Source organism: Barbatula barbatula, assembly GCF_947034865.1.
Source record: "Barbatula barbatula genome assembly, chromosome: 3".
Classification (NCBI taxonomy): Eukaryota; Metazoa; Chordata; class Actinopteri; order Cypriniformes; family Nemacheilidae; genus Barbatula; species Barbatula barbatula.
In genome coordinates, this window is record NC_136764.1 from 23,285,683 (window position 1) to 23,429,861 (window position 144,179).

Genomic DNA, 144,179 nt, shown 5'->3' on the forward strand with positions numbered 1-144,179 from the left:
AATTTTCTACGCCACCATCACCCGCCTTTTCTCCTATGTCTGAAGATGATGTTTCCAAGGTCATTGGTTCCAACCACCCTACCACCTGCCCACTGGATCCCATCCCCACCCATCTCCTCCCTGCCATCTCTCCAGCAGTTGTGCCTGGTCTGACCCGTATCATCAACTCTTTGCTCACCACTGGGACATTTCCCACTGCTTTCAAAGAGGCCTGCATCACACCGCTACTGAAGAAACTCACTCTCAACCTTACACTGCTAGAACACTACAGGCCGGTGTAGTGTGTGAAAATGCATATCTTCCGTCAAAATGTAGATGACTGATTTTAACCTCTTATTATTTTCTGTCTTCTTAAAAAATTATGTTTTTACTTACCTCACTATTCTTAGCTTTGTATACTGTGCTAGGCTTTAATGGACTGGATTTAATTAACTTATGCATTTTGTTGCCTATATTGTTATAATTGCTTCCAATGTTTCCTTGTCTGTAAGTCGCTTTGGATAAAAACGTCTGCTAAATGACTAAATGTAAATTTTATGAAATGTGTAATGTCATGTGTAATGTGTAGTGTGTGGCCTTGAAATTTTAGCATGTCTACGTAATCATGAATAAATGCTTCTTGAGACACACAGTGTTGCTTCTTTGCATGCATCAAATGAATTGTTTCTGGCTATATGCATCCATGCATTAGTTTGAGAGGGGTGGAAATGGGACACTTGGGTGAAACAAAACTGCCCCAAAAGTACCCCCCCCACTTTAAATACAGTTTTTTCTAAGTCAATTTGGTACATTTCTCTGATCCGATTTGAAATTCTCAAAACTTCTTGTTCAATCCTTACATCCTTGTGTCACGTGTGCACATCAAACAAGCATTTTCTCATTTCTTTGAACAAGTTGCAAATGCTTTGGTACATCCATGCAAATGATTATGACAAAATTCTGTGCAGATTCCTACAATATCAATTGCTTATGTCATGTTGATCAAAATGCATTATAATGGGTCTCTGTAGAATAGTATAATCTCCACGACATTTAAGCACTAGTTTTACAATATACAGTAAGTATACTTTAAGTAAACGGTGGCATTTTATTTTACTCAATTTAGTGTTTTGCATTGCTATATTCTTTCCACATAGGACTGCAAGACAACTTCACTGTGTTGCAGACGGCCCCTTTTCACACCTAAACAGACTTTTGACACTCTCTACAGGGAACTCATCCCTGAACAAGAGAGGGGGCAGATTGGAGATGAGCTGCCAAAGTGCGTGTTAGTTTGGGACAATGTCAGTTTCCATCGCTCCAACATCATCAGGCAATGGTTTGCGGCCCACAACAGGAAGCTGGTGGAGTTCCTCTCACCCTACTCAACCCCGTTGAGGAATTTTTCTCAGCATGAAGATTAAAAGTATATGATGGCCAGCCGCATACACAGATGACCCTTCTGGCTGCCATGGATGTAACGTGTGATGACATCACAGCTGATGCCTGCAGAGGCTGGATTAGACACTCTGAAAGATGATTTTCACGCTGTATCGCAAGAGAAGATATTTGTTGTGATGTGGATGAGAATCCGTTGCCCAAAAGACAGGAACGTCAGGAGGTGTAGGAAGACTGCACTGTAATTCCACTGCACTGCATGTACAGTTTTCCCTAAGGAGATTGTCTTATGTTCAGATTTCTACATTTGTTTGTGCTATGCAGTGCTGTCTTTTCCTGTCTGCATCACAATGACACTGTCTGTCAATAAATTATTGTACAAACAGTAAAAGCGTTAACGTGAATCATGTGCCGTCTCTTGCAATCAAACAATCAAAACCAGAAATGCACTTACTGTTTTGCAAATGACAAGGATGATTCGAGAAATGCTCCACTCATCACTCTCAGGTCACTCCGCTGCACACGTCTGATCACTTCTTTGTCACCCCCGACCTCACCGCTCCAGACAACGCAGATGTCTTACCGCTGGTCACTTTCCGGCGCTACCTACGGTCCCTCCCTCCTGCTTTTCGTCTGCTGTCTTGTCTGCACTCCCCCCCTCTGAGGAGCTCTCTCTTTTGAATACCAACAGTGCCACAGAAACTCTGTGTTCCACGCTTACATCCTGCTTGGACAACATATGCCCTCTTACATCTGGACCAGCCCGTGCATCCCTGTCTGCCCCCTTTTTATCGGATGTACCACGTGAGCATCGCACCAGCCTCTGGTCAGCTGAGAGAAAATGGCACAAGTCAAAAGACCATACTGACCTCTCTCTCTCTACTTTCTCCGTTGACGTCACCTCTGCAAAAACTGATTATAACCACTCGAAGATCAGCAACTCTCCTGACTCTCGCACACTCTTAAAAACCTTCTCTGCTCTCCTCTGTCCGCCTGCTCCCACGACTTCATCTGAGTTAACGGCTGATGATTTTGCATCGTTCTTCGTAAAGAAAACTACCGCCATCAACAGCTAATTTTCTACGCCACCATCACCCGCCTTTTCTCCTATGCCTGAAGATGATGTTTCCAAGGTCATTGGTTCCAACCACCCTACCACCTGCCCACTGGATCCCATCCCCACCCATCTCCTCCATGCCATCTCTCCAGCAGTTGTGCCTGGTCTGACCCGCATCATCAACTTTTTGCTCACCACTGGGACATTTCCCACTGCTTTCAAAGAGGCCTGCATCACACCGCTACTGAAGAAACTCACTCTCAACCTTACACTGCTAGAACACTACAGGCCGGTGTAGTGTGTGAAAATGCATATCTTCCGTCAAAATGTAGATGACTGATTTTAACCTCTTATTATTTTCTGCCTTCTTAAAAAATTATTTTTTTACTTACCTCACTATTCTTAGCTTTGTATACTGTGCTAGGCTTTAATGGACTGGATTTAATTAAACTATGCATTTTGTTGCCTATATTGTTATAATTGCTTCCAATGTTTCCTCGTCTGTAAGTCGCTTTGGATAAAAACGTCTGCTAAATGACTAAATGTAAATTTTATGAAATGTGTAATGTCATATGTAATGTGTAATGTGTAGTGTGTGGCCTTGAAATTTTAGCATGTCTACGTAATCATGAATAAATGCTTCTTGAGACACACAGTGTTGCTTCTTTGCATGCATCAAATGAATTGTTTCTGGCTATATGCATCCATGCATTAGTTTGAGAGGGGTGGAAATGGGACACTTGGGTGAAACAAAACTGCCCCAAAAGTACCCCCCCACTTTAAAAACAGTTTTTTCTAAGTCAATTTGGTAAATTTCTCTGATCCGATTTGAAATTCTCAAAACTTCTTGTTCAATCCTTACATCCTTGTGTCACGTGTGCACATCAAACAAGCATTTTCTCATTTCTTTGAACAAGTTGCAAATGCTTTGGTACATCCACGCAAATGATTATGACAAAATTCTGTGCAGATTCCTACATTATCAATTGCTTATGTCATGTTGATCAAAATGCATTATAATGGGTCTCTGTAGAATAGTATAATCCCCACGACATTTAAGCACTAGTTTTACAATATACAGTAAGTATACTTTAAGTAAACAGTGGCATTTTATTTTACTCAATTTAGTGTTTTGCATTGCTATATTCTTTCCACATAGGACTGCAAGACAACTTCACTGTGTTGCAGACGGCCCCTTTTCACACCTAAACAGTCTTTTGACACTCTCCACAGGGATCTCATCCCTGAACAAGAGAGGGGGCAGATTGGAGATGACCTGCCAAAGTACGTGTTAGTTTGGGACAATGTCAGTTTCCATCGCTCCAACATCATCAGGCAACGGTTTGCGGCCCACAACAGGATGCTGGTGGAGTTCCTCTCACCCTACTCAACCACGTTGAGGAATTTTTCTCAGCATGAAGATTAAAAGTATATGATGGCCAGCCGCATACACAGATGACCCTTCTGGCTGCCATGGATGTAACGTGTGATGACATCACAGCTGATGCCTGCAGAGGCTGGATTAGACACTCTGAAAGATGATTTTCACGCTGTATCGCAAGAGAAGATATTTGTTGTGATGTGGATGAGAATCCGTTGCCCAAAAGACAGGAACGTCAGGAGGTGTAGGAAGACTGCACTGTAATTCCACTGCACTGCATGTACAGTTTTCCCTAAGGAGATTGTCTTATGTTCAGATTTCTACATTTGTTTGTGCTATGCAGTGCTGTCTTTTCCTGTCTGCATCACAATGACACTGTCTGTCAATAAATTATTGTACAAACAGTAAAAGCGTTAACGTGAATCATGTGCCGTCTCTTGCAATCAAACAATCAAAAACAGAAATGCACTTGCTGTTTTGCAAATGACAAGGATGATTCGAGAAATGCTCCACTCATCACTCTCAGGTCACTCCGCTGCACACGTCTGATCACTTCTTTGTCACCCCCGACCTCACCGCTCCAGACAACGCAGATGTCTTACCGCTGGTCACTTTCCGGCGCTACCTACGGTTCCTCCCTCCTGCTTTTCCTCTGCTGTCTTGTCTGCACTCCCCCCCTCTGAGGAGCTCTCTCTTTTGAATACAAACAGTGCAACAGACACTCTGTGTTCCACGCTTACATCCTGCTTGGACAACATATGCCCTCTTACATCTGGACCAGCCCGTGCATCCCTGTCTGCCCCCTGGTTATCGGATGTACCACGTGAGCATCGCACCAGCCTCCGGTCAGCTGAGAGAAAATGGCACAAGTCAAAAGACCATACTGACCTCTCTCTCTCTACCTTCTCCGTTGACGTCACCTCTGCAAAAACTGATTATAACCACTCGAAGATCAGCAACTCTCCTGACTCTCGCACACTCTTAAAAACCTTCTCTGCTCTCCTCTGTCCGCCTGCTCCCACAACTTCATTGGAGTTAACGGCTGATGATTTTGCATCGTTCTTCGTAAAGAAAACTACCGCCATCAACAGCCAATTTTCTACGCCACCATCACCCGCCTTTTCTCCTATGTCTGAAGATGATGTTTCCAAGGTCATTGGTTCCAACCACCCTACCACCTGCCCACTGGATTCCATCCCCACCCGTCTCCTCCATGCCATCTCTCCAGCAGTTGTGCCTGGTCTGACCCGCATCATCAACTCTTTGCTCACCACTGGGACATTTCCCACTGCTTTCAAAGAGGCCTGCATCACACCGCTACTGAAGAAACTCACTCTCAACCTTACACTGCTAGAACACTACAGGCCGGTGTAGTGTGTGAAAATGCATATCTTCCGTCAAAATGTAGATGACTGATTTTAACCTCTTATTATTTTCTGCCTTCTTAAAAAATTATTTTTTTACTTACCTCACTATTCTTAGCTTTGTATACTGTGCTAGGCTTTAATGGACTGGATTTAATTAACTTATGCATTTTGTTGCCTATATTGTTATAATTGCTTCCAATGTTTCCTCGTCTGTAAGTCGCTTTGGATAAAAACGTCTGCTAAATGACTAAATGTAAATTTTATGAAATGTGTAATGTCATGTGTAATGTGTAGTGTGTGGCCTTGAAATTTTAGCATGTCTACGTAATCATGAATAAATGCTTCTTGAGACACACAGTGTTGCTTCTTTGCATGCATCAAATGAATTGTTTCTGGCTATATGCATCCATGCATTAGTTTGAGAGGGGTGGAAATGGGACACTTGGGTGAAACAAAACTGCCCCAAAAGTACCCCCCCCCCACTTTAAATACAGTTTTTTCTAAGTCAATTTGGTAAATTTCTCTGATCCGATTTGAAATTCTCAAAACTTCTTGTTCAATCCTTACATCCTTGTGTCACGTGTGCACATCAAACAAGCATTTTCTCATTTCTTTGAACAAGTTGAAAATGCTTTGGTACATCCATGCAAATGATTATGACAAAATTCTGTGCAGATTCCTACATTATCAATTGCTTATGTCATGTTGATCAAAATGCATTATAATGGGTCTCTGTAGAATAGTATAATCCCCACGACATTTAAGCACTAGTTTTACAATATACAGTAAGTATACTTTAAGTAAACGGTGGCATTTTATTTTACTCAATTTAGTGTTTTGCATTGCTATATTCTTTCCACATAGGACTGCAAGACAACTTCACTGTGTTGCAGACGGCCCCTTTTCACACCTAAACAGACTTTTGACACTCTCTACAGGGAACTCATCCCTGAACAAGAGAGGGGGCAGATTGGAGATGACCTGCCAAAGTGCGTGTTAGTTTGGGACAATGTCAGTTTCCATCGCTCCAACATCATCAGGCAATGGTTTGCGGCCCACAACAGGAAGCTGGTGGAGTTCCTCTCACCCTACTCAACCCCGTTGAGGAATTTTTCTCAGCATGAAGATTAAAAGTATATGATGGCCAGCCGCATACACAGATGACCCTTCTGGCTGCCATGGATGTAACGTGTGATGACATCACAGCTGATGCCTGCAGAGGCTGGATTAGACACTCTGAAAGATGATTTTCACGCTGTATCGCAAGAGAAGATATTTGTTGTGATGTGGATGAGAATCCGTTGCCCAAAAGACAGGAACGTCAGGAGGTGTAGGAAGACTGCACTGTAATTCCACTGCACTGCATGTACAGTTTTCCCTAAGGAGATTGTCTTATGTTCAGATTTCTACATTTGTTTGTGCTATGCAGTGCTGTCTTTTCCTGTCTGCATCACAATGACACTGTCTGTCAATAAATTATTGTACAAACAGTAAAAGCGTTAACGTGAATCATGAGCCGTCTCTTGCAATCAAACAATCAAAACCAGAAATGCACTTACTGTTTTGCAAATGACAAGGATGATTCGAGAAATGCTCAACTCATCACTCTCAGGTCACTCCGCTGCACACGTCTGATCACTTCTTTGTCACCCCCGACCTCACCGCTCCAGACAACGCAGATGTCTTACCGCTGGTCACTTTCCGGCGCTACCTACGGTCCCTCCCTCCTGCTTTTCGTCTGCTGTCTTGTCTGCACTCCCCCCCTCTGAGGAGCTCTCTCTTTTGAATACCAACAGTGCCACAGAAACTCTGTGTTCCACGCTTACATCCTGCTTGGACAACATATGCCCTCTTACATCTGGACCAGCCCGTGCATCCCTGTCTGCCCCCTTTTTATCGGATGTACCACGTGAGCATCGCACCAGCCTCCGGTCAGCTGAGAGAAAATGGCACAAGTCAAAAGACCATACTGACCTCTCTCTCTCTACTTTCTCCGTTGACGTCACCTCTGCAAAAACTGATTATAACCACTCGAAGATCAGCAACTCTCCTGACTCTCGCACACTCTTAAAAACCTTCTCTGCTCTCCTCTGTCCGCCTGCTCCCACACCTTCATCGGAGTTAACGGCTGATGATTTTGCATCGTTCTTCGTAAAGAAAACTACCGCCATCAACAGCTAATTTTCTACACCACCATCACCCGCCTTTTCTCCTATGTCTGAAGATGATGTTTCCAAGGTCATTGGTTCCAACCACCCTACCACCTGCCCACTGGATCCCATCCCCACCCATCTCCTCCATGCCATCTCTCCAGCAGTTGTGCCTGGTCTGACCCGCATCATCAACTCTTTGCTCACCACTGGGACATTTCCCACTGCTTTCAAAGAGGCCTGCATCACACCGCTACTGAAGAAACTCACTCTCAACCTTACACTGCTAGAACACTACAGGCCGGTGTAGTGTGTGAAAATGCATATCTTCCGTCAAAATGTAGATGACTGATTTTAACCTCTTATTATTTTCTGCCTTCTTAAAAAATTATTTTTTTACTTACCTCACTATTCTTAGCTTTGTATACTGTGCTAGGCTTTAATGGACTGGATTTAATTAAACTATGCATTTTGTTGCCTATATTGTTATAATTGCTTCCAATGTTTCCTCGTCTGTAAGTCGCTTTGGATAAAAACGTCTGCTAAATGACTAAATGTAAATTTTATGAAATGTGTAATGTCATGTGTAATGTGTAATGTGTAGTGTGTGGCCTTGAAATTTTAGCATGTCTACGTAATCATGAATAAATGCTTCTTGAGACACACAGTGTTGCTTCTTTGCATGCATCAAATGAATTGTTTCTGGCTATATGCATCCATGCATTAGTTTGAGAGGGGTGGAAATGGGACACTTGGGTGAAACAAAACTGCCCCAAAAGTACCCCCCCCCACTTTAAATACAGTTTTTTCTAAGTCAATTTGGTAAATTTCTCTGATCCGATTTGAAATTCTCAAAACTTCTTGTTCAATCCTTACATCCTTGTGTCACGTGTGCACATCAAACAATCATTTTCTCATTTCTTTGAACAAGTTGCAAATGCTTTGGTACATCCATGCAAATGATTATGACAAAATTCTGTGCAGATTCCTACATTATCAATTGCTTATGTCATGTTGATCAAAATGCATTATAATGGGTCTCTGTAGAATAGTATAATCCCCACGACATTTAAGCACTAGTTTTACAATATACAGTAAGTATACTTTAAGTAAACAGTGGCATTTTATTTTACTCAATTTAGTGTTTTGCATTGCTATATTCTTTCCACATAGGACTGCAAGACAACTTCACTGTGTTGCAGACGGCCCCTTTTCACACCTAAACAGTCTTTTGACACTCTCTACAGGGATCTCATCCCTGAACAAGAGAGGGGGCAGATTGGAGATGACCTGCCAAAGTACGTGTTAGTTTGGGACAATGTCAGTTTCCATCGCTCCAACATCATCAGGCAATGGTTTGCGGCCCACAACAGGATGCTGGTGGAGTTCCTCTCACCCTACTCAACCCCGTTGAAGAATTTTTCTCAGCATGAAGATTAAAAGTATATGATGGCCAGCCGCATACACAGATGACCCTTCTGGCTGCCATGGATGTAACGTGTGATGACATCACAGCTGATGTCTGCAGAGGCTGGATTAGACACTCTGAAAGATGATTTTCACGCTGTATTGCAAGAGAAGATATTTGTTGTGATGTGGATAAGAATCCGTTGCCCAAAAGACAGGAACGTTAGGAGGTGTAGGAAGACTGCGCTGTAATTCCACTGCACTGCATGTACAGTTTTCCCTAAGGAGATTGTCTTATGTTCAGATTTCTACATTTGTTTGTGCTATGCAGTGCTGTCTTTTCCTGTCTGCATCACAATGACACTGTCTGTCAATAAATTATTGTACAAACAGTAAAAGCGTTAACGTGAATCATGTGCCGTCTCTTGCAATCAAACAATCAAAACCAGAAATGCACTTACTGTTTTGCAAATGACAAGGATGATTCGAGAAATAATCCACTCATCACTCTCAGGTCACTCCGCTGCACACGTCTGATCACTTCTTTGTCACCCCCGACCTCACCGCTCCAGACAACGCAGATGTCTTACCGCTGGTCACTTTCCGGCGCTACCTACGGTCCCTCCCTCCTGCTTTTCCTCTGCTGTCTTGTCTGCACTCCCCCCCTCTGAGGAGCTCTCTCTTTTGAATACCAACAGTGCCACAGACACTCTGTGTTCCACGCTTACATCCTGCTTTGACAACATATGCCCTCTTACATCTGGACCAGCCCGTGCATCCCTGTCTGCCCCCTGGTTATCGGATGTACCACGTGAGCATCGCACCAGCCTCCGTTCAGCTGAGAGAAAATGGCACAAGTCAAAAGACCATACTGACCTCTCTCTCTCTACTTTCTCCGTTGACGTCACCTCTGCAAAAACTGATTATAACCACTCGAAGATCAGCAACTCTCCTGACTCTCGCACACTCTTAAAAACCTTCTCTGCTCTCCTCTGTCCGCCTGCACCCACACCTTCATCGGAGTTAACGGCTGATGATTTTGCATCGTTCTTCGTAAAGAAAACTACCGCCATCAACAGCCAATTTTCTACACCACCATCACCCGCCTTTTCTCCTATGTCTGAAAATGATGTTTCCAAGGTCATTGGTTCCAACCACCCTACCACCTGCCCACTGGATCCCATCCCCACCCATCTCCTCCATGCCATCTCTCCAGCAGTTGTGCCTGGTCTGACCCGCATCATCAACTCTTTGCTCACCACTGGGACATTTCCCACTGCTTTCAAAGAGGCCTGCATCACACCGCTACTGAAGAAACTCACTCTCAACCTTATACTGCTAGAACACTACAGGCCGGTGTAGTGTGTGGAAATGCATATCTTCCGTCAAAATGTAGATGACTGATTTTAACCTCTTATTATTTTCTGTCTTCTTAAAAAAATATTTTTTTACTTACCTCACTATTCTTAGCTTTGTATACTGTGCTAGGCTTTAATGGACTGGATTTAATTAACTTATGCCTTTTGTTGCCTATATTGTTATAATTGCTTCCAATGTTTCCTCGTCTGTAAGTCGCTTTGGATAAAAACATCTGCTAAATGACTAAATGTAAATTTTTGAAATGTGTAATGTAATGTGTAATATGTAAAGTGTAGTGTGTGGCCTTGAAATTTTAGCATGTCTACGTAATCATGAATAAATGCTTCTTGAGACACACAGTGTTGCTTCTTTGCATGCATCAAATGAATTGTTTCTGGCTATATGCATCCATGCATTAGTTTGAGAGGGGTGGAAATGGGACACTTGGGTGAAACAAAACTGCCCCAAAAGTACCCCCCCCCCCCACTTTAAATACAGTTTTTTCTAAGTCAATTTGGTACATTTCTCAGATCCGATTTGAAATTCTCAAAACTTCTTGTTCAATCCTTACATCCTTGTGTCACTTGTGCACATCAAACAAGCATTTGATCATTTCTTTGAACAAGTTGCAAATGCTTTGGTACATCCATGCAAATGATTATGACACAATTCTGTGCAGATTCCAACATTATCAATTGCTTACGTCATGTTGATCAAAATGCATTATAATGGGTCTCTGTTGAATAGTATAATCCCCCACGACATTTAAGCACTAGTTTTACAATATACAGTAAGTATACTTCAAGTAAACAGTGGCATTTTATTTTACTCAATTAAGTGATTTGCATTACTATATTCTTTCCACATAGGACTGCAAGACAACTTCACCTGGTTGCAGACGGCCCCTTTTCACACCTAAACAGTCTTTTGACGCTCTCTACAGTGATCTCATCCCTGAACAAGAGAGGGGGCAGATTGGAGATGACCTGCCAAAGTACGTGTTAGTTTGGGACAATGTCAGTTTCCATCGCTCCAACATCATCAGGCAATGGTTTGCGGCCCACAACAGGATGCTGGTGGAGTTCCTCTCACCCTACTCAACCACGTTGAGGAATTTTTCTCAGCATGAAGATTAAAAGTATATGATCGCCAGCCGCATACACAGATGACCCTGGCTGCCATGGATGTAACGTGTGATGACATCACAGCTGATGCCTGCAGAGGCTGGATTAGACACTCTGAAAGATGATTTTCACGCTGTATCGCAAGAGAAGATATTTGTTGTGATGTGGATGAGAATCCGTTGCCCAAAAGACAGGAACGTCAGGAGGTGTAGGAAGACTGCACTGTAATTCCACTGCACTGCATGTACAGTTTTCCCTAAGGAGATTGTCTTATGTTCAGATTTCTACATTTGTTTGTGCTATGCAGTGCTGTCTTTTCCTGTCTGCATCACAATGACACTGTCTGTCAATAAATTATTGTAAAAACAGTAAAAGCGTAAACGTGACTCATGTGCCGTCTCTTGCAATCAAACAATCAAAACCAGAAATGCACTTACTGTTTTGCAAATGACAAGGATGATTCAAGAAATGCTCCACTCATCACTCTCAGTTCACTCCGCTGCACACGTCTGATCACTTCTTTGTCACCCCCCACCTCACCGCTCCAGACAACGCAGATGTCTTACCGCTGGTCACTTTCCGGCGCTACCTACGGTCCCTCCCTCTTGCTTTTCCTCTGCTGTCTTGTCTGCACTCCCCCCCTCTGAGGAGCTCTATCTTTTGAATACCAACAGTGCCACAGACACTCTGTGTTCCACGCTTACATCCTGCTTGGACAACATATGCCCTCTTACATCTGGACCAGCCCGTGCATCCCTGTCTGCCCCCTGGTTATCGGATGTACCACGTGAGCATCGCACCAGCCTCCGGTCAGCTGAGAGAAAACGGCACAAGTCAAAAGACCATACTGACCTCTCTCTCTCTACCAGTCTCTTCTCTCTACTTTCTCCGTTGACGTCACCTCTGCAAAAACTGATTATAACCACTCGAAGATCAGCAACTCTCCTGACTCTCGCACACTCTTAAAAACCTTCTCTGCTCTCCTCTGTCCGCCTGCTCCCACACCTTCATCGGAGTTAACGGCTGATGATTTTGCATCGTTCTTCGTAAAGAAAACTACCGCCATCAACAGCCAATTTTCTACGCCACCATCACCCGCCTTTTCTCCTATGTCTGAAGATGATGTTTCCAAGGTCATTGGTTCCAACCACCCTACCACCTGCCCACTGGATCCCATCCCCACCCATCTCCTCCATGCCATCTCTCCAGCAGTTGTGCCTGGTCTGACCCGCATCATCAACTCTTTGCTCACCACTGGGACATTTCCCACTGCTTTCAAAGAGGCCTGCATCACACCGCTACTGAAGAAACTCACTCTCAACCTTACACTGCTAGAACACTACAGGCCGGTGTAGTCTGTGAAAATGCATATCTTCCGTCAAAATGTAGATGACTGATTTTAACCTCTTATTATTTTCTGTCTTCTTAAAAAAATTATTTTCTTACTTACCTCACTATTCTTAGCTTTGTATACTGTGCTAGGCTTTAATGGACTGGATTTAATTAACTTATGCATTTTGTTGCCTATATTGTTATAATTGCTTCCAATGTTTCCTCGTCTGTAAGTCGCTTTGGATAAAAACGTCTGCTAAATGACTAAATGTAAATTTTATGAAATGTGTAATGTCATGTGTAATGTGTAGTGTGTGGCCTTGAAATTTTAGCATGTCTACGTAATCATGAATAAATGCTTCTTGAGACACACAGTTTTGCTTCTTTGCATGCATCAAATGAATTGTTTCTGGCTATATGCATCCATGCATTAGTTTGAGAGGGGTGGAAATGGGACACTTGGGTGAAACAAAACTGCCCCAAAAGTACCCCCCCACTTTAAATACAGTTTTTTCTAAGTCAATTTGGTACATTTCTCAGATCCGATTTGAAATTATCAAAACTTCTTGTTCAATTCTTACATCCTTGTGTCACGTTTGCACATCAAACAAGCATTTTCTCATTTCTTTGAACAAGTTGCAAATGCTTTGGTACATCCATGCAAATGATTATGACAAAATTCTGTGCAGATTCCTACATTATCAATTGCTTATGTCATGTTGATCAAAATGCATTATAATGGGTCTCTGTAGAATAGTATAATCCCCACGACATTTAAGCACTAGTTTTACAATATACAGTAAGTATACTTTAAGTAAACAGTGGCATTTTATTTTACTCAATTTAGTGTTTTGCATTGCTATATTCTTTCCACATAGGACTGCAAGACAACTTCACTGTGTTGCAGACGGCCCCTTTTCACACCTAAACAGTCTTTTGACACTCTCTACAGGGATCTCATCCCTGAACAAGAGAGGGGGCAGATTGGAGATGACCTGCCAAAGTACGTGTTAGTTTGGGACAATGTCAGTTTCCATCGCTCCAACATCATCAGGCAATGGTTTGCGGCCCACAACAGGATGCTGGTGGAGTTCCTCTCACCCTACTCAACCCCGTTGAGGAATTTTTCTCAGCATGAAGATTAAAAGTATATGATGGCCAGCCGCATACACAGATGACCCTTCTGGCTGCCATGGATGTAACGTGTGATGACATCTCAGCTGATGCCTGCAGAGGCTGGATTAGACACTCTGAAAGATGATTTTCACCCTGTATCGCAAGAGAAGATATTTGTTGTGATGTGGATGAGAATCCGTTGCCCAAAAGACAGGAACATCAGGAGGTGTAGGAAGACTGCACTGTAATTCCACTGCACTGCATGTACAGTTTTCCCTAAGGAGATTGTCTTATGTTCAGATTTCTACATTTGTTTGTGCTATGCAGTGCTGTCTTTTCCTGTCTGCATCACAATGACACTGTCTGTCAAAAAATTATTGCACAAACAGTAAAAGCGTTAACGTGAATCATGTGCCGTCTCTTGCAATCAAACAATCAAAACCAGAAATGCACTTACTGTTTTGCAAATGACAAGGATGATTCGAGAAATGCTCCACTCATCACTCTCAGGTCACTCCGCTGCACACGTCTGATCACTTCTTTGTCACCCCCGACCTCACCGCTCCAGACAACGCAGATGTCTCACCGCTGGTCACTTTCCGGCGCTACCTACGGTCCCTCCCTCCTGCTTTTCCTCTGCTGTCTTGTCTGCACTCCCCCCCTCTGAGGAGCTCTCTCTTTTGAATACCAACAGTGCCACAGACACTCTGTGTTCCACGCTTACATCCTGCTTGGACAACATATGCCCTCTTACATCTGGACCAGCCCGTGCATCCCTGTCTGCCCCCTGGTTATCGGATGTACCACGTGAGCATCGCACCAGCCTCCGGTCAGCTGAGAGAAAATGGCACGAGTCAAAAGACCATACTGATCTCTCTCTCTCTACTTTCTCCGTTGACGTCACCTCTGCAAAAACTGATTAAAACCACTCGAAGATCAGCAACTCTCCTGACTCTCGCACACTCTTAAAAACCTTCTCTGCTCTCCTCTGTCCGCCTGCTCCCACACCTTCATCGGAGTTAACGGCTGATGATTTTGCATCGTTCTTCGTAAAGAAAACTACCGCCATCAACAGCCAATTTTCTACGCCACCATCACCCGCCTTTTCTCCTATGTCTGAAGATGATGTTTCCAAGGTCATTGGTTCCAACCACCCTACCACCTGCCCACTGGATCCCATCCCCACCCATCTCCTCCATGCCATCTCTCCAGCAGTTGTGCCTGGTCTGACCCGCATCATCAACTCTTTGCTCACCACTGGGACATTTCCCACTGCTTTCAAAGCTACCGCTACTGAAGAAACTCACTCTCAACCTTACACTGCTAGAACACTACAGGCCGGTGTAGTGTGTGAAAATGCATATCTTCCGTCAAAATGCAGATGACTGATTTTAACCTCTTATTATTTTCTGTCTTCTTAAAAAATTATTTTTTTACTTACCTCACTATTCTTAGCTTTGTATACTGTGCTAGGCTTTAATGGACTGGATTTAATTAACTTATGCATTTTGTTGCCTATATTGTTATAATTGCTTCCAATGTTTCCTAGTCTGTAAGTCGCTTTGGATAAAAACGTCTGCTAAATGACTAAATGTAAATTTTATGAAATGTGTAATGTCATGTGTAATGTGTAGTGTGTGGCCTTGAAATTTTAGCATGTCTACGTAATCATGAATAAATGCTTCTTGAGAGACACAGTGTTGCTTCTTTGCATGCATCAAATGAATTGTTTCTGGCTATATGCATCCATGCATTAGTTTGAGAGGGGTGGAAATGGGACACTTGGGTGAAACAAAACTGCCCCAAAAGTACCCCCCCCACTTTAAATACAGTTTTAGATTGGAAATTCTCAAAACTTCTTGTTCAATCCTTACATCCTTGTGTCACGTGTGCACATCAAACAAGCATTTTCTCATTTCTTTGAACAAGTTGCAAATGCTTTGGTACATCCATGCAAATGATTATGACAAAATTCTGTGCAGATTCCTACATTATCAATTGCTTATGTCATGTTGATCAAAATGCATTATAATGGGTCTCTGTAGAATAGTATAATCCCCACGACATTTAAGCACTAGTTTTACAATATACAGTAAGTATACTTTAACCCTTTAGCAATCCTGTTAAATATTGCAAAAACGCTTAAAAAAACACATACCCAAAGTAAAGTGCATACTGTTCTTGAAACATTTTGAGTATATGCATGGTTTTGGTATCTTTTGAAAGGTGAGACTCTGAAGTTTGTTTCTAAAAAGTCAGAATCACTGCAAATCTTACTGTTATTGAGTAATATAATTTTAAAAACACTGAAAGAGGGGAAAAAATATTCTGCCTACTTTTTATTTTTAAACAGTTGCCTGCATATGACTATAGTCGGGAGCTATTAGCTGGAAAACACATTGAGATCACAGCATGAAGCCTTACCAAGCTAATTAGATTACAATACCTTAGAAAATGTGTGTTTTTCACATGTTTATCCAGGTATATGTATAGGTGGCCTTCTAGAATGGCCACTTGGAGACTCCAAATGGCCTTTTGCCATTGACACATAAAATTCTGTTATTCTTGAATGCTTTAATATACAGTCGTAATTCTGGGCTCTAATGAAAGGTTACACTTAGAGCTACTCTATTCCTTAGCAATTATTGACAGTGAATTTGGATGACACATAGCAACTGAAACTATACTTTGTGCAAATAAAGAGACTACAGACTAAGTGCTAGTGAAATAAAAGAAATTTTAATATTAGAACAAACACACTCTAAATAAATGTATAAAACCCAAACTATTTACAAATTTTATAATTAATTACAGGTTATTGGCAACATGCCACTCATTATAACAATCACGGCTTGGCAAAAAGCACAAAGGCACCTCACATGAAGAACATTTTACAGGAGTCTTTGCATGGCAGTGCCTGCACCTCAGACGGCCTGTGGTGCTGTCTCCACTGATATGCACAGGCTTGTGGTGTGCTCTGTTTGGAGTGGGCGATGGAGCGGGTTTGTCAGCAGCCGCTGCCAGCTCTTCAATGAGTGTCTCCCTGAATGCCTTCTGGTGCATTGGTACCTTCCCTTTACCTTTTGTGATATGCTTATATATCAGGAAGGCATTTACAATGGCAATGTCTAAGAAGTGATAAAAAAAAGGTCTTATACCACTTCTGGGTTTTGTGGATCACTTTATAATAGCTGATTAGGGCATCAGAAAGGTCCACTCCACCCATGCACCTGTAAGGAAAGATACAACAACATTGAGCCACATATTTTATTCATTTCAAATAGCATAATATTTTGGTGATCATAAAATACATACCGGTTGTAGTCCTTCACTGTTGGTGGAACACAGATGTCCTTCAACACCCAGTGCCCATCTGCATCTCTGACTCTCCGCTGAACAGTCTCTCCTGCATGGGCTGTGTGGAGTGTTGAACACATGAACACGTCCCTTGTGTCTCGCCACTGGACAAAGAGGAGGGGGTCCTTTCTCATCCATCGGATGGTGCCACGGGGAGATTTAGAGTCCAGACTATTTGTTTTGGATTTTGGAAAGCCAATTCGATTTGTCCGTATGGTTCCACATGCCCAGATCCTCTTCTGAAGGAGGTCACAGAAAAGGGAGGGACTTGTGTAGAAGTTGTCCACATACAGCTTGTATCCAGTGCCAAGCAACTGTGTGTCAACAAGTTTCATGACAGACTCATAACTGAGCCCCTTGCCACTGTTTCCCTGCAGCTTTCCCTCATACACAAAAAAGTCCCATGTGTAGCCATTGCTGGAGTCTGCCAAAACAAAAAGTTTATACCCCCAGCGAACAGGCTTATTTTTCATGTATTGTTTTAGCCCAATACGTGCTTTAGAGGCAACCATCCGCTCATCTATTGAGATTTCCTGGCCAGGGTGATAGTTTGCTTTGCAGGCGTCCCTTATTTGAACATACAGTGGCTTTATTTTGCACAGTCGATCAAATTCTGCCGTACCTCTTCTTTTCTCGTTGGCAGCATCATCCACCAAGCTACTGAGGTGAAGGGAGTGGCAGATCCTAAGAAACTTCTTTCCTGAGAGAAGATTTTTAGGGAATGGCAAGCTGTATAGATTACCTCCTCGCCAGAAATCTGTTATCGCAGGGAGTTTTACAAGACCCATATAAATTGTCATGGCAATGAAAGCAAACATATCCTGTAATGTCACTCCAATCCACGGGTTGGAGGGCTTTGAGTAGTGAGTTGAGCCGTAGTCATTGGTGTTTTGAATTATTGTCAGTAACATGGAGTTTGTAAAAAAAAGTTGAAAAAGCTGTAAAACCGTGTAGGTAGCTGTACATATAACCTTATGTCCGGGTGAATTGGTGGGTCTGAAGGTGGGCTGTGGTGGTGTCACGTCTGGAATGTCAACATCATTCCATCTCTCTTCAGATGTGCGGGTTGACATATCAGCTTCACTGCTTCTGCTGCCACTTCTCCCTCGTACAGTCCCTCTCCCTCTTCCTCTTCCTCTTCCTCTGCCTCTCCCTCTCCCTCTCCCTCTCCCTCTCCCTCTCCCTCTCCCTCTCCCTCTCCCTCTCCCTCTCCCTCTCCCTCTCCCTCTCCCTCTGCCTCTGCCTCTGCCTCTCCCTCTTCCTCTGCCTCTTCCTCTGCCTCTTCCTCTGCCTCTTCCTCTGCCTCTGCCTCTTCCTATGCTGGCAGAACAAGTTGTGGGATGAGACTCCTCTCCTGATGAGGTGCTGTCATCATGTGCTCTAAGCTTTTTGCTGTCTGGCATCCAGTCTTCATCTGATTCAATGTCAGATGATTGTCTGTGATATAAAATATAAGTAAATAATAAAGTTCAATAATCTACTATTTTACATGCATATAATGTACACATCAAAAACTGAAAATCACAAACCTCAGTACCAACAGTAAAATATGTTTTATAATATAAGAAAACACTTACTTGTCGAGAGTGACGTCTTCCCCATCCAAAAATATTGTACAAACAGTAAAAGCGTTAACGTGAATCATGTGCCGTCTCTTGCAATCAAACAATCAAAACCAGAAATGCACTTACTGTTTTGCAAATGACAAGGCTGATTCGAGAAATGCTCCACTCATCACTCTCCGGTCACTCCGCTGCACACGTCTGATCACTTCTTTGTCACCCCCGACCTCACCGCTCCAGACAACGCAGATGTCTTACCGCTGGTCACTTTCCGGCGCTACCTACGGTCCCTCCCTCCTGCTTTTCCTCTGCTGTCTTGTCTGCACTCCCCCCCTCTGAGGAGCTCTCTCTTTTGAATACCAACAGTGCCACAGACACTCTGTGTTCCACGCTTACATCCTGCTTGGACAACATATGCCCTCTTACATCTGGACCAGCCCGTGCATCCCTGTCTGCCCCCTGGTTATCGGATGTACCACGTGAGCATCACACCAGCCTCCGGTCAGCTGAGAGAAAATGGCACAAGTCAAAAGACCATACTGACCTCTCTCTCTCTACCAGTCTCTTCTCTCTACTTTCTCCGTTGACATCACCTCTGCAAAAACTGATTATAACCACTCGAAGATCAGCAACTCTCCTGACTCTCGCACACTCTTAAAAACCTTCTCTGCTCTCCTCTGTCCGCCTGCTCCCACACCTTCATCGGAGTTAACGGCTGATGATTTTGCATCGTTCTTCGTAAAGAAAACTACCGCCATCAACAGCCAATTTTCTACACCACCATCACCCGCCTTTTCTCCTATGTCTGAAGATGATGTTTCCAAGGTCATTGGACACATAAAATTCTGTTATTCTTGAATGCTTTAATATACAGTCGTAATTCTGGGCTCTAATGAAAGGTTACACTTAGAGCTACTCTATTCCTTAGCAATTATTGACAGTGAATTTGGATGACACATAGCAACTGAAACTATACTTTGTGCAAATAAAGAGACTACAGACTAAGTGCTAGTGAAATAAAAGAAATTTTAATATTAGAACAAACACACTCTAAATAAATGTATAAAACCCAAACTATTTACAAATTTTATAATTAATTACAGGTTATTGGCAACATGCCACTCATTATAACAATCACGGCTTGGCAAAAAGCACAAAGGCACCTCACATGAAGAACATTTTACAGGAGTCTTTGCATGGCAGTGCCTGCACCTCAGACGGCCTGTGGTGCTGTCTCCACTGATATGCACAGGCTTGTGGTGTGCTCTGTTTGGAGTGGGCGATGGAGCGGGTTTGTCAGCAGCCGCTGCCAGCTCTTCAATGAGTGTCTCCCTGAATGCCTTCTGGTGCATTGGTACCTTCCCTTTACCTTTTGTGATATGCTTATATATCAGGAAGGCATTTACAATGGCAATTTCTAAGAAGTGATAAAAAAAAGGTCTTATACCACTTCTGGGTTTTGTGGATCACTTTATAATAGCTGATTAGGGCATCAGAAAGGTCCACTCCACCCATGCACCTGTAAGGAAAGATACAACAACATTGAGCCACATATTTTATTCATTTCAAATAGCATAATATTTTGGTGATCATAAAATACATACCGGTTGTAGTCCTTCACTGTTGGTGGAACACAGATGTCCTTCAACACCCAGTGCCCATCTGCATCTCTGACTCTCCGCTGAACAGTCTCTCCTGCATGGGCTGTGTGGAGTGTTGAACACATGAACACGTCCCTTGTGTCTCGCCACTGGACAAAAAGGAGGGGGTCCTTTCTCATCCATCGGATGGTGCCACGGGGAGATTTAGAGTCCAGACTATTTGTTTTGGATTTTGGAAAGCCAATTCGATTTGTCCGTATGGTTCCACATGCCCAGATCCTCTTCTGAAGGAGGTCACAGAAAAGGGAGGGACTTGTGTAGAAGTTGTCCACATACAGCTTGTATCCAGTGCCAAGCAACTGTGTGTCAACAAGTTTCATGACAGACTCATAACTGAGCCCCTTGCCACTGTTTCCCTGCAGCTTTCCCTCATACACAAAAAAGTCCCATGTGTAGCCATTGCTGGAGTCTGCCAAAACAAAAAGTTTATACCCCCAGCGAACAGGCTTATTTTTCATGTATTGTTTTAGCCCAATACGTGCTTTAGAGGCAACCATCCGCTCATCTATTGAGATTTCCTGGCCAGGGTGATAGTTTGCTTTGCAGGCGTCCCTTATTTGAACATACAGTGGCTTTATTTTGCACAGTCGATCAAATTCTGCCGTACCTCTTCTTTTCTCGTTGGCAGCATCATCCACCAAGCTACTGAGGTGAAGGGAGTGGCAGATCCTAAGAAACTTCTTTCCTGAGAGAAGATTTTTAGGGAATGGCAAGCTGTATAGATTACCTCCTCGCCAGAAATCTGTTATCGCAGGGAGTTTTACAAGACCCATATAAATTGTCATGGCAATGAAAGCAAACATATCCTGTAATGTCACTCCAATCCACGGGTTGGAGGGCTTTGAGTAGTGAGTTGAGCCGTAGTCATTGGTGTTTTGAATTATTGTCAGTAACATGGAGTTTGTAAAAAAAAGTTGAAAAAGCTGTAAAACCGTGTAGGTAGCTGTACATATAACCTTAGGTCCGGGTGAATTGGTGGGTCTGAAGGTGGGCTGTGGTGGTGTCACGTCTGGAATGTCAACATCATTCCATCTCTCTTCAGATGTGCGGGTTGACATATCAGCTTCACTGCTTCTGCTGCCACTTCTCCCTCGTACAGTCCCTCTCCCTCTTCCTCTTCCTCTGCCTCTCCCTCTCCTCTCCCTCTCCCTCTCCCTCTCCCTCTCCCTCTCCCTCTCCCTCTCCCTCTCCCTCTCCCTCTCCCTCTCCCTCTCCCTCTCCCTCTCCCTCTCTCTCTCTCTCTCTCTCTCTCTCTCTCTCTCTCTCTCTCTCTCTCTCTCTCTCTCTCCTCTCCTCTCCCTCTCCCTCTCCCTCTCCCTCTCCCTCTCCCTCTCCCTCTCCCTCTCCCTCTCCCTCTCCCTCTCCCTCTGCCTCTCCCTCTTCCTCTGCCTCTTCCTCTGCCTCTTCCTCTGCCTCTTCCTCTGCCTCTGCCTCTTCCTATGCTGGCAGAACAAGTTGTGGGATGAGACTCCTCTCCTGATGAGGTGCTGTCATCATGTGCTCTAAGCTTTTTGCTGTCTGGCATCCAGTCTTCATCTGATTCAATGTCAGATGATTGTCTGTGATATAAAATATAAGTAAATAATAAAGTTCAATAATCTACTATTTTACATGCATATAATGTACACATCAAAAACTGAAAATCACAAACCTCAGTACCAACAGTAAAATATGTTTTATAATATAAGAAAACACTTACTTGTCGAGAGTGACGTCTTCCCCATCCAAAAATATTGTACAAACAGTAAAAGCGTTAACGTGAATCATGTGCCGTCTCTTGCAATCAAACAATCAAAACCAGAAATGCACTTACTGTTTTGCAAATGACAAGGCTGATTCGAGAAATGCTCCACTCATCACTCTCCGGTCACTCCGCTGCACACGTCTGATCACTTCTTTGTCACCCCCGACCTCACCGCTCCAGACAACGCAGATGTCTTACCGCTGGTCACTTTCCGGCGCTACCTACGGTCCCTCCCTCCTGCTTTTCCTCTGCTGTCTTGTCTGCACTCCCCCCCTCTGAGGAGCTCTCTCTTTTGAATACCAACAGTGCCACAGACACTCTGTGTTCCACGCTTACATCCTGCTTGGACAACATATGCCCTCTTACATCTGGACCAGCCCGTGCATCCCTGTCTGCCCCCTGGTTATCGGATGTACCACGTGAGCATCGCACCAGCCTCCGGTCAGCTGAGAGAAAATGGCACAAGTCAAAAGACCATACTGACCTCTCTCTCTCTACCAGTCTCTTCTCTCTACTTTCTCCGTTGACATCACCTCTGCAAAAACTGATTATAACCACTCGAAGATCAGCAACTCTCCTGACTCTCGCACACTCTTAAAAACCTTCTCTGCTCTCCTCTGTCCGCCTGCTCCCACACCTTCATCGGAGTTAACGGCTGATGATTTTGCATCGTTCTTCGTAAAGAAAACTACCGCCATCAACAGCCAATTTTCTACACCACCATCACCCGCCTTTTCTCCTATGTCTGAAGATGATGTTTCCAAGGTCATTGGTTCCAACCACCCTATCACCTGCCCACTGGATCCCCACCCATCTCCTCCATGCCATCTCTCCAGCAGTTGTGCCTGGTCTGACCCGCATCATCAACTCTTTGCTCACCACTGGGACATTTCCCACTGCTTTCAAAGAGGCCTGCATCACACCGCTACTGAAGAAACTCACTCTCAACCTTACACTGCTAGAACACTACAGGCCGGTGTAGTGTGTGAAAATGCATATCTTCCGTCACAATGTAGATGACTGATTTTAACTTCTTATTATTTTCTGTCTTCTTAAAAAAATATTTTTTTACTTACCTCACTATTCTTAGCTTTGTATACTGTGCTAGGCTTTAATTGACTTGATTTAATTAACTTATGCATTTTGTTGCCTATATTGTTATAATTGCTTCCAATGTTTCCTAGTCTGTAAGTCGCTTTGGATAAAAACGTCTGCTAAATGACTAAATGTAAATTTTATGAAATGTGTAATGTCATGTGTAATGTGTAATATGTAGTGTGTGGCCTTGAAATTTTAGCATGTCTACGTAATCATGAATAAATGCTTCTTGAGACACACAGTGTTGCTTCTTTGCATGCATCAAATGAATTGTTTCTGGCTATATGCATCCATGCATTAGTTTGAGAGGGGTGGAAATGGGACACTTGGGTGAAACAAAACTGCCCCAAAAGTACCCCCCCCCACTTTAAATACAGTTTTTTCTAAGTCAATTTGGTACATTTCTCTGATCCGATTTGAAATTCTCAAAACTTCTTGTTCAATCCTTACATCCTTGTGTCACGTGTGCACATCAAACAAGCATTTTCTCATTTCTTTGAACAAGTTGAAAATGCTTTGGTACATCCATGCAAATGATTATGACAAAATTCTGTGCAGATTCCTACATTATCAATTGCTTATGTCATGTTGATCAAAATGCATTATAATGGGTCTCTGTAGAATAGTATAATCCCCACGACATTTAAGCACTAGTTTTACAATATACAGTAAGTATACTTTAAGTAAACGGTGGCATTTTATTTTACTCAATTTAGTGTTTTGCATTGCTATATTCTTTCCACATAGGACTGCAAGACAACTTCACTGTGTTGCAGACGGCCCCTTTTCACACCTAAACAGACTTTTGACACTCTCTACAGGGAACTCATCCCTGAACAAGAGAGGGGGCAGATTGGAGATGAGCTGCCAAAGTGCGTGTTAGTTTGGGACAATGTCAGTTTCCATCGCTCCAACATCATCAGGCAATGGTTTGCGGCCCACAACAGGAAGCTGGTGGAGTTCCTCTCACCCTACTCAACCCCGTTGAGGAATTTTTCTCAGCATGAAGATTAAAAGTATATGATGGCCAGCCGCATACACAGATGACCCTTCTGGCTGCCATGGATGTAACGTGTGATGACATCACAGCTGATGCCTGCAGAGGCTGGATTAGACACTCTGAAAGATGATTTTCACGCTGTATCGCAAGAGAAGATATTTGTTGTGATGTGGATGAGAATCCGTTGCCCAAAAGACAGGAACGTCAGGAGGTGTAGGAAGACTGCACTGTAATTCCACTGCACTGCATGTACAGTTTTCCCTAAGGAGATTGTCTTATGTTCAGATTTCTACATTTGTTTGTGCTATGCAGTGCTGTCTTTTCCTGTCTGCATCACAATGACACTGTCTGTCAATAAATTATTGTACAAACAGTAAAAGCGTTAACGTGAATCATGTGCCGTCTCTTGCAATCAAACAATCAAAACCAGAAATGCACTTACTGTTTTGCAAATGACAAGGATGATTCGAGAAATGCTCCACTCATCACTCTCAGGTCACTCCGCTGCACACGTCTGATCACTTCTTTGTCACCCCCGACCTCACCGCTCCAGACAACGCAGATGTCTTACCGCTGGTCACTTTCCGGCGCTACCTACGGTCCCTCCCTCCTGCTTTTCGTCTGCTGTCTTGTCTGCACTCCCCCCCTCTGAGGAGCTCTCTCTTTTGAATACCAACAGTGCCACAGAAACTCTGTGTTCCACGCTTACATCCTGCTTGGACAACATATGCCCTCTTACATCTGGACCAGCCCGTGCATCCCTGTCTGCCCCCTTTTTATCGGATGTACCACGTGAGCATCGCACCAGCCTCCGGTCAGCTGAGAGAAAATGGCACAAGTCAAAAGACCATACTGACCTCTCTCTCTCTACTTTCTCCGTTGACGTCACCTCTGCAAAAACTGATTATAACCACTCGAAGATCAGCAACTCTCCTGACTCTCGCACATTCTTAAAAACCTTCTCTGCTCTCCTCTGTCCGCCTGCTCCCACACCTTCATCGGAGTTAACGGCTGATGATTTTGCATCGTTCTTCGTAAAGAAAACTACCGCCATCAACAGCTAATTTTCTACGCCACCATCACCCGCCTTTTCTCCTATGTCTGAAGATGATGTTTCCAAGGTCATTGGTTCCAACACCCCTACCACCTGCCCACTGGATCCCATCCCCACCCATCTCCTCCATGCCATCTCTCCAGCAGTTGTGCCTGGTCTGACCCGCATCATCAACTCTTTGCTCACCACTGGGACATTTCCCACTGCTTTCAAAGAGGCCTGCATCACACCGCTACTGAAGAAACTCACTCTCAACCTTACACTGCTAGAACACTACAGGCCGGTGTAGTGTGTGAAAATGCATATCTTCCGTCAAAATGTAGATGACTGATTTTAACCTCTTATTATTTTCTGCCTTCTTAAAAAATTATTTTTTTACTTACCTCACTATTCTTAGCTTTGTATACTGTGCTAGGCTTTAATGGACTGGATTTAATTAAACTATGCATTTTGTTGCCTATATTGTTATAATTGCTTCCAATGTTTCCTCGTCTGTAAGTCGCTTTGGATAAAAACGTCTGCTAAATGACTAAATGTAAATTTTATGAAATGTGTAATGTCATATGTAATGTGTAATGTGTAGTGTGTGGCCTTGAAATTTTAGCATGTCTACGTAATCATGAATAAATGCTTCTTGAGACACACAGTGTTGCTTCTTTGCATGCATCAAATGAATTGTTTCTGGCTATATGCATCCATGCATTAGTTTGAGAGGGGTGGAAATGGGACACTTGGGTGAAACAAAACTGCCCCAAAAGTACCCCCCCACTTTAAATACAGTTTTTTCTAAGTCAATTTGGTACATTTCTCTGATCCGATTTGAAATTCTCAAAACTTCTTGTTCAATCCTTACATCCTTGTGTCACGTGTGCACATCAAACAAGCATTTTCTCATTTCTTTGAACAAGTTGCAAATGCTTTGGTACATCCATGCAAATGATTATGACATAATTCTGTGCAGATTCCTACATTATCAATTGCTTATGTCATGTTGATCAAAATGCATTATAATGGGTCTCTGTAGAATAGTATAATCCCCACGACATTTAAGCACTAGTTTTACAATATACAGTAAGTATACTTTAAGTAAACAGTGGCATTTTATTTTACTCAATTTAGTGTTTTGCATTGCTATATTCTTTCCACATAGGACTGCAAGACAACTTCACTGTGTTGCAGACGGCCCCTTTTCACACCTAAACAGTCTTTTGACACTCTCCACAGAGATCTCATCCCTGAACAAGAGAGGGGGCAGATTGGAGATGACCTGCCAAAGTACGTGTTAGTTTGGGACAATGTCAGTTTCCATCGCTCCAACATCATCAGGCAACGGTTTGCGGCCCACAACAGGATGCTGGTGGAGTTCCTCTCACCCTACTCAACCACGTTGAGGAATTTTTCTCAGCATGAAGATTAAAAGTATATGATGGCCAGCCGCATACACAGATGACCCTTCTGGCTGCCATGGATGTAACGTGTGATGACATCACAGCTGATGCCTGCAGAGGCTGGATTAGACACTCTGAAAGATGATTTTCACGCTGTATCGCAAGAGAAGATATTTGTTGTGATGTGGATGAGAATCCGTTGCCCAAAAGACAGGAACGTCAGGAGGTGTAGGAAGACTGCACTGTAATTCCACTGCACTGCATGTACAGTTTTCCCTAAGGAGATTGTCTTATGTTCAGATTTCTACATTTGTTTGTGCTATGCAGTGCTGTCTTTTCCTGTCTGCATCACAATGACACTGTCTGTCAATAAATTATTGTACAAACAGTAAAAGCGTTAACGTGAATCATGTGCCGTCTCTTGCAATCAAACAATCAAAACCAGAAATGCACTTGCTGTTTTGCAAATGACAAGGATGATTCGAGAAATGCTCCACTCATCACTCTCAGGTCACTCCGCTGCACACGTCTGATCACTTCTTTGTCACCCCCGACCTCACCGCTCCAGACAACGCAGATGTCTTACCGCTGGTCACTTTCCGGCGCTACCTACGGTTCCTCCCTCCTGCTTTTCCTCTGCTGTCTTGTCTGCACTCCCCCCCTCTGAGGAGCTCTCTCTTTTGAATACAAACAGTGCAACAGACACTCTGTGTTCCACGCTTACATCCTGCTTGGACAACATATGCCCTCTTACATCTGGACCAGCCCGTGCATCCCTGTCTGCCCCCTGGTTATCGGATGTACCACGTGAGCATCGCACCAGCCTCCGGTCAGCTGAGAGAAAATGGCACAAGTCAAAAGACCATACTGACCTCTGTCTCTCTACTTTCTCCGTTGACGTCACCTCTGCAAAAACTGATTATAACCACTCGAAGATCAGCAACTCTCCTGACTCTCGCACACTCTTAAAAACCTTCTCTGCTCTCCTCTGTCCGCCTGCTCCCACAACTTCATTGGAGTTAACGGCTGATGATTTTGCATCGTTCTTCGTAAAGAAAACTACTGCCATCAACAGCCAATTTTCTACGCCACCATCACCCGCCTTTTCTCCTATGTCTGAAGATGATGTTTCCAAGGTCATTGGTTCCAACCACCCTACCACCTGTCCACTGGATTCCATCCCCACCCGTCTCCTCCATGCCATCTCTCCAGCAGTTGTGCCTGGTCTGACCCGCATCATCAACTCTTTGCTCACCACTGGCACATTTCCCACTGCTTTCAAAGAGGCCTGCATCACACCGCTACTGAAGAAACTCACTCTCAACCTTACACTGCTAGAACACTACAGGCCGGTGTAGTGTGTGAAAATGCATATCTTCCGTCAAAATGTAGATGACTGATTTTAACCTCTTATTATTTTCTGTCTTCTTAAAAAATTATGTTTTTACTTACCTCACTATTCTTAGCTTTGTATACTGTGCTAGGCTTTAATGGACTGGATTTAATTAACTTATGCATTTTGTTGCCTATATTGTTATAATTGCTTCCAATGTTTCCTCGTCTGTAAGTCGCTTTGGATAAAAACGTCTGCTAAATGACTAAATGTAAATTTTATGAAATGTGTAATGTCATGTGTAATGTGTAGTGTGTGGCCTTGAAATTTTAGCATGTCTACGTAATCATGAATAAATGCTTCTTGAGACACACAGTGTTGCTTCTTTGCATGCATCAAATGAATTGTTTCTGGCTATATGCATCCATGCATTAGTTTGAGAGGGGTGGAAATGGGACACTTGGGTGAAACAAAACTGCCCCAAAAGTACCCCCCCCCCACTTTAAATACAGTTTTTTCTAAGTCAATTTGGTAAATTTCTCTGATCCGATTTGAAATTCTCAAAACTTCTTGTTCAATCCTTACATCCTTGTGTCACGTGTGCACATCAAACAAGCATTTTCTCATTTCTTTGAACAAGTTGAAAATGCTTTGGTACATCCATGCAAATGATTATGACAAAATTCTGTGCAGATTCCTACATTATCAATTGCTTATGTCATGTTGATCAAAATGCATTATAATGGGTCTCTGTAGAATAGTATAATCCCCACGACATTTAAGCACTAGTTTTACAATATACAGTAAGTATACTTTAAGTAAACGGTGGCATTTTATTTTACTCAATTTAGTGTTTTGCATTGCTATATTCTTTCCACATAGGACTGCAAGACAACTTCAATGTGTTGCAGACGGCCCCTTTTCACACCTAAACAGTCTTTTGACACTCTCTACAGGGATATCATCCCTGAACAAGAGAGGGGGCAGATTGGAGATGACCTGCCAAAGTACGTGTTAGTTTGGGACAATGTCAGTTGCCATCGCTCCAACATCATCAGGCAATGGTTTGCGGCCCACAACAGGATGCTGGTGGAGTTCCTCTCACCCTACTCAACCACGTTGAGGAATTTTTCTCAGCATGAAGATTAAAAGTATATGATCGCCAGCCGCATACACAGATGACCCTTCTGGCTGCCATGGATGTAACGTGTGATGACATCACAGCTGATGCCTGCAGAGGCTGGATTAGACACTCTGAAAGATGATTTTCACGCTGTATCGCAAGAGAAGATATTTGTTGTGATGTGGATGAGAATCCGTTGCCCAAAAGACAGGAGGTGTAGGAAGACTGCACTGTAATTCCACTGCACTGCATGTACAGTTTTCCCTAAGGAGATTGTCTTATGTTCAGATTTCTACATTTGTTTGTGCTATGCAGTGCTGTCTTTTCCTGTCTGCATCACAATGACACTGTCTGTCAATAAATTATTGTACAAACAGTAAAAGCGTTAACGTGAATCATGTGCCGTCTCTTGCAATCAAACAATCAAAACCAGAAATGCACTTACTGTTTTGCAAATGACAAGGATGATTCGAGAAATGCTCCACTCATCACTCTCAGGTCACTCCGCTGCACACGTCTGATCACTTCTTTGTCACCCCCGACCTCACCGCTCCAGACAACGCAGATGTCTTACCGCTGGTCACTTTCCGGCGCTACCTACGGTCCCTCCCTCCTGCTTTTCCTCTGCTGTCTTGTCTGCACTCCCCCCCTCTGAGGAGCTCTCTCTTTTGAATACCAACAGTGCCACAGACACTCTGTGTTCCACGCTTACATCCTGCTTGGACAACATATGCCCTCTTACATCTGGACCAGCCCGTGCATCCCTGTCTGCCCCCTGGTTATCGGATGTACCACGTGAGCATCGCACCAGCCTCCGGTCAGCTGAGAGAAAATGGCACAAGTCAAAAGACCATACTGACCTCTCTCTCTCTACCAGTCTCTTCTCTCTACTTTCTCCGTTGACGTCACCTCTGCTAAAACTGATTTTAACCACTCGAAGATCAGCAACTCTCCTGACTCTCGCACACTCTTAAAAACCTTCTCTGCTCTCCTCTGTCCGCCTGCTCCCACACCTTCATCGGAGTTAACGGCTGATGATTTTGCATCGTTCTTCGTAAAGAAAACTACCGCCATCAACAGCCAATTTTCTACGCCACCATCACCCGCCTTTTCTCCTATGTCTTAAGATGATGTTTCCAAGGTCATTGGTTCCAACCACCCTACCATCTGCCCACTGGATCCCATCCCCACCCATCTCCTCCATGCCATCTCTCCAGCAGTTGTGCCTGGTCTGACCCGCATCATCAACTCTTTGCTCACCACTGGGACATTTCCCACTGCTTTCAAAGAGGCCTGCATCACACCGCTACTGAAGAAACTCACTCTCAACCTTACACTGCTAGAACACTACAGGCCGGTGTAGTGTGTGAAAATGCATATCTTCCGTCAAAATGTAGATGACTGATTTTAACCTCTTATTATTTTCTGTCTTCTTAAAAAAGTATTTTTTTACTTACCTCACTATTCTTAGCTTTGTATACTGTGCTAGGCTTTAATGGACTGGATTTAATTAACTTATGCATTTTGTTGCCTATATTGTTATAATTGCTTCCAATGTTTCCTCGTCTGTAAGTCGCTTTGGATAAAAACGTCTGCTAAATGACTAAATGTACATTTTATGAAATGTGTAATGTCATGTGTAATGTGTAATGTGTAGTGTGTAGCCTTGAAATTTTAGCATGTCTACGTAATCATGAATAAATGCTTCTTGAGACACACAGTGTTGCTTCTTTGCATGCATCAAATGAATTGTTTCTGGCTATATGCATCCAGTTTGAGACATTAGTTTGAGAGGGGTGGAAATGGGACACTTGGGTGAAACAAAACTGCCCCAAAAGTACCCCCCCCCCCACTTTAAATACAGTTTTTTTTTAAGTCAATTTGGTACATTTCTCTGATCCGATTTGAAATTCTCAAAACTTCTTGTTCAATCCTTACATCCTTGTGTCACGTGTGCACATCAAACAAGCATTTTCTCATTTCTTTGAACAAGTTGCAAATGCTTTGGTACATCCATGCAAATGATTATGACAAAATTCTGTGCAGATTCCTACATTATCAATTGCTTATGTCATGTTGATCAAAATGCATTATAATGGGTCTCTGTAGAATAGTATAATCCCCACGACATTTAAGCACTAGTTTTACAATATACAGTAAGTATACTTTAAGTAAACAGTGGCATTTTATTTTACTCAATTTAGTGTTTTGCATTGCTATATTCTTTCCACATAGGACTGCAAGACAACTTCACTGTGTTGCAGACGGCCTCTTTTCACACCTAAACAGTCTTTTGACACTCTCTACAGGGATCTCATCCCTGAACAAGAGAGGGGGCAGATTGGAGATGACCTGCCAAAGTACGTGTTAGTTTGGGACAATGTCAGTTTCCATCGCTCCAACATCATCAGGCAATGGTTTGCGGCCCACAACAGGATGCTGGTGGAGTTCCTCTCACCCTACTCAACCCCGTTGAGGAATTTTTCTCAGCATGAAGATTAAAAGTATATGATGGCCAGCCGCATACACAGATGACCCTTCTGGCTGCCATGGATGTAACGTGTGATGACATCACAGCTGATGCCTGCAGAGGCTGGATTAGACACTCTGAAAGATGATTTTCACGCTGTATCGCAAGAGAAGATATTTGTCGTGATGTGGATGAGAATCCGTTGCCCAAAAGACAGGAATGTCAGGAGGTGTAGGAAGACTGCACTGTAATTCCACTGCACTGCATGTACAGTTTTCCCTAAGGAATTCCCTAAGGTCTTATGTTCAGATTTCTACATTTGTTTGTGCTATGCAGTGCTGTCTTTTCCTGTCTGCATCACAATGACACTGTCTGTCAATAAATTATTGTACAAACAGTAAAAGCGTTAACGTGAATCATGTGCCGTCTCTTGCAATCAAACAATCAAAACCAGAAATGCACTTACTGTTTTGCAAATGACAAGGATGATTCGAGAAATGCTCCACTCATCACTCTCAGGTCACTCCGCTGCACACGTCTGATCACTTCTTTGTCACCCCCGACCTCACCGCTCCAGACAACGCAGATGTCTTACCGCTGGTCACTTTCCGGCGCTACCTACGGTCCCTCCCTCCTGCTTTTCCTCTGCTGTCTTGTCTGCACTCCCCCCCTCTGAGGAGCTCTCTCTTTTGAATACCAACAGTGCCACAGACACTCTGTGTTCCACGCTTACATCCTGCTTGGACAACATATGCCCTCTTACATCTGGACCAGCCCGTGCATCCCTGTCTGCCCCCTGGTTATCGGATGTACCACGTGAGCATCGCACCAGCCTCCGGTCAGCTGAGAGAAAATGGCACAAGTCAAAAGACCATACTGACCTCTCTCTCTCTACCAGTCTCTTCTCTCTACTTTCTCCGTTGACGTCACCTCTGCTAAAACTGATTTTAACCACTCGAAGATCAGCAACTCTCCTGACTCTCGCACACTCTTAAAAACCTTCTCTGCTCTCCTCTGTCCGCCTGCTCCCACACCTTCATCGGAGTTAACGGCTGATGATTTTGCATCGTTCTTCGTAAAGAAAACTACCGCCATCAACAGCCAATTTTCTACGCCACCATCACCCGCCTTTTCTCCTATGTCTTAAGATGATGTTTCCAAGGTCATTGGTTCCAACCACCCTACCATCTGCCCACTGGATCCCATCCCCACCCATCTCCTCCATGCCATCTCTCCAGCAGTTGTGCCTGGTCTGACCCGCATCATCAACTCTTTGCTCACCACTGGGACATTTCCCACTGCTTTCAAAGAGGCCTGCATCACACCGCTACTGAAGAAACTCACTCTCAACCTTACACTGCTAGAACACTACAGGCCGGTGTAGTGTGTGAAAATGCATATCTTCCGTCAAAATGTAGATGACTGATTTTAACCTCTTATTATTTTCTGTCTTCTTAAAAAAGTATTTTTTTACTTACCTCACTATTCTTAGCTTTGTATACTGTGCTAGGCTTTAATGGACTGGATTTAATTAACTTATGCATTTTGTTGCCTATATTGTTATAATTGCTTCCAATGTTTCCTCGTCTGTAAGTCGCTTTGGATAAAAACGTCTGCTAAATGACTAAATGTACATTTTATGAAATGTGTAATGTCATGTGTAATGTGTAATGTGTAGTGTGTAGCCTTGAAATTTTAGCATGTCTACGTAATCATGAATAAATGCTTCTTGAGACACACAGTGTTGCTTCTTTGCATGCATCAAATGAATTGTTTCTGGCTATATGCATCCAGTTTGAGACATTAGTTTGAAAGGGGTGGAAATGGGACACTTGGGTGAAACAAAACTGCCCCAAAAGTACCCCCCCCCCCACTTTAAATACAGTTTTTTTTTAAGTCAATTTGGTACATTTCTCTGATCCGATTTGAAATTCTCAAAACTTCTTGTTCAATCCTTACATCCTTGTGTCACGTGTGCACATCAAACAAGCATTTTCTCATTTCTTTGAACAAGTTGCAAATGCTTTGGTACATCCATGCAAATGATTATGACAAAATTCTGTGCAGATTCCTACATTATCAATTGCTTATGTCATGTTGATCAAAATGCATTATAATGGGTCTCTGTAGAATAGTATAATCCCCACGACATTTAAGCACTAGTTTTACAATATACAGTAAGTATACTTTAAGTAAACAGTGGCATTTTATTTTACTCAATTTAGTGTTTTGCATTGCTATATTCTTTCCACATAGGACTGCAAGACAACTTCACTGTGTTGCAGACGGCCTCTTTTCACACCTAAACAGTCTTTTGACACTCTCTACAGGGATCTCATCCCTGAACAAGAGAGGGGGCAGATTGGAGATGACCTGCCAAAGTACGTGTTAGTTTGGGACAATGTCAGTTTCCATCGCTCCAACATCATCAGGCAATGGTTTGCGGCCCACAACAGGATGCTGGTGGAGTTCCTCTCACCCTACTCAACCCCGTTGAGGAATTTTTCTCAGCATGAAGATTAAAAGTATATGATGGCCAGCCGCATACACAGATGACCCTTCTGGCTGCCATGGATGTAACGTGTGATGACATCACAGCTGATGCCAGCAGAGGCTGGATTAGACACTCTGAAAGATGATTTTCACGCTGTATCGCAAGAGAAGATATTTGTCGTGATGTGGATGAGAATCCGTTGCCCAAAAGACAGGAATGTCAGGAGGTGTAGGAAGACTGCACTGTAATTCCACTGCACTGCATGTACAGTTTTCCCTAAGGAATTCCCTAAGGTCTTATGTTCAGATTTCTACATTTGTTTGTGCTATGCAGTGCTGTCTTTTCCTGTCTGCATCACAATGACACTGTCTGTCAATAAATTATTGTACAAACAGTAAAAGCGTTAACGTGAATCATGTGCCGTCTCTTGCAATCAAACAATCAAAACCAGAAATGCACTTACTGTTTTGCAAATGACAAGGATGATTCGAGAAATGCTCCACTCATCACTCTCAGGTCACTCCGCTGCACACGTCTGATCACTTCTTTGTCACCCCCGACCTCACCGCTCCAGACAACGCAGATGTCTTACCGCTGGTCACTTTCCGGCGCTACCTACGGTCCCTCCCTCCTGCTTTTCCTCTGCTGTCTTGTCTGCACTCCCCCCCTCTGAGGAGCTCTATCTTTTGAATACCAACAGTGCCACAGACACTCTGTGTTCCACGCTTACATCCTGCTTGGACAACATATGCCCTCTTACATCTGGACCAGCCCGTTCATCCCTGTCTGACCCCTGGTTATCGGATGTACCACGTGAGCATCGCACCAGCCTCCGGTCAGCTGAGAGAAAATGGCACAAGTCAAAAGACCATACTGACCTCTCTCTCTCTACTTTCTCCGTTGACGTCACCTCTGCAAAAACTGATTATAACCACTCGAAGATCAGCAACTCTCCTGACTCTCGCACACTCTTAAAAACCTTCTCTGCTCTCCTCTGTCCGCCTGCTCCCACACCTTCATCGGAGTTAACGGCTGATGATTTTGCATCGTTCTTCGTAAAGAAAACTACCGCCATCAACAGCCAATTTTCTACGCCACCATCACCCGACTTTTCTCCTATGTCTGAAGATGATGTTTCCAAGGTCATTGGTTCCAACCACCCTACCATCTGCCCACTGGATCCCATCCCCACCCATCTCCTCCATGCCATCTCTCCAGCAGTTGTGCCTGGTCTGACCCGCATTATCAACTCTTTGCTCACCACTGGGACATTTCCCACTGCTTTCAAAGAGGCCTGCATCACACCGCTACTGAAGAAACTCACTCTCAACCTTACACTGCTAGAACACTACAGGCCGGTGTAGTGTGTGAAAATGCATATCTTCCGTCAAAATGTAGATGACTGATTTTAACCTCTTTTTATTTTCTGTCTTCTTAAAAAATAATTTTTTTACTTACCTCACTATTCTTAGCTTTGTATACTGTGCTAGGCTTTAATGGACTGGATTTAATTAACTTATGCCTTTTGTTGCCTATATTGTTATAATTGCTTCCAATGTTTCCTCGTCTGTAAGTCGCTTTGGATAAAAACGTCTGCTAAATGACTAAATGTAAATTTTATGAAATGTGTAATGTCATGTGTAATGTGTAATGTGTAGTGTGTGGCCTTGAAATTTTAGCATGTCTACGTAATCATGAATAAATGCTTCTTGAGACACACAGTGTTGCTTCTTTGCATGCATCAAATGAATTGTTTCTGGCTATATGCATCCAGTTTGAGACATTAGTTTGAGAGGGGTGGAAATGGGACACTTGGGTGAAACAAAACTGCCCCAAAAGTACCCCCCCCCACTTTAAATACAGTTTTTTCTAAGTCAATTTGGTACATTTCTCTGATCCGATTTGAAATTCTCAAAACTTCTTGTTCAATCCTTACATCCTTGTGTCACCTGTGCACATCAAACAAGCATTTTATCATTTCTTTGAACAAGTTGCAAATGCTTTGGTACATCCATGCAAATGATTATGACAAAATTCTGTGCAGATTCCTACATTATCAATTGCTTATGTCATGTTGATCAAAATGCATTATAATGGGTCTCTGTAGAATAGTATAATCCCCACGACATTTAAGCACTAGTTTTACAATATACAGTAAGTATACTTTAAGTAAACGGTGGCATTTTATTTTACTCAATTTAGTGTTTTGCATTGCTATATTCTTTCCACATAGGACTGCAAGACAACTTCACTGTGTTGCAGACGGCCCCTTTTCACACCTAAACAGTCTTTTGACACTCTCTACAGGGATCTCATCCCTGAACAAGAGAGGGGGCAGATTGGAGATGACCTGCCAAAGTACGTGTTAGTTTGGGACAATGTCAGTTTCCATCGCTCCAACATCATCAGGCAATGGTTTGCGGCCCACAACAGGATGCTGGTGGAGTTCCTCTCACCCTACTCAACCACGTTGAGGAATTTTTCTCAGCATGAAGATTAAAAGTATATGATCGCCAGCCGCACACACAGATGACCCTTCTGGCTGCCATGGATGTAAGGTGTAATGACATCACAGCTGATGCCTGCAGAGGCTGGATTAGACACTCTGAAAGATGATTTTCACGCTGTATCGCAAGAGACGATATTTGTTGTGATGTGGATGAGAATCCGTTGCCCAAAAGACAGGAACGTCAGGAGGTGTAGGAAGACTGCACTGTAATTCCACTGCACTGCATGTACAGTTTTCCCTAAAGAGATTGTCTTATGTTCAGATTTCTACATTTGTTTGTGCTATGCAGTGCTGTCTTTTCCTGTCTGCATCACAATGACACTGTCTGTCAATAAATTATTGTACAAACAGTAAAAGCGTTAACGTGAATCATGTGCCGTCTCTTGCAATCAAACAATCAAAACCAGAAATGCACTTACTGTTTTGCAAATGACAAGGATGATTCGAGAAATGCTCCACTCATCACTCTCAGGTCACTCCGCTGCACACGTCTGATCACTTCTTTGTCACCCCCGACCTCACCGCTCCAGACAACGCAGATGTCTTACCGCTGGTCACTTTCCGGCGATACCTACGGTCCCTCCCTCCTGCTTTTCCTCTGCTGTCTTGTCTGCACTCCCCCCCTCTGAGGAGCTCTCTCTTTTGAATACCAACAGTGCCACAGACACTCTGTGTTCCACGCTTACATCCTGCTTGGACAACATATGCCCTCTTACATCTGGACCAGCCCGTGCATCCCTGTCTGCCCCCTGGTTATCGGATGTACCACGTGAGCATCGCACCAGCCTCCGGTCAGCTGAGAGAAAATGGCACAAGTCAAAAGACCATACTGACCTCTCTCTCTCTACTTTCTCCGTTGACGTCACCTCTGCAAAAACTGATTATAACCACTCGAAGATCAGCAACTCTCCTGACTCTCGCAAACTCTTAAAAACCTTCTCTGCTCTCCTCTGTCCGCCTGCTCCCACACCTTCATCGGAGTTAACGGCTGATGATTTTGCATCGTTCTTCGTAAAGGAAACTACCGCCATCAACAGCCAATTTTCTACGCCACCATCACCCGCCTTTTCTCCTATGTCTGAAGATGATGTTTCCAAGGTCATTGGTTCCAACCACCCTACCACCTGCCCAATGGATCCCATCCCCACCCATCTCCTCCATGCCATCTCTCCAGCAGTTGTGCCTGGTCTGACCCGCATCATCAACTCTTTGCTCACCACTGGGACATTTCCCACTGCTTTCAAAGAGGCCTGCATCACACCGCTACTGAAGAAACTCACTCTCAACCTTACACTGCTAGAACACTACAGGCCGGTGTAGTGTGTGAAAATGCATATCTTCCGTCAAAATGTAGATGACTGATTTTAACCTCTTCTTATTTTCTGTCTTCTTAAAAATTTTTTTTTACTTACCTCACTATTCTTAGCTTTGTATACTGTGCTAGGCTTTAATGGACTGGATTTAATTAACTTATGCATTTTGTTGCCTTTATTGTTATAATTGCTTCCAATGTTTCCTCGTCTGTAAGTCGCTTTGGATAAAAACGTCTGCTAAATGACCAAATGTAAATTTTATGAAATGTGTTATGTCATGTGTAATGTGTAGTGTGTGGCCTTGAAATTTTAGCATGTCTACGTAATCATGAATAAATGCTTCTTGAGACACACAGTGTTGCTTCTTTGCATGCATCAAATGAATTGTTTCTGGCTATATAAATCCATGCATTAGTTTGAGAGGGGTGGAAATGGGACACTTGGGTGAAACAAAACTGCCCCAAAAGTACCCCCCCCACTTTAAATACAGTTTTTTCTAAGTCAATTTGGTACATTTCTCTGATCCGATTTGAAATTATCAAAACTTCTTGTTCAATCCTTACATCCTTGTGTCACTTGTGCACATCAAACAAAGATTTTCTCATTTATTTGAACAAGTTGCAAATGCTTTGGTACATCCATGCAAATGATTATGACAAAATTCTGTGCAGATTCCTACATTATCAATTGCTTATGTCATGTTGATCAAAATGCATTATAATGGGTCTCTGTAGAATAGTATTATCCCCACGACATTTAAGCACTAGTTTTACAATATACAGTAAGTATACTTTAAGTAAACGGTGGCATTTTATTTTACTCAATTTAGTGTTTTGCATTGCTATATTCTTTCCACATAGGACTGCAAGACAACTTCACTGTTTTTGCAGACGGCCCCTTTTCACACCTAAACAGTCTTTTGACACTCTCTACAGGGATCTCATCAGGATTCCCTCCCTCCTGCTTTTCCTCTGCTGTCTTGTCTGCACTCCCCCCCTCTGAGGAGCTCTCTCTTTTGAATACCAACAGTGCCACAGACACTCTGTGTTCCACGCTTACATCCTGCTTGGACAACCTATGCCCTCCTACATCTGGACAAGCCCGTGCATCCCTGTCTGCCCCCTGGTTATCGGATGTACCACTTGAGCATCGCACCAGCCTCCAGTCAGCTGAGAGAAAATGGCCCAAGTCAAAAGACCATACTGAACTCTCTCTCTACCAGTCTCTTCTCTCTACTTTCTCCGTTGACGTCACCTCTGCAAAAACTGATTATAACCACTCGAAGATCAGCAACTCTCCTGACTCTCACACTCTTAAAAACCTTCTCTGCTCTCCTCTGTCCGCCTGCTCCCACACCTTCATCGGAGTTAACGGCTGATGATTTTGCATCGTTCTTCGTAAAGAAAACTACCGCCATCAACAGCCAGATTTCTACACCACCATCACCCGCCTTTTCTCCTCTGTCTGAAAATGATGTTTCCAAGGTCATTGGTTCCAACCACCCTACCACCTGCCCACTGGATTCCATCCCCACCCATCTCCTCCATGCCATCTCTCCAGCAGTTGTGCCTGGTCTGACCCACATCATCAACTCTTTGCTCACCACTGGGGCATTTCCCACTGCGTTCAAAGAGGCCTGCATCACACCGCTACTGAAGAAACCCACTCTCAACCTTACACTGCTAGAACACTACAGGCAGGTGTAGTGTGTGAAAATGCATATCTTCTGTCAAAATGTACATGACTGATTTTAACCTCTAATTCTTTTCTATCTTCTTAAAAAAATATTTTTTTTACTTACCTCACTATTTTTAGCTTTGTATACTGTGCTAGGCTTTAATGGACTGGATTTAATTAACTTATGCATTTTGTTGCCTATATTGTTATAATTGCTTCCAATGTTTCCTCGTCTGTAAGTCGCTTTGGATAAAAACGTCTGCTAAATGACAAAATGTAAATTTTATGAAATGTGTAATGTCATGTGTAATGTGTAGTGTGTGACCTTGAAATTTTAGCATGTCTACGTAATCATGAATAAATGCTTCTTGAGACACACAGTGTTGCTTCTTTGCATGCATCAAACAAATTGTTTCTGGCTATATGCATCCATGCATCAGTTTGAGAGGGGTGGAAATGGGACACTTGGGTGAAACAAAACTGCCCCAAAAGTACCCCCACCCACTTTAAATACAGTTTTTTTCTAAGTCAATTTGGTACATTTCTCAGATCCGATTTGAAATTATCAAAACTTCTTGTTCAATCCTTACATCCTTGTGTCACTTGTGCACATCAAACAAAGATTTTCTCATTTCTTTAAACAAGTTGCAAATGCTTTGGTACATCCATGCAAGTGAATATGACACAATTCTGTGCAGATTCCTACATTATCAATTGCTTATGTCATGTTGATCAAAAGGCATTATAATGGGTCTCTGTTGAATAGTATAATCCCCCATCACATTTAAGCACTAGTTTTACAATAAACATTAAGTATACTTTAAGTAAACAGTGGCATTTTATTTTACTCAATTTAGTGTTTTGCATTACTAAATTCTTTCCACATAGGATTGCAAGACAACTTCAATGTGTTGCAGACGGCCCCTTTTCACACCTAAACAGTCTTTTGGCACTCTCTACAGGGATCTCATCAGGATCACCCGCCTTTTCTCCTCTGTTTGAAAATGATGTTTCCAAGGTCATTGGTTCCAACCACCCTACCATCTGCCCACTGGATTCCATCCCCACCCATCTCCTCCATGCCATCTCTCCAGCAGTTGGTCCTGGTTTGACCCACATCATCAACTCTTTGCTCACCACTGGGACATTTCCCACTGCGTTCAAAGAGGCCTGCATCACACCGCTACTGAAGAAACCCACTCTCAACCTTACAATGCTAGAACACTACAGGCCGTTGTAGTGTATGAAAATGCATATCTTCCGTCAAAATGTAGATGACCGATTTTAACCTCTAATTCTTTTCTGTCTTCTTAAAAAAAGTTTTTTTTAGTTACCTCACTATTCTGAGCTTTGTATACTGTGCTAGGCTTTAATGGACTGGATTTAATTAACTTATGCATTTTGTTGCCTATATTGTTATAATTGCTTCCAATGTTTCCTCGTCTGTAAGTCGCTTTGGATAAAAATGTCTGCTAAATGATTAAATGTAAATTTTGTGTAATGTGTAGTGTGTGGCCTTGAAATTTTAGCATGTCTACGTAATCATGAATAAATGCTTCTTGAGACACACAGTGTTGCTTCTTTGCATGCATCAAACAAATTGTTTCTGGCTATATGCATCCATGCATCAGTTTGAGAGGGGTGGAAATGGGACACTTGGGTGAAACAAAACTGCCCCAAAAGTACCCCCACCCACTTTAAATACAGTTTTTTCTAAGTCAATTTGGTACATTTCTCAGATCCGATTTGAAATTATCAAAACTTCTTGTTCAATCCTTACATCCTTGTGTCACTTGTGCACATCAAACAAGCATTTTCTCATTTCTTTGAACAAGTTGCAAATGCTTTGGTACATCCATGCAAGTGAATATGACACAATTCTGTGCAGATTCCTACATTATCAATTGCTTATATTATGTTGATCAAAATGCATTATAATGGGTCTCTGTTGAATAGTATAATCCCCCATGGCATTTAAGCACTAGTTTTACAATATACAGTAAGTATACTTTAAGTAAACAGTGGCATTTTATTTTACTCAATTTAGTGTTTTGCATTACTAAATTCTTTCCACATAGGATTGCAAGACAACTTCAATGTGTTGCAGACGGCCCCTTTTCACACCTAAACAGTCTTTTGGCACTCTCTACAGGGATCTCATCAGGATTCCCTCCCTCCTGCTTTTCCTCTGCTGTCTTGTCTGCACTCCCCCCCTCTGAGGAGCTCTCTCTTTTGAATACCAACAGTGCCACAGACACTCTGTGTTCCACGCTTACATCCTGCTTGGACAACCTATGCCCTCCTACATCTGGACCAGCCCGTGCATCCCTGTCTGCCCCCTGGTTATCGGATGTACCAAATGAGCATCGCACCAGCCTCCAGTCAGCTGAGAGAAAATGGCCCAAGTCAAAAGACCATACTGACCTCTCTCCTGACTCTCACACACTCTTAAAAACCTTCTCTGCTCTCCTCTGTCCGCCTGCTCCCACACCTTCATCGGAGTTAACGGCTAATGATTTTGCATCGTTCTTCGTAAAGAAAACTACCGCCATCAACAGCCAGATTTCTACACCACTATCACCCGCCTTTTCTCATCTGTCTGAAAACGATGTTTCCAAGGTCATTGGTTCCAACCACCCTACCACCTGCCCACTGGATTCCATCCCCACCCATCTCCTCCATGCCATCTCTCCAGCAGTTGTGCCTGGTCTGACCCACATCATCAACTCTTTGCTCACCACTGGGACATTTCCCACTGCGTTCAAAGAGGCCTGCATCACACCGCTACTGAAGAAACCCACTCTCAACCTTACCCTGCTAGAACACTACAGGCAGGTGTAGTGTGTGAAAATGCATATCTTCTGTCAAAATGTAGATGACTGATTTTAACCTCTAATTATTTTCTGTCTTCTTAAAAAAATTTTTTTTTACTTACCTCACTATTCTTAGCTTTGTCTACTGTGCTAGGCTTTAATGGACTGGATTTAATTAACTTATGCATTTTGTTGCCTATATTGTTATAATTGCTTCCAATGTTTCCTCGTCTGTAAGTCGCTTTGGATAAAAACGTCTGCTAAATGACTAAATGTAAATTTTATGAAATGTGTAATGTCATGTGTAATGTGTAGTGTGTGGCCTTGAAATTTTAGCATGTCTACGTAATCATGAATAAATGCTTCTTGAGACACACAGTGTTGCTTCTTTGCATGCATCAAACTAATTGTTTCTGGCTATATGCATCCATGCATCAGTTTGAGAGGGGTGGAAATGGGACACTTGGGTGAAACAAAACTGCCCCAAAAGTACCCCCACCCACTTTAAATACAGTTTTTTCTAAGTCAATTTGGTACATTTCTCAGATCCGATTTGAAATTATCAAAACTTCTTGTTCAATCCTTACATCCTTGTGTCACTTGTGCACATCAAACAAGCATTTTCTCATTTCTTTGAACAAGTTGCAAATGCTTTGGTACATCCATGCAAGTGAATATGACACAATTCTGTGCAGATTCCTACATTATCAATTGCTTATGTCATGTTGATCAAAATGCATTATAATGGGTCTCTGTTGAATAGTATAATCCCCCATGACATTTAAGCACTAGTTTTACAATATACAGTAAGTATACTTTAAGTAAACAGTGGCATTTTATTTGACTCAATTTAGTGTTTTGCATTAATGCAAGCTTTGCGCAAGTTCTACCAGGAAGACTCCTCACGTCATAATCAATTAGCAGTTAGCCTATCATCCCTCAGCACGTAGTATAAAAGGATTGTACTTACCTTCTCTTTCGTTCACAGAAACTAACGCACAAGTGAAAACTCTCATTGCGTAAGTTAGCAACCGAATATGGCGGAAAAATCTTTAGTCGATTGCGAATTTACTGATTCCGACGACGATCCACCTCCTACTTCTCCCGCAAACGTGCGGCGCAGTTCACATACACAGAACCGGGATTCCCCGTGGTCCCAGTGGCCCTCGGAGAAGATATTGTCCATTTTTGAGCAGCAAGGCATTCCAGCGGATAAAGATCTGGAGAGGGAGGATCTTATATTACTGGCTTCTAATGCTCTGGGTAATCCCGCCGTCATAGCCACGGATGTCCCGGTAAGCCCCATGACGCCATCAGTTCCAGCCAAGCAAGCCGGCAGGAAACGCACAGCCAAATCCTCTCCAAAATCAAATAAAAGGTCCAAACCTTCCACGTCGACCGTTTCTCCAACTCAGGGCCCAGCGGATATCAATAATCAGCTCCTGTTAATAGTCCAAGGATTATCCGAGTCAGTGAATAACCTCGGGAATAGGCTGAGGTTCTTCGAGAGAGCTATCGGGAACCCGACCTTAAATTCCGCCGCGGCCACATCATCCGCCGCATCCCCGGTTTTTTCGGGGACATCCTCGTCTACATCGCCACAAGCGATAGCTCTACCAACTATCCAGCCTTCAACCTTTGTGGAGCCAGCTCTGAGCACAACTCAGTTTAATTTGTCTACGGCAGAGGCCGCCCAAAACTTCGGGAGACGATTTGTTCCACCGGCTGCGGCTTCAGTTTGGCATCAAATGCGTGCTAGCATCATAGAAGGTAAGGATGTAAATTTAGCCTCCTTACTGATGCCTCTGCCGGCGTCTGAACGGCAAATGGTGGATTGTGGTGACGTGGCGGTTTTCCTCAGAACTTCTGACGCTAGGCTGCAACGGAATCTATCATTTCCCGAGTTTGTAAGCGCTTTTGGAGTTTATAGAGACATCCTCTGCCAAAACTTTCCAGAGCGTCGCGAAGAATTGGACACTTATTTGGCCATGATGATGGACTTTTACCAGAGATACGGAGGCACCCTTTTCTATGAATATCATAGATCCTTTTCGGCTAAATCCGCTTCATTCATCTCTGTGTTTAATTCTCGGCTGGACTGGTCCATCATCGACACAGAACTACTCGTCCGCCACTTTGGCGGCCAGAAAACCTTGTCATGTGTAGTTTGCAGCTCTCAAGGTCACACTGCCTCGCTCTGCCCTAAAACTCTCGCAAGTCAAAGTCCCGCTGCTGTCCATGGTGCTGATCCAGTAAGCCCATCCTATGTCAATAGAGGGCGTTCAACCCATAACCTGGACAATTCTAGGATCTGTTATAATTTCAACGAATCTGTTTGTACATTTTCTAAATGTATATTTTCACATGTTTGCAGTTTTTGCAAAGAGCCCCATACGAAATATGTCTGCCCACGGAGATTCAGACCCGCTGCTCAAGGAAAGTCCCGGTTCAGAAAGAAATTCTAAAAAATCACCCTTCTACCCCAATTAATACTCAAATGTTATCAGGGTACTTGTCATCCCATCCCGATCCATTATTTGTAGATTATTTGATTACCGGGCTGGTCCAAGGGTTTAGGGTAGGCGTCTTATCCCCCCTGTCTTTTTCTTATGTGGCAAAAAACCTACAGTCGGCTTTAGCTGAACCAAAAATGGTTTCTGACTTATTAGGGAAGGAAGTTAATAAAGGTTATGTTATCGGGCCTTTCAGTTCTCCTCCTTTTTCTCCCTTTAGAGTTAATTCGCTCGGCGTGGCTACTAGGAAATTTTCGGGGAAAAAGCGGCTGATTTTTGACATGTCTTCGCCACATTCTAATACTACAGCAAGCGTTAATGAATGCATTCCCCTAGAGCCTTTTTCGCTGTATTATGCTTCAGTGGACAACGCTATCCAACTAATTAAACTGGCTGGGCAGGGTGCATGGCTAGCTAAAGCTGACATCAGAGACGCTTTTAAAATTATTCCTATTCACCCCGCCGAGTGGGCTCTCTTTGGTGTTAAATGGCAATCCAAGTTTTATTTCGCAGTTAGACTAACTTTCGGCTGCAGAAGCAGCCCACACATATTTAACAACCTATCAGAGGCATTGTGTTGGATCCTGCTTAACGTCTGCAAGATTCCATTCGTTCTGCATCTACTCGATGATTTTCTGCTGGTCGATTTTCCATCACGCGAAACCCCCATCCTAGATACACTCAAACACATTTTCAGCGATGTGGGAGTTCCTCTATCAGAAGAGAAGACTCTCGGACCGGCAACCGCTCTCGAGTTCCTCGGTATCCGGCTGGATACTGTCAAAATGCAAGCTTCTCTTCCTATGGATAAACTTTCCAGAATTCGTTCCGTTATGGGTTCTTTTATAGACTCACGCGTCGTTACAAAACGGGAAATGCTTTCATTGCTTGGCCACCTCAATTTTGCCATGAGCATTATCCCGCAAGGTAGGGCTTTCATATCTCGGTTGTTAGATCGCGCCCATTCTGTACCCAACCTAAGCGACATCGTGCACCTCGATGAAGGGTGCCTCTCAGATCTAAAATTCTGGTCCCACCTGCTTAACAGCTGGAATGGTATATCTTTTTTTTATAATGATACTCCCGAGTCTTCCGTCGCTCTCAAACTTTTCACCGACGCTGCCCCTTCAGTAGGTTTCGGAGCATTCTTCCAAGATCAGTGGTTTGCGGAGAGGTGGCCTGACCAGTTTGTTCAGGCTCAAAATTCAGCCTCGTCCGCTCTCTACGAGCTCTATCCGATAGCGGTAGCTTGCATCCTATGGGGTTCAGCTTGGTCGCGCAAACACATCATTATGTTTTGCGATAACGAAGCAGCAGTCGCAATTATTAATAAAGGTAGATCGCCCTGTTTAGCCATTATGTCAATTATGAGAAGAATTATTTGGCAATCGATCATGCATAGCTTTACGATCAAAGCCGAACATATTCCGGGGTACTCTAATGAAATTGCTGACGCTCTCTCTCGCTTTCGCTTTCAGACCTTCAGACGCCTCTGCCCAACGGCCAACCAGGATCCAACACCATGCCCGAAACCGTCCAGAATCCTTCTAGATTAGATCCATATTACAAATTGCTAAAATCAGCTAGCTACTTCATTTCTAAAGGTGTCACATCCTCCACTTTTAAAGCCTATCATTCCGCCTGGTCCTCGTTCACAGTTTTTTGTCTAGCCTTTCACATTAACCTTTTTCCAATTTTAGTTTCTACCGTCTGTGCCTTTTTGGTGCATCAGTATCAATTCCGCAACCTTAAAATATCCACCATACACAGATTACTGGCGGGTATCCAATTCCATGCCAGAATGCATGATCCCGGTTATCCAAGTTTATTTTCCACGCAATCCATACGGTTACTTCTGAAAGGTATCTCTAAAGATACAAAGAAAACAATGGATAAACGCCTTCCCATTACTCTCCCCATTTTAAAAGAACTGGTTTACTCGTTGCGCCAAGGGCTATTCTCAGCATATACTAACATTCTCTAAGAAGCGGTATTCTTAACTGCCTTCCATGACTTTATGCGCCCAGGGGAATTTACTAACGACTCCCGGAGTTTCGACCCATCCAGAGATCTGACATTTTCAGATATAAAATTTTCTCCAAACCACTTTACTATTTTTCTTAAACATTCAAAAACTGACACGGCACGCGCAGGCTCTACAATAAAAATTTTGCGTTCCAACAATGATAATTGCCCTTATTCTTCTATGATTAAATACCTCAAAACTCGCCCCAGTCACCATAAGCTTTCCCCCCTTTTCGAGCTATCAAACGGCTTTCCCATGACTAAAGAGTGGTTCAGGATTCATCTTGCCGCAGCGGTGGGGAGTTGCGGCAAGTCTTCCCATCTCTACACCGGGCAATCATTCATGATTGGAGCGGCAACATCGGCAGCAGCTTGCGGGATTCCGACCTCTGCGATCAAAATCCTGGGCAGATGGTCATCTATGGCATTTGAATCATATATAAGACCGGATTCAAAAACTATCCTGGATGCTCAGCAAGCGTTCTCTACAAGCTCAAGGTACTTTATTGTACATACTGGTGGTGGTGGCATAAGTATAGGTATATATAGCATGGCTTCTGAAAGCCTCATTCAGCTCGTTATCTTCTGGTGAAATCTGTTGGCTCGAGCAAGTTAGGCTTCAGGGATACATTCATCGGCTTGTGCAAGCCGCATATTAGCCAGTGCTGGCCCGGCGTTATTTATATATATGATGGTTATTTTATTATTTCTTTCTGTGCTTTTGCAAGCCCTCGTAGCCTGTGCAGGCTCCAGGAACACATTCATGGGCTCGTGCGAGTCTCATATTAGCCAGTGCTGGCTTGTCGTTATTTATATATATGTCGTTTATTTTATTATTTCTTTCTGTGCTTTTGCAAGCCCTCGTAGCCGTGCAGGCTCCAGGAACATATTCATGGCTCGTGCGAGTCTCATATTAGCCAGTGCTGGCTTGTCGTTATTTATATATATGTTGTTTATTTTATTATTTCTTTCTGTGCTTCTGCAAGCCCTCGTAGCCGTGCAGGCTCCAGGAACATATTCATGGCTCGTGCGAGTCTCATATTAGCCAGTGCTGGCCTGTCGTTATTTATATATATGTCGTTTATTTTATTATTTCTTTCTGTGCTTTTGCAAGCCCTCGCAGCCTGTGCAGGCTCCAGGGACATATTCATGGGCTCGTCCGAGTCTCATATCGGACCGTGCAGGCCCTGTTGTTATTTATATATATGTTATTATTTTGCTCAGCAAGCGTTCAGCCTGTGCAGGCTCCTGTAAATCCTATGCTTCGCAAGCCTCTTATGTGCTTTTGGAGGTTTCAGTTAAAACATTGATATTTAACTATAACCTTTATAATACCATTTATCTTATCTTCAGAAGAAGTCACGTACAATGCAACATCACGTATGTCCAAACATGTCTGACCCTTGCTTACTCTCTCCTTTAGGAACTCCAGTGAGATTCCTTATCCGGTGGGTTTATTCCAATTACTTATTCTTTGGGGTAGGCTCCGCTCCTGCCTTATCTTCAGGCAGGAACTCCAGAATCATTTTGCCATGATTCCTTCATCGGACGGGGCCTACGGCCAAACTACTATACAATACAAATATATTGTTACATAATAAATATCATATATCGTTCTATGTTTCACAAGTCTTTCTGGTAGAACTAAATTCTTTCCACATAGGATTGCAAGACAACTTCAATGTGTTGCAGACGGCCCCTTTTCACACCTAAACAGTCTTTTGGCACTCTCTACAGGGATCTCATCAGGATTCCCTCCCTCCTGCTTTTCCTCTGCTGTCTTGTCTGCACTCCCCCCCTCCGAGGAGCTCTCTCTTTTGAATACCAACAGTGCCACAGACACTCTGTGTTCCACGCTTACATCCTGCTTGGACAACCTATGCCCTCCTACATCTGGACCAGCCCGTGCATCCTTGTCTGCCCCCTGGTTATCGGATGTACCACGTGAGCATCGCACCAGCCTCCAGTCAGCTGAGAGAAAATGGCCCAAGTCAAAAGACCATTCTGACCTCTCTCCTGACTCTCACACACTCTTAAAAACCTTCTCTGCTCTCCTCTGTCCGCCTGCTCCCACACCTTCATCGGAGTTAAGGGCTAATGATTACTGCGTTCAAAGAGGCCTGCATCACACCGCTACTGAAGAAACCCACTCTCAACCTTACCCCTCTAGAACACTACAGGCAGGTTTAGTGTGTGAAAATGCATATCTTCTGTCAAAATGTAGATGACTGATTTTAACCTCTAATTCTTTTCTATCTTCTTAAAAAAATAATTTTGTTTACTTACCTCACTATTCTCAGCTTTGTATAATGTGCTAGGCTTTAATGGACTGGGTTTAATTAACTTATGCATTTTGTTGCCTATATTGTTATAATTGCTTCCAATGTTTCCTCGTCTGTAAGTCGCTTTGGATAAAAACGTCTGCTAAATGATGTGGGAATTAAGATCAATATATAGATCGATATAAAATGGATGATTGATTTTGTTTAAATCAGATGTATTTTAGTACATGACATGATTGTGAACAAAGGCTTGAACCAGAGAGTTATATAGTTGCCAGATGTTGGAATGTGGTCAGTAAGTGGGGGGTTGCATGATCTGCTTATGTGTGTGTGTAACATAAACCACATCTTACTTTTGGGGAAGAAATGTGTACACTGAAGGATCTTATTGTGGTATTAAACGTGCCTTTACATTTAATATGCTTAGGATTTTATTATTGTTAACTTACTATGCATAATATGTTGAAAATATAACCAGTGTGTTAGTTGAGTTAACCAAGAATTTAGTGCTGAATACTGTCGGGCTTTTCCACAGGAAATTGCTATGTGTGTGTGTAAAGATTAGATTACACGGGGAGCCCCATGGAATGTGGTGGATTGGGGGGCCTCCTAATAATTTGTTACAGATGGATGGTGGTTTGAAAAACAAGGCAGTGAGCTGATTGGCTGGAGAGCAGACAAAGGGGAGACGATCTGATTGGACCCCACCATGGAGAAGAGACTCGTCGAACCATACATATAAATAGCTGTAAAGCTGTTTCGGGGTGTCGATTCTTTGTGAGACTTTTTTGTGTCTGAGAATCCACCGAAACAGCTGTTTGTTTGAGACTTCTGATCAATAAATTTCAACGTTTTCTGAACTGGCCTTTCTCCAATTTTGAATACCAACAGTGCCACAGACACTCTGTGTTCCACGCTTACATCCTGCTTGGACAACCTATGCCCTCCTACATCTGGACCAGCCCGTGCATCCTTGTCTGCCCCCTGGTTATCGGATGTACCACGTGAGCATCGCACCAGCCTCCAGTCAGCTGAGAGAAAATGGCCCAAGTCAAAAGACCATTCTGACCTCTCTCCTGACTCTCACACACTCTTAAAAACCTTCTCTGCTCTCCTCTGTCCGCCTGCTCCCACACCTTCATCGGAGTTAAGGGCTAATGATTACTGCGTTCAAAGAGGCCTGCATCACACCGCTACTGAAGAAACCCACTCTCAACCTTACCCCTCTAGAACACTACAGGCAGGTGTAGTGTGTGAAAATGCATATCTTCTGTCAAAATGTAGATGACTGATTTTAACCTCTAATTCTTTTCTATCTTCTTAAAAAAATAATTTTGTTTACTTACCTCACTATTCTCAGCTTTGTATAATGTGCTAGGCTTTAATGGACTGGGTTTAATTAACTTATGCATTTTGTTGCCTATATTGTTATAATTGCTTCCAATGTTTCCTCGTCTGTAAGTCGCTTTGGATAAAAACGTCTGCTAAATGATGTGGGAATTAAGATCAATATATAGATCGATATAAAATGGATGATTGATTTTGTTTAAATCAGATGTATTTTAGTACATGACATGATTGTGAACAAAGGCTTGAACCAGAGAGTTATATAGTTGCCAGATGTTGGAATGTGGTCAGTAAGTGGGGGGTTGCATGATCTGCTTATGTGTGTGTGTAACATAAACCACATCTTACTTTTGGGGAAGAAATGTGTACACTGAAGGATCTTATTGTGGTATTAAACGTGCCTTTACATTCAATATGCTTAGGATTTTATTATTGTTAACTAACTATGCATAATATGTTGAAAATATAACCAGTGTGTTAGTTGAGTTAACCAAGAATTTAGTGCTGAATACTGTCGGGCTTTTCCACAGGAAATTGCTATGTGTGTGTGTAAAGATTAGATTACACGGGGAGCCCCATGGAATGTGGTGGATTGGGGGGCCTCCTAATAATTTGTTACAGATGGATGGTGGTTTGAAAAACAAGGCAGTGAGCTGATTGGCTGGAGAGCAGACAAAGGGGAGACGATCTGATTGGACCCCACCATGGAGAAGAGACTCGTCGAACCATACATATAAATAGCTGTAAAGCTGTTTCGGGGTGTCGATTCTTTGTGAGACTTTTTTGTGTCTGAGAATCCACCGAAACAGCTGTTTGTTTGAGACTTCTGATCAATAAATTTCAACGTTTTCTGAACTGGCCTTTCTCCAATTTTTGAACGCGCAGAACATTGCTTCAATGTTCATCAGATGGTGACCCCGGACGCGATTGGAGAAAAAGGCATCTAAAGAGAACCATACTCGGGGATTGACCGAAAATCGGGACGAGACAACTTTGAATTCAACACACTGTCGACAGAAAAAAACAAAGGTGAGCAGAGACCTGTTTAAACGAACTTCTGCAGATTGGATATTCTAAATTTATGTGTTGAGTTTGAAGTATATCTGTACCGTTGATTAAAAATTTAAAGTCATTGATATTTGTTGATCAGAATAAAAGGATATTTTTTATATATATATTGGAAGACGGGGTGAGAGACCCGCGTTGAAACAAGAGAATAGAGAAACTATTGTCGTTAAATCCCTTTAAACCACCGGCAAGTATCGAAGCCTTGCGGCGTAAGAAAGGGCGCTTTTAGAATTACGGCAAGTATCAAAGCCTTTGCTGTTTTATAAAAGTGAATAAGTTATTAAATCCCTTTAAACCACCGGCAAGTATCGAAGCCTTGCGGCGTAAGAAAGGGCGCTTTTAGAATTACGGCAAGTATCAAAGCCTTTGCTGTTTTATAAAAGTGAATAAGTTATTAAATCCCTTTAAACCACCGGCAAGTATCGAAGCCTTGCGGCGTAAGAAAGGGCGCTTTTAGAATTACGGCAAGTATCAAAGCCTTTGCTGTTTTATAAAAGTGAATAAGTTATTAAATCCCTTTAAACCACCGGCAAGTATCAAAGCCTTGCGGCGTAAGAAAGGGCGCTTTTAGAATTACGGCAAGTATCAAAGCCTTTGCTGTTTTATAAAAGTGAATAAGTTATTAAATCCCTTTAGACCACCGGCAAGTATCGAAGCCTTGCGGCGTAAGAAAGGGCGCTTTTAGAATTACGGCAAGTATCAAAGCCTTTGCTGTTTTATAAAAGTGAATAAGTTATTAAATCCCTTTAAACCACCGGCAAGTATCGAAGCCTTGCGGCGTAAGAAAGGGCGGTTTAGAATTACGGCAAGTATCAAAGCCTTTGCTGTTTTATAAAAGTGAATAAGTTATTAAATCCCTTTAAACCACCGGCAAGTATCGAAGCCTTGCGGCGTAAGAAAGGGCGCTTTTGAAATTACGGCAAGTATCGAAGCCTTTGCTGTTTGATAAAAGTGAATAAACAGGGATAAATTCGTTAAAAAGCGTGTGGGTGACCGACACCATAGTACGCTAAAAGCCGATTAAACTGTGTATACTAATAGTATATTGTGTACTGAATATTACTTTTAAAAAGTATAAAAAAAAGGTGATAAATTGTGTATTAAGTGTGTATTGTATACTGTAATATTATAGTGTAAAATGTCTGATTTTGAGAGAAAATGTGCGGAGTATGGCTGTTCCCCTGTAGCTATGCAGTGGGAAAAGATTGTTGATATGCTAATGGCCCAATCAGAGCCGAAAACTCGTAAGAAGGACAGAAAAATCTGGAAAAAAAAAATGGAGTCAAATTTGCATGGAGAATGTGTGGAAAGAATCTGAGAAAGTGTTGATTAAGATCACTCCAAAAATCAGGGAAATGGAGGAAAAAGCGCATGCAAGTTTAAACAAACATGTAGAAGGAGGAAAATATGTGAAGTTGCTAGATAAAAATAAGCATAAAAAGGAGGAAGAGAGATTGAGAGAAGAATTACGCCTGTGGACACGGATTGCTCTGACTGCAATTGCTTTGAGTTCCCCTAGGGGGGGCACGGGACATGTGCAGTCGGAGGAGTTAGAGAAAGAAATGGTGAGAGAGTCAGGAAGTGCAGGAGCCACATACCAGCTTCACAGCAAGTGCAAGTGAATGTGAAAGATTCAATGGTGGAGGTAGACATGCCAGATCTAGATGTTTTAAAGGATCAAATAAACGTGTTGACAGCACAATTAGAACTAATGGTAAATAGACAGGAAACCTTACAAAGAAAGGATAGCATAACAAACCAAAGAGCACAAGTAGTGCACAATGAGGAGGAAGGCAGAGACATGAAGGGACAGGAAGCATGTAATAACAGTGAGGATGGAGGGCCACTGCAGGTATGTAGGGACGTAGTTATTAAAGGAACTATGATGTCTACCCCAGTGTCACAGGGTACTAGGAGTCGTACCAGAGCCTGTCAATCCACTCCAGCCTGTCAATTCACTCCCCCTCAAGAGAGACAATGGGACAGTATGTGTCGCCCAGGTAGTGAGTATGATGAAAGGAATGTTAATGTGCCAAACGCCCAACTAATGTCAGGAGGGGCAACTAACATGCCTCTGTTACAGGGCAACCGAGGGGTACCAAAGTACCAGCCCTGGAGCCATAGTGACATGACAGCTGTGCTGGCAAAATTGCCCCCCATTACATCTGGTGGAGGCAGATGGCTTATAAAGTTGATGGCATTGTGCCACGGCACCACCTTGGCGGTAGGAGACATAAGATGCCTTTTAGGCCAAGTTTTTACTGTTTCGCAGATGGCAGAGTTTGAGAAGGATGCAAACCTTGAAGACGAACCCAATGACGCACGGTATACCACTGTCAGTACAGCGATCGCCAGGGCCCTCAGAGAAAAATTTCCAACACCCCCAACCGTATACCAAAACATTAAGTTCCGCATTAAGCCTGGTGAGACTGGAGCGAGTTACTATTTTAGATGCGCAGCTGAATGGGAGCAGATGGTAGAAGAAAATAGTCTAAATAATCCAATTACGCGTAATATATTTAGAACTGCCGTAATGACAGGGGCCCCCAATGGTGTCAAGCAGGCAATGGAATGTAATCCTGACACTCCAGTTGCCAGCAACGAAATGTGGGAAAGACATCTAGTGTTCCATATTGACCGGTCAGTCGATAAGCAGGATAAAGAACAGGAGGAATTAGAAAAGACAAAGCAACAATTGTTAAAACTACAATTAGAAATGGCTAAGGCAGACAGTAAAAAAACAAAACAAATGCCACAACGTCCTGTGGGCAGCGGCTTTGACGGGCAGCCCGGGGTACAGACCCCACCTTTTCCCATAGTCACACCTGAAACTTTTGGCTATGCTCAGGGAGGACATGTCCCTAATTTTCAAGTAATGAAACCGCGGGGAGGGTATAGGCCACGGGGCAATAGCGGATGGGCTAGGGGAAAACCAAATGGGGAAGAGGTGCGCTACAGGGGGGTGTGTTATCAGTGTGGGGGGACTGGTCATTGGTGGAGAGACTGTCCCATGGCAGGGAACAGCCAGCATATGGGACCACCTGCGGGGGGATGGGATCCTCATAGAGGTGGGCCCAGTGGTCGTGGCAGAGGACCACAAACTCCAAAATACCCGGAGCAACAACACCCACCTCCCCACTCGATTCAGGCGCCCTTGAACCCAACTTGGGGCCAGGGGGTAGATGCGGATTGTTAAAGGGGCCAACAGAGAACAATCATGCAAGGTTTGGCTGAGCCTTACATGATTTTAGTGGTCAACAACAGGCCACTAACAGCTTTGGTAGATACTGGAGCAACATACTCCACAGTAACGAGGGGCACAATCACTGACAAAGATCTAAGTGATAAGACTGTTGGAGTTATGGGATTCTCTGGAGGGTTAGAACATTGGCATCTTACTGTTCCTCTTACCACAAAAGTGGCAAATCAGTCCCTGTCACACTCATTTCTGTACTCCACAAAAGCACCTGTTCCCCTATTGGGCAGAGATCTGTTGATTAAATTGGGTGCAAACATTTTATGCTCACCAGAGGGTGTCACAGTCACGTTCCCGGACGGCACTAAAGTCGACTGTTTACAGGCACACAGTAGAGAGGGCCACCAGCAGGTTTTGCTGGGAGGACCCTTGCAAGAGATGGCAGACATATATTGGGTGGAACTAGATAATTCACAATCAGGAGCCAGAGCACTGTATAAGAGTCAGTGGCCCTGGATCAAAGACTTAGCTTTCTATTTGCCTCCCATCGACCCCCTGCATTGTACACTATTTTATGATCGGAATGACACTGTCACATACCGGGAAATGTTCCATGACATTGAGGGCCAAATGTGGACACTCACAGGGGAGGGTCTATATGTAGGACAAGAGGGTGTAGTAGTTCCAGTTACACTGACATCAGAACAACAGATATGGTATGAAATGGCAGACACAGCTGAACCTCACATTTCTATGGCACTGCATCCAGGCCATGAAGCTCGAGAGTTAGGAGCTATGACAAAAAGGTTGCGCTTGGTGACCGATTGGGAGCCCTCTGGCATTGTTGGGGTTTTGCATTCGCGTATGACAGATTCATATTGGGTACCACAAAAAACGGCCGATAGGGGCCAATTGACTCATCTCGAAATTACAAGAAGCCATGGTCGCGAACTGACAGACGGTCCCGGAGCTGAGCAGTTAATTAACAGCCAGCCGGACGACCTCTGGTCACAAGGTCCAACGGACGTTGGCCTCTGTAACATTGAGCCAGTCACATTTCAGTTAAAATCGACAGAACCAGTTTGGGTCCCACAATATCCTAACAAAAAGGAGGCAGAGGAAGGCATTGCACCCACTGTTCAAGGTTTAGTGGAGAAAGGTGTCATTATTCCATGGCGATCGCCATGGAACACCCCGATCTTTCCTGTCAAGAAACCAGGCACAAACAAATATAGATTAGTCCATGATCTGCGTCGAGTAAACAGCCTGGTGGCAACACCAACAATGGCCGTACCAAACCCATATACTGCCATCTCAAATTTGACCCCAGCTCACCAATGGTTCACATGCATTGATTTGGCCAACGCTTTTTTCTGTATACCAATCTCAGAAGAATGTAAATCATGCCTGACTTTCACTTACCGAAAATGTCAATATTCTTATAACAGACTTCCACAGGGCTTTATTTTATCGCCAGGGATATTCAATCAGGTCCTAAAAAATCAGCTGATAAATTGTGTGTTGCCTGTAGATTGCGTTCTAATAATGTATGTTGATGATCTTTTGCTGGCAGCCGTAACCAACGAAGATTGCTTAAAAGCAACAGGCGCCATTCTGAGACAGCTGCATGCGTCCGGGTTCAAGGTTAGTAAAGAAAAACTGCAGGTCAGAAGGCCATCTGTTACTTTCATGGGCCGTTTAATCACAGGCCAAGGCACAACGTTGTCTGATCGCCAACGTGATGGCATTTTGTCACACCCAAAGCCACACAATGTGAAGGACATGCTTTCCTTTCTGGGATTGACAGGTTTCAGCAGAAATTATATCCCTATGTATGTAGCGGTCACCAAGCCATTACGAGACATGGTCAAGGAACAAGGCATGAGAAATGTGCAGGCGAAGTTAACATGGACCCCTGAAGCAGAAACCGCGTTCATTAAATTGAAAGGGGAGCTGTCACATGCAGCATATCTGCATAGCCCTGATTATAGCAAGGCATTTTTCCTAGACGTTTCTGAAACAGGGAATAGCGCACATGGAGTACTTTTCCAGAAGCAGTCTAGTGCTAGACGTGTGCTCATGTATGTCAGTGTCCTAATGGACGCCATTGAACAACGCCAGCCGGCTTGTGCCAGGTTCACTGCAGGATTGGCAAAGATTATTGAAAAGACATCACACATTGTGATGGGTCATCAGTTAACGGTCCTGACCACGCACTCTGTCATGTCGTTTGTCAACTCTGAATCATTTACGTTTTCACCATTGAGGCAGAGAAAACTGTCCAAATGTCTAACGGCGCCAAACATAACATACAAACACGATGGCATTAACATGGCAGATTTGTTCACCAAAGGGGAACCACATGACTGTGCACCAATCACTGACCTGGCATCTCGTGTTCGCCAGGACTTAACTGCAACCCCTATCCCTGAAGCCTCGGACGTGATTACACTTTTCACGGACGGGTGCTGTTTTAGAGCTCAGGATGGCTCTTTGGTCTCAGCTTATTCTGTTGTGCAGCAAACAGACTTAGGTTACACTACTAGGGAAGCAGAGAAAATAGAAGGCAAACAGTCGGCACAGAGAGCAGAACTAATTGCGGTCACACAAGCACTAAAACTTGCAGGGTCTGGCAAAGTCAACATTTATAGTGACTCAGCTTATGTCGTGGGTGCTGTCCATGTCGAACTCGCAGTTTGGCAAAGGAGTGGGTTCGTCACTACGTCTGGTAAGCCTATAGCACATGATGCAGAAGCACGTGCACTGTTGGACGCATTGAAAATTCCAGCAGCTGTTGCTGTCATAAAATGTCAGGGCCACTGTAAAACAGACAGTGCCATAGCACGGGGAAATGAGGCTGCTGACTTGGCTGCGAAAACAGCTGCAGGCTATCAGGTAACCATGATGGTACAGACTGACTGTTCATATGTGAAACTGTTACCATCTTTCAGCAGAGAAACACTTGTGGCCGAACATGGCAAATGCACACCAGAAGAACTGTCAACGTGGACAGAGTATGGGGCCCTATGTGCACCAGATGGTCTGTGGCAGGCCCCAGATGGCAGACCAGCATTGCCCATGAGCCTGTCACGCTCTATCATGAACCAAGCACACACTATGTCGCACGTGAGTTCAAAACAGATGATGAAAACATTGCAATATTGGTGGCATCCTTTTTTGACGGCTATGGTGTCTAACTTTGTACTTTCATGCGACATTTGTCAAAAACATAACATCAAACCAACTTTAAAACAGTTAAAGGGCACATTTTTGCCATTGCGAGGCCCAGGAGAGGAAATCGTGATTGACTTTACAGACATGGTAGAGAGGGTGCAAGGGAAACGGTATTTGCTGGTGATAGTTGACCAATTCACAGGTTGGCCTGAGGCTTTTCCTTGTGGAAAAGAAGACAGCACTGCAGTCATTAAGTGTCTCATTAATCTGTACATTCCGCATGTACATAGTTTCCCCCGGCTTATCCGGTCAGAAAAAAAACGGCTCACGATTAAAAATCGTAGAGAAATCGCTGGGTCTAACGCATGCGTTTGGAGCAGTCTATCATCCTGAATCGCAAGGTAAGGTCGAACGGATGAACCTAACACTGAAACTTAAATTGGCTAAAATCTGTGCACAGACCAAATTATCATGGCTATCAGCTCTTCCGTTGGCTCTAATGTCTGTACGTTCCTCTGTTAACAGAATCACTGGCTTTACACCTTTTGAATTGCTTACAGGTAGATCTTTTCCAGGACCGTCAACGCCGCTGAAGCCGGACACCTGTGTACCACTTTCACATTGTGTATATTTTGACAAACTGACTGCTATGATTCAACATTTCTCTCAGCAGACTCCCTCTGACATTGCTGGAGAACCTGTCGAGTCCTGTTCACAGTGGGTGCGCCTGAAGAAGTTTCGAAGGAAGTGGAATGAGCCACGCTGGACGGAGCCTCTGAAAGTGACGGCGAGGACATCACATTGTGTCCGTCTTTCTGGCAGGGGTGACACCTGGTATCACTTGTCTTCTTGTGTTAACTGTGATCCACCAAACAGGTCACTGTCGGAAACTGCTGTGGACCTGAGGACTCAGGTCCAAGAGGGGGAGGATATCTCTGGAGCAGAAAGTGGGACACAGGCATCAAGAGTGGCATAAACAATCTAGTGGACTGTGGTTTGATTTTCAAAGAGTCAAGAGTATATTGAGATAGGTGTTCACAGGAGTACAGATAGTGATAACCATATACTCATTATAATCAAGGGTTATCAACATTTTCATATTAATTTTTATCGTAATCTCTACGTAATCTCTACATCTTAATTTTCTTTCGAATTCTTTATAATCAATATATATTGTTTTTATTGTGATTCGTCAATTTTAATATTCACATTTTTCATATTTTCGATATTTACTATTTTTCATATTTTATATATTCACAGTTTTCATATATTCATATCCAGTATTTTCCATATTTTTCATATTTTTATATTGCTATTGTGATTTTATATTGTCATATTCATTGACGTATAACCATTTATTCCTTACATTTCTATTTTGTGGGATTTTAACCATATATTTTTTCTTAATTTCATATTCCCATTAAGTGCACTGTGTGTTTAACCATTTAAAGTCCAAGAGAGGGTAACGAGATGAAGCTGTGGGAAAACTGTAAGCTGTCAGGAATCCTATTAATAATTTCAGAGGTTATAGTAGGAATAATTTTTAGCATAACTGAGGGTCAGGAAAGCAACAACAATATATCGAAACCGAGTTACAAAAGAGCCATAGCCGATACGAGGTTACCGTGTGAATAACTTGTAATTAACTATGTTTGGGGTAAGACCACATCATTTACTTTCGACCTATGCGCTGTCATAAATTGTGGGGGAAAAAATAGCTCATGGAGGGGGTACGAGGTATATGTATGTACGGACGGGAATATGGACAGTGTTTGTAAGGCGTACCAGTCTAGGCAAACCTATAGGGGTGAATGGTGTCCCTTGTGGAATAAGGTAATAGCATATACCGGTGGTTGGACCCCGAAAGAACCCAGTCTTTGGACCCGTACCTCTGCAAAATTTGATTTTAAAATGCAAAGAGATTACAGTGCAAGCCAAAATCCACTCACCCTTTCAATATCCACCAGAACGGGATCAGCCAATTATACAGGGGAGTTTTTCCTTATAATGGGGGTGCACAGCCCAGGAACAGATAAAAAAGCAGTAATAAAATTTGTTGTGGACAGTTCACCTGAGGAGGAAAGAAATGGGACAGTAGCTGAGCCATTATCGGTAGGACAAAAGAATGGAGTGGTAGAAATAGATTACACCATGTTTAAACCAGAATATATGATAGAGAGAGCCACAGGATATGGGGAAAATAATTTGTGACTGGAATGAATAATTACCACAGCCAGAGAACAGAGCTTAGATGATTGTGTAGGATGTGCCAATGCAAGACCCCATTTATATATTGAACCAGCCCCGTTGTACCAAAACGATACGTGGGGCTATGAGTGTATGTTGGCATTGACACGGATGGCCAGTCCAAAAAATTGTACCACACTAGCAGCAATATTCCCACCAATAACCAACCTTTCACGGGCAGGTCCATTTACACCAAAGAAAGCAAATTATACCTGTTTTGATATTAAACGTCTATCACCAACCAGCAACCTAGGGGAGATAAATAAGGAGTGGTGTGATCAGATCATAGTAGATAATGGAACTAAAATAGGTACGTGGGCTAGGGCAGGCTTGTATTATTATTGTGGAGATCGAAGATTGTTTACTAGGATACCTGAGCAGGCAAAGGGAGTGTGTGCTTTGGTAAGACTGGGAGCCCCAATAACTCTGATAGGTGACAGAGCAGTCAGAACGGAAACCGTGAATTCAGCAACATTGACTAGAAGACGTAGAAGACACATCATTACAAAGAGAGCAATAGGATCAAGTGTAGATTTATCATTAAATAGTCCGACGTATATCGATGCGATAGGGATTCCACGAGGTGTACCGGATGAATATAAACTAGCGAACCAAGTGGCAGCAGGTTTTGAGAATATACCAATAATAGCTGCTCTTTTTCCAGTCACCCCAAACAAGAATGTAGACAGGATTAATTATGTGCATTATAATGTGATGAGGTTAGCAAATATGACAAGGGATGCAGTAGATGGTTTAGCAGAACAGCTATTACCAACTTCACTTATGGCTATACAGAACCGTATGGCTCTGGACATGTTGTTGGCAGAAAAGGGAGAAGTATGTGTTATGTTTGGTGATCTTTGCTGTACTTACATTCCTAATAAAATAGCACCAGAAGGATCAGTCACTAGGGCATTGGAAGGTTTGAAAACTTTGTCTATCGAAATGAAGGAACATTCAGGAGTGAATAATCCTATTGGAGATTGGCTAGACAAGGCACTAGGCAAATGGAAATCAGTAGATTTTAGCGTCAATAGAAAAGACAGACATAACCCCTCCCAAATATACCATGCCTCTATTGTCTGGCGACCACTTCCTAGATGAGGAGGACAACGATGATTGTGATAATTTGTGACCACAATTAGTGGTCAAGAGAGGGAATTGTGGGAATTAAGATCAATATATAGATCGATATGAAATGGATGATTGATTTTGTTTAAATCAGATGTATTTTAGTACATGACATGATTGTGAACAAAGGCTTGAACCGGAGAGTTATATAGTTGCCAGATGTTGGAATGTGGTCAGTAAGTGGGGGGTTGCATGATCTGCTTATGTGTGTGTGTAACATGAACCACATCTTACTTTTGGGGAAGAAATGTGTACACTGAAGGATCTTATTGTGGTATTAAACGTGCCTTTACATTTAATATGCTTAGGATTTTATTATTGTTAACTAACTATGCATAATATGTTGAAAATATAACCAGTGTGTTAGTTGAGTTAACCAAGAATTTAGCCCTGAATACTGTCGGGCTTTTCCACAGGAAATTGCTATGTGTGTGTGTAAAGATAAGATTACACGAGGAGCCCCATGGAATGTGGTGGATTGGGGGGCCTCCTAATAATTTGTTACAGATGGATGGTGGTTTGAAAAACAAGGCAGTGAGCTGATTGGCTGGAGAGCAGACAAAGGGGAGACGATCTGATTGGACCCCACCATGGAGAAGAGACTCGTCGAACCATACATATAAATAGCTGTAAAGCTGTTTCGGGGTGTCGATTCTTTGTGAGACTTTTTTGTGTCTGAGAATCCACCGAAACAGCTGTTTGTTTGAGACTTCTGATCAATAAATTTCAACGTTTTCTGAACTGGCCTTTCTCCAATTTTTGAACGCGCAGAACATTGCTTCAATGTTCATCAATGACTAAATGTAAATTTTATGAAATGTGTAATGTCATGTGTAATGTGTAGTGTGTGGCCTTGAAATTTTAGCATGTCTAAGTAATCATGAATAAATGCTTCTTGAGACACACAGTGTTGCTTCTTTGCATGCATCAAACAAATTGTTTCTGGCTATATGCATCCATGCATCAGTTTGAGAGGGGTGGAAATGGGACACTTGGGTTAAACAAAACTGCCCCAAAAGTACCCCCACCCACTTTTTCTAAGTCGATTTGGTACATTTCTCAGATCCAATTTGAAATTATCAAAACTTCTTGTTCAATCCTTACATCCTTGTGTCACTTGTGCACATCAAACAAAGATTTTCTCATTTCTTTGAACAAGTTGCAAATGCTTTGGTACATCCATGCAAGTGAATATGACACAATTCTGTGCAGATTCCTACATTATCAATTGCTGATGTCATGTTGATCAAAATGCATTATAATGGGTCTCTGTTGAATAGTATAATCCCCCATGACATTTAAGCACTAGTTTTACAATATACAGTAAGAATACTTTAAGTAAACAGTGGCATTTTATTTTACTCAATTTAGTGTTTTGCATTACTAAATTCTTTCCACATAGGATTGCAAGACAACTTCAATGTGTTGCAGACGGCCCCTTTTCACACCTAAACAGTCTTTTGGCACTCTCTACAGGGATCTCATCAGGATTCCCTCCCTCCTGCTTTTCCTCTGCTTTCTTGTCTGCACTCCCCCCCTCTGAGGAGCTCTCTCTTTTGAATACCAACAGTGCCACAGACACTCTGTGTTCCACGCTTACATCCTGCTTGGACAACCTATGCCCTCCTACATCTGGACCAGCCCGTGCATCCCTGTCTGCCCCCTGGTTATCGGATGTACCACGTGAGCATCGCACCAGCCTCCAGTCAGCTGAGAGAAAATGGCCAAAGTCAAAAGACCATACTGACCTCTCTCTCTACCAGTCTCTGTTCTCTACTTTCTCCGTTGACGTCACCTCTGCAAAAACTGATTATAACCACTCGAAGATCAGCAACTCTCCTGACTCTCACACTCTTAAAAACCTTCTCTGCTCTCCTCTGTCCGCCTGCTCCCACACCTTCATCGGAGTTAACGGCTAATGATTTTGCATCGTTCTTCGTAAAGAAAACTACCGTTGCCTATATTGTTATAATTGCTTCCAATGTTTCCTCGTCTGCAAGTCGCTTTGGATAAAAACGTCTGCTAAATGACTAAATGTAAATTTTATGATATGTGTAATGTCATGTGTAATGTGTAGTGTGTGGCCTTGAAATTTTAGCATGTCTACGTAATCATGAATAAATGCTTCTTGAGACACACAGTGTTGCTTCATTGCATGCATCAAACAAATTGTTTCTGGCTATATGCATCCATGCATCAGTTTGAGAGGGGTGGAAATGGGACACTTGGGTGAAACAAAACTGCCCCAAAAGTACCCCCACCCACTTTAAATACAGTTTTTTCTAAGTCAATTTGGTACATTTCTCAGATCCGATTTGAAATTATCAAAACTTCTTGTTCAATCCTTACATCCTTGTGTCACTTGTGCACATCAAACAAGCATTTTCTCATTTCTTTGAACAAGTTGCAAATGCTTTGGTACATCCATGCAAGTGAATATGACACAATTCTGTGCAGATTCCTACATTATCAATTGCTTATGTCATGTTGATCAAAATGCATTATAATGGGTCTCTGTTGAATAGTATAATCCCCCATGACATTTAAGCACTAGTTTTACAATATACAGTAAGTATACTTTAAGTAAACAGTGGCATTTTATTTTACTCAATTTAGTGTTTTGCATTACTAAATTCTTTCCACATAGGATTGCAAGACAACTTCAATGTGTTGCAGACGGCCCCTTTTCACACCTAAACAGTCTTTTGGCACTCTCTACAGGGATCTCATCAGGATTTCCTCCCTCCTGCTTTTCCTCTGCTGTCTTGTCTGCACTCCCCCCCTCCGAGGAGCTCTCTCTTTTGAATACCAATAGTGCCACAGACACACTGTGTTCCACGCTTAAATCCTGCTTGGACAACCTATGCCCTCCTACATCTGGACCAGCCCGTGCATCCCTGTCTGCCCCCTGGTTATCGGATGTACCACGTGAGAATCGCACCAGCCTCCAGTCAGCTGAGAGAAAATGGCCCAAGTCAAAAGACCATACTGACCTCTCTCCTGACTCTCACACACTCTTAAAAACCTTCTCTGCTCTCCTCTGTCCGCCTGCTCCCACACCTTCATCTGAGTTAACGGCTAATGATTTTGCATCGTTCTTCGTAAATAAAATACCGCCATCAACAGCCAGATTTCTACACCACCATCACCCGCCTTTTCTCCTCTGTCTGAAAAAGATGTTTCCAAGGTCATTGGTTCCAACCACCCTACCACCTGCCCACTGGATTCCATCCCCACCCATCTCCTCCATGCCATCTCTCCAGCAGTTGTGCCTGGTCCGACCCACATCATCAACTCTTTGCTCACCACTGGGACATGTCCCACTGCGTTCAAAGAGGCCTGCATCACACCGCTACTGAAGAAACCCACTCTCAACCTTACACTGCTAGAACACTACAGGCCGGTGTAGTGTGTGAAAATGCATTTCTTCTGTCAAAATGTAGATGACTGATTTAAACCTCTAATTCTTTTCTGTCTTCTTAAAAAAATATTGTTTTTACTTACCTCACTATTCTTAGCTTTATATACTGTGCTAGGCTTTAATAGACTGGATTTAATTAACTTATGCATTTTGTTGCCTATATTGTTATAATTGCTTCCAATGTTTCCTCGTCTGTAAGTCGCTTTGGATAAAAACGTCTGCTAAATGACTAAATGTAAATTTTATGAAATGTGTAATGTCATGTGTAATGTGTAGTGTGTGGCCTTGAAATTTTAGCATGTCTACGTAATCATGAATAAATGCTTCTTGAGACACACAGTGTTGCTTCTTTGCATGCATCAAACAAATTGTTTCTGGCTATATGCATCCATGCATCAGTTTGAGAGGGGTGGAAATGGGACACTTGGGTGAAACAAAACTGCCCCAAAAGTACCCCCACCCACTTTAAATACAGTTTTTTCTAAGTCAATTTGGTACATTTCTCAGATCCGATTTGAAATTATCAAAACTTCTTGTTCAATCCTTACATCCTTGTGTCACTTGTGCACATCAAACAAGCATTTTCTCATTTCTTTGAACAAGTTGCAAATGCTTTGTTATATCCATGCGAGTGAATATGACACAATTCTGTGCAGATTCCTACATTATCAATTGCTTATGTCATGTTGATCAAAATGCATTATAATGGGTCTCTGTTGAATAGTATAATCCCCCATGACATTTAAGCACTAGTTTTACAATATACAGTAAGTATACTTTAAGTAAACAGTGGCATTTTATTTTACTCAATTTAGTGTTTTGCATTACTAAATTCTTTCCACATAGGATTGCAAGACAACTTCAATGTGTTGCAGACGGCCCCTTTTCACACCTAAACAGTCTTTTGGCACTCTTTACAGGGATCTCATCAGGATTCCCTCCCTCCTGCTTTTCCTCTGCTGTCTTGTCTGCACTCCCCCCTCCGAGGAGCTCTCTCTTTTGAATACCAACAGTGCCACAGACATCCTGCTTGGACAACCTATGCCCTCCTACATCTGGACCAGCCCGTGAATCCCTGTCTGCCCCCTGGTTATCGGATGTACCACGTGAGCATCGCATCAGCCTCCAGTCAGCTGAGAGAAAATGGCCTAGGTCAAAAGACCATACTGACCTCTCTCCTGACTCTCACACACTCTTAAAAACCTTCTCTGCTCTCCTCTGTCCGCCTGCTCCCACACCTTCATCGGAAATAACGGCTAATGATTTTGCATCGTTCTTCGTAAAGAAAACTACCGCCATCAACAGCCAGATTTCTACACCACTATCACCGCCTTTTCTCCTCTCTCTGAAAATGATGTTTCCAAGTTCATTGGTTCCAACCACCCTACCACCTGCCCACTGGATTCCATCCCCACCCATCTCCTCCATGCCATCTCTCCAGCAGTTGTGCCTGGTCTGACCCACATCATCAACTCTTTGCTCACCACTGGGACATTTCCTACTGCGTTCAAAGAGGCCTGCATCACACCGCTACTGAAGAAACCCACTCTCAACCTTACACTGCTAGAACACTACAGGCAGGTGTAGTGTGTGAAAATGCATATCTTCCGTCAAAATGTAGATGACCGATTTTAACCTCTAATTCTTTTCTGTCTTCTTAAAAAAATATTTTTTTTACTTACCTCACTATTCTAAGCTTTGTCTACTGTGCTAGTTTTTAATGGACTGGATTTAATTAACTTATGCATTTTGTTGCCTATATTGTTATAATTGCTTCCAATGTTTCCTCGCCTGTAAGTCGCTTTGGATTAAAACGTCTGCTAAATGACTAAATGTAAATTTTATGAAATGTGTAATGTCATGTGTAATGTGTAGTGTGTGGCCTTGAAATTTTAGCATGTCTACGTAATCATGAATAAATGCTTCTTGAGACACACAGTGTTGCTTCTTTGCATGCATCAAACAAATTGTTTCTGGCTATATGCATCCATGCATCAGTTTGAGAGGGGTGGAAATGGGACACTTGGGTGAAACAAAACTGCCCCAAAAGTACCCCCACCCACTTTAAATACAGTTTTTTCTAAGTCAATTTGGTACATTTCTCAGATCCGATTTGAAATTATCAAAACTTCTTGTTCAATCCTTACATCCTTGTGTCACTTGTGCACATCAAACAAGCATTTTCTCATTTCTTTGAACAAGTTGCAAATGCTTTGGTACATCCATGCAAGTGAATATGACACAATTCTGTGCAGATTCCTACATTATCAATTGCTTATGTCATGTTGATCAAAATGCATTATAATGGGTCTCTGTTGAATAGTATAATCCCCCATGACATTTAAGCACTAGTTTTACAATATACAGTAAGTATACTTTAAGTAAACAGTGGCATTTTATTTTACTCAATTTAGTGTTTTGCATTACTAAATTCTTTCCACATAGGATTGCAAGACTACTTCAATGTGTTGCAGACGGCCCCTTTTCACACCTAAACAGTCTTTTGGCACTCTCTACAGGGATCTCATCAGGATTCCCTCCCTCCTGCTTTTCCTCTGCTGTCTTGACTGCACTCCCCCCCTCTGAGGAACTCTCTCTTTTGAATACCAATAGTGCCACAGACACTCTGTGTTCCACGCTTACATCCTGCTTGGACAACCTATGCCCTCCTAAATCTGGACCAGCCCGTGCATCCCTGTCTGCCCCCTGGTTATCGGATGTACCACGTGAGCATCGCACCAGCCTCCAGTCAGCTGAGAGAAAATGGCCCAAGTCAAAAGACCATACTGACCTCTCTCTCTACCAGTCTCTTCTCTCTACTTTCTCCGTTGACGTCACCTCTGCAAAAACTGATTATAACCACTCGAAGATCAGCAACTCTCCTGACTCTCACACTCTTAAAAACCTTCTCTGCTCTCCTCTGTCCGCCTGCTCCCACACCTTCATCGGAGTTAACGGCTAATGATTTTGCATCTTTCTTCGTAAAGAAAACTACCGCCATCAACAGCCAGATTTCTACACCACCATCACCCGCCTTTTCTCCTCTGTCTGAAAATGGTGTTTCCAAGGTCATTGGTTCCAACCACCCTACCACCTGCCCACTGGATTCCATCCCCACCCGTCTCCTCCATGCCATCTCTCCAGCAGTTGTGCCTGGTCTGACCCACATCATCAACTCTTTGCTCACCCCACTGCGTTCAAAGAGGCCTGCATCACACCGCTACTGAAGAAACCCACTCTCAACCTTACACTGTTAGAACACTACAGGCAGGTGTAGTGTGTGAAAATGCATATCTTCTGTCAAAATGTAGATGACTGATTTTAACCTCTACTTCTTTTCTATCTTCTTAAAAAAATATTTTTTTACTTACCTCACTATTCTTAGCTTTGTATACTGTGCTAGGCTTTAATGGACTGGATTTAATTAACTTATGCATTTTGTTGCCTATATTGTTATAATTGCTTCCAATGTTTCCTCGTCTGTAAGTCGCTTTGGATAAAAACGTCTGCTAAATGACTAAATGTAAATTTTATGAAATGTGTAATGTCATGTGTAATGTGTAGTGTGTGGCCTTGAAATTTTAGCATGTCTACGTAATAATGAATAAATGCTTCTTGAGACACACAGTGTTGCTTCTTTGCATGCATCAAACAAATTGTTTCTGGCTATATGCATCCATGCATCAGTTTGAGAGGGGTGGAAATGGGACACTTGGGTGAAACAAAACTGCCCCAAAAGTACCCCCACCCACTTTAAATACAGTTTTTTCTAAGTCAATTTGGAACATTTCTCAGATCCGATTTGAAACTAACAAAACTTCTTGTTCAATTCTTACATCCTTGTGTCACTTGTGCACATCAAACAAAGATTTTCTCATTTATTTGAACAAGTTGCAAACGCTTTGGGACATCCATGCAAGTGAATATGACACAATTCTGTGCAGATTCCTACATTATCAATTGCTTATGTCATGTTGATCAAAATGCATTATAATGGGTCTCTGTTGAAAAGTATAATCCCCCATGACATTTAAGCACTAGTTTTACAATATACAGTAAGTATACTTTAAGTAAACAGTGGCATTTTATTTAACTCAATTTAGTGTTTTGCATTACTAAATTCTTTCCACATAGGATTGCAAGACAACTTCAATGTGTTGCAGACGGCCCCTTTTCACACCTAAACAGTCTTTTGGCACTCTCTACAGGGATCTCATCAGGATTCCCTCCCTCCTGCTTTTCCTCTGCTGTCTTGTCTGCACTCCCCCCCTCTGAGGAGCTCTCTCTTTTGAATACCAACAGTGCCACAGACACTCTGTGTTCCACGCTTACATCCTGCTTGGACAACCTATGCCCTCCTACATCTGGACCAGCCCGTGCATCCCTATCTGCCCCCTGGTTATCGGATGTACCACGTGAGCATCGCACCAGCCTCCAGTCAGCTGAGAGAAAATGGCCCAAGTCAAAAGACCATACTGACCTCTCTCTCTACCAGTCTCTTCTCTCTACTTTCTCCGTTGACGTCACCTCTGCAAAAACTGATTATAACCACTCTAAGATCAGCAACTCTCCTGACTCTCACACACTCTTAAAAACCTTCTCTGCTCTCCTCTGTCCGCCTGCTCCCACACCTTCATCAGAGTTAACGGCTAATGATTTTGCATCGTTCTTCGTAAATAAAATACCGCCATCAACAGCCAGATTTCTACACCACCATCACCCGCCTTTTCTCCTCTGTCTGAAAATGATGTTTCCAAGGTCATTGGTTCCAACCACCCTACCACCTGCCCACTGGATTCCATCCCCACCCATCTCCTCCATGCCATCTCTCCAGCAGTTGTGCCTGGTCCGACCCACGTCATCAACTCTTTGCTCACCACTGGGACATGTCCCACTGCGTTCAAAGAGGCCTGCATCACACCGCTACTGAAGAAACCCACTCTCAACCTTACACTGCTAGAACACTACAGGCCGGTGTAGTGTGTGAAAATGCATTTCTTCTGTCAAAATGTAGATGACTGATTTAAACCTCTAATTCTTTTCTGTCTTCTTAAAAAAATATTGTTTTTACTTACCTCACTATTCTTAGCTTTATATACTGTGCTAGGCTTTAATGGACTGGATTTAATTAACTTATGCATTTTGTTGCCTATATTGTTATAATTGCTTCCAATGTTTCCTCGTCTGTAAGTCGCTTTGGATAAAATGTCTGCTAAATGACTAAATGTAAATTTTGTGTAATGTGTAGTGTGTGGCCCAGCAATTTTAGCATGTCTACGTAATCATGAATAAATGCTTCTTGAGACACACAGTGTTGCTTCTTTGCATGCATCAAACAAATTGTTTCTGGCTATATGCATCCATGCATCAGTTTGAGAGGGGTGGAAATGGGACACTTGGGTGAAACAAAACTACCCCCACCCACTTTAAATACAGTTTTTTCTAAGTCAATTTGGTACATTTCTCAGATCCGATTTGAAATTAGCAAAACTTCTTGTTCAATCCTTACATCCTTGTGTCACTTGTGCACATCAAACAAGCATTTTCTCATTTCTTTGAACAAGTTGCAAATGCTTTGGTACATCCATTCAAGTGAATATGACACAATTCTGTGCAGATTCCTACATTATCAATTGCTTATGTCATGTTGATCAAAATGCATTATAATGGGTCTCTGTTGAATAGTATAATCCCCCATGACATTTAAGCACTAGTTTTACAATATACAGTAAGTGTACTTTAAGTAAACAGTGGAATTTTATTTTACTCAATTTAGTGTTTTGCATTAATGCAAGCTTTGCGCAAGTTCTACCAGGAAGACTCCTCACGTCATAATCAATTACCAGTCAGCCTATCATCCCTTAGCACGAAGTATAAAAGGATTGTACTTACCTTCTCTTTCGTTCACAGAAATTAACGCACGCGTGAAAACTCTCATTGCGTAAGTTAGCAACCGAATATGGCGGAAAAATCTTTAGTCGATTGCGAATTTACTGATTCCGACGACGATCCACCTCCTACTTCTCCCGCAAACGTGCGGCGCAGTTCACGTATACAGAACCGGGATTCCCCGTGGTCCCAGTGGCCCTCGGAGAAGATATTGTCCATTTTTGAGCAGCAAGGCATTCCAGCGGATAAAGATCTGGAGAGGGAGGATCTTATATTACTGGCTTCTAATGCTCTGGGTAATCCCGCCGTCATAGCCACGGATGTCCCGGTAAGCCCCATGACGCCATCAGTTCCAGCCAAGCAAGCCGGCAGGAAACGCACAGCCAAATCCTCTCCAAAATCAAATAAAAGGTCCAAACCTTCCACGACGACCGTTTCTCCAACTCAGGGCCCAGCGGATATCAATAATCAGCTCCTGTTAATAGTCCAAGGATTATCCGAGTCAGTGAATAACCTCGGGAATAGGCTGGGGGTCTTCGAGAGAGCTATCGGGAACCCGACCTTAAATTCCGCCGCGGCCACATCATCCGCCGCATCCCCGGTTTTTTCGGGAACATCCTCGTCTACATCCCCACAAGCGATAGCTCTACCAACTATCCAGCCTTCAACCTTTGTGGAGCCAGCTCTGAGCGCAACTCAGTTTAATTTGTCTACGGCAGAGGCCGCCCAAAACTTCGGGAGACGATTTGTTCCACCGGCTGCGGCTTCAGTTTCGCATCAAATGCGTGCTAGCATCATAGAAGGTAAGGATGTAAATTTAGCCTCCTTACTGATGCCTCTGCCGGCGTCTGAACGGCAAATGGTGGATTGTGGTGACGTGGCGGTTTTCCTCAGAACTTCTGACGCTAGGCTGCAACGGAATCTATCATTTCCCTAGTTTGTAAGCGCTTTTGGAGTTTATAGAGACATCCTCTGCCAAAACTTTCCAGAGCGTCGCGAAGAATTGGACACTTATTTGGCCATGATGACGGACTTTTACCAGAGATACGGAGGCACCCTTTTCTATGAATATCATAGATCCTTTTCGGCTAAATCCGCTTCATTCATCTCTGTGTTTAATTCTCGGCTGGACTGGTCCATCATCGACACAGAACTACTCGTCCGCCACTTTGGCGGCCAGAAAACCTTGTCATGTGTAGTTTGCAGCTCTCAAGGTCACACTGCCTCGCTCTGCCCTAAAACTCTCGCGAGTCAAAGTCCCGCTGCTGTCCATGGTGCTGATCCAGTAAGCCCATCCTATGTCAATAGAGGGCGTTCAACCCATAACCTGGACAATTCTAGGATCTGTTATAATTTCAACGAATCTGTTTGTACATTTTCTAAATGTTTATTTTCACATGTTTGCAGTTTTTGCAAAGAGCCCCATCCGAAATATGTCTGCCCACGGAGATTCAGACCCGCTGCTCAAGGAAAGTCCCGGTTCAGAAAGAAATTCTAAAAAATCACCCTTCTACCCCAATTAATACTCAAATGTTATCAGGGTACTTGTCATCCCATCCCGATCCATTATTTGTAGATTATTTGATTACCGGGCTGGTCCAAGGGTTTAGGGTAGGCGTCTTATCCCCCCTGTCTTTTTCTTATGTGGCAAAAAACCTACAGTCGGCTTTAGCTGAACCAAAAATGGTTTCTGACTTATTAGGGAAGGAAGTTAATAAAGGTTATGTTATCGGCTACTAGGAAATTTTCGGGGAAAAAGCGGCAGATTTTTGACATGTCTTCGCCACATTCTAATACTGCAGCAAGCGTTAATGAATGCATTCCCCTAGAGCCTTTTTCGCTGTATTATGCTTCAGTGGACAACGCTATCCAACTAATTAAACTGGCTGGGCAGGGTGCATGGCTAGCTAAAGCTGACATCAGAGACGCTTTTAAAATTATTCCTATTCACCCCGCCGAGTGGGCTCTCTTTGGTGTTAAATGGCAATCCAAGTTTTATTTCGCAGTTAGACTAACTTTCGGCTGCAGAAGCAGCCCACACATATTTAACAACCTATCAGAGGCATTGTGTTGGATCCTGCTTAACGTCTGCAAGATTCCATTCGTTCTGCATCTACTCTATGATTTTCTGCTGGTCGATTTTCCATCACGCGAAACCCCCATCCTAGATACACTCAAACACATTTTCAGCGATGTGGGAGTTCCTCTATCAGAAGAGAAGACTCTCGGCCCGGCAACCGCTCTCGAGTTCCTCGGTATCCGGCTGGATACTGTCAAAATGCAAGCTTCTCTTCCTATGGATAAACTTTCCAGAATTCGTTCTGTTATGGGTTCTTTTATAGACTCAAGCGTCGTTACAAAACGGGAAATGCTTTCATTGCTTGGCCACCTCAAATTTGCCATGAGCATTATCCCGCAAGGTAGGGCTTTCATATCTCGGTTGTTAGATCGCGCCCATTCTGTACCCAACCTAAGCGACATTGTGCACCTCGATGAAGGGTGCCTCTCAGATCTAAAATTCTGGTCCCACCTGCTTAACAGCTGGAATGGTATCTTTTTTTTATAATGATACTCCCGAGTCTTCCATCGCTCTCAAACTTTTCACCGACGCTGCCCCTTCAGTAGGTTTCGGAGCATTCTTCCAAGATCAGTGGTTTGCGGAGAGGTGGCCTGACCAGTTTGTTCAGGCTCAAAATTCAGCCTCGTCCGCTCTCTACGAGCTCTATCCGATAGCGGTAGCTTGCATCCTATGGGGTTCAGCTTGGTCGCGCAAATACATCATTATGTTTCGCGATAACGAAGCAGCAGTCGCCATTATTAATAAAGGTAGATCGCCCTGTTTAGCCATTATGTCAATTATGAGAAGAATTATTTGGCAATCGATCATGCATAGCTTTACGATCAAAGCCGAACATATTCCGGGGTACTCTAATGAAATTGCTGACGCTCTCTCTCGCTTTCGCTTTCAGACCTTCAGACGCCTCTGCCCAACGGCCAACCAGGATCCAACACCATGCCCGAAACCGTCCAGAATCCTTCTAGATTAGATCCATATTACAAATTGCTAAAATCAGCTAGCTACTTCATTTCTAAAGGTGTCACATCCTCCACTTTTAAAGCCTATCATTCCGCCTGGTCCTCGTTCACAGTTTTTTGTCTAGCCTTTCACATTAACCTTTTTCCAATTTTAGTTTCTACCGTCTTTGCCTTTTTGGTGCATCAGTATCAATTCCGCAACCTTAAAATATCCACCATACGCAGATTACTGGCGGGTATCCAATTCCATGCCAGAATGCATGATCCCGGTTATCCAAGTTTATTTTCCACGCCATCCATACGGTTACTTCTGAAAGGTATCTCTAAAGATACAAAGAAAACAATGGATAAACGCCTTCCCATTACTCTCCCCATTTTAAAAGAACTGGTTTACTCGTTGCGCCAAGGGCTATTCTCAGCATATACTAACATTCTCTTAGAAGCGGTATTCTTAACTGCCTTCCATGGCTTTATGCGCCCAGGGGAATTTACTAACGACTCCCGGAGTTTCGACCCATCCAGAGATCTGACATTTTCAGATATAAAATTTTCTCCAAACCACTTTACTATTTTTCTTAAACATTCAAAAACTGACACGGCACGCGCAGGCTCTACAATAAAAATTTTGCGTTCCAATAATGATAATTGCCCTTATGCTTCTATGATTAAATACCTCAAAACTCGCCCCAGTCACCATAAGCTTTCCCCCCTTTTCGAGCTATCAAACGGCTTTCCCATGACTAAAGAGTGGTTCAGGATTCATCTTGCCGCAGCGGTGGGGAGTTGCGGCAAGTCTTCCCATCTCTACACCTGGCAATCATTCAGGATTGGAGCGGCAACCTCGGCAGCAGCTTGCGGGATTCCGACCTCTGCGATCAAAATCCTGGGCAGATGGTCATCTATGGCATTTGAATCCTATATAAGACCGGATTCAAAAACTATCCTGGATGCTCAGCAAGCGTTCTCTACAAGCTTAAGGTACTTTATTGTACATACTAATGGTGGTGGCATAAGTATAGGTATATATAGCATGGCTTCTGAAAGCCTCATTCAGCTCGTTATCTTCTGGTGAAATCTGTTGGCTCGAGCAAGTAAGGCTTCAGGGATACATTCATCAGCTTGTGCAAGCCGCATATTAGCCCGGCGTTATTTATATATATGATGGTTATTTTATTATTTCTTTCTGTGCTTTTGCAAGCCCTCGTAGCCTGTGCAGGCTCCAGGAACACATTCATGGGCTCGTGCGAGTCTCATATTAGCCAGTGCTGGCTTGTCGTTATTTATATATATGTCGTTTATTTTATTATTTCTTTCTGTGCTTTTGCAAGCCCTCGTAGCCGTGCAGGTTCCAGGAACATATTCATGGCTCGTGCGAGTCTCATATTAGCCAGTGCTGGCTTGTCGTTATTTATATATATGTTGTTTATTTTATTATTTCTTTCTGCTCTTCTGCAAGCCCTCGTAGCCATGCAGGCTCCAGGAACATATTCATGGCTCGTGCGAGTCTCATATTAGCCAGTGCTGGCCTGTCGTTATTTATATATATGTCGTTTATTTTATTATTTCTTTCTGTGCTTTTGCAAGCCCTCGCAGCCTGTGCAGGCTCCAGGAACATATTCATGGGCTCGTGCGAGTCTCATATCGGACCGTGCAGGCCCCGTTGTTATTTATGTATATGTTTTTATTTTGCTCAGCAAGCGTTCAGCCTGTGCAGGCTCCTGTAAAATCCTATGCTTCGCAAGCCTCTTATGTGCTTTTGGAGGTTTCAGTTAAAACATTGATATTTAACTATAACCTTTATAATACCATTTATGCTATCTTCAGAAGAAGTCACGTACAATGCAACCTCACGTATGTCCAAACATGTCTGACCCTTGCTTACTCTCTCCTTTAGGAACTCCAGTGAGATTCCTTATCCGGTGGGTTTATTTCCAATTACTTCTTCTTTGGGGTAGGCTCCGCTCCTGCCTTATCTTCAGGCAGGAACTCCAGAATCATTTTGCCATGATTCCTTCATCGGACGGGGCCTACGCCCAAACTACTATACAATACAAATATATTGTTACATAATAAATATCATATATCGTTCTATGTTTCACGAGTCTTTCTGGTAGAAATGCAAGCTTTGCGCAAGTTCTACCAGGAAGACTCCTCACGTTATAATCAATTACCAGTTAGCCTATAATCCCTCAGCAAGTAGTATAAAAGGATTGTACTTACCTTCTCTTTCGTTCACAGAAACTAACGCACGAGTGAAAACCCCCATCCTCCCCTCCACCACCACCACCAGGTCTGGCCCCGTCCTCAGTACAGGGGTAGGCTCCGCTCCTGCCTTATCTTCAGGCAGGAACTCCAGAATCATTTTGCCATGATTCCTTCATCGGACGGGGCATACGCCCAAACTACTATACAATACAAATATATTGTAACATAATAAATATCATATATCGTTCTATGTTTCACGAGTCTTTCTGGTAGAACGTCTGTATGTCGCTTTGGATAAAAACGTCTGCTAAATGACTAAATGTAAATTTTATGAAATGTGTAATGTCATGTGTAATGTGTAGTGTGTGGCCTTGAAATTTTAGCATGTCTACGTAATCATGAATAAATGCTTCTTGAGACACACAGTGTTGCTTCTTTGCATGCATCAAACAAATTGTTTCTGGCTATATGCATCCATGAATCAGTTTGAGAGGGGTGGAAATGGGACACTTGGGTGAAACAGAACTGCCCCAAAAGTACCTCCAACCACTTTAAATACAGTTTTTTCTATGCCAATTTGGTACATTTCTCAGATCCGATTATTTGAAATTATCAAAACTTCTTGTTCAATACTTACATCCTTGTGTCACTTGTGCACATCAAACAAGCATTTTCTCATTTCTTTGAACAAGTTGCAAATGCTTTGGTACATCCATGCAAGTGAATATGACACAATTCTGTGCAGATTCCTACATTATCAATTGCTTATGTCATGTTGATCAAAATGCATTATAATGGGTCTCTGTTGAATAGTATAATCCCCCATGACATTTAAGCACTAGTTTTACAATATACAGTAAGTATACTTTAAGTAAACAGTGGCATTTTATTTTTCTCAATTTAGTGTTTTGCATTACTAAATTCTTTCCACATAGGATTGCAAGACAACTTCAATGTGTTGCAGACGGCCCCTTTTCACACCTAAACAGTCTTTTGGCACTCTCTACAGGGATCTCATCAGGATTCCCTCCCTCCTGCTTTTCCTCTGCTGTCTTGTCTGCACTCCCCCCCTCCGAGGAGATCTCTCTTTTGAATACCAACAGTGACACAGACACTCTGTGTTCCACGCTTACATCCTGCTTGGACAACCTATGCCCTCCTACATCTGGACCAGCCCGTGCATCCCTGTCTGCCCCCTGGTTATCGGATGTACCACGTGAGTATCGCACCAGCCTCCAGTCAGCTGAGAGAAAATGGCCCAAGTCAAAAGACCATACTGACCTCTCTCCTGACTCTCACACACTCTTAAAAACCTTCTCTGCTCTCCTCTGTCCGCCTGCTCCCACACCTTCATCGGAGTTAACGGCTGATGATTTTGCATCGTTCTTCGTAAAGAAAACTACCGCCATCAACAGCCAGATTTCTACACCACCATCACCCGCCTTTTCTCCTCTGTCTGAAAATGATGTTTCCAAGGTCATTGGTTCCAACCACCCTACCACCTACCCACTGGATTCCATCCCCACCCATCTCCTCCATGCCATCTCTCCAGAAGTTGTGCCTGGTCTGACCCACATCATCAACTCTTTGCTCACCACTGGGACATTTCCCACTGCGTTCAAAGAGGCCTGCATCACACCGCTACTGAAGAAACCCACTCTCAACCTTACACTGCTAGAACACTACAGGCAGGTGTAGTGTGTGAAAATGCATATCTTCCGTCAAAATGTAGATGACCGATTTTAACCTCTAATTCTTTTCTGTCTTCTTAAAAAAATAATTGTTTTACTTACCTCACTATTCTTAGCTTTGTATACTGTGCTAGGCTTTAATGGACTGGATTTAATTAACTTATGCATTTTGTTTCCTATATTGTTATAATTGCTTCCAATGTTTCCTCGTCTGTAAGTCGCTTTGGATAAAAATGTCTGCTAAATGACTAAATGTAAATTTTGTGTAATGTGTTGTGTGTGGCCTTGAAATTTTAGCATGTCTACGTAATCATGAATAAATGCTTCTTGAGACACACAGTGTTGCTTCTTTGCATGCATCAAACAAATTGTTTCTGGCTATATGCATCCATGCATCAGTTTGAGAGGGGTGGAAATGGGACACTTGGGTGAAACAAAACTGCCCCAAAAGTACCCCCACCCACTTTAAATACAGTTTTTTCTTAGTCAATTTGGTACATTTCTCAGATCCGATTTGAAATTATGAAAACTTCTTGTTCAATCCTTACATCCTTGTGTCACTTGTGCACATCAAACAAGCATTTTCTCATTTCTTTGAACAAGTTGCAAATGCTTTGGTACATCCATGCAAGTGAATATGACACAATTCTGTGCAGATTCCTACATTATCAATTGCTTATGTCATGTTGATCAAAATGCATTATAATGGGTCTCTGTTGAATAGTATAATCCCCCATTACATTTAAGCACTAGTTTTACAATATACAGTAAGTATACTTTAAGTAAACAGTGGCATTTTATTTTACTCAATTTAGTGTTTTGCATTACTAAATTCTTTCCACATAGGATTGCAAGACAACTTCAATGTGTTGCAGACGGCCCCTTTTCACACCTAAGCACTCTCTACAGGGATCTCATCAGGATTCCCTCCCTCCTGCTTTTCCTCTGCTGTCTTGTCTGCACTCCCCCCCTCTGAGGAGCTCTCTCTTTTGAATACCAACAGTGCCACAGACACTCTGTGTTCCACGCTTACATCCTGCTTTGACCACATATGCCCTCTTACATCTGGACCAGCCCGTGCATCCCTGTCTGCCCCCTGGTTATCGGATGTACCACGTGAGCATCGCACCAGCCTCCGTTCAGCTGAGAGAAAATGGCACAAGTCAAAAGACCATACTGACCTCTCTCTCTCTACTTTCTCCGTTGACGTCACCTCTGCAAAAACTGATTATAACCACTCGAAGATCAGCAACTCTCCTGACTCTCGCACACTCTTAAAAACCTTCTCTGCTCTCCTCTGTCCGCCTGCACCCACACCTTCATCGGAGTTAACGGCTGATGATTTTGCATCGTTCTTCGTAAAGAAAACTACCGCCATCAACAGCCAATTTTCTACGCCACCATCACCCGCCTTTTCTCCTATGTCTGAAGATGATGTTTCCAAGGTCATTGGTTCCAACCACCCTACCACCTGCCCACTGGATCCCATCCCCACCCATCTCCTCCATGCCATCTCTCCAGCAGTTGTGCCTGGTCTGACCCGCATCATCAACTCTTTGCTCACCACTGGGACATTTCCCACTGCTTTCAAAGAGGCCTGCATCACACCGCTACTGAAGAAACTCACTCTCAACCTTACACTGCTAGAACACTACAGGCCGGTGTAGTGTGTGAAAATGCATATCTTCCGTCAAAATGTAGATGACTGATTTGAACCTCTTACTATTTTCTGTCTTCTTAAAAATTTTTTTTTTACTTACCTCACTATTCTTAGCTTTGTATACTGTGCTAGGCTTTAATGGACTGGATTTAATTAACTTATGCATTTTGTTGCCTATATTGTTATAATTGCTTCCAATGTTTCCTCGTCTGTAAGTCGCTTTGGATAAAAACGTCTGCTAAATGACTAAATGTAAATTTTATGAAATGTGTAATGTCATGTGTAATGTGTAATGTGTAGTGTGTGGCCTTGAAATTTTAGCATGTCTACGTAATCATGAATAAATGCTTCTTGAGACACAGAGTGTTGCTTCTTTGCATGCATCAAATGAATTGTTTCTGGCTATATGCATCCATGCATTAGTTTGAGAGGGGTGGAAATGGGACACTTGGGTGAAACAAAACTGCCCCAAAAGTACCCCCCCCCCACTTTAAATACAGTTTTTTCTAAGTCAATTTGGTACATTTCTCTGATCCGATTTGAAATTCTCAAAACTTCTTGTTCAATCCTTACATCCTTGTGTCACGTGTGCACATCAAACAATCATTTTCTCATTTCTTTGAACAAGTTGCAAATGCTTTGGTACATCCATGCAAATGATTATGACAAAATTCTGTGCAGATTCCTACATTATCAATTGCTTATGTCATGTTGATCAAAATGCATTATAATGGGTCTCTGTAGAATAGTATAATCCCCACGACATTTAAGCACTAGTTTTACAATATACAGTAAGTATACTTTAAGTAAACAGTGGCATTTTATTTTACTCAATTTAGTGTTTTGCATTGCTATATTCTTTCCACATAGGACTGCAAGACAACTTCACTGTGTTGCAGACGGCCCCTTTTCACACCTAAACAGTCTTTTGACACTCTCTACAGGGATCTCATCCCTGAACAAGAGAGGGGGCAGATTGGAGATGACCTGCCAAAGTACGTGTTAGTTTGGGACAATGTCAGTTTCCATCGCTCCAACATCATCAGGCAATGGTTTGCGGCCCACAACAGGATGCTGGTGGAGTTCCTCTCACCCTACTCAACCCCGTTGAGGAATTTTTCTCAGCATGAAGATTAAAAGTATATGATCGCCAGCCGCATACACAGATGACCCTGGCTGCCATGGATGTAACGTGTGATGACATCACAGCTGATGCCTGCAGAGGCTGGATTAGACACTCTGAAAGATGATTTTCACGCTGTATCGCAAGAGAAGATATTTGTTGTGATGTGGATGAGAATCCGTTGCCCAAAAGACAGGAACGTCAGGAGGTGTAGGAAGACTGCACTGTAATTCCACTGCACTGCATGTACAGTTTTCCCTAAGGAGATTGTCTTATGTTCAGATTTCTACATTTGTTTGTTCTATGCAGTGCTGTCTTTTCCTGTCTGCATCACAATGACACTGTCTGTCAATAAATTATTGTAAAAACAGTAAAAGCGTAAACGTGACTCATGTGCCGTCTCTTGCAATCAAACAATCAAAACCAGAAATGCACTTACTGTTTTGCAAATGACAAGGATGATTCAAGAAATGCTCCACTCATCACTCTCAGTTCACTCCGCTGCACACGTCTGATCACTTCTTTGTCACCCCCGACCTCACCGCTCCAGACAACGCAGATGTCTTACCGCTGGTCACTTTCCGGCGCTACCTACGGTCCCTCCCTCTTGCTTTTCCTCTGCTGTCTTGTCTGCACTCCCCCCCTCTGAGGAGCTCTATCTTTTGAATACCAACAGTGCCACAGACACTCTGTGTTCCACGCTTACATCCTGCTTGGAAAACATATGCCCTCTTACATCTGGACCAGCCCGTGCATCCCTGTCTGCCCCCTGGTTATCGGATGTACCACGTGAGCATCGCACCAGCCTCCGGTCAGCTGAGAGAAAATGGCACAAGTCAAAAGACCATACTGACCTCTCTCTCTCTACCAGTCTCTTCTCTCTACTTTCTCCGTTGACGTCACCTCTGCAAAAACTGATTATAACCACTCGAAGATCAGCAACTCTCCTGACTCTCGCACACTCTTAAAAACCTTCTCTGCTCTCCTCTGTCCGCCTGCTCCCACACCTTCATCGGAGTTAACGGCTGATGATTTTGCATCGTTCTTCGTAAAGAAAACTACCGCCATCAACAGCCAATTTTCTACGCCACCATCACCCGCCTTTTCTCCTATGTCTGAAGATGATGTTTCCAAGGTCATTGGTTCCAACCACCCTACCACCTGCCCACTGGATCCCATCCCCACCCATCTCCTCCATGCCATCTCTCCAGCAGTTGTGCCTGGTCTGACCCGCATCATCAACTCTTTGCTCACCACTTGGACATTTCCCACTGCTTTCAAAGAGGCCTGCATCACACCGCTACTGAAGAAACTCACTCTCAACCTTACACTGCTAGAACACTACAGGCCGGTGTAGTCTGTGAAAATGCATATCTTCCGTCAAAATGTAGATGACTGATTTTAACCTCTTATTATTTTCTGTCTTCTTAAAAAATTATTTTTTTACTTACCTCACTATTCTTAGCTTTGTATACTGTGCTAGGCTTTAATGGACTGGATTTAATTAACTTATGCATTTTGTTGCCTATATTGTTATAATTGCTTCCAATGTTTCCTCGTCTGTAAGTCGCTTTGGATAAAAACGTCTGCTAAATGACTAAATTTAAATTTTATGAAATGTGTAATGTCATGTGTAATGTGTAGTGTGTGGCCTTGAAATTTTAGCATGTCTACGTAATCATGAATAAATGCTTCTTGAGACACACAGTTTTGCTTCTTTGCATGCATCAAATGAATTGTTTCTGGCTATATGCATCCATGCATTAGTTTGAGAGGGGTGGAAATGGGACACTTGGGTGAAACAAAACTGCCCCAAAAGTACCCCCCCCACTTTAAATACAGTTTTTTCTAAGTCAATTTGGTACATTTATCAGATCCGATTTGAAATTATCAAAACTTCTTGTTCAATTCTTACATCCTTGTGTCACGTTTGCACATCAAACAAGCATTTTCTCATTTCTTTGAACAAGTTGCAAATGCTTTGGTACATCCATGCAAATGATTATGACAAAATTCTGTGCAGATTCCTACATTATCAATTGCTTATGTCATGTTGATCAAAATGCATTATAATGGGTCTCTGTAGAATAGTATAATCCCCACGACATTTAAGCACTAGTTTTACAATATACAGTAAGTATACTTTAAGTAAACAGTGGCATTTTATTTTACTCAATTTAGTGTTTTGCATTGCTATATTCTTTCCACATAGGACTGCAAGACAACTTCACTGTGTTGCAGATGGCCCCTTTTCACACCTAAACAGTCTTTTGACACTCTCTACAGGGATCTCATCCCTGAACAAGAGAGGGGGCAGATTGGAGATGACCTGCCAAAGTACGTGTTAGTTTGGGACAATGTCAGTTTCCATCGCTCCAACATCATCAGGCAATGGTTTGCGGCCCACAACAGGATGCTGGTGGAGTTCCTCTCACCCTACTCAACCACGTTGAGGAATTTTTCTCAGCATGAAGATTAAAAGTATATGATCGCCAGCCGCATACACAGATGACCCTTCTGGCTACCATGGATGTAATGTGTGATGACATCACAGCTGATGCCTGCAGAGGCTGGATTAGACACTCTGAAAGATGATTTTCACGCTGTATCGCAAGAGAAGATATTTGTTGTGATGTGGATGAGAATCCGTTGCCCAAAACTTCAGGAGGTGTAGGAAGACTGCACTGTAATTCCACTGCACTGCATGTACAGTTTCCCCTAAGGAGATTGTCTTATGTTCAGATTTCTACATTTGTTTGTGCTATGCAGTGCTGTCTTTTCCTGTCTGCATCACAATGACACTGTCTGTCAATAAATTATTGTACAAACAGTAAAAGCGTTAACGTGAATCATGTGCCGTCTCTTGCAATCAAACAATCAAAACCAGAAATGCACTTACTGTTTTGCAAATGACAAGGATGATTCGAGAAATGCTCCACTCATCACTCTCAGGTCACTCCGCTGCACACGTCTGATCACTTCTTTGTCACCCCCGACCTCACCGCTCCAGACAACGCAGATGTCTTACCGCTGGTCACTTTCCGGCGCTACCTACGGTCCCTCCCTCCTGCTTTTCATCTGCTGTCTTGTCTGCACTCCCCCCCTCTGAGGAGCTCTCTCTTTTGAATACCAACAGTGCCACAGACACTCTGTGTTCCACGCTTACATCCTGCTTTGACAACATATGCCCTCTTACATCTGGACCAGCCCGTGCATCCCTGTCTGCCCCCTGGTTATCGGATGTACCACGTGAGCATCGCACCAGCCTCCGTTCAGCTGAGAGAAAATGGCACAAGTCAAAAGACCATACTGACCTCTCTCTCTCTACTTTCTCCGTTGACGTCACCTCTGCAAAAACTGATTATAACCACTCGAAGATCAGCAACTCTCCTGACTCTCGCACACTCTTAAAAACCTTCTCTGCTCTCCTCTGTCCGCCTGCACCCACACCTTCATCGGAGTTAACGGCTGATGATTTTGCATCGTTCTTCGTAAAGAAAACTACCGCCATCAACAGCCAATTTTCTACACCACCATCACCCGCCTTTTCTCCTATGTCTGAAGATGATGTTTCCAAGGTCATTGGTTCCAACCACCCTACCACCTGCCCACTGGATCCCATCCCCACCCATCTCCTCCATGCCATCTCTCCAGCAGTTGTGCCTGGTCTGACCCGCATCATCAACTCTTTGCTCACCACTGGGACATTTCCCACTGCTTTCAAAGAGGCCTGCATCACACCGCTACTGAAGAAACTCACTCTCAACCTTATACTGCTAGAACACTACAGGCCGGTGTAGTGTGTGGAAATGCATATCTTCCGTCAAAATGTAGATGACTGATTTTAACCTCTTATTATTTTCTGTCTTCTTAAAAAAATATTTTTTTACTTACCTCACTATTCTTAGCTTTGTATACTGTGCTAGGCTTTAATGGACTGGATTTAATTAACTTATGCCTTTTGTTGCCTATATTGTTATAATTGCTTCCAATGTTTCCTCGTCTGTAAGTCGCTTTGGATAAAAACATCTGCTAAATGACTAAATGTAAATTTTTGAAATGTGTAATGTCATGTGTAATGTGTAATGTGTAGTGTGTGGCCTTGAAATTTTAGCATGTCTACGTAATCATGAATAAATGCTTCTTGAGACACACAGTGTTGCTTCTTTGCATGCATCAAATGAATTGTTTCTGGCTATATGCATCCATGCATTAGTTTGAGAGGGGTGGAAATGGGACACTTGGGTGAAACAAAACTGCCCCAAAAGTACCCCCCCCACACTTTAAATACAGTTTTTTCTAAGTCAATTTGGTACATTTCTCAGATCCGATTTGAAATTCTCAAAACTTCTTGTTCAATCCTTACATCCTTGTGTCACTTGTGCACATCAAACAAGCATTTGATCATTTCTTTGAACAAGTTGCAAATGCTTTGGTACATCCATGCAAATGATTATGACACAATTCTGTGCAGATTCCAACATTATCAATTGCTTACGTCATGTTGATCAAAATGCATTATAATGGGTCTCTGTTGAATAGTATAATCCCCCACGACATTTAAGCACTAGTTTTACAATATACAGTAAGTATACTTCAAGTAAACAGTGGCATTTTATTTTACTCAATTAAGTGATTTGCATTACTATATTCTTTCCACATAGGACTGCAAGACAACTTCACCTGGTTGAAGACGGCCCCTTTTCACACCTAAACAGTCTTTTGACGCTCTCTACAGTGATCTCATCCCTGAACAAGAGAGGGGGCAGATTGGAGATGACCTGCCAAAGTACGTGTTAGTTTGGGACAATGTCAGTTTCCATCGCTCCAACATCATCAGGCAATGGTTTGCGGCCCACAACAGGATGCTGGTGGAGTTCCTCTCACCCTACTCAACCACGTTGAGGAATTTTTCTCAGCATGAAGATTAAAAGTATATGATCGCCAGCCGCATACACAGATGACCCTGGCTGCCATGGATGTAACGTGTGATGACATCACAGCTGATGCCTGCAGAGGCTGGATTAGACACTCTGAAAGATGATTTTCACGCTGTATCGCAAGAGAAGATATTTGTTGTGATGTGGATGAGAATCCGTTGCCCAAAAGACAGGAACGTCAGGAGGTGTAGGAAGACTGCACTGTAATTCCACTGCACTGCATGTACAGTTTTCCCTAAGGAGATTGTCTTATGTTCAGATTTCTACATTTGTTTGTTCTATGCAGTGCTGTCTTTTCCTGTCTGCATCACAATGACACTGTCTGTCAATAAATTATTGTAAAAACAGTAAAAGCGTAAACGTGACTCATGTGCCGTCTCTTGCAATCAAACAATCAAAACCAGAAATGCACTTACTGTTTTGCAAATGACAAGGATGATTCAAGAAATGCTCCACTCATCACTCTCAGTTCACTCCGCTGCACACGTCTGATCACTTCTTTGTCACCCCCGACCTCACCGCTCCAGACAACGCAGATGTCTTACCGCTGGTCACTTTCCGGCGCTACCTACGGTCCCTCCCTCTTGCTTTTCCTCTGCTGTCTTGTCTGCACTCCCCCCCTCTGAGGAGCTCTATCTTTTGAATACCAACAGTGCCACAGACACTCTGTGTTCCACGCTTACATCCTGCTTGGAAAACATATGCCCTCTTACATCTGGACCAGCCCGTGCATCCCTGTCTGCCCCCTGGTTATCGGATGTACCACGTGAGCATCGCACCAGCCTCCGGTCAGCTGAGAGAAAATGGCACAAGTCAAAAGACCATACTGACCTCTCTCTCTCTACCAGTCTCTTCTCTCTACTTTCTCCGTTGACGTCACCTCTGCAAAAACTGATTATAACCACTCGAAGATCAGCAACTCTCCTGACTCTCGCACACTCTTAAAAACCTTCTCTGCTCTCCTCTGTCCGCCTGCTCCCACACCTTCATCGGAGTTAACGGCTGATGATTTTGCATCGTTCTTCGTAAAGAAAACTACCGCCATCAACAGCCAATTTTCTACGCCACCATCACCCGCCTTTTCTCCTATGTCTGAAGATGATGTTTCCAAGGTCATTGGTTCCAACCACCCTACCACCTGCCCACTGGATCCCATCCCCACCCATCTCCTCCATGCCATCTCTCCAGCAGTTGTGCCTGGTCTGACCCGCATCATCAACTCTTTGCTCACCACTGGGACATTTCCCACTGCTTTCAAAGAGGCCTGCATCACACCGCTACTGAAGAAACTCACTCTCAACCTTACACTGCTAGAACACTACAGGCCGGTGTAGTGTGTGAAAATGCATATCTTCCGTCAAAATGTAGATGACTGATTTTAACCTCTTATTATTTTCTGTCTTCTTAAAAAATTATTTTTTTACTTACCTCACTATTCTTAGCTTTGTATACTGTGCTAGGCTTTAATGGACTGGATTTAATTAACTTATGCATTTTGTTGCCTATATTGTTATAATTGCTTCCAATGTTTCCTCGTCTGTAAGTCGCTTTGGATAAAAACGTCTGCTAAATGACTAAATTTAAATTTTATGAAATGTGTAATGTCATGTGTAATGTGTAGTGTGTGGCCTTGAAATTTTAGCATGTCTACGTAATCATGAATAAATGCTTCTTGAGACACACAGTTTTGCTTCTTTGCATGCATCAAATGAATTGTTTCTGGCTATATGCATCCATGCATTAGTTTGAGAGGGGTGGAAATGGGACACTTGGGTGAAACAAAACTGCCCCAAAAGTACCCCCCCCACTTTAAATACAGTTTTTTCTAAGTCAATTTGGTACATTTATCAGATCCGATTTGAAATTATCAAAACTTCTTGTTCAATTCTTACATCCTTGTGTCACGTTTGCACATCAAACAAGCATTTTCTCATTTCTTTGAACAAGTTGCAAATGCTTTGGTACATCCATGCAAATGATTATGACAAAATTCTGTGCAGATTCCTACATTATCAATTGCTTATGTCATGTTGATCAAAATGCATTATAATGGGTCTCTGTAGAATAGTATAATCCCCACGACATTTAAGCACTAGTTTTACAATATACAGTAAGTATACTTTAAGTAAACAGTGGCATTTTATTTTACTCAATTTAGTGTTTTGCATTGCTATATTCTTTCCACATAGGACTGCAAGACAACTTCACTGTGTTGCAGATGGCCCCTTTTCACACCTAAACAGTCTTTTGACACTCTCTACAGGTATCTCATCCCTGAACAAGAGAGGGGGCAGATTGGAGATGACCTGCCAAAGTGCGTGTTAGTTTGGGACAATGTCAGTTTCCGTCGCTCCAACATCATCAGGCAATGGTTTGCGGCCCACAACAGGATGCTGGTGGAGTTCCTCTCACCCTACTCAACCACGTTGAGGAATTTTTCTCAGCATGAAGATTAAAAGTATATGATCGCCAGCCGCATACACAGATGACCCTTCTGGCTGCCATGGATGTAACGTGTGATGACATCACAGCTGATGCCTGCAGAGGCTGGATTAGACACTCTGAAAGATGATTTTCACGCTGTATCGCAAGAGAAGATATTTGTTGTGATGTGGATGAGAATCCGTTGCCCAAAAGACAGGAACGTCAGGAGGTGTAAGAAGACTGCACTGTAATTCCACTGCACTGCATGTACAGTTTTCCCTAAGGAGATTGTCTTATGTTCAGATTTCTACATTTGTTTGTGCTATGCAGTGCTGTCTTTTCCTGTCTGCATCACAATGACACTGTCTGTCAATAAATTATTGTACAAACAGTAAAAGCGTTAATGTGAATCATGTGCCGTCTCTTGCAATCAAACAATCAAAACCAGAAATGCACTTACTGTTTTGCAAATGACAAGGATGGTTCGAGAAATGCTCCACTCATCACTCTCAGGTCACTCCGCTGCACACGTCTGATCACTTCTTTGAAACCCCCGACCTCATCGCTCCAGACAACACAGATGTTTTACCGCTGGTCACTTTCCGGCGCTCCCTCCTGCTTTTCCTCTGCTGTCTTGTCTGCACTCCCCCCCTCTGAGGAGCTCTCTCTTTTGAATACCAACAGTGCCACAGACACTCTGTGTTCCACGCTTACATCCTGCTTAGACAACATATGCCCTCTTACATCTGGACCAGCCCGTGCATCCCTGTCTGCCCCCTGGTTATCGGATGTACCACGTGAGCATCGCACCAGCCTCCGGTCAGCTGAGAGAAAATGGCACAAATCAAAAGACCATACTGACCTCTCTCTCTCTACCAGTCTCTTCTCTCTACTTTCTCCGTTGACGTCACCTCTGCAAAAACTGATTATAACCACTCGAAGATCAGCAACTCTCCTGACTCTCGCACACTCTTAAAAACCTTCTCTATTCTCCTCTGTCCGCCTGCTCCCACACCTTCATCGGAGTTAACGGCTGATGATTTTGCATCGTTCTTCGTGAAGAAAACTACCGCCATCAACAGCCAATTTTCTACACCACCATCACCCGCCTTTTCTCCTATGTCTGAAGATGATGTTTCCAAGGTCATTGGTTCCAACCACCCTACCACCTGCCCACTGGATCCCATCCCCACCCATCTCCTCCATGCCATCTCTCCAGCAGTTGTGCCTGGTCTGAGCCGCATCATCAACTCTTTGCTCACCACTGGGACATTTCCCACTGCTTTCAAAGAGGCCTGCATCACACCGCTACTGAAGAAACTCACTCTCAACCTTATACTGCAAGAACACTACAGGCCGGTGTAGTGTGTGAAAATGCATATCTTCCGTCAAAATGTAGATGACTGATTTTAACCTCTTATTATTTTCTGTCTTCTTAAAAAAATATTTTTTTACTTACCTCACTATTCTTAGCTTTCTATACTGTGCTAGGCTTTAATGGACTGGATTTAATTAACTTATGCCTTTTGTTGCCTATATTGTTATAATTGCTTCCAATGTTTCCTCGTCTGTAAGTCGCTTTGGATAAAAACGTCTGCTAAATGACTAAATGTAAATTTTATGAAATGTGTAATGTCATGTGTAATGTGTAGTGTGTGGCCTTGAAATTTTAGCATGTCTACGTAATCATGAATAAATGCTTCTTGAGACACACAGTGTTGCTTCTTTGCATGCATCAAATGAATTGTTTCTGGCTATATGCATCCATGCATTAGTTTGAGAGGGGTGGAAATGGGACACTTGGGTGAAACAAAACTGCCCCAAAAGTACCCCCCCCCCCCACTTTAAATAGAGTTTTTTCTAAGTCAATTTGGTACATTTCTCTGATCCGATTTGAAATTCTCAAAACTTCTTGTTCAATCCTTACATCATTGTGTCACGTGTGCACATCAAACAAGCATTTTCTCATTTCTTTGAACAAGTTGCAAATGCTTTGGTACATCCATGCAAATGATTATGACAAAATTCTGTGCAGATTCCTACATTATCAATTGCTTATGTCATGTTGATCAAAATGCATTATAATGGGTCTCTGTAGAATAGTATAATCCCCACGACATTTAAGCACTAGTTTTACAATATACAGTAAGTATACTTTAAGTAAACGGTGGAATTTTATTTTACTCAATTTAGTGTTTTGCATTGCTATATTCTTTCCACATAGGACTGCAAGACAACTTCACTGTGTTGCAGACGGCCCCTTTTCACACCTAAACAGTCTTTTGACACTCTCTACAGGGATCTCATCCCTGAACAAGAGAGGGGGCAGATTGGAGATGACCTGCCAAAGTACGTGTTAGTTTGGGACAATGTCAGTTTCCATCGCTCCAACATCATCAGGCAATGGTTTGCGGCCCACAACAGGATGCTGGTGGAGTTCCTCTCACCCTACTCAACCCCGTTGAGGAATTTTTCTCAGCATGAAGATTAAAAGTATATGATCGCCAGCCGCATACACAGATGACCCTTCTGGCTGCCATGGATGTAACGTGTGATGACATCACAGCTGATGCCTGCAGAGGCTGGATTAGACACTCTGAAAGATGATTTTCACGCTGTATCGCAAGAGAAGATATTTGTTGTGATGTGGATGAGAATCCTTTGCCCAAAAGACAGGAATGTCAGGAGGTGTAGGAAGACTGCACTGTAATTCCACTGCACTGCATGTACAGTTTTCCCTAAGAAGATTGTCTTATGTTCAGATTTCTACATTTGTTTGTGCTATGCAGTGCTGTCTTTTCCTGTCTGCATCACAATGACACTGTCTGTCAATAAATTATTGTACAAACAGTAAAAGCGTTAACGTGAATCATGTGCCATCTCTTGCAATCAAACAATCAAAACCAGAAATGCACTTACTGTTTTGCAAATGACAAGGATGATTCGAGAAATGCTCCACTCATCACTCTCAGGTCACTCCGCTGCACACGTCTGATCACTTCTTTGTCACCCCGACCTCACCGCTCCAGACAACGCAGATGTCTTAACCGCTGGTCACTTTCCGGCGCTACCTACGGTCCCTCCCTCCTGCTTTTCCTCTGCTGTCTTGTCTGCACTCCCCCCCTCTGAGGAGCTCTCTCTTTTGAATACCAACAGTGCCACAGACACTCTGTGTTCCACGCTTACATCCTGCTTTGACAACATATGCCCTCTTACATCTGGACCAGCCCGTGCATCCCTGTCTGCCCCCTGGTTATCGGGATGTACCACGTGAGCATCGCACCAGCCTCCGGTCAGCTGAGAGAAAATGGCACTAGTCAAAAGACCATACTGACCTCTCTCTCTCTACTTTCTCCGTTGACGTCACCTCTGCAAAAACTGATTATAACCACTCGAAGATCAGCAACTCTCCTGACTCTCGCACACTCTTAAAAACCTTCTCTGCTCTCCTCTGTCCGCCTGCTCCCACACCTTCATCGGAGTTAACGGCTGATGATTTTGCATCGTTCTTCGTAAAGAAAACTACCGCCATCAACAGCCAATTTTCTACGCCACCATCACCCGCCTTTTCTCCTATGTCTGAAGATGATGTTTCCAAGGTCATTGGTTCCAACCACCATACCACCTGCCCACTGGATCCCATCCCCACCCATCTCCTCCATGCCATCTCTCCAGCAGTTGTGCCTGGTCTGACCCGCATCATCAACTCTTTGCTCACCACTGGGACATTTCCCACTGCTTTCAAAGAGGCCTGCATCACACCGCTACTGAAGAAACTCACTCTCAACCTTACACTGCTAGAACACTACAGGCCGGTGTAGTCTGTGAAAATGCATATCTTCCGTCAAAATGTAGATGACTGATTTTAACCTCTTGTTATTTTCTGTCTTCTTAAAAAATTATTTTTTTACTTACCTCACTATTCTTAGCTTTGTATACTGTGCTAGGCTTTAATGGACTGGATTTAATTAACTTATGCATTTTGTTGCCTATATTGTTATAATTGCTTCCAATGTTTCCTCGTCTGTAAGTCGCTTTGGATAAAAACGTCTGCTAAATGACTAAATGTAAATTTTATGAAATGTGTAATGTCATGTGTAATGTGTAGTGTGTGGCCTTGAAATTTTAGCATGTCTACGTAATCATGAATAAATGCTTCTTGAGACACACAGTTTTGCTTCTTTGCATGCATCAAATGAATTGTTTCTGGCTATATGCATCCATGCATTAGTTTGAGAGGGGTGGAAATGGGACACTTGGGTGAAACAAAACTGCCCCAAAAGTACCCCCCCCACTTTAAATACAGTTTTTTCTAAGTCAATTTGGTACATTTCTCAGATCCGATTTGAAATTATCAAAACTTCTTGTTCAATTCTTACATCCTTGTGTCACGTTTGCACATCAAACAAGCATTTTCTCATTTCTTTGAACAAGTTGCAAATGCTTTGGTACATCCATGCAAATGATTATGACAAAATTCTGTGCAGATTCCTACATTATCAATTGCTTATGTCATGTTGATCAAAATGCATTATAATGGGTCTCTGTAGAATAGTATAATCCCCACGACATTTAAGCACTAGTTTTACAATATACAGTAAGTATACTTTAAGTAAACAGTGGCATTTTATTTTACTCAATTTAGTGTTTTGCATTGCTATATTCTTTCCACATAGGACTGCAAGACAACTTCACTGTGTTGCAGACGGCCCCTTTTCACACCTAAACAGTCTTTTGACACTCTCTACAGGGATCTCATCCCTGAACAAGTGAGGGGGCAGATTGGAGATGACCTACCAAAGTACGTGTTAGTTTGGGACAATGTCAGTTTCCATCGCTCCAACATCACCAGGCAATGGTTTGCGGCCCACAACAGGATGCTGGTGGAGTTCCTCTCACCCTACTCAACCACGTTGAGGAATTTTTCTCAGCATGAAGATTAAAAGTATATGATCGCCAGCCGCATACACAGATGACCCTTCTGGCTACCATGGATGTAATGTGTGATGACATCACAGCTGATGCCTGCAGAGGCTGGATTAGACACTCTGAAAGATGATTTTCACGCTGTATCGCAAGAGAAGATATTTGTTGTGATGTGGATGAGAATCCGTTGCCCAATTTTAGCATGTCTACGTAATCATGAATAAATGCTTCTTGAGACACACAGTTTTGCTTCTTTGCATGCATCAAATGAATTGTTTCTGGCTATATGCATCCATGCATTAGTTTGAGAGGGGTGGAAATGGGACACTTGGGTGAAACAAAACTGCCCCAAAAGTACCCCCCCCACTTTAAATACAGTTTTTTCTAAGTCAATTTGGTACATTTCTCAGATCCGATTTGAAATTATCAAAACTTCTTGTTCAATTCTTACATCCTTGTGTCACGTTTGCACATCAAACAAGCATTTTCTCATTTCTTTGAACAAGTTGCAAATGCTTTGGTACATCCATGCAAATGATTATGTATTTTGACACTTGTGGTGAAGAAGGCGGGACGAGAGCCGTGACGCGGTGCCGGTGGCGTGAGTGATAAGTGCAAGCAGCTGTGCGCGCACCGGTCCCGCATCTTATCACGGTGGAGATTGGGAGCTTAAAAGGACGATCGGCAGGACTGTTTGACGAGAGAGGACCGGGCCCGAACCGTGTCTAGTTTGTGTATGTTTTATGGCCGGCAGTCTACCGTGAGGTGGCTGTCGGCTACTTCCGTGTTTATGGTTTGTTTATGTTTAATTAAAGTTTTATTTGAATGTTCGCTGGTTCCCGCCTCCTTCCTTCCCTTCTAACGAACTTTGCTACAACACTCTCTACAGGTATCTCATCCCTGAACAAGAGAGGGGGCAGATTGGAGATGACCTGCCAAAGTGCGTGTTAGTTTGGGACAATGTCAGTTTCCATCGCTCCAACATCATCAGGCAATGGTTTGCGGCCCACAACAGGATGCTGGTGGAGTTCCTCTCACCCTACTCAACCACGTTGAGGAATTTTTCTCAGCATGAAGATTAAAAGTATATGATCGCCAGCCGCATACACAGATGACCCTTCTGGCTGCCATGGATGTAACGTGTGATGACATCACAGCTGATGCCTGCAGAGGCTGGATTAGACACTCTGAAAGATGATTTTCACGCTGTATCGCAAGAGAAGATATTTGTTGTGATGTGGATGAGAATCCGTTGCCCAAAAGACAGGAACGTCAGGAGGTGTAAGAAGACTGCACTGTAATTCCACTGCACTGCATGTACAGTTTTCCCTAAGGAGATTGTCTTATGTTCAGATTTCTACATTTGTTTGTGCTATGCAGTGCTGTCTTTTCCTGTCTGCATCACAATGACACTGTCTGTCAATAAATTATTGTACAAACAGTAAAAGTGTTAATGTGAATCATGTGCCGTCTCTTGCAATCAAACAATCAAAACCAGAAATGCACTTACTGTTTTGCAAATGACAAGGATGGTTCGAGAAATGCTCCACTCATCACTCTCAGGTCACTCCGCTGCACACGTCTGATCACTTCTTTGTCACCCCCGACCTCATCGCTCCAGACAACGCAGATGTTTTACCGCTGGTCACTTTCCGGCGCTCCCTCCTGCTTTTCCTCTGCTGTCTTGTCTGCACTCCCCCCCTCTGAGGAGCTCTCTCTTTTGAATACCAACAGTGCCACAGACACTCTGTGTTCCACGCTTACATCCTGCTTGGACAACATATGCCCTCTTACATCTGGACCAGCCCGTGCATCCCTGTCTGCCCCCTGGTTATCGGATGTACCACGTGAGCATCGCACCAGCCTCCGGTCAGCTGAGAGAAAATGGCACAAATCAAAAGACCATACTGACCTCTCTCTCTCTACCAGTCTCTTCTCTCTACTTTCTCCGTTGACGTCACCTCTGCAAAAACTGATTATAACCACTCGAAGATCAGCAACTCTCCTGACTCTCGCACACTCTTAAAAACCTTCTCTGCTCTCCTCTGTCCGCCTGCTCCCACACCTTCATCGGAGTTAACGGCTGATGATTTTGCATCGTTCTTCGTGAAGAAAACTACCGCCATCAACAGCCAATTTTCTACACCACCATCACCCGCCTTTTCTCCTATGTCTGAAGATGATGTTTCCAAGGTCATTGGTTCCAACCACCCTACCACCTGCCCACTGGATCCCATCCCCACCCATCTCCTCCATGCCATCTCTCCAGCAGTTGTGCCTGGTCTGAGCCGCATCATCAACTCTTTGCTCACCACTGGGACATTTCCCACTGCTTTCAAAGAGGCCTGCATCACACCGCTACTGAAGAAACTCACTCTCAACCTTATACTGCTAGAACACTACAGGCCGGTGTAGTGTGTGAAAATGCATATCTTCCGTCAAAATGTAGATGACTGATTTTAACCTCTTATTATTTTCTGTCTTCTTAAAAAAATATTTTTTTACTTACCTCACTATTCTTAGCTTTCTATACTGTGCTAGGCTTTAATGGACTGGATTTAATTAACTTATGCCTTTTGTTGCCTATATTGTTATAATTGCTTCCAATGTTTCCTCGTCTGTAAGTCGCTTTGGATAAAAACGTCTGCTAAATGACTAAATGTAAATTTTATGAAATGTGTAATGTCATGTGTAATGTGTAGTGTGTGGCCTTGAAATTTTAGCATGTCTACGTAATCATGAATAAATGCTTCTTGAGACACACAGTGTTGCTTCTTTGCATGCGTCAAATGAATTGTTTCTGGCTATATGCATCCATGCATTAGTTTGAGAGGGGTGGAAATGGGACACTTGGGTGAAACAAAACTGCCCCAAAAGTACCCCCCCCCACTTTAAATACAGTTTTTTCTAAGTCAATTTGGTACATTTCTCAGATCCGATTTGAAATTCTCAAAACTTATTGTTCAATCCTTACATCCTTGTGTCACTTGTGCACATCAAACAAGCATTTTCTCATTTCTTTGAACAAGTTGCAAATGCTTTGGTACATCCATGCAAATGATTATGACACAATTCTGTGCAGATTCCAACATTATCAATTGCTTACGTCAAGTTGATCAAAATGCATTATAATGGGTCTCTGTTGAATATATAATCCCCCACGACATTTAAGCACTAGTTTTACAATATACAGTAAGTATACTTCAAGTAAACAGTGGCATTTTATTTTACTCAATTTAGTGATTTGCATTACTATATTCTTTCCACATAGGACTGCAAGACAACTTCACCTGGTTGCAGACGGCCCCTTTTCACACCTAAACAGTCTTTTGACACTCTCTACAGGGATCTCATCCCTGAACAAGAGAGGGGGCAGATTGGAGATGACCTGCCAAAGTACGTGTTAGTTTGGGACAATGTCAGTTTCCATCGCTCCAACATCATCAGGCAATGGTTTGCGGCCCACAACAGGATGCTGGTGGAGTTCCTCTCACCCTACTCAACCACGTTGAGGAATTTTTCTCAGCATGAAGATTAAAAGTATATGATCGCCAGCCGCATACACAGATGACCCTGGCTGCCATGGATGTAAAGTGTGATGACATCACAGCTGATGCCTGCAGAGGCTGGATTAGACACTCTGAAAGATGATTTTCACGCTGTATCGCAAGAGAAGATATTTGTTGTGATGTGGATGAGAATCCGTTGCCCAAAAGACAGGAACGTCAGGAGGTGTAGGAAGACTGCACTGTAATTCCACTGCACTGCATGTACAGTTTTCCCTAAGGATATTGTCTTATGTTCAGATTTCTACATTTGTTTGTGCTATGCAGTGCTGTCTTTTCCTGTCTGCATCACAATGACACTGTCTGTCAATAAATTATTGTAAAAACAGTAAAAGCGTAAACGCGACTCATGTGCCGTCTCTTGCAATCAAACAATCAAAACCAGAAATGCACTTACTGTTTTGCAAATGACAAGGATGATTCGAGAAATGCTCCACTCATCACTCTCAGGTCACTCCGCTGCACACGTCTGATCACTTCTTTGTCACCCCCGACCTCACCGCTCCAGACAACGCAGATGTCTTACCGCTGGTCACTTTCCGGCGCTACCTACGGTCCCTCCCTCCTGCTTTTCCTCTGCTGTCTTGTCTGCACTCCCCCCCTTTGAGGAGCTCTCTCTTTTGAATACCAACAGTGCCACAGACACTCTGTGTTCCACGCTTACATCCTGCTTGGACAACATATGCCCTCTTACATCTGGACCAGCCCGTGCATCCCTGTCTGCCCCCTGGTTATCGGATGTACCACGTGAGCATCGCACCAGCCTCCGGTCAGCTGAGAGAAAATGGCACAAGTCAAAAGACCATACTGACCTCTCTCTCTCTACCAGTCTCTTCTCTCTACTTTCTCCGTTGACGTCACCTCTGCAAAAACTGATTATAACCACTCGAAAATCAGCAACTCTCCTGACTCTCGCACACTCTTAAAAACCTTCTCTGCTCTCCTCTGTCCGCCTGCTCCCACACCTTCATCGGAGTTAACGGTTGATGATTTTGCATCGTTCTTCGTAAAGAAAACTACCGCCATCAACAGCCAATTTTCTACACCACCATCACCCGCCTTTTCTCCTATGTCTGAAGATGATGTTTCCAAGGTCATTGGTTCCAACCACCCTACCACCTGCCCACTGGATCCCATCCCCACCCATCTCCTCCATGCCATCTCTCCAGCAGTTGTGCCTGGTCTGACCCGCATCATCAACTCTTTGCTCACCACTGGGACATTTCCCACTGCTTTCAAAGAGGCCTGCATCACACCGCTACTGAAGAAACTCACTCTCAACCTTATACTGCTAGAACACTACAGGCCGGTGTAGTGTGTGAAAATGCATATCTTCCGTCAAAATGTAGATGACTGATTTTAACCTCTTATTATTTTCTGTCTTCTTAAAAAAATATTTTTTTACTTACCTCACTATTCTTAGCTTTGTATACTGTGCTAGGCTTTAATGGACTGGATTTAATTAACTTATGCCTTTTGTTGCCTATATTGTTATAATTGCTTCCAATGTTTCCTCGTCTGTAAGTCGCTTTGGATAAAAACGTCTGCTAAATGACTAAATGTAAATTTTATGAAATTTGTAATGTCATGTGTAATCAGAGCCGGACAGTAACGGAGTACATTTACTCGAGTACAGTACTTAAGTACAATTTTGAGGGATCTGTACTTTACTTGAGTATAATTTTTGGGGAGTACTCATGACTTTACCCAAGTACATTTGAGAGGCAAATATTGTACTCTTTACTCCGCTACATTTCTATCCATAACCGTAAGTACACGTTACTTCTAAAAAAAGGAAAAAATAAAAATCTCGGAAACCACCAATTTGTTTTTTCCCTCTGAAACGTGATTGGATTGTGCAGGCGCCACTTATTGGGCGAGCCTATCAGCAACAATCACCCAGACCTCAGAGCTCTATCATTTGCTGTACACAGCTGTCAATCATCTCACGTCTGCATGACACGTCCTGTGTACACTTCCTCATTCAGGACATCCGCGATGAAGCTAAAGTAACATTTCTTCACCAAAACAAGAAGCTAATAAATGCACGATTGAAGAATATGTGTTTTGTGTGTATTTTCATGCGATTTGGGGGTATTTTTATATGAATAAAGAATAAAGGTAAGGGAAGAGTAGCCAATAGCGTCATATAAAATGCTAAATATAACATGAAATGAACTTGAAAACATCGCGACCGGTCAGCTGATTTTCTTTAATCATTATTATTTTATCTTCTTTGCTCTAAGCTGCGTGTATAACACGGTCAGGTTCAGAGGTGTGTCAGAACATTGCTATATCGCCTTCTTTGCTGTTTTAGGTTTATTGATTTCAGGGGCGGCGTTTGTGTATGGCCCTAGCGTTCAGAAAACATTGTTGAAACAAAGTACGTGTGCGTAATGAGACTCATTATAGATAATTAAACTACTTTACACTGATGTGTACATGTAGCATAGGCGTCGGAAGCATGTGTGTTTGAGAATGTATAAACACCGTTAATTCACATAGCGTCATTGACGTATAGTCGGTAAGACCGAAGATATGTAGTTTTGACGTGACATCATCGTAATGTTGGTTCCAAGCTCTTTTTGGCTAAACTCGTTTGTCTGCATTTTCCACATTTAAGATCATATACAGGCATTTATTTTCAATAAAACAAAGAAACTGTCTACAAAATGCCTAACAGTGGTTTTGGAATCAAGTGTGAGGTTATGGGTAGTGGGGATGGTCTTTATTTTCCCAATTAGTTGGCATCCATTTAATAATTTTAATAAATCGAATAATTTACACTATTGTTATTGTATTTCATTCATAATGTACAACGCTATCTGTGAAAAATTAAAAAAATATATTGTACGGAAAGACTTTGTAGTGCAGTCGCAGTTTAGGCTATTATGTATTTTGCGATTTGCCACTAGCTATGCCAGGATTAGCTTAAAAATGAAAAGAATCGAGGCTTAACAACCCTGCGACAAGGTAAGACATGTTTTATATTTAATCTTGTTTGCTGAATCTGATCAATGGTTGGTTTATATTTTAGTCTCATAGTCGATTAACGTAGTCGTTGGTGGTGGTTATGACAACATCTGGCTGGGTTATTTTTACTACTTTAAGTTTTGTGGTTACATATATGTGGTATCATTTGGTTTCATTGTGGTTCGTTTTTGTATGGTCTGAGGAAATTTCGCCATACCCTAGGTTTTGATGAAACGCCACTACTGATTGATGATAAAACAGAGAAACTCACATGTACACACAATTGTTAGCTGAATTGTATTTTCTAATATTACTCATTAATGTAAGCCGAGTATTTGCTTTGATGTTCTTGAGTATGCGGTGTGTTGTTTAAAACTGTTCGGTTCAAATGTGGGTGCAAAAAATCCATTAAAACTCTAGCAGAGGTGAAAAGAATAAAGCATGGTAAAAAGATTAAAATTACTTCATTTTACTTTAAATTCCTTTAACATTCTCCAAGGTATTAACATTAAAAATTTTCATAACTCCATGTAGGACGTTTCTGTACATAAATGTAAGCACTGTGGCAGTAGTAATGCAATATTTAGAAAATGTACTCTTGTACTCTTGATACTCAAGTACTTTTAAAAACATGTACTTCAGTACTTTTACTTAAGTACACATCTGACTGTAGTACTTTTACTTGTACTTGAGTAAAATTTAGCAAGGGGTATCTGTACTTTTACTCAAGTAATGAACCTGTGTACTCTGTCCGCCTCTGTGTGTAATGTGTAGTGTGTGGCCTTGAAATTTCAGCATGTCTACGTAATCATGAATAAATGCTTCTTGAGACACACAGTGTTGCTTCTTTGCATGCATCAAATGAATTGTTTCTGGCTATATGCATCCATGCATTAGTTTGAGAGGGGTGGAAATGGGACACTTGGGTGAAACAAAACTGCCCCAAAAGTACCCCCCCCCACTTTAAATACAGTTTTTTCTAAGTCAATTTGGTACATTTCTCTGATCCGATTTGAAATTCTCAAAACTTCTTGTTCAATCCTTAAATCCTTGTGTCACGTGTGCACATCAAACAATCATTTTCTCATTTCTTTGAACAAGTTGCAAATGCTTTGGTACATCCATGCAAATGATTATGACAAAATTCTGTGCAGATTCCTACATTATCAATTGCTTATGTCATGTTGATCAAAATGCATTATAATGGGTCTCTGTAGAATAGTATAATCCCCACGACATTTAAGCACTAGTTTTACAATATACAGTAAGTATACTTTAAGTAAACAGTGGCATTTTATTTTACTCAATTTAGTGTTTTGCATTGCTATATTCTTTCCACATAGGACTGCAAGACAACTTCACTGTGTTGCAGACGGCCCCTTTTCACACCTAAACAGTCTTTTGACACTCTCTACAGGGATCTCATCCCTGAACAAGAGAGGGGGCAGATTGGAGATGACCTGCCAAAGTACGTGTTAGTTTGGGACAATGTCAGTTTCCATCGCTCCAACATCATCAGGCAATGGTTTGCGGCCCACAACAGGATGCTGGTGGAGTTCCTCTCACCCTACTCAACCCCGTTGAGGAATTTTTCTCAGCATGAAGATTAAAAGTATATGATGGCCAGCCGCATACACAGATGACCCTTCTGGCTGCCATGGATGTAACGTGTGATGACATCACAGCTGATGTCTGCAGAGGCTGGATTAGACACTCTGAAAGATGATTTTCACGCTGTATTGCAAGAGAAGATATTTGTTGTGATGTGGATAAGAATCCGTTGCCCAAAAGACAGGAACGTTAGGAGGTGTAGGAAGACTGCGCTGTAATTCCACTGCACTGCATGTACAGTTTTCCCTAAGGAGATTGTCTTATGTTCAGATTTCTACATTTGTTTGTGCTATGCAGTGCTGTCTTTTCCTGTCTGCATCACAATGACACTGTCTGTCAATAAATTATTGTACAAACAGTAAAAGCGTTAACGTGAATCATGTGCCGTCTCTTGCAATCAAACAATCAAAACCAGAAATGCACTTACTGTTTTGCAAATGACAAGGATGATTCGAGAAATAATCCACTCATCACTCTCAGGTCACTCCGCTGCACACGTCTGATCACTTCTTTGTCACCCCCGACCTCACCGCTCCAGACAACGCAGATGTCTTACCGCTGGTCACTTTCCGGCGCTACCTACGGTCCCTCCCTCCTGCTTTTCCTCTGCTGTCTTGTCTGCACTCCCCCCCTCTGAGGAGCTCTCTCTTTTGAATACCAACAGTGCCACAGACACTCTGTGTTCCACGCTTACATCCTGCTTTGACAACATATGCCCTCTTACATCTGGACCAGCCCGTGCATCCCTGTCTGCCCCCTGGTTATCGGATGTACCACGTGAGCATCGCACCAGCCTCCGTTCAGCTGAGAGAAAATGGCACAAGTCAAAAGACCATCCTGACCTCTCTCTCTCTACTTTCTCCGTTGACGTCACCTCTGCAAAAACTGATTATAACCACTCGAAGATCAGCAACTCTCCTGACTCTCGCACACTCTTAAAAACCTTCTCTGCTCTCCTCTGTCCGCCTGCACCCACACCTTCATCGGAGTTAACGGCTGATGATTTTGCATCGTTCTTCGTAAAGAAAACTACCGCCATCAACAGCCAATTTTCTACACCACCATCACCCGCCTTTTCTCCTATGTCTGAAGATGATGTTTCCAAGGTCATTGGTTCCAACCACCCTACCACCTGCCCACTGGATCCCATCCCCACCCATCTCCTCCATGCCATCTCTCCAGCAGTTGTGCCTGGTCTGACCCGCATCATCAACTCTTTGCTCACTACTGGGACATTTCCCACTGCTTTCAAAGAGGCCTGCATCACACCGCTACTGAAGAAACTCACTCTCAACCTTATACTGCTAGAACACTACAGGCCGGTGTAGTGTGTGGAAATGCATATCTTCCGTCAAAATGTAGATGACTGATTTTAACCTCTTATTATTTTCTGTCTTCTTAAAAAAATATTTTTTTACTTACCTCACTATTCTTAGCTTTGTATACTGTGCTAGGCTTTAATGGACTGGATTTAATTAACTTATGCCTTTTGTTGCCTATATTGTTATAATTGCTTCCAATGTTTCCTCGTCTGTAAGTCGCTTTGGATAAAAACATCTGCTAAATGACTAAATGTAAATTTTTGAAATGTGTAATGTCATGTGTAATGTGTAATGTGTAGTGTGTGGCCTTGAAATTTTAGCATGTCTACGTAATCATGAATAAATGCTTCTTGAGACACACAGTGGTGCTTCTTTGCATGCATCAAATGAATTGTTTCTGGCTATATGCATCCATGCATTAGTTTGAGAGGGGTGGAAATGGGACACTTGGGTGAAACAAAACTGCCCCAAAAGTACCCCCCCCCCCACTTTAAATACAGTTCCCCTTCAGTCGGTCTCTCGACGTTGTGAGAGACTGACTGGGGTTTGATCTTGAGAACCTACCTTCTCCGAGATAATTAATTAATAAAACGCCAATGGGCTTGGCGAATGGCACGCGCACGCCAGTCTCCGCCCCGTGCATACGGGTATAAAGGAAGATGGCGGCGGTCATTCACTCATCCTTTGTTCTTCGGAACCTGTGTGTTTGCTGATGCTACACGCGATACTCGACTTCGAGAAAAACCTGCTGGATTTATGACGCGGAGCAGCGGACTTCTCCTTTCGGTGGACTTCCCCTGGGCGTTTCGGCAGAAGGCTACAGACCTTAAGAGGTAAGTCCCTCCGGCTACGAGCATGTTTCGTAGCTGTATCCTTGGGTGCGACAGACTCATCCCCGAGTCTGACGGCCATGATTCCTGTGTCACTTGCTTGGGGCTCAAGCATGCTGAGGCAGGTTTTCACTGATGCAATGTCCCGTGTGTGCGGACATAGCAATCAGGGTGTTGCGGTCACGGTTGGCTACGTTCTTTCGAGCGCTGCCACCACCCCGTCTGTTTCCCAGGCGTGTTCAGCTGCCGTTTCGGCGAGGTTGACCGCTTTGGCGAGCGGCGGGGGTGATTTAGGGACGCGATAGATGTCGCTCCGTCAGCTTCACGCTCGCGGACCATCTATACCCCTTCACGCTCACCTGGTTCGTCCCCTACGAGCGGCAGATGGCCGTCTCATAGTGGTAAGACTTCGCACACGGATGATGACGCTATCTCTGTCGCTGCGTCGGACAGCTGCCTGCTGGCATCGGATGCGGAAGAGAGCTCCGGAGGAGACTCAGGCTAAGATGTCGGCCATGCTTTCCCGGGCAGCCGCGTGCATCGGGTTGCAGGGTGTAACAACATCCTCGCCGGAACGCTCGCGGCTAGATGCGCGGTTTCGGGGGCGTGGTCAAAAGCCACGCCCCGCTCCGTTACCATTTTTCCCGGAGGTGCATGACGAGCTCGCCAAGTCCTGGAATGCGCTCCTTTTGGCGCGTTTCAGGCCGGAGGGCTCTGTGGCTGTGACTTCCCTGGTTGGTGGGGCGGCTAGAGTCTATGTTGACGGTCCCCGCGTGGAGCGTGCAGTCGCGGGCCACTTGTGCCCGCAGACAGCTGCCACTTGGGGGGGCTCGACCTAGACTCCCGTCCAGAGCACGTAAGCTCTTCGACACTCGTCGAAGACTTGCAGTGCTGCTGGACGAACCGCCTCCGCTCTCCACGCCATGGCGGTCCTCCGGGTTTTTCAGGTAAGTCCTGAAGGATTTGGACGGCGGGAAGTTCGACCCAACTCGTATGAGAGCTACTTACTGCCACAGACCGCGCGCTACGAGCGACGAAGGCCACGGCACGTGCACTGGGTCGGTCGATGTCCACAATGGTGGTCCAAGAGAGGCATCTGTGGCTTAGTCTTGCGCAGGTGAGCGGCGCCCAGAACGTCGGTTCTGGATGCGCCCATCTCGCAAGCAGGGCTGCTTGGTGATACCGTGGAGGACGGCAGTTCTCCGCGGTCTGGCAGACTGAGGCGATCGAACAGATCCTGCCACGCGCCAACGTGCCCGCCAACAGGTCGGCATGGTATCGGGCACAGTCTGGTTCCCAGCAGCCCTGCCCTCCCGCGGCGGCCCTCCGGTTAAGGAACCTCCCAGAGGACGACCCACCAGAGGTGGACCCCCGCGGAAGAGGGCATCTGTTCCCCGTCAGCAGCCCGCCAAGAGGTTCTTTAAAGCGGCCCTGACGGGACGAACCAGGGGGAGATTTTACTGGGCCCGAATCCCGGCCTTTCCAATGCCGGATCGGAAAAGGACGCTGCCTGCCGCGTTCCATCGAGTCTGGGCCCTTTTCAGGGTCCGGCGCCCACATACTCACAAAGAGACAAATCTCCCCTGGGTTTTCCTCCACAACACTCTCGTCCAGACGGTGTATGGGATGGATCGGGCCGCCGACCGCAATCTCCTCCGGACATTGCGTCGGGCCGCCTGAAGCAGGTAAACATACAGAGCCGTCAACCTCCCTGGGGGTCCCCCCTGTGCGAGGTGACCGTACTGTCAGCCACCGAACCAGCCTCCCCCGGCACGGTGAGGCAGATTGTCCCTCTGGTCCCGTTGTCACGGTTCTTGGGCGCTTGGTAGCGCACCAGCCCGTCACACTGGATAGAGAGGACGGTCCGTCTCGGTTACTCGATCCAATTCGCCAGGCGCCCCCCCAAGTTTCGTGGCATTCTGTACACCTCGGGGCGAGGAGAGAATGCTTCCGTACTTCGGCAGGAGGTCGCCGCCCTTCTGGCGAAGGGTGCGGTCGAACCCGTCCCTATAACCGAGATGTCGTCCGGGTTTTACAGCCAGTACTTCATCGTGCCCAAAAAAGGGCGGGGGGCTGCGGCCCATTTTTGGATCTGCGGCACCTGAACAAGCACCTGCACAAGCTGCCGTTCAGAGTGCTGACGCAGAGGCGCATCCTGGGCTCGGTACGTCACCAGGATTGGTTCGTGGCGATCGACCTGAAGGACGGGTACTTTCACGTCTCTATTCTCCCCCGACACCGGCCGTTTCTACGGTTCGCGTTCGAGGGAAGGGCGTATCAGTACAGGGTCCTGCCATTCGGTCTGGCCCTGTCTCCACATGTTTTTTCAAACACGTGGAGGCTGCCTTAGCTCCTGTCAGGGAGCAAGGCGTGCGAGTGCTAAACTATCTTGACGACTGGCTTATCTTGGCACACTCGCGAGATGTGTTGTGCACGCACAGGGACCTTGTGCTTCGGCACCTAGACCGTCTAGGCCTCCGGGTCAACCAGGAGAAGAGCAAGCTCTCCCCCGCGCAGAGCACCTCTTACCTCGGTATGGAACTAGACTCTGTCCGTATGTCAGCACGTCTCACCAACGAGCGTGCACAGTCAGTGCTGCGTTGTCTGAGGTTGATCAGTCAGAATCCCTCGACGCCGCTGAAGAATTTTCAGAGGCTCCTGGGGCACATGCCGTCCTCGACGGGGGTAAACCCTCTCGGGTTGATGCACATGCGGCCGCTTCAGCACTGGCTACAGAGTCGGGTTCCCTGGACGGCGTGGCACGCCGGCACCAGGCGGATTACGGTAACGCCTCAGTGCCTTCGCACTGTCTTACCCTGGTCAGACTTGACCTTTTCTCCGAGCGGGGGTCCCGCTCGGACAGGTTTCGAGGCGTGTCGTGGGAACGACAGACGCCTCCCTGCAAGGGTGGGGTGCGGTGTGCAAGTGGGCACGCAGTATCGGGTCGGTGGACAGGTCCCCGACTGCGTTGGCATATCAACTGCCTAGAGTTGTTGGCAGTCCTTCTGGCACTGAGGAGACTCCAGCCCCTCGTGCAGGACAAACACGTGCTAGTCCGGTTGGACAGCACGACTGCCGTAGCGTACATCAATCGCAAGGCGGCATACGCTCACCGCAGTTATCACAACTCGCCCGACGCCTCCTCCTTGGGAGTCAGCAGGTGAATCCCTGCGGGCCACGTTTCTTCTGGGCAACCTGAACCAGACAGCCGATGCGCTCTCTCGACAGTGTACTCCCCACGGAGAGTGGCGACTCCATCCCCGTGCAGCCCGGCTCATGTGGGAAGCGGTTCGGCAGGCACAGGTGGACCTGTTGCCTCCCCGGACTCCACCCATTACCCGCTATGGTATTCCCAGACCGAGGGTCCCCTCGGCACGGATGCCCTAGCACACAGCTGGCCGCGGGACAAGCGGAAGTACGCCTTCCCCCCAGTGAGCCTCCTTGCACAGGTCCTGTGCAAGGTCAGAGAAAGGGGCATCAGGTTCTGGTGAGTGGTGCCATACTGGCCCAACCAGACCTGGCTCTCGGATCTGGTAGATCTGACGACAGCCCCCCCTGGCCCATTCCCCTGACGAAGGACCTTCCGTTGCAGGGGAAGGGCACGTTGTGGCACCCCAACGCAGGCCTCTGGAACCTCCATGCCTGGCCCCTGGACGGGACGAGGGCTTGCCCGTTAGCGGTCCGGGAGACTGTCTTACAGGCTAGAGCCCCGCCTCTAGGCGGTCATACGCTTATAAGTGGCGCCAATTGTCCTGGTGTTCTCCCCGGGAGGAGAACCCGCGGAGTTGCCTGATCGGATCAGTGCTGACCCGCAGGTAAGTATCCCCGTCAGCACAACCTGGTCACCAGGTTCCTCAGGAGCGCGAGAGGGGTGTGTCCACCCTGGCCGCGCTCCGTACCCTCTTGGGACCCTAATGTGGTCCTACAGGGCCTTGGTACGGCCCTGGTGAGCCCCTAAGTATTGCCAATCTTCCTCAGTCGGATGAAAGATGCACTCTTTGTGGCGCTCACCTCCATCAAGAGGGTTGGGGACCTACAGGCATTCTCTGTGTCCCAAAGGTGCCTGGAACTCGGGATCGGTAATTCTCACGTGGTCCTGAGATCCTATCCCGACGACGTGCCCAAGCTTCCCACTACTCCCTTCCGGGACCAGGTGGTGAACCTGCAGGCGCTCCCCTCCGGAGAGGAAGACCCAACCTTTCTATGTGTTGTGTCCAGTACGCGCGCTGCGCCTCGGTCTGGACCGCACACAGAGCCTCAGAAGCTCTGAGCAGCTCTTTGTCTGTTCTGGGAGACGGCACCCGGGGGGGGCTGTCTCCAAACAGAAGTGGCGCACTGGGTACCAATCCCAGGATCGCCGTGCCCGCTGGCAGTGAGAGCCCACTCCACTCGTGGGCACTGGCACAGGGCGCCTCTCTGGCAGACATTTGTAGAACTGCGGGTTGGGCTATGCCCAGTACCTTCACGAGATTTTACAATCTCCACGTGGAACCAGTTGCAGCACATCCCTTAAACGCCGCCAACGTTTAGGGTGGGCTCCTGGTTTGGGCGTACGCCTGCGAAAGTGCCTTCTCCCCTCACCAGGTGAGACTAGTGCGCTATTGTAGCCTACCTACTTTCCCCTCTCGGGCGAAGTATAGGCATTCCATCCATCACTAAGCATTGCACTTGGTAACAGACTGGGCGGAGCCGTCTGTTAGAACCAGGTCCGTTACAGGTAGAGTCATCCCTGCTCAGGCAGACCCCTGTATTAGGACTAGTGCCCCATACGTAGTGACTCCCCTTTGGGTCGTCCCGTGTGTTGAATTCCTCACTCAGGATTTCCCGATTGGTGAATCTGTGACCTCCCCGCCGGTGGTAATCCCACCTGGATTGTCCCCCTATTCGGGCTAACACCGTTCCGCATGTTGTTCTCCCCGCCGGGGAGACCATGTCATGTCTCCACATGTACCTCCCCTCCGGGTAGGATGTGGCCTCCGTAGCACACTCTTCTAAGAGGAGAGCAGTGTTTCCCCAGTGTTCGGCTCCGGACAGCTCCTCGCTACTAGAGGCGTACGCCACTGTCCGTGAGGCCGTCAGTAGAGGCTTCTCGGTATGACCAATACTATATGACTGGAAGATTACGTCTCGCGGTAGCACTCTGGGACTCGCTAGCCCAGTCAGGGTCGCTCCGCTAGAGGTCGTGATATCGGTGCAAGCGCTGTGGCGTTTAAGATTGATCCCCAGTCAGTCTCTCACAACGTCTCGTTCCCTCCATCAGGGAACCGAGGTTACAGACGTAACCGAGACGTTTTTTCTAAGTCAATTTGGTACATTTCTCTGATCCGATTTGAAATTCTCAAAACTTCTTGTTCAATCCTTACATCCTTGTGTCACGTGTGCACATCAAACAAGCATTTTCTCATTTCTTTGAACAAGTTGCAAATGCTTTGGTACATCCATGCAAATGATTATGACAAAATTCTGTGCAGATTCCTACATTATCAATTGCTTATGCCATGTTGATCAAAATGCATTATAATGGGTCTCTGTAGAATAGTATAATCCCCACGACATTTAAGCACTAGTTTTACAATATACAGTAAGTATACTTTAAGTAAACAGTGGCATTTTATTTTACTCAATTTAGTGTTTTGCATTGCTATATTCTTTCCACATAGGACTGCAAGACAACTTCACTGTGTTGCAGACGGCCCATTTTCACACCTAAACAGTCTTTTGACACTCTCTACAGGGATCTCATCCCTGAACAAGAGAGGGGGCAGATTGGAGATGACCTGCCAAAGTACGTGTTAGTTTGGGACAATGTCAGTTTCCATCGCTCCAACATCATCAGGCAATGGTTTGCGGCCCACAACAGGATGCTGGTGGAGTTCCTCTCACCCTACTCAACCCCGTTGAGGAATTTTTCTCAGCATGAAGATTAAAAGTATATGATCGCCAGCCGCATACACAGATGACCCTTCTGGCTACCATGGATGTAACGTGTGATGACATCACAGCTGATGCCTGCAGAGGCTGGATTAGACACTCTGAAAGATGATTTTCACGCTGTATCGCAAGAGAAGATATTTGTTGTGATGTGGATGAGAATCCTTTGCCCAAAAGACAGGAATGTCAGGAGGTGTAGGAAGACTGCACTGTAATTCCACTGCACTGCATGTACAGTTTTCCCTAAGGAGATTGTCTTATGTTCAGATTTCTACATTTGTTTGTGCTTTGCAGTGCTGTCTTTTCCTGTCTGCATCACAATGACACTGTCTGTCAATAAATTATTGTACAAACAGTAAAAGCGTTAACGTGAATCATGTGCCGTCTCTTGCAATCAAACAATCAAAACCAGAAATGCACTTACTGTTTTGCAAATGACAAGGATGATTCGAGAAATGCTCCACTCATCACTCTCAGGTCACTCCGCTGCACACGTCTGATCACTTCTTTGTCACCCGCGACCTCACCGCTCCAGACAACGCAGATGTCTTACCGCTGGTCACTTTCCGGCGCTACCTACGGTCCCTCCCTCCTGCTTTTCCTCTGCTGTCTTGTCTGCACTCCCCCCTCTGAGGAGCTCTCTCTTTTGAATACCAACAGTGCCACAGACACTCTGTGTTCCACGCTTACATCCAGCTTGGACAACATATGCCCTCTTACATCTGGACCAGCCCGTGCATCCCTGTCTGCCCCCTGGTTATCGGATGTACCACGTGAGCATCGCACCAGCCTCCGGTCAGCTGAGAGAAAATGGCACAAGTCAAAAGACCATACTGACCTCTCTCTCTCTACCAGTCTCTTCTCTCTACTTTCTCCGTTGACGTCACCTCTGCAAAAACTGATTATAACCACTCGAAAATCAGCAACTCTCCTGACTCTCGCACACTCTTAAAAACCTTCTCTGCTCTCCTCTGTCCGCCTGCTCCCACACCTTCATCGGAGTTAACGGCTGATGATTTTGCATCGTTCTTCGTAAAGAAAACTACCGCCATCAACAGCCAATTTTCTACACCACCATCACCCGCCTTTTCTCCTATGTCTGAAAATGATGTTTCCAAGGTCATTGGTTCCAACCACCCTACCACCTGCCCATTGGATCCCATCCCCACCCATCTCCTCCATGCCATCTCTCCAGCAGTTGTGCCTGGTCTGACCCGCATCATCAACTCTTTGCTCACCACTGGGACATTTCCCACTGCTTTCAAAGAGGCCTGCATCACACCGCTACTGAAGAAACTCACTCTCAACCTTATACTGCTAGAACACTACAGGCCGGTGTAGTGTGTGGAAATGCATATCTTCCGTCAAAATGTAGATGACTGATTTTAACCTCTTATTATTTTCTGTCTTCTTAAAAAAATATTTTTTTACTTACCTCACTATTCTTAGCTTTGTATACTGTGCTAGGCTTTAATGGACTGGATTTAATTAACTTATGCCTTTTGTTGCCTATATTGTTATAATTGCTTCCAATGTTTCCTCGTCTGTAAGTCGCTTTGGATAAAAACATCTGCTAAATGACTAAATGTAAATTTTATGAAATGTGTAATGTCATGTGTAATGTGTAGTGTGTGGCCTTGAAATTTTAGCATGTCTACGTAATCATGAATAAATGCTTCTTGAGACACACAGTGTTGCTTCTTTGCATGCATCAAATGAATTGTTTCTGGCTATATGCATCCATGCATTAGTTTGAGAGGGGTGGAAATGGGACACTTGGGTGAAACAAAACTGCCCCAAAAGTACCCCCCCCCACTTTAAATACAGTTTTTTCTAAGTCAATTTGGTACATTTCTCAGATCCGATTTGAAATTCTCAAAACTTCTTGTTCAATCCTTACATCCTTGTGTCACTTGTGCACATCAAACAAGCATTTGATCATTTCTTTGAACAAGTTGCAAATGCTTTGGTACATCCATGCAAATGATTATGACACAATTCTGTGCAGATTCCAACATTATCAATTGCTTACGTCATGTTGATCAAAATGCATTATAATGGGTCTCTGTTGAATAGTATAATCCCCCACGACATTTAAGCACTAGTTTTACAATATACAGTAAGTATACTTCAAGTAAACAGTGGCATTTTATTTTACTCAATTAAGTGATTTGCATTACTATATTCTTTCCACATAGGACTGCAAGACAACTTCACCTGGTTGCAGACAGCCCCTTTTCACACCTAAACAGTCTTTTGACACTCTCTACAGGGATCTCATCCCTGAAAAAGAGAGGGGGCAGATTGGAGATGACCTGCCAAAGTACGTGTTAGTTTGGGACAATGTCAGTTTCCATCGCTCCAACATCATCAGGCAATGGTTTGCGGCCCACAACAGGATGCTGGTGGAGTTCCTCTCACCCTACTCAACCACGTTGAGGAATTTTTCTCGGCATGAAGATTAAAAGTATATGATCGCCAGCCGCATACACAGATGACCCTTCTGGCTGCCATGGATGTAACGTGTGATGACATCACAGCTGATGCCTGCAGAGGCTGGATTAGACACTCTGAAAGATGATTTTCACGCTGTATCGCAAGAGAAGATATTTGTTGTGATGTGGATGAGAATCCGTTGCCCAAAAGACAGGAACGTCAGGAGGTGTAGGAAGACTGCACTGTAATTCCACTGCACTGCATGTACAGTTTTCCCTAAGGAGATTGTCTTATGTTCAGATTTCTACATTTGTTTGTGCTATGCAGTGCTGTCTTTTCCTGTCTGAATCACAATGACACTGTCTGTCAATAAATTATTGTAAAAACAGTAAAAGCGTAAACGTGACTCATGTGCCGTCTCTTGCAATCAAACAATCAAAACCAGAAATGCACTTACTGTTTTGCAAATGACAAGGATGATTCAAGAAATGCTCCACTCATCACTCTCAGTTCACTCCGCTGCACACGTCTGATCACTTCTTTGTCACCCCCCACCTCACCGCTCCAGACAACGCAGATGTCTTACCGCTGGTCACTTTCCGGCGCTACCTACGGTCCCTCCCTCTTGCTTTTCCTCTGCTGTCTTGTCTGCACTCCCCCCCTCTGAGGAGCTCTATCTTTTGAATACCAACAGTGCCACAGACACTCTGTGTTCCACGCTTACATCCTGCTTGGACAACATATGCCCTCTTACATCTGGACCAGCCCGTGCATCCCTGTCTGCCCCCTGGTTATCGGATGTACCACGTGACCATCGCACCAGCCTCCGGTCAGCTGAGAGAAAATGGCACAAGTCAAAAGACCATACTGACCTCTCTCTCTCTACCAGTCTCTTCTCTCTACTTTCTCCGTTGACGTCACCTCTGCAAAAACTGATTATAACCACTCGAAGATCAGCAACTCTCCTGACTCTCGCACACTCTTAAAAACCTTCTCTGCTCTCCTCTGTCCGCCTGCTCCCACACCTTCATCGGAGTTAACGGCTGATGATTTTGCATCGTTCTTCGTAAAGAAAACTACCGCCATCAACAGCCAATTTTCTACGCCACCATCACCCGCCTTTTCTCCTATGTCTGAAGATGATGTTTCCAAGGTCATTGGTTCCAACCACCCTACCACCTGCCCACTGGATCCCATCCCCACCCATCTCCTCCATGCCATCTCTCCAGCAGTTGTGCCTGGTCTGACCCGCATCATCAACTCTTTGCTCACCACTGGGACATTTCCCACTGCTTTCAAAGAGGCCTGCATCACACCGCTACTGAAGAAACTCACTCTCAACCTTACACTGCTAGAACACTACAGGCCGGTGTAGTCTGTGAAAATGCATATCTTCCGTCAAAATGTAGATGACTGATTTTAACCTCTTATTATTTTCTGTCTTCTTAAAAAATTATTTTTTTACTTACCTCACTATTCTTAGCTTTGTATACTGTGCTAGGCTTTAATGGACTGGATTTAATTAACTTTTGCATTTTGTTGCCTATATTGTTATAATTGCTTCCAATGTTTCCTCGTCTGTAAGTCGCTTTGGATAAAAACGTCTGCTAAATGACTAAATTTAAATTTTATGAAATGTGTAATGTAATGTGTAATGTGTAGTGTGTGGCCTTGAAATTTTAGCATGTCTACGTAATCATGAATAAATGCTTCTTGAGACACACAGTTTTGCTTCTTTGCATGCATCAAATGAATTGTTTCTGGCTATATGCATCCATGCATTAGTTTGAGAGGGGTGGAAATGGGACACTTGGGTGAAACAAAACTGCCCCAAAAGTACCCCCCCCACTTTAAATACAGTTTTTTCTAAGTCAATTTGGTACATTTCTCAGATCCGATTTGAAATTATCAAAACTTCTTGTTCAATTCTTACATCCTTGTGTCACGTTTGCACATCAAACAAGCATTTTCTCATTTCTTTGAACAAGTTGCAAATGCTTTGGTACATCCATGCAAATGATTATGACAAAATTCTGTGCAGATTCCTACATTATCAATTGCTTATGTCATGTTGATCAAAATGCATTATAATGGGTCTCTGTAGAATAGTATAATCCCCACGACATTTAAGCACTAGTTTTACAATATACAGTAAGTATACTTTAAGTAAACAGTGGCATTTTATTTTACTCAATTTAGTGTTTTGCATTGCTATATTCTTTCCACATAGGACTGCAAGACAACTTCACTGTGTTGCAGACGGCCCCTTTTCACACCTAAACAGTCTTTTGACACTCTCTACAGGGATCTCATCCCTGAACAAGAGAGGGGGCAGATTGGAGATGACCTGCCAAAGTACGTGTTAGTTTGGGACAATGTCAGTTTCCATCGCTCCAACATCATCAGGCAATGGTTTGCGGCCCACAACAGGATGCTGGTGGAGTTCCTCTCACCCTACTCAACCCCGTTGAGGAATTTTTCTCAGCATGAAGATTAAAAGTATATGATGGCCAGCCGCATACACAGATGACCCTTCTGGCTGCCATGGATGTAACGTGTGATGACATCTCAGCTGATGCCTGCAGAGGCTGGATTAGACACTCTGAAAGATGATTTTCACCCTGTATCGCAAGAGAAGATATTTGTTGTGATGTGGATGAGAATCCGTTGCCCAAAAGACAGGAACGTCAGGAGGTGTAGGAAGACTGCACTGTAATTCCACTGCACTGCATGTACAGTTTTCCCTAAGGAGATTGTCTTATGTTCAGATTTCTACATTTGTTTGTGCTATGCAGTGCTGTCTTTTCCTGTCTGCATCACAATGACACTGTCTGTCAAAAAATTATTGCACAAACAGTAAAAGCGTTAACGTGAATCATGTGCCGTCTCTTGCAATCAAACAATCAAAACCAGAAATGCACTTACTGTTTTGCAAATGACAAGGATGATTCGAGAAATGCTCCACTCATCACTCTCAGGTCACTCCGCTGCACACGTCTGATCACTTCTTTGTCACCCCCGACCTCAATGCTCCAGACAACGCAGATGTCTCACCGCTGGTCACTTTCGGGCGCTACCTACGGTCCCTCCCTCCTGCTTTTCCTCTGCTGTCTTGTCTGCACTCCCCCCCTCTGAGGAGCTCTCTCTTTTGAATACCAACAGTGCCACAGACACTCTGTGTTCCACGCTTACATCCTGCTTGGACAACATATGCCCTCTTACATCTGGACCAGCCCGTGCATCCCTGTCTGCCCCCTGGTTATCGGATGTACCACGTGAGCATCGCACCAGCCTCCGGTCAGCTGAGAGAAAATGGCACGAGTCAAAAGACCATACTGATCTCTCTCTCTCTACTTTCTCCGTTGACGTCACCTCTGCAAAAACTGATTATAACCACTCGAAGATCAGCAACTCTCCTGACTCTCGCACACTCTTAAAAACCTTCTCTGCTCTCCTCTGTCCGCCTGCTCCCACACCTTCATCGGAGTTAACGGCTGATGATTTTTCATCGTTCTTCGTAAAGAAAACTACCGCCATCAACAGCCAATTTTCTACGCCACCATCACCCGCCTTTTCTCCTATGTCTGAAGATGATGTTTCCAAGGTCATTGGTTCCAACCACCCTACCACCTGCCCACTGGATCCCATCCCCACCCATCTCCTCCATGCCATCTCTCCAGCAGTTGTGCCTGGTCTGACCCGCATCATCAACTCTTTGCTCACCACTGGGACATTTCCCACTGCTTTCAAAGCTACCGCTACTGAAGAAACTCACTCTCAACCTTACACTGCTAGAACACTACAGGCCGGTGTAGTGTGTGAAAATGCATATCTTCCGTCAAAATGCAGATGACTGATTTTAACCTCTTATTATTTTCTGTCTTCTTAAAAAATTATTTTTTTACTTACCTCACTATTCTTAGCTTTGTATACTGTGCTAGGCTTTAATGGACTGGATTTAATTAACTTATGCATTTTGTTGCCTATATTGTTATAATTGCTTCCAATGTTTCCTAGTCTGTAAGTCGCTTTGGATAAAAACGTCTGCTAAATGACTAAATGTAAATTTTATGAAATGTGTAATGTCATGTGTAATGTGTAGTGTGTGGCCTTGAAATTTTAGCATGTCTACGTAATCATGAATAAATGCTTCTTGAGAGACACAGTGTTGCTTCTTTGCATGCATCAAATGAATTGTTTCTGGCTATATGCATCCATGCATTAGTTTGAGAGGGGTGGAAATGGGACACTTGGGTGAAACAAAACTGCCCCAAAAGTACCCCCCCCACTTTAAATACAGTTTTTTCTAAGTCAATTTGGTACATTTCTCAGATCCGATTTGAAATTCTCAAAACTTCTTGTTCAATCCTTACATCCTTGTGTCACGTGTGCACATCAAACAAGCATTTTCTCATTTCTTTGAACAAGTTGCAAATGCTTTGGTACATCCATGCAAATGATTATGACAAAATTCTGTGCAGATTCCTACATTATCAATTGGTTATGTCATGTTGATCAAAATGCATTATAATGGGTCTCTGTAGAATAGTATAATCCCCACGACATTTAAGCACTAGTTTTACAATATACAGTAAGTATACTTTAACCCTTTTGCAATCCTGTTAAATATTGCAAAAACGCTTAAAAAAACACATACCCAAAGCAAAGTGCATACTGTTCTTGAAACATTTTGAGTATATGCATGGTTTTGGTATCTTTTGAAAGGTGAGACTCTGAAGTTTGTTTCTAAAAAGTCAGAATCACTGCAAATCTTACTGTTATTGAGTAATAGAATTTTAAAAACACTGAAAGAGGGGAAAAAATATTCTGCCTACTTTTTATTTTTAAACAGTTGCCTGCATATGACTATAGTCGGGAGCTATTAGCTGGAAAACACATTGAGATCACAGCATGAAGCCTAACCAAGCTAATTAGATTACAATACCTTAGAAAATGTGTGTTTTTCACATGTTTATCCAGGTATATGTATAGGTGGCCTTCTAGAATGGCCACTTGGAGACTCCAAATGGCCTTTTGCCATTGACACATAAAATTCTGTTATTCTTGAATGCTTTAATATACAGTCGTAATTCTGGGCTCTAATGAAAGGTTACACTTAGAGCTACTCTATTCCTTAGCAATTATTGACAGTGAATTTGGATGACACATAGCAACTGAAACTATACTTTGTGCAAATAAAGAGACTACAGACTAAGTGCTAGTGAAATAAAAGAAATTTTAATATTAGAACAAACACACTCTAAATAAATGTATAAAACCCAAACTATTTACAAATTATATAATTAATTACAGGTTATTGGCAACATGCCACTCATTATAACAATCACGGCTTGGCAAAAAGCACAAAGGCACCTCACATGAAGAACATTTTACAGGAGTCTTTGCATGGCAGTGCCTGCACCTCAGACGGCCTGTGGTGCTGTCTCCACTGATATGCACAGGCTTGTGGTGTGCTCTGTTTGGAGTGGGCGATGGAGCGGGTTTGTCAGCAGCCGCTGCCAGCTCTTCAATGAGTGTCTCCCTGAATGCCTTCTGGTGCATTGGTACCTTCCCTTTACCTTTTGTGATATGCTTATATATCAGGAAGGCATTTACAATGGCAATGTCTAAGAAGTGATAAAAAAAGGTCTTATACCACTTCTGGGTTTTGTGGATCACTTTATAATAGCTGATTAGGGCATCAGAAAGGTCCACTCCACCCATGCACCTGTAAGGAAAGATACAACAACATTGAGCCACATATTTTATTCATTTCAAATAGCATAATATTTTGGTGATCATAAAATACATACCGGTTGTAGTCCTTCACTGTTGGTGGAACACAGATGTCCTTCAACACCCAGTGCCCATCTGCATCTCTGACTCTCCGCTGAACAGTCTCTCCTGCATGGGCTGTGTGGAGTGTTGAACACATGAACACGTCCCTTGTGTCTCGCCACTGGACAAAGAGGAGGGGGTCCTTTCTCATCCATCGGATGGTGCCACGGGGAGATTTAGAGTCCAGACTATTTGTTTTGGATTTTGGAAAGCCAATTCGATTTGTCCGTATGGTTCCACATGCCCAGATCCTCTTCTGAAGGAGGTCACAGAAAAGGGAGGGACTTGTGTAGAAGTTGTCCACATACAGCTTGTATCCAGTGCCAAGCAACTGTGTGTCAACAAGTTTCATGACAGACTCATAACTGAGCCCCTTGCCACTGTTTCCCTGCAGCTTTCCCTCATACACAAAAAAGTCCCATGTGTAGCCATTGCTGTAGTCTGCCAAAACAAAAAGTTTATACCCCCAGCGAACAGGCTTATTTTTCATGTATTGTTTTAGCCCAATACGTGCTTTAGAGGCAACCATCCGCTCATCTATTGAGATTTCCTGGCCAGGGTGATAGTTTGCTTTGCAGGCGTCCCTTATTTGAACATACAGTGGCTTTATTTTGCACAGTCGATCAAATTCTGCCGTACCTCTTCTTTTCTCGTTGGCAGCATCATCCACCAAGCTACTGAGGTGAAGGGAGTGGCAGATCCTAAGAAACTTCTTTCCTGAGAGAAGATTTTTAGGGAATGGCAAGCTGTATAGATTACCTCCTCGCCAGAAATCTGTTATCGCAGGGAGTTTTACAAGACCCATATAAATTGTCATGGCAATGAAAGCAAACATATCCTGTAATGTCACTCCAATCCACGGGTTGGAGGGCTTTGAGTAGTGAGTTGAGCCGTAGTCATTGGTGTTTTGAATTATTGTCAGTAACATGGAGTTTGTAAAAAAAAGTTGAAAAAGCTGTAAAAACGTGTAGGTAGCTGTACATATAACCTTAGGTCCGGGTGAATTGGTGGGTCTGAAGGTGGGCTGTGGTGGTGTCACGTCTGGAATGTCAACATCATTCCATCTCTCTTCAGATGTGCGGGTTGACATATCAGCTTCACTGCTTCTGCTGCCACTTCTCCCTCGTACAGTCCCTCTCCCTCTTCCTCTTCCTCTTCCTCTGCCTCTCCCTCTCCCTCTCCCTCTCCCTCTCCCTCTCCCTCTCCCTCTCCCTCTCCCTCTCCCTCTCCCTCTCCCTCTCCCTCTCCCTCTGCCTCTCCCTCTTCCTCTGCCTCTTCCTCTGCCTCTTCCTCTGCCTCTGCCTCTTCCTATGCTGGCAGAACAAGTTGTGGGATGAGACTCCTCTCCTGATGAGGTGCTGTCATCATGTGCTCTAAGCTTTTTGCTGTCTGGCATCCAGTCTTCATCTGATTCAATGTCAGATGATTGTCTGTGATATAAAATATAAGTAAATAATAAAGTTCAATAATCTACTATTTTACATGCATATAATGTACACATCAAAAACTGAAAATCACAAACCTCAGTACCAACAGTAAAATATGTTTTATAATATAAGAAAACACTTACTTGTCGAGAGTGACGTCTTCCCCATCCAAAAATATTGTACAAACAGTAAAAGCGTTAACGTGAATCATGTGCCGTCTCTTGCAATCAAACAATCAAAACCAGAAATGCACTTACTGTTTTGCAAATGACAAGGCTGATTCGAGAAATGCTCCACTCATCACTCTCCGGTCACTCCGCTGCACACCTCTGATCACTTCTTTGTCACCCCCCCACCTCACCGCTCCAGACAACGCAGATGTCTTACCGCTGGTCACTTTCCGGCGCTACCTACGGTCCCTCCCTCTTGCTTTTCCTCTGCTGTCTTGTCTGCACTCCCCCCCTCTGAGGAGCTCTATCTTTTGAATACCAACAGTGCCACAGAAACTCTGTGTTCCACGCTTACATTCTGCTTGGACAACATATGCCCTCTTACATCTGGACCAGCCCGTGCATCCCTGTCTGCCCCCTTTTTATCGGATGTACCACGTGAGCATCGCACCAGCCTCCGGTCAGCTGAGAGAAAATGGCACAAGTCAAAAGACCATACTGACCTCTCTCTCTCTACCAGTCTCTTCTCTCTACTTTCTCCGTTGACGTCACCTCTGCAAAAACTGATTATAACCACTCGAAGATCAGCAACTCTCCTGACTCTCGCACACTCTTAAAAACCTTCTCTGCTCTCCTCTGTCCGCCTGCTCCCACACCTTCATCGGAGTTAACGGCTGATGATTTTGCATCGTTCTTCGTAAAGAAAACTACCGCCATCAACAGCCAATTTTCTACGCCACCATCACCCGCCTTTTCTCCTATGTCTGAAGATGATGTTTCCAAGGTCATTGGTTCCAACCACCCTACCACCTGCCCACTGGATCCCATCCCCACCCATCTCCTCCATGCCATCTCTCCAGCAGTTGTGCCTGGTCTGACCCGCATCATCAACTCTTTGCTCACCACTGGGACATTTCCCACTGCTTTCAAAGAGGCCTGCATCACACCGCTACTGAAGAAACTCACTCTTAACCTTACACTGCTAGAACACTACAGGCCGGTGTAGTGTGTGAAAATGCATATCTTCCGTCAAAATGTAGATGACTGATTTTAACCTCTTATTATTTTCTGTCTTCTTAAAAAAATATTTTTTTACTTACCTCACTATTCTTAGCTTTGTATACTGTGCTAGGCTTTAATGGACTGGATTTAATTAACTTATGCATTTTGTTGCCTATGTTGTTATAATTGCTTCCAATGTTTCCTCGTCTGTATGTCGCTTTGGATAAAAACGTCTGCTAAATGACTAAATGTAAATTTTATGAAATGTGTAATGTCATGTGTAATGTGTAATGTGTGGCCTTGAAATTTCAGCATGTCTACGTAATCATGAATAAATGCTTCTTGAGACACACAGTGTTGCTTCTTTGCATGCATCAAATGAATTGTTTCTGGCTAAATGCATCCATGCATTAGTTTGAGAGGGGTGGAAAGGGGACACTTGGGTGAAACAAAACTGCCCCAAAAGTACCCCCCCCCACTTTAAATACAGTTTTTTCTAAGTCAATTTGGTACATTTCTCTGATCCGATTTGAAATTCTCAAAACTTCTTGTTCAATCCTTACATCCTTGTGTCACGTGTGCACATCAAACAAGCATTTTCTCATTTCTTTGAACAAGTTGCAAATGCTTTGGTACATCCATGCAAATGATTATGACAAAATTCTGTGCAGATTCCTACATTATCAATTGCTTATGTCATGTTGATCAAAATGCATTATAATGGGTCTCTGTAGAATAGTATAATCCCCACGACATTTAAGCACAAGTTTTACAATATACAGTAAGTATACTTTAAGTAAACTGTGGCATTTTATTTTACTCAATTTAGTGTTTTGCATTGCTATATTCTTTCCACATAGGACTGCAAGACAACTTCACTGTGTTGCAGACGGCCCCTTTTCACACCTAAACAGTCTTTTGACACTCTCTACAGGGATCTCATCCCTGAGCAAGAGAGGGGGCAGATTGGAGATGACCTGCCAAAGTACGTGTTAGTTTGGGACAATGTCAGTTTCCATCGCTCCAACATCATCAGGCAATGGTTTGCGGCCCACAACAGGATGCTGGTGGAGTTCCTCTCACCCTACTCAACCCCGTTGAGGAATTTTTCTCAGCATGAAGATTAAAAGTATATGATGGCCAGCCGCATACACAGATGACCCTTCTGGCTGCCATGGATGTAACGTGTGATGACATCACAGCTGATGCCTGCAGAGGCTGGATTAGACACTCTGAAAGATGATTTTCACGCTGTATCGCAAGAGAAGATATTTGTTGTGATGTGGATGAGAATCCGTTGCCCAAAAGACAGGAACGTCAGGAGGTGTAGGAAGACTGCACTGTAATTCCACTGCACTGCATGTACAGTTTTCCCTAAGGAGATTGTCTTATGTTCAGATTTCTACATTTGTTTGTGCTATGCAGTGCTGTCTTTTCCTGTCTGCATCACAATGACACTGTCTGTCAATAAATTATTGTACAAACAGTAAAAGCGTTAACGTGAATCATGTGCCGTCTCTTGCAATCAAACAATCAAAACCAGAAATGCACTTACTGTTTTGCAAATGACAAGGATGATTCGAGAAATGCTCCACTCATCACTCTCAGGTCACTCCGCTGCACACGTCTGATCACTTCTTTGTCACCCCCGACCTCACCGCTCCAGACAACACAGATGTCTTACCGCTGGTCACTTTTCCGGCGCTACCTACGGTCCCTCCCTCCTGCTTTTCCTCTGCTGTCTTGTCTGCGCTCCCCCCCTCTGAGGAGCTCTCTCTTTTGAATACCAACAGTGCCACAGACACTCTGTGTTCCACGCTTACATCCTGCTTGGACAACATATGCCCTCTTACATCTGGACCAGCCCGTGCATCCCTGTCTGCCCCCTGGTTATCGGATGTACCACCTGAGCATCGCACCAGCCTCCGGTCAGCTGAGAGAAAATGGCACAAGTCAAAAGACCATACTGACCTCTCTCTCTCTACCAGTCTCTTCTCTCTACTTTCTCCGTTGACGTCACCTCTGCTAAAACTGATTTTAACCACTCGAAGATCAGCAACTCTCCTGACTCTCGCACACTCTTAAAAACCTTCTCTGCTCTCCTCTGTCCGCCTGCTCCCACACCTTCATCGGAGTTAACGGCTGATGATTTTGCATCGTTCTTCGTAAAGAAAACTACCGCCATCAACAGCCAATTTTCTACGCCACCATCACCCGCCTTTTCTCCTATGTCTTAAGATGATGTTTCCAAGGTCATTGGTTCCAACCACCCTACCATCTGCCCACTGGATCCCATCCCCACCCATCTCCTCCATGCCATCTCTCCAGCAGTTGTGCCTGGTCTGACCCGCATCATCAACTCTTTGCTCACCACTGGGACATTTCCCACTGCTTTCAAAGAGGCCTGCATCACACCGCTACTGAAGAAACTCACTCTCAACCTTACACTGCTAGAACACTACAGGCCGGTGTAGTGTGTGAAAATGCATATCTTCCGTCAAAATGTAGATGACTGATTTTAACCTCTTATTATTTTCTGTCTTCTTAAAAAAGTATTTTTTTACTTACCTCACTATTCTTAGCTTTGTATACTGTGCTAGGCTTTAATGGACTGGATTTAATTAACTTATGCATTTTGTTGCCTATATTGTTATAATTGCTTCCAATGTTTCCTCGTCTGTAAGTCGCTTTGGATAAAAACGTCTGCTAAATGACTAAATGTAAATTTTATGAAATGTGTAATGTCATGTGTAATGATTAATGTGTAGTGTGTAGCCTTGAAATTTTAGCATGTCTACGTAATCATGAATAAATGCTTCTTGAGACACACAGTGTTGCTTCTTTGCATGCATCAAATGAATTGTTTCTGGCTATATGCATCCAGTTTGAGACATTAGTTTGAGAGGGGTGGAAATGGGACACTTGGGTGAAACAAAACTGCCCCAAAAGTACCCCCCCCCACTTTAAATACAGTTTTTTTTTAAGTCAATTTGGTACATTTCTCTGATCCGATTTGAAATTCTCAAAACTTCTTGTTCAATCCTTACATCCTTGTGTCACGTGTGCACATCAAACAAGCATTTTCTCATTTCTTTGAACAAGTTGCAAATGCTTTGGTACATCCATGCAAATGATTATGACAAAATTCTGTGCAGATTCCTACATTATCAATTGCATATGTCATGTTGATCAAAATGCATTATAATGGGTCTCTGTAGAATAGTATAATCCCCACGACATTTAAGCACTAGTTTTACAATATACAGTAAGTATACTTTAAGTAAACAGTGGCATTTTATTTTACTCAATTTAGTGTTTTGCATTGCTATATTCTTTCCACATAGGACTGCAAGACAACTTCACTGTGTTGCAGACGGCCTCTTTTCACACCTAAACAGTCTTTTGACACTCTCTACAGGGATCTCATCCCTGAACAAGAGAGGGGGCAGATTGGAGATGACCTGCCAAAGTACGTGTTAGTTTGGGACAATGTCAGTTTCCATCGCTCCAACATCATCAGGCAATGGTTTGCGGCCCACAACAGGATGCTGGTGGAGTTCCTCTCACCCTACTCAACCCCGTTGAGGAATTTTTCTCAGCATGAAGATTAAAAGTATATGATGGCCAGCCGCATACACAGATGACCCTTCTGGCTGCCATGGATGTAACGTGTGATGACATCACAGCTGATGCCTGCAGAGGCTGGATTAGACACTCTGAAAGATGATTTTCACGCTGTATCGCAAGAGAAGATATTTGTTGTGATGTGGATGAGAATCCGTTGCCCAAAAGACAGGAACGTCAGGAGGTGTAGGAAGACTGCACTGTAATTCCACTGCACTGCATGTACAGTTTTCCCTAAGGAGATTGTCTTATGTTCAGATTTCTACATTTGTTTGTGCTATGCAGTGCTGTCTTTTCCTGTCTGCATCACAATGACACTGTCTGTCAATAAATTATTGTACAAACAGTAAAAGCGTTAACGTGAATCATGTGCCGTCTCTTGCAATCAAACAATCAAAACCAGAAATGCACTTACTGTTTTGCAAATGACAAGGATGATTCGAGAAATGCTCCACTCATCACTCTCAGGTCACTCCGCTGCACATGTCTGATCACTTCTTTGTCACCCCCGACCTCACCGCTCCAGACAACGCAGATGTCTTACCGCTGGTCACTTTCCGGCGCTACCTACGGTCCCTCCCTCCTGCTTTTCCTCTGCTGTCTTGTCTGCACTCCCCCCCTCTGAGGAGCTCTCTCTTTTGAATACCAACAGTGCCACAGACACTCTGTGTTCCACGCTTACATCCTGCTTGGACAACATATGCCCTCTTACATCTGGACCAGCCCGTGCATCCCTGTCTGCCCCCTGGTTATCGGATGTACCACGTGAGCATCGCACCAGCCTCCGGTCAGCTGAGAGAAAATGGCACAAGTCAAAAGACCATACTGACCTCTCTCTCTCTACTTTCTCCGTTGACGTCACCTCTGCAAAAACTGATTATAACCACTCGAAGATCAGCAACTCTCCTGACTCTCGCACACTCTTAAAAACCTTCTCTGCTCTCCTCTGTCCGCCTGCTCCCACACCTTCATCGGAGTTAACGGCTGATGATTTTGCATCGTTCTTCGTAAAGAAAACTACCACCATCAACAGCCAATTTTCTACGCCACCATCACCCGCCTTTTCTCCTATGTCTGAAGATGATGTTTCCAAGGTCATTGGTTCCAACCACCCTACCACCTACCCACTGGATTCCATCCCCACCCATCTCCTCCATGCCATCTCTCCAGCAGTTGTGCCTGGTCTGACCCGCATCATCAACTCTTTGCTCACCACTGGGACATTTCCCACTGCGATCAAAGAGGCCTGCATCACACCGCTACTGAAGAAACCCACTCTCAACCTTACACTGCTAGAACACTACAGGCAGGTGTAGTGTGTGAAAATGCATATCTTCTGTCAAAATGTAGATGACTGATTTTAACCTCTAATTCTTTTCTATCTTCTTAAAAAAATTGTTTTTTTACTTACATCACTATTCTTAGCTTTGTATACTGTGCAAGGCTTTAATGGACTGGATTTAATTAACTTATGCATTTTGTTGCCTATATTGTTATAATTGCTTCCAATGTTTCCTCGTCTGTAAGTCGCTTTGGATAAAAACGTCTGCTAAATGACTAAATATAAATTTTGTGTAATGTGTAGTGTGTGGCCTTGAAATTTTAGCATGTCTACGTAATCATGAATAAATGCTTCTTGAGACACACAGTGTTGCTTCTTTGCACGCATCAAACAAATTGTTTCTGGCTATATGCATCCATGCATCAGTTTGAGAGGGGTGGAAATGGGAAAACTTGGGTGAAACAGAACTGCCCCAAAAGTACCCCCACCCACTTTAAATACAGTTTTTTCTATGTCAATTTGGTACATTTCTCAGATCCGATTTGAAATTATCAAAACTTCTTGTTCAATACTTACATCCTTGTGTCACTTGTGCACATCAAACAAGCATTTTCTCATTTCTTTGAACAAGTTGCAAATGCTTTGGTACATCCATGCAAGTGAATATGACACAATTCTGTGCAGATTCCTACATTATCAATTGCTTATGTCATGTTGATCAAAATGCATTATAATGGGTCTCTGTTGAATAGTATAATCCCCCATGACATTTAAGCACTAGTTTTACAATATACAGAAAGTATACTTTAAGTAAACAGTGGCATTTTATTTTTCTCAATTTAGTGATTTGCATTACTAAATTCTTTCCACATAGGATTGCAAGACAACTTCAATGTGTTGCAGACGGCCCCTTTTCACACCTAAACAGTCTTTTGGCAATCTCTACAGGGATCTCATCAGGATTCCCTCCCTCCTGCTTTTCCTCTGCTGTCTTGTCTGCACTCCCCCCCTCCGAGGAGCTCTCTCTTTTGAATACCAACAGTGCCACAGACACTCTGTGTTCCACGCTTACATCCTGCTTGGACAACCTATGCCCTCCTACATCTGGACCAGCCCGTGCATCCCTGTCTGCCCCCTGGTTATCGGATGTACCACGTGAGCATCGCACCAGCCTCCAGTTAGCTGAGAGAAAATGGCCCAAGTCAAAAGACCATACTGACCTCTCTCCTGACTCTCACACACTCTTAAAAACCTTCTCTGCTCTCCTCTGTCCGCCTGCTCCCACACCTTCATCGGAGTTAACGGCTGATGATTTTGCATCGTTCTTCGTAAAGAAAACTACCGCCATCAACAGCCAGATTTCTACACCACCATCACCCGCCTTTTCTCCTCCGTCTGAAAATGATGTTTCCAAGGTCATTGGTTCCAACCACCCTACCACCTACCCACTGGATTCCATCCCCACCCATCTCCTCCATGCCATCTCTCCAGCAGTTGTGCCTGGTCTGACCCACATCATCAACTCTTTTCTCACCACTGGGACATTTCCCACTGCGTTCAAAGAGGCCTGCATCACACCGGTACTGAAGAAACCCACTCTCAACCTTACACTGCTAGAACACTATAGGCAGGTGTAGTGTGTAAAAAAAATGCATATCTTCTGTCAAAATGTAGATGACTGATTTTAACCTCTAATTCTTTTCTATCTTCTTAAAAAAAATTTTTTTTTAATTACCTCACTATTCTTAGCTTTGTCTACTTTGCTAGGCTTTAATGGACTGGATTTAATTAACTTATGCATTTTGTTGCCTATATTGTTATAATTGCTTCCAATGTTTCCTCGTCTGTAAGTCGCTTTGGATAAAAACGTCTGCTAAATGACTAAATGTAAATTTTATGAAATGTGTAATGTCATATGTAATGTGTAATGTGTAGTGTGTGGCCTTGAAATTTTAGCATGTCTACGTAATCATGAATAAATGCTTCTTGAGACACACAGTGTTGCTTCTTTGCATGCATCAAACAAATTGTTTCTGGCTATATGCATCCATGCATCAGTTTGAGAGGGGTGGAAATGGGACATTTGGTGAAACAAAACTGCCCCAAAAGTACCCCCACCCACTTTAAATACAGTTTTTTCTAAGTCAATTTGGTACATTTCTCAGAACCGATTTGAAATTATCAAAACTTCTTGTTCAATCCTTACATCCTTGTGTCACTTGTGCACATCAAACAAGCATTTTCTCATTTCTTTGAACAAGTTGCAAATGCTTTGGTACATCCATGCAAGTGAATATGACACAATTCTGTGCAGATTCCTACATTATCAATTGCTTATGTCATGTTGATCAAAATGTATTATAATGGGTCTCTGTTGAATAGTATAATCCCCCATGACATTTAAGCACTAGTTTTACAATATACAGTAAGTATACTTTAAGTAAACAGTGGCATTTTATTTTACTCAATTTAGTGTTTTGCATTACTAAATTCTTTCCACATAGGATTGCAAGACAACTTCAATGTGTTGCAGACGGCCCCTTTTCACACCTAAACAGTCTTTTGGCACTCTCTACAGGGATCTCATCAGGATTCCCTCCCTCCTGCTTTTCCTCTGCTGTCTTGTCTGCACTCCCCCCCTCTGAGGAGCTCTCTCTTTTGAATACCAACAGTGCCACAGACACTCTGTGTTCCACGCTTACATCCTGCTTGGACAACCTATGCCCTCCTACATCTGGACCAGCCCGTGCATCCCTGTCTGCCCCCTGGTTATCGGATGTACCACGTGAGCATCGCACCAGCCTCCAGTCAGCTGAGAGAAAATGGCCCAAGTCAAAAGACCATACTGACCTCTCTCCTGACTCTCACACACTCTTAAAAACCTTCTCTGCTCTCCTCTGTCCGCCTGCTCCCACACCTTCATCGGAGTTAACGGCTGATGATTTTGCATCGTTCTTCGTAAAGAAAACTACCGCCATCAACAGCCAGATTTCTACACCACCATCACCCGCCTTTTCTCCTCTGTCTGAAAATGATGTTTCCAAGGTCATTGGTTCCAACCACCCTACCACCTACCCACTGGATTCCATCCCCACCCATCTCCTCCATGCCATCTCTCCAGCAGTTGTGCCTGGTCTGACCCACATCATCAACTCTTTGCTCACCACTGGGACATTTCCCACTGCGTTCAAAGAGGCCTGCATCACACCGGTACTGAAGAAACCCACTCTCAACCTTACACTGCTAGAACATGTAGGACATTCTAAATGTGTCCCTGCGTGTTCAAAATTGGAGGGAGGCCAGTCAAAGTAAATCTTGAAGTTTATTGATCAGAAGATTCAAAAATACAACAGCCGTTGGGTTGCCTTAGACAAAGCGTCTTTACAGAAAACAACCCCGGAAAACAGTTCCGCATCATATTTATAGTTATTTCACGCCGTCTATCTTCTCTGTGGACCGGTGACGTGTTGCCTGGTATTAGTCCAATCAGCTCTCACCCCATCGTTCTCAGAATGTCTGCAAAACATTAAATGACAACCTACACAGCCCAATTCTACCCAGCAACAACATAGTTTAAAAGGTCAGACAATGGAATATGTGTGTGTGTGTACATTTTCTCCTTTTTTGGCGTTTCAGTTGCATGCACACATTCTGAGACCTCGGCTGTCTCCTGCAACTTCCCCTTTTGACACCCACGCCCCACTTCCTCTTTCTAGTACACAATATCAAACCTTAACTTTTCATGGTTAACTTCCAACACATTAAATGAGGTTAAGGGTTATCGTACGCAAGTAATAGAATAATAAAACACTTCTAAAAGTAATAATGCATATAGAATAATACTGCATATGAAGCATATGAATGAATAAAAGTGATAATGCATATGAAATAATACTGCATAGGAAGCATATGAATGAATAAAAGTAATAATGCATATGAAGCATATTAAATGTAATAGCACTTCTAAAACACATTAAAATCCCCACAAACACTATAGGCAGGTGTAAGGTGTGAAAATGCATATCTTCTGTCAAAATGTAGATGACTGATTTTAACCTCTAATTCTTTTCTATCTTCTTAAAAAAATATTGTTTTACTTACCTCACTATTCTTAGCTTTGTATACTGTGCAAGGCTTTAATGGACTGGATTTAATTAACTTATGCATTTTGTTGCCTATATTGTTATAATTGCTTCCAATGTTTCCTCGTCTGTAAGTCGCTTTGGATAAAAACGTCTGCTAAATGACTAAATGTAAATTTTATGAAATGTGTAATGTCATGTGTAATGTGTAGTGTGTGGCCTTGAAATTTTAGCATGTCTACGTAATCATGAATAAATGCTTCTTGAGACACACAGTGTTGCTTCTTTGCATGCATCAAACAAATTGTTTCTGGCTATATGCATCCATGCATCAGTTTGAGAGGGGTGGAAATGGGACACTTGGGTGAAACAAAACTGCCCCAAAAGTACCCCCACCCACTTTAAATACAGTTTTTTCTAAGTCAATTTGGTACATTTCTCAGATCCGATTTGAAATTATCAAAACTTCTTGTTCAATCCTTACATCCTTGTGTCACTTGTGCACATCAAACAAGCATTTTCTCATTTCTTTGAACAAGTTGCAAATGCTTTGGTACATCCATGCAAGTGAATATGACACAATTCTGTGCAGATTCCTACATTATCAATTGCTTATGTCATGTTGATCAAAATGCATTATAATGGGTCTCTGTTGAATAGTATAATCCCCCATTACATTTAAGCACTAGTTTTACAATATACAGTAAGTATACTTTAAGTAAACAGTGGCATTTTATTTTACTCAATTTAGTGTTTTGCATTACTAAATTCTTTCCACATAGGATTGCAAGACAACTTCAATGTGTTGCAGACGGCCCCTTTTCACACCTAAGCACTCTCTACAGGGATCTCATCAGGATTCCCTCCCTCCTGCTTTTCCTCTGCTGTCTTGTCTGCACTCCCCCCCTCTGAGGAGCTCTCTCTTTTGAATACCAACAGTGCCACAGACACTCTGTGTTCCAAGCTTACATCCTGCTTGGACAACCTATGCCCTCCTACATCTGGACCAGCCCGTGCATCCCTGTCTGCCCCCTGGTTATCGGATGTACCACGTGAGCATCGCACCAGCCTCCAGTCAGCTGAGAGAAAATGGCCCAAGTAAAAAGACCATACTGACCTCTCTCCTGACTCTCACACACTCTTAAAAACCTTCTCTGCTCTCCTCTGTCCGCCTATTCCCACACCTTCATCGGAGTTAACGGCTGATGATTTTGCATCGTTCTTCGTAAAGAAAACTACCGCCATCAACAGCCAGATTTCTACACCACCATCACCCGCCTTTTCTCCTCTGTCTGAAAATGATGTTTCCAAGGTCATTGGTTCCAACCACCCTACCACCTGCCCACTGGATTCCATCCCCACCCATCTCCTCCATGCCATCTGTGAGATTCTGAAATCTTGGTCGTTGATGGTTCCCATGAATGCCATGGTTCCCATACATTTACTCGCTGTAAGTAACCTAGGAGGATAATATATGTTTCCTCAGATGATATATGTTTCCTTAAAAGGATGTATCTCATGGTGTGTTATAAGTGGCACCGGACATTTAACCAAGCACTAATAAATTATCCTAGACAGGAATAACTAACAATGTGTGATATATGTGCTGTGCACCAATGTGAAGGATTTGAGCCCAAATCTCACTTCCTCTTTTGCATATATATAAACTGAACCCATTTGGAATAAACTTTGACTTTGAGTGAACTGTACTTCGGTGTCTGTTTCATTCTTGGTCCCCGGGCTCGGTTCTTCTGATTGTTCCATCGACTAGACTCATCAACTCATAAAAGCTATTATCTAGACAAAGTAATAATCTTACAATTTGGGGGCTCGTGCCGTGAAAGGGGGAAAACCTCTTCGAACCAAGTGACCAAAGCTGAGCTGAGGCAACAGGCGCACCGAAGATCGGGCACAGACCTACAATTAAAAGGGTAAGTGTTTTAAAATATTTCTTTGACAAATATTTGATTGACAAATTTTGGTTGAAGTAAATATGACGCTTACCCTGTAGGATTTTTGTGTTTGATATTTCGTAGAGAGACGAAATAGGTTCTAATACTTATGTTAGTGGAATGGTTTAAATTCCATTGTTGTTCCGTGGCGTCGGACAACAGTAGTTGTTGGACAGCTATTAACGCACAAGTAAAAATACAGTTCTGATCAAACTGTTGATATTGATCGCGGTGCAGCTTGGCAGTCAGAAACAGAGCTTTTGGCATTTAGAAACAAATTTGTTGGTTCAGAAAAAGTGTTCAGAGAAACAAAAATTAATATTTGAATCATTGAACAGAAACAAAATTGTTAAACTGGTATCGCATGTTGATATATTGTGACTGAAAAAGAAGGTGCAAAGAGGGGCGACCGTGATTCTCGGGAAGTCGCGCGAGAGCTCACAACGTAAGCACCCCGAAAAAGAAGGTGAACCGATTCACCCACGGTCACAATACGATACATGCAATATAGTTGAAACAGTTGGTCGATTGAGCATTCAAAGGTTCCTAAAACACTAATCCACTCTAACAAAGGGAAACTCATTCAAGTTTCCATTGCTGCTATTTTATTTTGATTTCTGCGTTATTCGCTTTACTGCAACTTTTGAAGTGAAAGATGGGAAATTCGGTTTCGAGACCATTGCCTGGCGAAACGCCAAACGCATTTATGTATAGAAATGATCAAGGTTTTTATGTCGAACCATATGTCAGTAATCTCGCAGGGTGGTCAGAAAAAATGACACCGCAAATTGATACGCCGTACCCAAGGGACGGTTCATTTTCCGATGACGGAATCGACCTGGCAAAAAGTATGGTGAAAGAAGGATGGGGTGACCCGAAATGGGATTATAAATACATGCTTAAGGCTTACGCTGTATGGAAAGATTTTAAAAAGGTGTGGGACGAAGGTCCTGAGAAAAAACAAGTGCTTGCTTATGTTGCAAAGCAAGGTTTATCTGAAAAGCCGCCCTCATACTCCACTTTTTGCCAGCCCGAAACATTGCCGTCAGTCCCCGTGTCGCAGAGAACTTGTCTGAAAATCAGTTCCGACACCATTCGACCGAGCGCACAGCGCAAAGCGACTGAAAGTGTTAGATCTGGTAAAAAGACAGTCAAGCTGTCACAGGTTGAAACAGATGCGCGTGGCGCATCTCAGAATTCAATGGTTTGGATTCGGGCCGGTAATAACGTAAATATAAGACCGTTAAAAATGTCTGATATGGAATCAATTTGTAAAAGCTTACCGTCCCCACAAGAAGTGGGAAAATATGTGACTGTTTTAAAGACGCACACAAAATATGCGCATTTTTCAGGGAGTGATTTCAGGGCAGTTTTACTGAGAACACTCGAAGGGGATATAACTGAACAAATGATAGTTCAAAAATGCCCCACGTTATCACCCGACAATGATAAAATTACAGGCAGTGGGACATCGCAAAACCCGCATGAATTCTTTTGGGAAAAAGCTGTTAATGTTGACACCTTTTTCGCAGAATTGAGAGTTTTTCTCGATGAACGTCTCGGAAGCAGACAAGATTTATCGTTTGCTGCCAGTACTAAGCAAAAACCGAAAGAATCTGTGTCAGAATTTTTTGTGCGCTTTCAGAGGGCGTGGACCGATGATTCTAAATTGCCATTGACTAATGAATTAAAGCCTCTGTTTATTAACACGATGTTGAATAACATGAATGCGAAGCAAGCGCAATTGATCAGAATCACCACATCGAATTTGCACGAAATGACCGTAGAAGCTCTAGGAAAACGAATAAGGGAGTTAGATGCATCAGGTGGTTTCACTGTAAAAGTAGAAAATGCTATGTTTACAGGGCACCAGAAAAAAGGGAAGTATAACCGCAATCAAACTTCTAACCCCGAGCCCAAACCATCAAGGGCTCACCAAAAAGGGAAGTCAGATATGACATGTTTCCATTGTGGTAGAAAGGGACACTTTAAACGAGACTGCTGGCAGTTGCAGAGGCAGAATGAACCTAAAGTGAACTCGGGGGATACACAGCCCCCAGCACGTCCTGCAGAGCATGACTCTGATGATAGGAGACGTCCACCACAGCGAGGAAACGAGAACTCGGGTGCCACATATCATACCCAATGGCACCCAAACCAAGCATAGGGATGCCCACAGAGTGAAGTCAGTTCAGAATTATGTATGATGACCTTAACATTCTCAAATAGCGGAGAGGATTTGCCTTATTTTACCCTTATGGTGAATGGGCAGCCTCAAACATTTTTGCTTGATACAGGTGCAGATGCTTCATCAATGACATCTAAAGAATATGAGGGTCCCATAACTAACCAAATAATTCACTCTGTGGGAATAACAGGAACTGACATTGCATGTCATGTGACACCTCTCTTGGAGGTTAAAGCTTCAGGTGTTAAACCATTTTTTCACAAGTTTACCATTATACCTGGGGCTCCGCTGAACCTTTTAGGTCGTGATATGATGCATAAATTGGGCATGGATATAAAATTTACTAAAAAGCAAGTTGTTTTCTCTTTTCTGTCCAGTTTACAGGCATCCATCGATCCATTACCGACATGTGAGCAGGCAAGTGGCTCACACACGCCTGTTTCCTGTGGCAGTATGCCTGCACGGGTGGACTCCATGATTAACCCTCTGTTATGGTCTCAGTTCAAGGATGACACTGGTTTCATTGACATGGAACCATATAAAGCAAAGCTTAAAACAACAACTAAGCCTGTTTACATTAAACAATATCCTTTGTCAAAAGATAAAGAGGAAGGTATTAAGCCTTTGATTGAAAATTTTGTCCAGCAGGGTGTCCTCCAACCAACACATTCACCATACAACACACCAATTAACCCTGTAGTGAAAGCCGATGGGAAAACTTGGCGATTAACTCAAGACTTGAGGGCTATCAATCAATTAATTATACCACTGGCACCAATTGTGCCTGATGTTCCGACTGTTATGAATTCGGTACCTTACTCACACAAGTATTTTACTGTCATTGATTTGTGTGCAGCTTTTTTCTCTGTGCCGGTACACCCGGAGACTCAGCCATTGTTAGCTTTTACATATAGAGGGCAACAATACTCATGGACACGCCTTGCACAGGGTTATGCAGACTCACCCGCTGTCTTTTCGGCAGCAGTGCACAAAACTTTGGCAAGAATGACTGATTTGCCATCATCGGTGTGTGTGCTTCAGTTTGCAGATGATATCCTGGTGTCAGGAGAGACGGAGGAGGACTGTGAAAAAGCATCTGTGATTGTTTGCAATGTGCTTGCGGACGCAGGTTTCAAGGCCTCGAAAGAAAAACTCCAATGGGTCCAGACTAAGGTGAATTACTTAGGTCATGTACTGTTGCAGGGCCTCAGAGCAATATCCACAGACAGGATCCAGTTGATAAGAAGCATTAAGTCCCCACGAACAGTACAGCAGCTCCAAAGTTTTCTGGGACTAGTGAACTATTGTAGATCATGGATACCTGATTGTGCGATCCACGACAGGCACCTGAGAGGTCTGATTGATCACAAAACTCCGCCAAACACACGTCTGGACTGGACTGCTGAGGCAGATGAACATTTTAATGCATTGAAAGCAGCCATCATTAAAGCACCAGCACTGGGTTTACCAGACTATACCAAGCCTTTTCACTTGCATGCTAGGGAGACAGAGGGTGTAGCTGTAGGTGTCCTGGTGCAACTGCATGGTTCCGCATATAGACCAGTAGCATATCTGTCTAAGAAATTAGATAACATAGTCACAGGTATGCCAGCATGTCTTCGTGCTGTGGCTGCAGCTGCTCTGATTGTGCAGATGGCGGAGAAAACTGTTTTATCACACCCAATGACATTGTATGCGTCGCATCAGGTCGGCGCTATTTTACACAACATGCAAACACAACACATGACAGCGCAAAGGCGCTCAGGGTATGAGGCTATTTTGCTGGCTACACGAAATCTTAGTATACAAACGACAGCAAGCATTAACCCTGCTTTGCTTGGACTTTTAGGTGTTATGGAGATAACAGATTTTACTATTGATCATGATTGCATCTTTGAACTGACAACCTCTTGTTCTTCCAGGGTCGATCTGTTGGATACGCCCCTGGATGGGGGGGAACACATCTATGTTGATGGGTCTTGTTCAAAGCCCTATGATGGTGTCTACCTTTGTGGCTATGCTGTAGTTTCAGACTCAGGCGAAGTAATTGAAGCTTTTGCTTTAGACTACAATTCGGCTCAAGCAGCAGAATTGGTAGCATTAATAAGGGCCTGTGAACTAATGACAGAGAAGCGAGCAACAATTTACACAGATTCCAAGTACGCGTGGAGTGTGCTTCACTATTATGCTAAAATGTGGGAAGCAAGAAGTTTCAAAACAGCCGATGGTAAGCCCATAGCACATGATAATCTGATAGGGCAGCTAACGGAAGCAGTTCAGCTCCCGTTGGAAGTGGCCATAGTGAAAGTTAAAGGTCATGCCTTAGGGGAGGATGAACAAACGTTAGGGAACCGCAGGGCTGATGAAGCTGCAAAGACAGCAGCCAGAAGTCAGATTAAATCACCGTTTCACCAAAAAGATGAAACACAGATAGCAATGACCGTGCACATAACGAATATACCAGATATCGACATCAAAATTGTACAAAGTCAACCGACACAGGCAGATTTGGAGCATTGGAGCAAAAGTGGTTGTGCTCCGGACGAAAGGGGGATCATAAGAGATGAAAAGGGTAGAATTGCAATACCAAAGTTAGGATTAATTATTCTAATAAGGCACTACCATGGTTTGTCTCATACAAGCTGTGCAAAAGTTGTTCAGGCAATTAATCAATTATATTGCATTGCTGATGTGCATAAAACGGCAAAACTCGTTTTGGACGCATGTCTAACATGTGCGCAGGTAAATCCGCACAAAGCAATTAAGCATGATGCGTTGCCACACCCAGAATCACCGTTCCAACATGTACAGATCGATTTTACTCATATGCCGCCGGTAGGAAATCTAAAGTATCTTTTGGTCATCATTGACCGATTCTCAAAGTGGCCAGAAGCATTTCCGTGCGCGAAAGAGGATGCTAAAACGGTAGTAAAGATCTTAACAAAGGAGATAATACCGCGTTATGGAATAATTTCGACTATCGAAAGCGATAACGGGACGCCATTCACGTCAAAGGTGACACAGCTCCTAGCAAAAGCTTTGTCTATTGATTGGCACTTCAACATTCCGTATCATCCGCAGAGCTCAGCAGTCGTAGAACGATGCAATCGCACGCTAAAGACTCGCTTAACGAAAGCCGCACTCGAGACGGGGAGAAAATGGGTAGATTTGTTGCCCGCCGTGTTAACCGAAATACGGATGACCCCATCTTCCACTACCAAGTTATCACCTTTCGAGGTGCTAATGGGTAGGCCTTTCCCGACCCCGTGGGTCAAAGGCCGTGCCGGCATTTCTTCCTTAGGTGACATGCAGGTGATCCAGGAGGACTACGTGACTTCCCTTGTCGAAAAGCTAAATTCTATATGTGCTGATGTTTCCCTGTGTCTTCCTCTGCCCTCAGAAAACCCCACTTATAGTTTTGTTCCAGGACAAAGAGTGTTTGTGAAAAGTCTGAAGCCCACTAAGGTTGGAGAACCAAAGTACCACGGACCAGCAACTGTAATTGCCGTAACCCGGACAGGAGTTCTGACAGATTACCAGCCACAGTGGATACACGCTTCGAGATTGAAGTTGTGTTCTTCAGGAGAGCAGGCAAGCTCCAATTTAACATAGAATCTCAAAAGGGGATTCACCTTACTGTATTTTAGGGTGGGTGAGGCACTGACTACGCTGAGGAAAGAACTACCTTTCGTGAGGTGGGGGCCACCCAAAGCAAGAAGATAGATGGCCCATTGAGTCAACAGTGCCGACCCCCTAATACCCTTGAAGTACACTAAGGGCCAAATTGATCTATTCACATGTCTTATGGATATATTCGACAATGACTCTTTCAATGAGTGCACTATTGATGATGCTTTTGTTGAATTTGGCACATTAATTATTGGGACAGTGATAAGCGCATTACACGAAGCTCACAACCCCCTACGGATAATACTGAAATATGAACAAGATGGCCAAATAGTTCTATACTCATTTGAGAAAATCGAAGGGGAAATAAGAGTAAAAACAAAGACCCAAGCGTTGCCACCTAACCCAGAGTATTTCCACATTTCCTGAAAGCAAATATAACTTTAGGGATGTGGGGGATAAATAGAATAATTGGTATTATAGCACTTGTAGGGATAACAGCAATAAGCATACGTTTATATTGGGAGACCCAATATAACAAAAACGGAAATGAAACTCTGACAAAAAGAGAACTAACTAGAAGTTACCCAAATGAGAACCCCCTGAAGTTCATGGTAAGGGCAAGAGGACGTCTAAATTTCCTCTGTGACCCTATATCTGTGAGTATCGGAACGTATAACAATATAGAAGAGGCAAGAAACAAAAATGGTCACAGTCTGTATTTCTGTAAAGGATCTTGTAGTTGGGCAGAGGTAAAAGCCTATAGAGGCCCAGAAGTAGTAATTCCAGAATCAAGATTCAGTATAACGATTGAAAAAGTACCACATAGAATAACTGAAGAAGGGAAAAGATGCATATATTGTGATAGGGACAAAACCGTACCTGCTCTTTTCGGTATGGAGGCAAACGGGAGAAATGCGTGGCTATTAAATGTCACCATTTTAGACATAACAAAAGAAGATGAAGGGACCTATTACTGTGCATGGACCCTTTCTGGTACAGACGCATATCAAAAGGTCCAGATTATTGTAGAAGTTCGGAAACATGACTCAGCCATAAAGGAGGTAATTAATGACTTACGTACAAAAACAAGCTCACAAGGTTCGGACGCATCTGAGGATGCATCACACGATATAGATTTCTTTATGGGCTCGAATCTCACTCCAGACACCAAAGACATAAGAGTAGCGAAAGCTCAATGTGATGGAAATTATGCATGTGCTCTAGCAATACTACAGAAAAGGGTAGTGCATGAGGAGGGAGAAGGAGATTGTTGGGTATGTTTACAACTTCAGTCAATGTGGAAAAAGCAGGAGGTGAACACTGATATGGTTTGGAATAGCAAGGGTATATGTGAAATGCCTAAACAGATGTCTCTGATCGTACAGATGACAGACAATGTGCGACAGGGAAAGTCTCCCATTGTAGGAATTAGAGATTATGGGTGTTCGTATACAGGTACACCATTTCGAGGTCCCACATTCCATGTACATGCTCATCCAGCAGTGTTGTGTGTATGTTCAGGGGTAGGAAAACATATGGTAGGGAGGTCTGATTGTAAAAATACGATTACTCTGATTCCGGAGAGGAGACAACTTCATAATTGCACGATAACTTACAAAAACAGTACCAGTGAGGGGTTCAACTGTCCCTTCTCACATTTAGACAGCGCACCTGGGATGGTGTGGGTATGTGGTGAAACTGCGTATTATCATTTGGACGAAGGACAGTGGAAAGGTTGTTGTTATCCTGCTATTATATCTACAGGAACTACTATTTTAAGAAGGAAAGTGAAAGCTGGAGAAAAAGAACCATTAAGCCGATCAAAGCGGGATATCAAACCCCCGCCAGACTATTATGCTGGTCATCGAACTAGTAATCCATGGACCAGCCCGTGGGAAACTGTAGGATGGTCTGTGGCAGGTTACTTTACAGGCATAGGTACAGCCATTGCTTTAAACAAAATAAATGGTCTGGCGTGGCAGGTTCTGTCGCTGGAAAATGATACAGCACAGGCATTGAATTTGATTAGCACTCAGTTAAGAACAATGAGAGAAGCAGTTGTTCAGAATAGACTTGCTTTGGACATATTGACAGCCGAGAAAGGAGGCGTGTGCAAAATGTTAGGAGTCTCTTGTTGCTTTTCAATTCCAGATTATTCGGACAACATCACCGACATTGTTACGCACATGAGGCAGTCCATCCCAGTACCTGAAACTGCTGATTCATCATGGTTTGAATGGCTACACGGGTTGGCAGGAGGATGGGGTGGCTGGATTTTTAGCACCATAATACCAATAATTGTTTGTTTATTAGTCTTCATATTGTTTGGACCTTGTATTCTGCAAGGCCTCCATAAATGTGTACTGCAATCCTTTGCTCCCTTGACAAGGCAAGGAGCTTATCAGGTAATGATGATATCACGCCAGTTGACAGAAATGAACCGAATCAGGATGGCTAGAGCCAGACGTGAAGGTCTTGCTGAGGAAAGTAACAATAGAGTATGGGGAACTGATTTTGATAGTGATAATGATAATGATGACGACGATGATGATTATGTTCATCTATATGAAGAAGCACTTGAACCAATTATAAGAAGGGAGGCGCAGGTGTTGGAAGGAGAGGAACGGGAAATCCAGGTAGATGGGGATGTTTACCAGGTAATGGAAGGAGATATTCAAGTAGATGAAGACAGTTACCAGATTATGCAGGATGGAGAAGGAGAAGTCCAAGGAGATGAGACTGATAGGGCAGACGAAGGAACAGTGGTGGTGGACAGACAAGTAGTGGAGATAGGGACGGACAGCGATGAGAATGATGAGAGCGAGGAAAATGAGGAGAATCAGGAAGAGTATGAGTAATTCCTTGTTAAGAGGGGAAGGAAGTGATGATTTCTTATTTTTATGATTTCAATTTCTTAACTTGTTGTTTATCATTTCAATTTCTTTTCTAAAAATTCATATTCAAGTTTATTAAAGTGTTGTTAAAAGTGATGTTATGTATAACAGCTTGCACGTGAAAACAAAACAAAAATACGCTAACCGCAAGTAGAATATCACTAACTATTTTGAATGTATGTTTTAACTATTATATAGGGGTAAATGGTTATTTGTAAGACTGTTGGTCTTAAAGTGGCCATTGTGAGATTCTGAAATCTTGGTCGTTGATGGTTCCCATGAATGCCATGGTTCCCATACATTTACTCGCTGTAAGTAACCTAGGAGGATAATATATGTTTCCTCAGATGATATATGTTTCCTTAAAAGGATGTATCTCATGGTGTGTTATAAGTGGCACCGGACATTTAACCAAGCACTAATAAATTATCCTAGACAGGAATAACTAACAATGTGTGATATATGTGCTGTGCACCAATGTGAAGGATTTGAGCCCAAATCTCACTTCCTCTTTTGCATATATATAAACTGAACCCATTTGGAATAAACTTTGACTTTGAGTGAACTGTACTTCGGTGTCTGTTTCATTCTTGGTCCCCGGGCTCGGTTCTTCTGATTGTTCCATCGACTAGACTCATCAACTCATAAAAGCTATTATCTAGACAAAGTAATAATCTTACACCATCTCTCCAGCAGTTGTGCCTGGTCTGACCCACATCATCAACTCTTTGCTCACCACTGGGACATTTCCCACTGCGTTCAAAGAGGCCTGCATCACACCGCTACTGAAGAAACCCGCTCTCAACCTTACACTGCTAGAACACTACAGGCCGGTTGTAATAAAGATCCATAGAAGGGAAGGAAGGAGAGGGGAACCGGCGAACATTCAAACACAAACTTTAATTAAATAAACAATAAACACTGAAATAACCGACCGACAGCCACCACACGGTAGACTGCCGGCCATAAAACATACACACACTACACATATGTCCGGGCCCGGTCCTCTCTCGTCAACAGTCCTGCCGAACATCCTTTTAAGCTCCCAATCTCCTCCGTGATAAGATGCGGGACCGGTGCGCGCACAGCTGCTTCCACTTATCACTCACGCCACCGGCCCCGCGTCACGGCTCTCGTCCCGCCTTCCTCACCACATACCCCCATCACCCCTTACAGGCCGGGGGGCACCACCGAGACTGTACCTACTCCCCCCCCGGGGAGCCAGTCTTGGAGTCCGCGGCGCCTGGGGGTATGCACTGGCGAGACGAAAGAACGGAGACGGGAGCCCCCGGAGCGACAGGGACGAGAGAGGGGAGAGAGGAAAAGAAAAATAAAATTGTCCGGTTCCCTGACAAGCTGTCGCTCGGTCCTCAGCCAGCCGAGAAACTCTTCTTTGCGGTGCAATGCGATGGTACTGGACGTTCGGTGGACGGCTCGATCCTCCGCCCCCTGGCGGCCGGCGATGGCCCTCCAGCTGAGGGCAGCTGGTCCTCCGTTCCCTGCTCCTCCCCATCATGGCGGCTGGCTGCAGGCTCGGCCCACGGCGAACGTGCCTTGGCTCCCTCCTGGATGGCAGCCACCCCACCTCGACCCAGGATCACGGCAGCGAGGTCCTCGTCCCATCCGACTTCTCGATCCAGCACCACCGCCTCGGGCAGCCACTCGCGGACTTTCCTCGTCCGCGCTGCCCGAACTCCTCAGCACCGCGATCACCCTCGGCAGCGAGGGCTCTTTGACAGCATGTCCCTCCTTCCCCCCGGGTTTCGGCACCGGTGTAGTAAAGATCCATAGAAGGGAAGGAAGGAGGCGGGAACCGGCGAACATTCAAATACGAAAACTTTAATTAAATAAACAATAAACACTGAAGTAACTGACCGACAGCCACCTCACAGTAGACTGCCGGCCATAAAACATACACACACTAATCATATGTCCGGGCCCGGTCCTCTCTCGTCAACAGTCCTGCCGAACATCCTTTTAAGCTCCCAATCTCCTCCGTGATAAGATGTGGGACCGGTGCGCGCAAAGCTGCTTCCACTTATCACTCACGCCACCGGCCCCGCGTCACGGCTCTCGTCCCGCCTTCCTCACCACACCGGTGTAGTGTGTGAAAATGCATATCTTCCGTCAAAATGTAGATGACAGATTTTAACCTCTAATTCTTTTCTGTCTTCTTAAAAAAATATGTTTTTTACTTACCTCGCTATTCTTAGCTTTGTCTACTGTGCTAGGCTTTAATGGACTGGATTTAATTAACTTATGCATTTTGTTGCCTATATTGTTATAATTGCTTCCAATGTTTCCTCGTCTGTAAGTCGCTTTGGATAAAAACGTCTGCTAAATGACAAAATGTAAATTTTATGAAATGTGTAATGTCATGTGTAATGTGTAGTGTGTGGCCTTGAAATTTTAGCATGTCTACGTAATCATGAATAAATGCTTCTTGAAACACACAGTGTTGCTTCTTTGCATGCATCAAACAAATTGTTTCTGGCTATATGCATCCATGCATCAGTTTGAGAGGGGTGGAAATGGGACACTTGGGTGAAACAAAACTACCCCAAAAGTACCCCCACCCACTTTAAATACAGTTTTTTTCTAAGTCAATTTGGTACATTTCTCAGATCCGATTTGAAATTATGAAAACTTCTTGTTCAATCCTTACATCATTGTGTCACTTGTGCACATCAAACAAGCATTTTCTCATTTCTTTGAACAAGTTGCAAATGCTTTGGTACATGCATGCAAGTGAATATGACACAATTCTGTGCAGATTCCTACATTATCAATTGCTTATGTCATGTTGATCAAAATGCATTATAATGGGTCTCTGTTGAATAGTATAATCCCCCATGACATTTAAGCACTAGTTTTACAATATACAGTAAGTATACTTTAGGTAAAGAGTGGCATTTTATTTTACTCAATTTAGTGTTTTGCATTACTAAATTCTTTCCACATAGGATTGCAAGACAACTTCAATGTGTAGCAGACGGCCCCTTTTCACACCTAAACAGACTTTTGGCACTCTCTACAGGGATCTCATCAGGATTCCCTCCCTCCTGCTTTTCCTCTGCTGTCTTGTCTGCACTCCCCCCCTCTGAGGAGCTCTCTCTTTTGAATACCAACAGTGCCACAGACACTCTGTGTTCCACGCTTACATCCTGCTTGGACAACCTATGCCCTCCTACATCTGGACCAGCCCGTGCATCCCTGTCTGCCCCTTGGTTATCGGATGTACCACGTGAGCATCGCACCAGCCTCCAGTCAGCTGAGAGAAAATGGCCCAAGTCAAAAGACCATACTGACCTCTCTCCTGACTCTCACACACTCTTAAAAACCTTCTCTGCTCTCCTCTGTCCGCCTGCTCCCACACCTTCATCGGAGTTAACGGCTGATGATTTTGCATCGTTCTTCGTAAAGAAAACTACCGCCATCAACAGCCAGATTTCTACACCACCATCACCCGCCTTTTCTCCTCTGTCTGAAAATGATGTTTCCAAGGTCATTGGTTCCAACCACCCTACCACCTGCCCACTGGATTCCATCCCCACCCATCTCCTCCATGCCATCTCTCCAGCATTTGTGCCTGGTCTGACCCACATCATCAACTCTTTGCTCACCACTGGGACATTTCCCACTGTGTTCAAAGAGGCCTGCATCACACCGCTACTGAAGAAACCCACTCTCAACCTTACACTGCTAGAACACTACAGGCAGGTGTAGTGTGTAAAAATGCATATCTTCTGTCAAAATGTAGATGACTGATTTTAACCTCTAATTCTTTTCTATCTATTTTCTATTACAGTGACCTATCTATTTTACTTACCTCACTATTCTTATCTTTGTATACTGTGCAAGGCTTTAATGGACTGGATTTAATTAACTTATGCATTTTGTTGCCTATATTGTTATAATTGCTTCCAATGTTTCCTCGTCTGTAAGTCGCTTTGGATAAAAACGTCTGCTAAATGACAAAATGTAAATTTTATGAAATGTGTAATGTCATGTGTAATGTGTAGTGTGTGGCCTTGAAATTTTAGCATGTCTACGTAATCATGAATAAATGCTTCTTGAAACACACAGTGTTGCTTCTTTGCATGCATCAAACAAATTGTTTCTGGCTATATGCATCCATGCATCAGTTTGAGAGGGGTGGAAATGGGACACTTGGGTGAAACAAAACTACCCCAAAAGTACCCCCACCCACTTTAAATACAGTTTTTTTCTAAGTCAATTTGGTACATTTCTCAGATCCGATTTGAAATTATGAAAACTTCTTGTTCAATCCTTACATCATTGTGTCACTTGTGCACATCAAACAAGCATTTTCTCATTTCTTTGAACAAGTTGCAAATGCTTTGGTACATGCATGCAAGTGAATATGACACAATTCTGTGCAGATTCCTACATTATCAATTGCTTATGTCATGTTGATCAAAATGCATTATAATGGGTCTCTGTTGAATAGTATAATCCCCCATGACATTTAAGCACTAGTTTTACAATATACAGTAAGTATACTTTAGGTAAAGAGTGGCATTTTATTTTACTCAATTTAGTGTTTTGCATTACTAAATTCTTTCCACATAGGATTGCAAGACAACTTCAATGTGTAGCAGACGGCCCCTTTTCACACCTAAACAGACTTTTGGCACTCTCTACAGGGATCTCATCAGGATTCCCTCCCTCCTGCTTTTCCTCTGCTGTCTTGTCTGCACTCCCCCCCTCTGAGGAGCTCTCTCTTTTGAATACCAACAGTGCCACAGACACTCTGTGTTCCACGCTTACATCCTGCTTGGACAACCTATGCCCTCCTACATCTGGACCAGCCCGTGCATCCCTGTCTGCCCCTTG